We start from the raw sequence: 144,179 nt of genomic DNA on the forward strand, positions 1-144,179 counted from the left end.
GAAGTCTTAATGGTAGCAAGCCAGACTGAATCAGAATTATTCTTTTAAGTTTTCGGATGGTTGAATTGGGCCTAGCTAAAAAGAGTTCAGCAATGCTAAGGCCTGGATTCTGCAAAGAAATCTGGAGTCAGCTGCAAGGTGAAGAGTTCTAGACAAGATGAAGAAGTCAGTAACAAGACACTCCGTAGAAATCTGGATGTGTTCTTGAAGCAGTGTCCTATGTGGAGGGAAGTTCCTATATTTATACTATCAATGACATCACCAAGTTTATGCTGTGGGCAGAATTTCAAAACGCACCTCCACGGCTGTGAGTGGCCACAGGCACCTGCCTTGTTTTGGTTGGCAGTCAGAACAGAGCTGTCAATTTTATGATGGGAATTAGGAACTCCCACCTTGATTTTGACCAAAACCTAACTTTTGCACAAATGTACATTTCTAAAATTATGTACTCTAATAAAATCAGACGTATACATTTCATGTTTGATGGGCTATATTCACATTCAGTCCCCATCTGTGTGCGAGCTGTCTTTCTCATTCTATAGAATTTTCGCAATTTTATTCATAACAGTTTGGATTAATAATTTCTAAATCGGTACATCTCTGGACGCTTATCAGTGGATCATGTATGTACAATCTTAGGCTGGCAAAATTAATAGTTCTGCTACAATGAGGATTTCTTCGTAACGTTGGTCCCTTAAGTGGTACAGGTTTCATCAATGTCTTCAAAGCAAAAGCCTGAAATTAGGTTAACATCTACCAATTTTCAGATTTATCCTTCTTTAGGTTAAAGAGTTTCAAACTTAACCACAAATAAAGATTTTAAACACCAAAAAGTTCCTTTGAACAGAGTTTTCTTTTTCTCTCCTTTCAACAAACAACAGCTGTCAGATCCCTTTGATCAGGGTGGGGTGTAGAGGGAAACATCCTGTACCTCCCCAGCAGAGCCTGTCCTTTGTTCTTGGCTCAGCCACAAGACAAATGTCTAATGAAGTCTATTGTGCTCCATATGTGAAAACCTCCAGCAGCCTTCCTGTAGCAAGGGGTTGCCAAACTGAAGTGTCAAGCTTTCCCAGGCTGGCCACTTTCCAATCAGAATTAAGCAGTTACTTAACTCCAATACTGGGTTGCTTTAAAATTCACAATAAAGTCTTTTCTTTAACACATATAAAAACAGGCACAGTTTATAAGGGATTTTGGACATTTAAAAGAATGAAGCCCTTCACAAACATGCTTTAAATAGGTAAATTTTGCACTTCTTCAGGAAACAGAAATACTTTAAACTGGGTTTGACATCTGAATTTTCTTATGCAGCTGTCAGGCAGGATGTGGTTCGAATGTGCCACCTGTATATCTGGGCTCGATCCCTCTGATTCCCGACAGTGCTCTCAAAACACATTCAAACCACTCGTCCATCAGGGGACAGAATACTTAGATCTTGAGAAAACACAAGCTTGTTATTACAATAAAGGACATCTTGATCAAGGAATTTCCATTACGTGATGTATTTTCCGATTAACCGGCTCCTCAGCTCAATTTAGCTCATATTTATTTCTAAGAGAATAGTCTTGAGAACAGTTGTTTGTCGAAACACCTGTCGGCTGACACTCCGTGATATCTTCAATAAACTATTGGTGTTGACCAAGATTTGGACACTATATATATTTCTATTTAACAGCAACAATTATAATTGTTCCATCAAACTAAGGAAGAGCGCGGTTTTGTGTGTCACCTTCTTATAGAGTTTCTATATTACCAGGCATTAGTGGGTATGCCTGGCCTCCACGTTTGCAACGCAGCTCAATCCCAGTATTAATGTGAGGTGCGCAGACCGCATGCACAGGCCCTTTACCCACCCTCCTGTACAGATGTCTGTGTTCATGTCCCTGGCAGTGCTGCATGGGAGTCCATGCAAGCGTGTTCCACATCTATGGTGTGTGTGATACAATGCGTGATGAGCACCCACATGTAATGACGCGCACATGTTTGCATACCTGTGTCTGGACTGGGGCATGCGAGAGGTGTGACACATGGGTGTTTATGTCAACATCATGGGCATGCATGTTGTACATGTGCATGTGTCTGAGTAGTAAGTGTCTGACAGCACAACACTCGGCGCGTATGTTACTTGAGTTCCTGATTGGTCATTTCCTCATGCTGCAAATTTGCACTTGGGTACTCTGTGACGTGATATCTCCATGGCTTGCCTCATGACTGTCAGGTGATGTTGTGGAAGAGATGCGTACTTCTGTATGTGACATGATGCGCGTGAGGTTGTTAATCGGAAATCATATTAGGCCTCATTTTGACTCATATTGGCCGAAGCCGAGTTGCTCTGCGAAGAAAACTGCGTTGCAAAGTTCCGATTTCTGATCGAATATTCCGCCATTTTGATTTTTGTTCTTATGATTCTCTGTTCTAAAATAGTGGACTGTGTTTCTAACTTGCAACCAAGCCTCCCGACCTTTGAGTTCTGTTAATGGTTGGACTGTCCGCAGACCGACTGTTTAGACTGGGTAAAGAGAACTTGTACTACGAATGAACCGTCATCTCAGTATTGTCTGCGCTAACAAGCCTCATCCACGAATACACATCGGCGACAATGAAACGTAAACACCAAGCGTAGACACAGGCTAAACTAGATTGTGCTGGGATATTGATTAAGGCTTACCGCGAGATCCGAGAATATACATCGCCATTGTAACTTGATGGAAATGCATATTTATGTAATTCCTCTGCATATTATTTTATAAACTGTATGTGAACTCGGCATAAACTGTAGACCACAGATTATTAACATGTAGAGGGGCTGGACAATATTGTTAGAAATGTATAAAAAGCATGAATGTTCAGATGTCCAGCACTCTCTCTCCTCTCTTTGACAGGCTGGTGCTCATTGTGGGGTTTTGAGAGCCAGATAGCTATCTGTTTCTATGTTTCTTTGTAAACTGCGCAGAATAAAAGATCTGTGAATCTTTATGGCCCGTGTTTTGTGTATTTCAATATGTGGGGTACTCAGCCTCGATATTTCCTTTTACTTTAACAAGTTGATTATCACAATTGCGATCTTGTGTCAGTGCCTTGTCCATAGGTGTGGATGCCTGTTGTGAATGACAGACATGTTTGTGAATGTTTGTGAATGGCACTTCCCTGTATGTATTGGAGGGCGATGATGGTTGTGACCTTTGACATTGCCACTGATGTACATTTGCATTGTGACAGACACACATATGTTCAGTAGCCTGATGTTTGTGTTCCATGTTTCACTATTCACAGCGGCGATGGATGAAGAGGGCGGAGATGGTGCTTAGGTGCCCCGCAGCAGGGATGCCTCCACCAGGCAGAGACGCAGGGTCCAGTCATCCTCCCATGTACCAACATCTTCCGGGAGCGAGGAGACTGGTGCCACGTCCGCAACAACAGCCGCAGCTGCTGAGGGAAGGCCCAACAGGATGAAGTCAGTCGTGGACTTCTCAGCAGCGGGAGAGAAAGTTGAGACCACACAGGGGCAATCCGATGCGGAAGACAGTGGGGACTCATCCATGTTGGTGGTGGACAAAGAGGAGGAGGAGGCCACATCAGCCCAGCACATGGTGCCTGGCGGGGTTGATGATGTAGGTGTGATTGGTGCAGTCCAGGATCAGGGGCCGGAGGCAGTGCAGGTCACCGTGGAGGGGCCTGTGACTTACCTTGTTCCGGAATTTGCAACTGCATCAGTATGCACCTGCGGGCATGCCTCAGGCCGGACCCGTCCGCAGGTAGCAGATTCATCCATGGAAACAGATCTTCCACTACCTGCGGATGAAGAAATTTGCTACAGGGTTGAACCGATGTTAGCCGTTATTGCGAGGCATACAGGCGCCATTTGTGTTGATGTGCAGGCTTCCAATTGGGAGCTTGCACATCATCACAATGAGGTCTGTCGCCTCATGAACTGGCTAGCTCAGCTTATAGTCAAAAATTTCTTACGTATGCTGTCCACTGCTGTGACCCCCTCCTCCTCTTCCTCCACTGTGCGCCAGTCGTCCTCCTTGCCATCTTCTGGCCCAGATATCACCAGGGCCCCCTGTGTACCTGTCCCAACCACGGTGGCCAGTCTGGTGGAGACCACTTCCCTTCCACAGTTGGGAGTCGGAGGATCAGCAGAGGCGGTCACCGCAGCAACAGGACTAATGGCAATGTAGGTAGTGAAGGCACCAAGCAGCAGGGCCTGTGCACGACAGCCCCAGGGGTTGTCGTCATCACGGAGGCTGTACCGGAGGTGCAGGCACCAGGATTTTCGGCGGCGGCAGCAGCAGGCTCGACATGGGAGAGCGACAGGACTCAGGGTCCTCAACATCAGCAGTGCTGGTATCGGCCATCGGGCAGGAGGGAAATGTGGACCTTGACACAAGGATGTCTTCCGTGTTGCAGCAAATAGTCCAGCAAATCGGAGCAGAGCGGCAGTGGGCACATTGGGCACGACTCAACATCGCCAGGGCAGAGAACACTGTGTCATCAGCGAGGTGGGCCAAGTTCCTTGAGTAGTCTTGCAGGGTGTTTGAGAGGAGCACGATGGAGTCCCTGTGTGCCCTCAAGGGGAGAGCACAGGCCCGCCTCAGGGAAATAGACGCACAGTTCGATGATGCCCTGGCCAAAACCCTTGGGGGAAATGGTTATTCGTAGGACTAGCTCGCTGCCTTTGTAAATAGTTCATTAGGGTTAGGTTCCTTTTTTTTTTAATTTGGAGTTCATGGACTTTGCTCTGAATCTTTTAAATAGTTCTTTCTTCATGTGTTTGTTTCAGATTTGGATTTATGTTTTGAGATCATGGACCCTGTAGCTTTGTATATAGTTGGACCAAAACTTTTTTGGGAGGTTTTTTTTCACCATGGAGAAATGTTTTTTAAATTATTTCTGTTTGCAGTTTGAGAGGCATCATTGGACATGGAACACTTTTTTGTGTTTTACATTTCGTTCCACCGTACTGTTTTTTGTTCCATTTCATTTGCATTTGGATTCCATTCATGTTTATTTTATTGGTCGTCTTTTACGTTAATACTTTTTTAAACCTTGCAATCAAAGTGGTGTCTGCTCTCAATGGTTTGGTGCATGTCTCACTCTTCCTTGGCTCAGTTACATGTCCCTGCTTTTGAGCTATGTTGTTCATGTGTTTGGAAACATGCATGTGTGAATTTGTGATTGCCATTGTAAGAGGATTCAATTCAACACTACAGCTAAGTCAACGCCTAGTCTATAATACTGAATGAAAACCCTTATTGATATATCTTTAGGTCCAGTTCATGCGTTCTGGATGACTACCCCTATATAACACCCCTCTCTTGGAATCCCCCTGACCCCACTGAGCCAAGAAGTAGTTCTGTTTTGCAAGTTTAAAAGGTTTATTTGATAATTTAAACAATAGATATATATATGACACTTTATAATAAATTAATAATTGAATAGCACACTTAATCTGATATGATATAGATCAACAACAGAGAATCTGGCACTAGCACACTTCTTATAATCACTAATGAGTTGAGATGAAATGGATAAGGTAGCACACTGGTAAATAGGAACAAAAGAAGAAGGTGGTACAAAATGCTTTATAGAGTTCAAATGGATGCAAGGTTGAATGAATGAAATGCCGTATAGAAATACTCAATATGATTTCAACAAAACAATGTAATCACTTTTCTCTGGTAATTCCCTCCCCCCCCCTTGATGCAAGGCAAGGAAATGGAAGGAAACACACAGTTCTCAGAAATGCAATCAAATGTGATTCAGTTCAATCCCAGCAAGCTTAAAGAAAACAGATAGGAGTTTTGAAAACACAGGCCCAAATTGCTTTGATATGTGCTGGCAATGAATGAGAAATATGCTGGAAACGCTGTTGAATTCCCTTTCAGAGGTTCAGGGTGAGTGGTATCTAGTTAATATTAGTCCAGACTCACACTAGCAATGATGCAGGGATAGTTAGCAGGTTAAACGAATTTCTGGCAAATGGAAGGCAAGCAGCAGCAGTTTTTTACATGTGAAGAAATTGCAAATCGCGGTAAAATTCGCGGATGCGTGTTCCGCGATTGCGGTAAAACTATAAGGGGTAGGAATGCGGTTCTAGGTTCGTAGGAAAGCCACGATTCTAAGCTATCAAATAAAAGTTATTGCAAGTCTCTAGCCCAAACGGTCGCGGAGATATGAGCGATTTAATAAAGGTCGTTTTTGGGTTTGCAAATTTCAAAAGCTCAAAATGACAAGTGCAGCTTGCAACTAGAAATGACAGGTGACAGCTAGGAGGCAGTTCTACTTAGGTTAAATAGATTGAATTAGATGAATTTAAACTAAGAGATTGGTTCTACACAGTTCTACTGAGTACTCACACTATATTCTTGAATTAAATGGGCCTCATCACGGATCTGGTCAGGGTTTTAGACTGGGCTCTGGTCACTCTCTCTGCTGGTCTGGGTCTCTCTGGTCTGGTCTCTTAGTACAGCACTGCTTTCTCTCTGGTCTGGTCTCTTAGTTCTGGATAGATTGATGAATTTGAAGTCTGGATCTCTGGATGTTGTATGGAGGTAAGTATGGATTTTTCCGGCAGAGCGTCCCGCTGCAGATGGATTTGGAAGGTCTCTATCTGTCCTGTCTGTCTGCTTTTATGTGTTTAGAATGTGGGTGTGTTCTAGCATCACTGACCCTACCTCTCTCTCAGCTTCTAATTGGTCAAACTTTCATTCGTCCCCTGATTGGCGAACTAAGTTGTGTCAGAGTGATGTCAGCCATTTATGATCTCTTGAAGAACCTCCCTTATCATCTGTGCACCCAAATCTATATATGATCAAAATACATACTTCAGAGTTACACAGTTGTTTGAAATTACATATACATGGTGTGGCTGAATTTAGCCATGTCTCTGTCCAAATCTGCTCATTCTAGGAGCTTGCATTCAAAAATGGCAACTTCTAGAACCTTTTCATGTGCTAAACAACATTGGATCTTCATTAAATTTTATACAACTGTTCCTCACATATCTACCCACATACCAATGCATTTTCGTTTGTCTAGCTGAAACAGGGAGTTTGTAATATTAATAAACAATGGGGTTTTGCCCCAGAACATCACACAAATTCGAGTTTAGTCTTGAATTAAAGGTACATTTTTTAAATTAAAGCTCTCAAAGTTATACATTTATGTCATTTGATTACAAAGAGTTATCAGTGTTTTTGTAAAATATATATTTTACTTCCAATTCAGTCCTCAGAGTGTTGAAGTCCGCCTCCAAGACTTGGGTGGGTCAGTCCTCTGGGCAGGCAGGGCTTTGTTGACATTAAACAGACAAAATTAACATATTCCTTTCAGAGGAAAGGGTCCTTTGTGTGGTCTCTGGGAAGCTCCCAGCCAGTCTGCCTTCTATCAATCAAGAGGTCATGTGAGATTCTAACTCCTGGTGTGAAGCTCTTGAGGTGATAGGGTTTCCCAGGCTTCAGGCCTCTGGGAACAGCATGTGGCTAATTTTTAATTAAAATGCAGCCTTTGAAGTCAGCTGAGTCAAATCCCTTTGTCAGCAACTGCACTCAAATCTCCTGTCAGAGTTTAGACCGCCAGCGCCCCCTTGAGGATTTTGTTGGTACTGCATGCAATTTTGGGATTTTCTTGGATTAATGCATTCTAAACAGGAATGGTTCTTACATGGTAGTAAATCCTTGCTTAACATTGTTTTGATGGGGCTCCTTACAGTAAAATGGTTATGTGGAACCCCACAAAAGGGTTGAATCTTTAAAGTGGTCCAATGAGTCACGATTTCAGCAACTTTTTGACATCAGTAACAGTGGATTTTGTTAACAAAGACCTTTCTTTACACTGGTGGGTGGCAAGTTAGGTAACCATTTTGGTGTGCGCACAACTGCGCAGCTCTCCTGGATTCTGGGATGAAATGATGGGCGGCGACAGCGCATCCCCATCTTTACCCACTCCAATTATTTATTTTTTGTTCTGGGGCAAAATGATGGGCAGCGACAGCTTAATCCCCACATTCACCCCGTCTAATGATTCCACATGGGTCAAAACCCTCCACAAACCCCCCCGCCCGACTGCGCTTTGACTTGAGTCGAGGGGGAGTCGGTTGCAAGGGAGGTTTTGAACCCTGGCGCTGGTATGTCCACATTATCTTCTTCCAATTCTGTAGATGGCACAGTTCAGCATCTTCCTCTCCATCCGGTAAGGATCGATCGGTTCTCCTCGCCGGTCCTGATGGGAAGATTGGGCGGTACCCCGAGCCCGTTGCGTCTCAGCTCCCGGTCTCCGGATCGTCCTCCTTGGCCCGTCTCAAGGTTTTCTTTCTCCTAGGACGACAAAGGAAGAGCGGCAATACCTATTCATAGACGTTTTTCCACCACCATTGAGATAGTGGGGCAGCATATGCATTTCATCATCATGAAACATTACATTCTTATTTTGAAAAAAAAAACAGTATAACTAAGAGACAGTTTCATGCAAATCACAATATTTTAGAGACTAGATGTGGTATGTTTTATGATTGGAACTGAATTAGTCTGATACAGTACCCGCTAGGATTCCAGAGGATTCCTCCAGTTGTTGCAGAGTGTGCCTGGGATGGCAACATTTCAACTGGTTTATGTGGACCCACTTGTCTTCCCCCTCTGCCGAACCGCCTTTGGGGATGCGGATCTTGTAGGCCACAGGGGAGATCTTATCGACGATCTCAAAGGGTCCTTTCCATGTAGGCAAAAATTTGCGCTGCTTGGCCTGGTTCCTTTGGAAGTTGTATAGATAGACCCGGTCCCCCACCTGATATTCCTTCCTGGAAGTTTTCAGGTCATAATGGGTCTTCATGCTATCAGCTGATCTTTCTAGATTCCGCTGAGCATAAGCAAAAGCATGTTGGAGGTGTTTCCTTAAATTCTCTACATACTCATGAGTAGTGGAGGCATTTATCAGTGTCTGCTCTTGGGTCCTGTAGAGCAAATGCTGAGGAAGCACCATCTTGCGCCCAGTCATCAATTCAAATGGTGACATTTTGGTTGTAGATGAAGGGGTAGATCTGATAGCCATTAGGACCAGAGGTAATCGGATATCCCAACTTGGCCCAGAATCTGCCACAAACTTCTTTAATATGCTCACAATTGTCCGGTTATATCTCTCTACTGCCCCAGAAGAAGCTGGTCTATAAGCAATATGCAGCTTTCTCTTGACCCCCAGTATCTCCCACATCTTTGTCATTACTTCACTGGTGAAGTGGCTACCTCTGTCTGACTCAATCCTTTGAGGTAGACCAAAACGGGAAAAGATGTGGTTAATCATCAAGGCAGCTGCAGTTTCTGCCTTGCAATTTGGGGCTGGGAGACATTCCACCCACTTGGTAAACAAGCATGTCACAGTCAACATGTACTTATTCCCCCTAGCCGAGCGAATCACAGGGCCTACAAAGTCGATTTGTAAATCTGACCATGGCAGTGTCATTCCCCGCTTTTGTAAAGGTGCCCGGTGTGTGAGGGATGTCGGCTGAAATTGTGCACACACAAGACAACCCTTCAAATATTGGTTGAGGTCCTGGCCCATGTGTGGCCAGTATGCAACCTCTCTTAAGATTTCCAGTGTTGTGTGAAACCCCCTATGACCGGCAGTGGCCGCATCATGGGCGTGACTTAACATCAGGCTTCGGAATGAGGTAGGAACCACCCACTGATCGTGGCCAGCTTTGGATTTCCTTACCAGCAAACCGTCTTGGATCCGGAACATTTTTGGACATTTCATCAACACTCTTAGGTCCTCTTTCCCAATGTAATCGGTATCCGTCAGGGGAAAGTTCTCAGGGTCCTCAAGGTGCTGGTAAAATTTACCAATAATTGGATCCCCCTTCTGAGCAGTAATCAAATCCGCATCAGGGGTCTCCTTACTCCATTGTGCAATTGAAAGGTCGTTGTGAGCATTTGTCTGGGACCTAGTGATAGCAGTGACCTGGATTTCCCCCAACAGGGACTCAATCTCAATTAGATCCCCTTGGATGGCCCCGGTTTTGGCCAGCTGATCAGCTAAGTCATTTCCAGTTTTGTCTGGTCCCTCTACTTTGGAATGACCCTTGATCTTCTTCCAATAGATGGTCATCCCATTCGAGGTGACCAGATCATCAATGTTTTGGATCAACTTCCCATGTTTCAAGGGTTTGTTGTTAGCACATACCATGCCTCTGGTCTTCCAATTAACCAGGTGCTCCACGAACCCGTTCCGTACATAATCCGAATCTGTGATTATGACCAGTTCGTGGAGTTGATGCTGGACAGCAGTGAGGATGGCCTGATGCACAGCCATCAATTCTGCCACCTGACTACTTCGGGGACCAATTTTGTATCCAGCGGAGGGTTCTGGGGACTCATTCACCCATGCATTCCCTACGCCGGCCACCAGTTCTTTCTCCCCGTTGTTGTCGACATGGTAAGAGCATCCATCCACATACACAGTGGGCATTCCCTCACACTTGTCTTCTTCAAAGACTTTGTGGGGGGAATTAAGGTATGCCTCCATGTTGTCCTTTATTTTTAGACTTTCGTCCTCGAGACAGTTTTCTCTGGCACAATCATGCAAGTCAGCCAGACCTTGCGCGAGGGGACTCTTCTTGTTTTGGCCATATCTGACCTCCACAGGAAAGCCTTGCATTGACAGAATCCAGGAAGTAATTCGGGAATTACTCACATTTCCGGCCCGGATTCTGTCACTTTGGAGATATTGCAGAGGCTGGTGTGGAGTCTCCACTATGATGTGTTCCCCCTGGATAAACGGGCGGTAATTCTTCAATGCCCACACCGTTGCCAGGAGTGCCTTCTCACAATCGTTGAATTTTTCCTCCACAGAGGATAAAGTTTTGCTCGCATAGGAGATTACTTTATTGACCTTGTCATGCTTTTGATATAATACTGCCGTCAAGCACGTATTAGAGAACCCCGTCTCCAGGAAGAACTCCTTGTTTCTGACAGGGTAAGCTAGGCAAGGCGCTTGTGAGAGGCTTCTTTTGAGTTGTTTTACTGCCTCGGCTTGTTCTGGACCCCATTCCCACTTGACCCCCCCCTTCAGGAGATGAATCAGGGGTCTGGTGATCTCTGCGTAGCCCTCAATGAACTTTCTGCTGTAATTAGTCAGTCCAAGGAGGCTCCTTAGTTCCCGCAGAGTTGTGGGGTCTTTCAGTTTCTGAAGTGCTTCCACTTTCTTTTCCTGGGGACAGAGGCCCTGAGGAGTAATCTCATGCCCCAAGAAATTAACACGGGTTCTACACCACTGTGCTTTCTGAAAGGAAAGTTTTGCTCCGGCGGCCCTCAACTGCGTCAGAACATAACGGATCTCCGCTATGTGTTCCTCCACAGATGAACTTTTGATGAGGACATCATCTACATAAGCCAGGTTACCCCTTGCACCCAAGTCGGGCATGGCCTTGTGTAGAAAAATGTTGAATTCATTGCCGGAGTTGAGGTATCCGAAGGGAGTCCGGGTCCATGTGTACTGCTGGCCCCCAAAGGTAAAAGCCAGTTTGTATTGGTCCTCCCTGCTGACAGGCACGGTCCAGTATCCATTGGTCAGGTCTATTGCAGTGACTACCTGTGACCCCTGGATCTGGGCCAGCCCTTGGTCAATGTAGGGCAGAGGCCATCGGGAAGTATGGACCCGTTTGTTGAGCTCCCTAAGGTCGGCGCAGAGTCTCCACTGGCCGTTTGGCTTCAATATTCCCAGCACCGGATTATTGAAGGTGCTGTGGACTGGACGGATTATTCCCCGGGACTCAAGGTTCTTAATTATTTCAGTAAGGGACTCCATTGATGCGAGAGGCAAGCGATATTGCTTCACAAACACAGGAGTCATGCCAGGGTCCGTGGGGATTGTTGTTGTGTGGATGTCAGTGCGACCACAGTCATATGAGTCTACCGCAAAGAGATCTTGGAAATCCAAGAAAACTTGTTTCAACTTTTGCTTTTGTTCCAGAGTCACACAGGCATCAGCTAGGTTGACTCTCTCTTCCACCATCTGCCTGAAGCCTGGAAAGACTTCTGGTTTGGCTATTTCAGCGGCCTCCTCCAGCTGGGTGGAGAAGTCCCTGGTTAGAGTGCTGATTTGGACCGGAGGCTTCAGGTGGGAAAGGCAGCCCTCATGGACCTGGAAAATCACCTCATCCCTCCTGAAGTCACAAGTCACATCTTCCTTACCATAGGGGCAGGAAGTGTACACCAGGAAGTTCCCCCCATGCCGGGTAAAAATCCTGTCTGGTGTTGTGTTGTCCTCACTGTCACTCTCAAAACAGTCCTTGGGGATTGGTCCTAACAGTTCATTTACTAAGTCGATGGAAAAATGTCGGTCATCAACCGCCATTCCAATAATGGTGCCTGCGGCTAGAGTAATACTCTTTAAGTCGCTGTTATCCACCTCTATTGGAATGGTGTCATGTTCTATGTTGACTAATGGTGTTGGGTTTACCCCCAACCCTTGCTGTTGGAGAGAAGCATTTAGATGTATGTAAGCATCAGGGTTTTTCAACTCTTGTCCCCTTTTAACTTTCACTTCCAGGGAGAATTGTCGGGTCCTTTCTGGGATGGTGACTTCCTCTTTAACCTGAATTTCGACTGCATAAGGTAGCAATTGAGCTGACCTAAATGCTTTTTCTGGATCATCAAAGCCCATGGGATTATCCGCTAATCGGGACCAAGCTTTGAAGTTTATTAGGTCCAAACTAATGGCAAAGCGATTGAGAATGTCACTGCCTAAGTAAAAGGCGGCAGGGACGTCTCGCACGACCCAACAATTGTGGACTATGCTCTTGTTGCCAATGGAGATTTTGAGCATACACCTGCTTGGCAGGAGATGTTTGGAATTAGGTGCTTCCAGGTCCATCTCCCATTTGTCTATCAGTTTGAAGGTGGGAATGGCTGGATCTTTTGGGAGTTGGCGGAACATGGCTTCGCTGATGAAGCTCTTACCGTTGTTTACACACACTCGAGCGAGAACAGAGTCCTTCCCATCATTTAACTGAACAGGGATGAACAACTGCTCTTCAATTTGCTGAATATCAGCCAGGCTTTGAGCTGATTTCACATCTTTCTGGACTATAGGAGTGGGAGTTTCAGATTGTGGATTGGTATAGAATTTCAGAGTGTTTCCTTCCAGCGTGGAATACCACCTTAAACTGGAAGGAAGGTTGATTTTCAGAAATAGAGAGGACCCCCCATCACCAGTCTGTTGTCCTACTGCTATTACTGTCACGTCTGGAATTTGGCTATTCTGGAAGTGAAATTCTACTTGGTCAGATTTTTGTTCAACCATGTGGCATGTGCCGTTTAAACTAACATGGTTGACACTCTGTTTTAATTTTATTGGTCGGCTAGTCTGGGTCCAGAGGACCTTGTTTACACAATCTATTAGGGGTGACAACCTTCTCAGGAGGTCATTCCCTAGTAAACAAGGGGTGCCCTCTGGGGTCACAACTATGACCGGGTGTTTCAACTTGTGTCGCCCGATCTTAATGTCCAAGTCTGCCGTCCCCTCGACGGGAATTTCCTTCCCGTCAAAGTTCTGCAGTTGTCCAGGAAGAGAGGTGAGAGGAATTTGGTAATTCTCTCCCCTTCCTGCATTTAGTTCGTCAAAGGCCCTTCTGGACAGAAGGGTAGCTTGAGATCCAGTGTCCACCAGCGCTGAGATTGTACCCTGCCCCTGTACTTGTACCGGGGCATAATATCTTCCCTCCTTCTCCTCAAGGGGGCACAGATAATGCACATTTTTGGACAACTGGTGGGCTAACTTTCTGGTTTTGGACATTGCTAGCGAAGAGATTTGGGCAACATTCTGTGGAGAGTCTTGGGAATCTGAAAGAAAAATTTGGCAACTGGAGATCAGAGCCATTGTGGGTTCCCCTGGCTCCAGTTCTGGGCCGCCCCCCCCTTTTTGGAGGCAGTCCCCAGGATGGGTTCGAACCAGGGGATTTTCTTGATGTTGGTTCTGGGATGAGATGGTGGGCGGCGGTAGCTCAGTCTCCACATCTCCCCAGTCTGGATTTGCATCCCTAGGGACCCATTTTTCTTTGGGAGGAGTTCCCCCCTCTCTGAAGGAGAAGATCCTTTTCCCAGGATCCTCTGAGGATCCCTCTCCCTCAAATTGGAAGACCTGTACCTCCTCCTCAAACTGAGTCTGTTTGGGTCTTTTGTTTCTCCTACCCCCCCTCTGCTCCTTAGGAGGCAGACTTTCAGGGGCAAGAGATTTCGTTTCCGGTTCCTGGGTATCCAGGGGCTGTTTACAAGTGAGGAAGGAAGCTTCCTCCAAGGCTTTACACCCCCCTTCCCTTTGTGCCTCCTCCCTGGGAACCGGTGAGTTATCGGGGTGCTGCCCCCGTCATTGTTCTGGAGCACCAGGTCCAGAGTTGGGTGCGTTCTGCGCCGGCACGCCCATCTGAGGGTTCTGCTGAGCCCTCAGTATGTGACCCAGATCCCGCGCCATGTTTTGAACCTGGCGCTCTAACTGGGAAACCCGCTCAGGCTGATACGGGGCCCTGTTTTCTCCCCTGGGCTGATCCCGGGAAGGGTAGCTGTCCCTCCTCTGGTAGTACCCCTGGTTGGGAAGATTTTGGTACCCCTCCACCCTTGGCCTCCCCTCTCCCGGATTCAGTGGTCTGGGCTCAGGGAATTGAGGAAAGAAGGATGGATGATTTTGGGGTTGGAAGTCGGGTGGATATCTGGGGAAAAAGTTCTGCCCAGGGTTTGGTAAATTTCTGCCCTCCTGTGGGAAGTTTGGAGGGAAGTTCCCTGGGTTAGGTGCTTGGCTGGATCCCCCCCCTTGGGCTGGAGGAGTCCACACATAACCCAGGATGGGTCTGTTACCTTTGTAGCGAGGACTTACATAGTCAGGAGAGCGAGGGACCCCATTTGTGGGGCTGCCTCCCTGGCTCCCTGTCTGCGACTGGCCCGAGGACCTTCTGGGCCTAGCATTATTAGGTGCAGGTAGGTTTTTAGGCCCCCCCATCTCCAGATCCAAAACGGGGGTGACCTTTACCTCTGCCACCTTGACAGCAGCAGGGGTGCTGTTGGCTTTGGGGTTTTTCTGGGCATTGCTTTTATTTTCTATGGGCTTCTGCACCTCATAGATCCGGGTAGCCTGTTCAATGACCCAGTCTAAAGATCTTTTCTCATGAAAATCTCTCACGAGCTGGGTCATTATATATTTGGGCAAGGCATGGAAAAATGTATTGACAAACTCTCTACTATCTGTGCGCACCCTTCTGGTGGTTTGCGCAAAAGCACGCTTTAACTCCTGCACAAATTCTCGTGGGGCCTGATCCTCCCCACATTGCAAATTGTAGGCCGCCTTGCGAGCCTCTTGAGGATTTCTGTGAACAGAAAAATGTTTCAGGATGGCCGCCTTATATGTGGACCATCTTAAATGATTTTGGTCCTCCAGCCCCGCAAAGAAACTGGAGTATTCCGGGGAGAATGTCCACTTTACATATTGAATACAGCTTTGGCTGTCCTTCAAATGGAAAGTCTCCATCATTTGTTCAAACAACTCTAAGTGCTCCCAAACAGAATACTTAGCGTTCTTATGGTAAGGCGTGATGACGCTCCTGATCGCCTTAATCTGCTTTAAGGGGTCCTTAAGCAAGGCCCTTTTTGCCTTATTGGCCTTTTTGGTTCGGGTAACCCTTGTCCATTCTTCCTCGGACTCAGAGGCACTGCTCCCAGAGGTTCCCGTCTGTTCTTCCAGGTTTTCCCGGATTCTGCGAGCCTGGGAATGGCTGGCAGAATGTGGGGACCTGGTCTCCTGTGTCCTGCGCAGTTCAGAGGAGTCTTCAGATTCCTCCTTGCTGCCAGGATTTGATGGGTACCCCCTCCACTGACCTAACTGGGCAGAGGTTTTCAGGATGCCCTTAATGGGCCTACTCTCCTGGGGTTCCCCATTGAACTGTACTGTACTTGGGTGCCCATACCCGGATGCCCACCCCTCCATTCCTGAGTGGTACTGGCCTATGAGCCCCATACTCTTAGCTGGATAGTAATCTGCCATCCCTGCGGCCCTGTGCTCATGTGCGCCAGGGGACATGGGGGTGGTAGAGTCCAGGGACTGGGGGAGATGAAGGCCCCTGGTGTTAGGGCTCCTGCGGTTATGGTCAGGAGTCTCTCTTTCCCAGCGGACCTCATCTCTATCCGCCCCCGCTCCCTGTTGCAATGCAAGAGCCTGCAGTTGTGCTTTCAGTTCCTCTGTTAAGGCCTTACTCGACTCTATCAGTTTCTCCTGCATCGCTACCTGTTGTTGGAGCCTATCATTGTGTTCACAGAGGGCCTCGTTTTCCCTCTGTGCTTCCTGGTTGGTCCTGGAGAACTGGGCCAGTCTTTGCTGCAGGAGGGTTACCTCCTGAGCTGTGTCCCTATTGGCCTGCTCCTTTCTTGCTAGAGCATCCTCCACCCTTCTGGTGTGCTCTACCAAGTTCTGGTTTTCTTTTTGGAGGTCACCCAGTCCCTGGCGGGCCAGGTGATTTTCTTCCATTTTTATTTTTAAATGGCAGACTTCCTGGCCTAAGGCGTCTCTTTCCTGACTAAGAGCCTGCATTTGTGCCGCCAGGTCGTCCCTTTGCCGTTGAAGGGCACCAGCTTTTTGGCGCTCCTCATCAAACTCTGCCTGGGTATCCAGGTCTTTCAAGATCAGCTTGTTGCTCTCTACCTTCACTCTATCTAGATGACTTTGCAGGGTGGCTACCTGCTCCGTGCATGCCCTGTTAAAGTCTAATTGTTGCTCCAGCTTTTTCTGGCTCTGCAGTAATGAGTCCAAACTATCTTGGTGCTCCTTCTGCAGGGCCAGAAATCTGGTATCCTGTTCTGACTTTTCCTTTTGCAGCACATCCATATCCTCCCTCATTTTAGTGATGTACAGTCTGCTGTCATTTTCTGACTCCTGGCTCCTCTGCAGCCTCTGCTCAGAAGAGACCAGGTCAGATTGGACCTTCTGTAATGCCAGCAGTTGCCTACTCGCCAGATCTTGGCCTTCAGCACATTTGTCCTGCACGGCTCCCATATGTAAATATAAATACGCCGCTACCCTGGCAATCTTATTGTGTTCATCTTTGGCTTTAGGAGCCATATATAGTTCACTCAGGGCGACATGTAAGGGACCCTGATCTCTATATATATCTGACCCTGTTTCAGTGACCTGTTGTGTGATGGCCTGCAACCACGCATCCTGGCCCTGTTCGGTCCATTCACCTCTCACAAATAGCTTATGCAAGAGGTGCTCTCTGGCTATTTTCATGTCTACTAAGGTCGTCATTCTAGAGATTGGTCTCTGTCCTGACTTACAGAAGTTTGTATTTTATTTTTGCAGAACAGAACTTTTCTTGGAGTGTCCCTTTTGAGGAATGCTTCACAGCGTAATGCAGCGTGGTGATCCGACCGGATGTATGTATCCCGTCAGTTAGCACACTGTATTAAGCTGCACAAGTGGTAAATCTAACCCAACGTCTCGGCTCGAGCCCCCAATTTGTAAGAGGATTCAATTCAACACTACAGCTAAGTCAACGCCTAGTCTATAATACTGAATGAAAACCCTTATTGATATATCTTTAGGTCCAGTTCATGCGTTCTGGATGACTACCCCTATATAACACCCCTCTCTTGGAATCCCCCTGACCCCACTGAGCCAAGAAGTAGTTCTGTTTTGCAAGTTTAAAAGGTTTATTTGATAATTTAAACAATAGATATATATATGACACTTTATAATAAATTAATAATTGAATAGCACACTTAATCTGATATGATATAGATCAACAACGGAGAATCTGGCACTAGCACACTTCTTATAATCACTAATGAGTTGAGATGAAATGGATAAGGTAGCACACTGGTAAATAGGAACAAAAGAAGAAGGTGGTACAAAATGCTTTATAGAGTTCAAATGGATGCAAGGTTGAATGAATGAAATGCCGTATAGAAATACTCAATATGATTTCAACAAAACAATGTAATCACTTTTCTCTGGTAATTCCCTCCCCCCCCCTTGATGCAAGGCAAGGAAATGGAAGGAAACACACAGTTCTCAGAAATGCAATCAAATGTGATTCAGTTCAATCCCAGCAAGCTTAAAGAAAACAGATAGGAGTTTTGAAAACACAGGCCCAAATTGCTTTGATATGTGCTGGCAATGAATGAGAAATATGCTGGAAACGCTGTTGAATTCCCTTTCAGAGGTTCAGGGTGAGTGGTATCTAGTTAATATTAGTCCAGACTCACACTAGCAATGATGCAGGGATAGTTAGCAGGTTAAACGAATTTCTGGCAAATGGAAGGCAAGCAGCAGCAGTTTTTTACATGTGAAGAAATTGCAAATCGCGGTAAAATTCGCGGATGCGTGTTCCGCGATTGCGGTAAAACTATAAGGGGTAGGAATGCGGTTCTAGGTTCGTAGGAAAGCCACGATTCTAAGCTATCAAATAAAAGTTATTGCAAGTCTCTAGCCCAAACGGTCGCGGAGATATGAGCGATTTAATAAAGGTCGTTTTTGGGTTTGCAAATTTCAAAAGCTCAAAATGACAAGTGCAGCTTGCAACTAGAAATGACAGGTGACAGCTAGGAGGCAGTTCTACTTAGGTTAAATAGATTGAATTAGATGAATTTAAACTAAGAGATTGGTTCTACACAGTTCTACTGAGTACTCACACTATATTCTTGAATTAAATGGGCCTCATCACGGATCTGGTCAGGGTTTTAGACTGGGCTCTGGTCACTCTCTCTGCTGGTCTGGGTCTCTCTGGTCTGGTCTCTTAGTACAGCACTGCTTTCTCTCTGGTCTGGTCTCTTAGTTCTGGATAGATTGATGAATTTGAAGTCTGGATCTCTGGATGTTGTATGGAGGTAAGTATGGATTTTTCCGGCAGAGCGTCCCGCTGCAGATGGATTTGGAAGGTCTCTATCTGTCCTGTCTGTCTGCTTTTATGTGTTTAGAATGTGGGTGTGTTCTAGCATCACTGACCCTACCTCTCTCTCAGCTTCTAATTGGTCAAACTTTCATTCGTCCCCTGATTGGCGAACTAAGTTGTGTCAGAGTGATGTCAGCCATTTATGATCTCTTGAAGAACCTCCCTTATCATCTGTGCACCCAAATCTATATATGATCAAAATACATACTTCAGAGTTACACAGTTGTTTGAAATTACATATACATGGTGTGGCTGAATTTAGCCATGTCTCTGTCCAAATCTGCTCATTCTAGGAGCTTGCATTCAAAAACGGCAACTTCTAGAACCTTTTCATGTGCTAAACAACATTGGATCTTCATTAAATTTTATACAACTGTTCCTCACATATCTACCCACATACCAATGCATTTTCGTTTGTCTAGCTGAAACAGGGAGTTTGTAATATTAATAAACAATGGGGTTTTGCCCCAGAACATCACACAAATTCGAGTTTAGTCTTGAATTAAAGGTACATTTTTTAAATTAAAGCTCTCAAAGTTATACATTTCTGTCATTTGATTACAAAGAGTTATCAGTGTTTTTGTAAAATATATATTTTACTTCCAATTCAGTCCTCAGAGTGTTGAAGTCCGCCTCCAAGACTTGGGTGGGTCAGTCCTCTGGGCAGGCAGGGCTTTGTTGACATTAAACAGACAAAATTAACATATTCCTTTCAGAGGAAAGGGTCCTTTGTGTGGTCTCTGGGAAGCTCCCAGCCAGTCTGCCTTCTATCAATCAAGAGGTCATGTGAGATTCTAACTCCTGGTGTGAAGCTCTTGAGGTGATAGGGTTTCCCAGGCTTCAGGTCTCTGGGAACAGCATGTGGCTAATTTTTAATTAAAATGCAGCCTTTGAAGTCAGCTGAGTCAAATCCCTTTGTCAGCAACTGCACTCAAATCTCCTGTCAGAGTTTAGACCGCCAGCGCCCCCTTGAGGATTTTGTTGGTACTGCATGCAATTTTGGGATTTTCTTGGATTAATGCATTCTAAACAGGAATGGTTCTTACATGGTAGTAAATCCTTGCTTAACATTGTTTTGATGGGGCTCCTTACAGTAAAATGGTTATGTGGAACCCCACAAAAGGGTTGAATCTTTAAAGTGGTCCAATGAGTCACGATTTCAGCAACTTTTTGACATCAGTAACAGTGGATTTTGTTAACAAAGACCTTTCTTTACACTGGTGGGTGGCAAGTTAGGTAACCATTTTGGTGTGCGCACAACTGCGCAGCTCTCCTGGATTCTGGGATGAAATGATGGGCGGCGACAGCGCATCCCCATCTTTACCCACTCCAATTATTTATTTTTTGTTCTGGGGCAAAATGATGGGCAGCGACAGCTTAATCCCCACATTCACCCCGTCTAATGATTCCACATGGGTCAAAACCCTCCACACCATGCCATGAGGCATGTACTGGGGAGTACAACCAATGGATGGGTGTTGTGGTGCACTGTGGGGGGGAAGCATGTGGTGGCATTTTAGTGGACATATGCTACATGATTGCATGTTGGGCCAATGTGTTGGAGGGGTGAGGAGACATGAGTCGGGGCCTGCCTGCAGGTTGCCGTCACTGGTGGTGGGTGAAGGGACATGAGTCTTCACCTGCCTGCAGGTTGCCGTCACTGATGGGGAGGGGGGGGACATGAGTCTTTGCCTGCCTGCAGGTTGCCTTCACTGGTGGGGGTTGGGGGGACATGAGTTGGGGCCTGCCTGCAGGTTGCTGTCACTGGTGGGGGCTAGGAGAACATGAGTCGGCCCTGCCTGCAGGTTGCTTTCACTGGTGGGGGGGTCATGAGTCGGGGCCTGCCTGCGGGGTATGGTCACGGGTGATGGGGGGATCCCTTGTGGTGTGGGCTGCCTGTGGGGTATGGTCACAGGTGATGGGGGATCCCTTGTGGTGTGGGCTGCCTGCAGGGTATGGTCATGGGTGGGCTGCCTGCAGGGTATGGTCATGGGTGATGAGGGGGTCTCTTGTGGTTTGGGCTGCCTGCGGGGTATGATCACGGGTGGTGTGGGCTGCCTGCGGGGTATGATCATAGGTGGGCTGCCTGTGGAGTATGGTCACAGGTGATGGGGTCCCTTGTGGTGTGGGCTGCCTGCAGGGTATGGTCACGGGTAGTGGGGGGTCCCTTGTGTTGTGGGCTGCCAGTGGGGTATGGTCATGGGTGGGCTGCCTGCTGGGTATGGTCACAGGTGATAGGGATGTCCCATGTGGTGTGGGCTGCCTGTGGGGTATGGTCATGGGTGATGGGGGGTCCCTTGTGGTGTGGGCTGCCTGCGTGGTATGGTCACGGGTGATGAGGGGTCCCTTGTGGTGTGGGCTGCCTGTGGTTTTTGGTCACAGGTAATGGGGGGATCACTTGTGGTGTGGGCTGCCTGCGGGGTATGGTCACGTGTAGTGGGGGGTCCCTTGTAGTGTGGGCTGCCTGTGGGGTATGGTCACAGGTGATGGGGGTCCCTTGTGGTGTGGGGTGCCTGCAGGGTATGGTCACAGGTGATGGGGGGATCCTGTATCCTTTGTGGTGTGGGCTGCCTGCGGGGTATGGTCAAGGGTGATGGGGGTCCCTTGAGGTGTGGGCTGCCAGCAGGGTATGGCCACGGGTGATGGGGGGGTCCCTTGTGGTGTGGGCTGCCTGCAGGGTATGGTAATGGGTGGGCTGCCTGCGGGGTCTGGTCATGGGTGATGGGGAGATCCCTTGTGGTGTGGGCTGCCTGTGGGCTATGGTCACAGGTAATGGGGGGATCACTTGTGGTGTGGGCTGCCTGCAGGGTATGGTCACGTGTGATGGGGGTCCCTTATAGTGTGGGCTGCATGTGGGGTATGATCACAGGTGATGGGTCCCTTGTGGTGTGGGCTGCCTGCAGGGCATGGTCACGGGTGATGGGGGGTCCCTTGTGGTGTGGGCTTCCTGCAGGGTATGGTCATGGGTGGGCTGCTTGCGGGTATGGTCATGGGTGATGGGGAGATCCCTTGTGGTGTGGGCTGCCTTCGGGGCATGGTCATGGTTGGTGGGGGGTCCCTTGTTGTATGGGCTGTCTGCGGGTTACGGTCATGGTTGGGCTGCCTGCGGGTTATGGTCACAGGTGATAGTGAGATCCCTTGTGGTGTGGGCTTCTTTGGGCTATGGTCATGGGTAGTGGGGGTGTCCCTTGTTGTGTGGGCTGTCTGCAGGGTATGGTCACGGGTGGGCTGCCTGTGGGGTATGGTCACAGGTGATGGGGGGATCCCTTGTGGTGTGGCCTGCCTGCGGGGTATGTTCACAGGTGATGGGGGTTCCCTTGTGGTGTGGGCTGCCTGCAGGGTATCGTCATGGGTAGGCATCTTGCAGGCTATGGTCACAGGAGATGGGGGGATCCCTTGTGATGTGGGCTGCTTGTGGGGTATGGTCACGGGTGGGATGCCTGCGGGGTATTGTCACAGGTGATGGGGGCCCCTTGTGGTGTGGGCTGATTGTGGGGTATGGTCATGGGTGATGGGGGGTCCCTTGTGGTGTGGGCTGCCTGCGGGGTATGGTCAACGGTGATGGGGGGTCCCTTGTGGTGTAGGATGCCTGCAATTTATGGTCATGGGTGGGCTGCCTGCGGGGTATGGTCATGGGTGATGGGGAGATCCCTTGTTGTGCGGGCTGCCTGCGGGGTATGGTCATGGGCTATGGGGGTCCCTTGTGGTGTTGGCTGCCTGCGGGGTATGGTCACGGGTGATGGGGGGTCCCTTGTGGTGTGGGCTGCCTATGGTTTGTGGTCACAGGTGGGCTGCCTGCGGGGTGTGGCCATGGGTGATGGGGAGATCCCTTGTGGTGTGGGCTGCCTGCGGGGTATGGTCACGGGTGATGGGGGTTCCCTAGTGATGTGGGCTGTCTGACGGGTATGGTCATGAGTGGGCTGCCTGCGGGCTATGGTCACGGGTGATGGGGGATCTCTTGTGGTGTGGGCCGCCTGTGCGGTGTGCTCTCGGCTTATGGCAGCACGTGCTGCCCTTTCCAAGCTATTTGGCTGGTCTGAGCGGGGTATGCGATTTTGTGTGGGTGCGCGCATTCCTTTCCAAGTGATATGGCTGGCGCGAGAGGGGTACCCAATTTTACGGGGTACAGGTGGCTCTTTCCAAGCGTTTTGGCTGGCACGAGTGGGGTATGCGATTTTGCAGGGGTACATGTGGCCCTTTCCATGCATTTTGACTGGCGCGAGTGGGGTATGCGATTTCGCTGGGATACACGCAGCCCTTTCCACGTGATTTGGCTGGTGCGAGTGGAGTACGCGATTTTATGAGGTTAGGCGCAAACCTTTACACGCGATCTGGCTGTTGCGAGCGGAGTACGCTCTGAATTTTTCATGCAATTACGATGGAGGGGGGCTGTATGCTGGGCCACCGATGGTGTGGGGCCTTGCGCTGTATTGGCCATTTCACTGGCTTTTTCCTGCACACGGATTGGTGTTGGGGGCGTTACTGGCACTGCTTGCTGTTCATTGCGCCACGGCTACTGATGGGTTGGGAAATCCATGAATATGCATGCCGCACAATTGCTGGTTTGCGCCCCGGCTGGCGCACTCGTGGCGCATGCTCCGTTTCGGCGCACAGCGCTTGCGCTGCTTCTGCGCTAGAGTCTATTAATCGGGCCCATTGTACTAGAAAAATAGCAGAGCCAAAAGCATTCAGAAGAAGTGACATCTCTGATCAATCTATTTATCGACGCATTACACTCTTCGACTTGGAAATTGGGTGAACAATGTGCTTTCTCCCCTGACCAGCTCCCTTGATAATTAAGAGCACCCAAAGTGATGCTCCAACCTAACTGGCTTGCACTTATCAGGATTTGTGTAGCCAGTAGATAAAATAAAACTCCACAGAGTAAGTGTTCTGGAGTTAACCACGGCATTGTTAGAGGATAAAGAGGCAGTGGAAGGAGAAGAGCCACCTAATAAGAAAGGCCTGGTCGCAAGTGTTCACGGAAATGGTCAACGAAAAGAGTACAAAAGGAGAATGGAGGAGACTTGATGGTGAAGTTTGCACAGTAATGCTTATAGAAGAAAGACTATCTAACCTTAATCCAGAATTATTTCTGGATAAAGATAACGGGCTGTGAGGGAATGAAAAATGATTTGCCATGATTTATAAGAAACCCATTGGTCACTAATAACCTGCGCCATCTTATGGTATCTTGAAGAGGTTGTGAATACGAAGAATGTATACGTAGATTTTCTAAATAATAATAAAACCCATTATGCAAATCATGTAGGATCCCAAGTGACAGATTTTATCCCAAAAGGGAGAATGAAAAATTGAAAATGAAAACCTTCTGCAAGCCTAAGGTATGTATCAGGTGCTGGTCAAACATATATATCCAACAAAGCATTTTGAAGACTCAAGGTCATAATCAAGTGTGTTGGTAGGAGAAGAGGAAGCAAACATTAAAAAGCATCCAGCTACAGTTACTGACCTCCGTGATGATAAAATAGGTTATTTATACCACAATACCCAGGGGTTTCTAAGCGCAGACCCGGGGATCGAACCTGTGTTGCTCCATGCCGTCTTGTTTCCAAGGCACGCGCATTGCCCTGTGCTATACTTCTGAGAATGATTCCAGTGAGAAGACAATATGCCTGAAAGGACTGTCGCACAGGAAAACACTGGAATATAACCTCATCCTTAGTGCTTAGGAGGCATCAGAACAATTGGTTAATATTGTGTCAGGTTAATAATATAATCCAAAACCATGTTTCTTGAGGAACTCTTCAGAACAAGACATGATCCTGTTAAGGTGGAAGAGTTTCAAATTCCATGGAATATCTTTCAATCGATTACAACCAGAATCCAGCTGTCCACACCTCAATGATAAGGTTACTGTGCTCTCCTGCTGAAAAAATATATAGAGCACAGATATGGTCATCATGATGAGAGTGTTAGGAGAAGAATTATGACATCAGGAATCAGGCTTGACCCAAAAGGCCAAGAAGAGTTAAGAGCCATAAACCCTTGTGTTACTAGAATATTCACTTTCCTTCCTCTTTGAAAATGGTCATTTCAACAGGGCATTCTTTTGTGCAGACTTGGTTATCCTGGCTCCCGATTAAATTAGTGGCTTTGTTAACCAACATGTCTACTGTCAGGGCTGTAGCTTAAATGGCATCAAACAAAACAGTAATCCTGCTGTTTCCTCATTTAAGGTCATTTCAAATTGTCAGATCCATCTTGCATGGAATTAAGGAGACACTGAAAACTCTTTGTCAAGGACTGTGATGTTTAGGCAGTGTACGTATTTGCTCTTAGTGCAAGGCTTGCTTCAGGCGAAACTTTCTTCACAGAATTCTGTCCCCTTGCTGACACAGTCATGAAACAACCTATCTACTGGTGTCACAGAAGATCTAAACGTCAGCTTACATTGGGAAATTCACCTGCAAAGAATACATCGGGTGTCTTTCGATATTATCATCACATATGCTTGAGCTTTAGAGAAAGGGGACAAGGTATGGACACTTTATTGTGATCTTCCAAGAGTTTGTCTTGTACAGAATCTTGGAGTGCTACTTGAAAGTCCAAGGCTGGTGATATTGAGCAAACCAGTCAAAGAGGCGTCCAAGGTGGATGGCAATGGAAACCTCAAACCATCTTCCGGTTGATCCAGAAATTCATTCACTTTTTATGGGTTTCTACATAACTCCAGCATTTGTGAATTCTCACCATCCGGGGATCCGTATGAGGGTCATGATGCATTTTTTTTTTTAGAAGATGATGACAAAAGATTCCAGCCCATTTGAAATATGTTGCCGTCTTTCTTGGTAACAAGCCCTTCTCACTGATTTATACATTGGGGCAAAAATGTGACAACACGTCAAAGATGATTGCCTAAAGGAGGCATGGCCCATCACATTGCATTGTAGTTCCTTTCTCTTTAACATATCAGGCGATCCTTCTCTGAGGAGAGATGCATTCTTATCTGAGAGATACGCTTGTTTAACACATAGCTTGATGGGCACAGCTGTAACCAAGTCCAGCTAATACAAGTGCAAAAGCAACACAGTTCAGCATCCCCACATTGACACATCGGGAACTGTCATCTCACATGCACACACCAAACACATCTGCAAGACCAGGTGTCCACAGGGAGCAGTAAGTTGTCCCCACAAGTGCCCATATTCTATGGCGTCACCTAACTTGCCAGTACAGAAGGTCCTCATCATGAAGTGGTTTTTAATAGCAGCCTTGGAAGGATAGCTCCGGGGCAACGTGCTTGCCTTCAAAGCAAGACGACAAGGATCATGTTGCATCATTCCGACTCCCAAAGTATATTGGCCCTCATTACGACCCTGGCGGTAAGTACCGGTCATTACCGGCATGGCACAATTTCTGTGTCCGTGCTGGCAACAGACCGCTAAAAGCGGCCCATTATGAGTTCGCAGGCATGAGCTTTAGGCCATGCCAGTAATGAACTCACTGCCATGCCGCAAAAGCCTGAAAAATCCCCCTTTCCGGCACCGTCTGCAGTGGAAATAGCACCTCCGGCATTCTAGCCATCGGCATTAGCGGTCACCGCTAATAGCCACCTCAAATAGCGGAAACCGCTATTAGCGGTGACCGTAAATAAGCGGAACCGGACCTAGCGTCATCGCACGGGAACGGGAAAGAGCACGGCGGCCATCTTTAAAAACACAATCCATTGCCATCCACCACAACCAGGAGCCATCTGACCCCCAGAACTCCCACACACCTCAACCACCACCTGTCTAAATTTAGGATGCCAAAAGCTGTCAAAAAAACTGGAGATTGGATGCGCCAGGAGCGCTTCTACAGAGAGGAGTTCACCATGTTGGCTGAGACACTTCAGGAGCATGCAGACGTGGTGTTTGCAAATGACATGTCACGACCAGCAGTGTCGCAACCACACCCCGCACACCAAAACAATGGCGCAAGCGATGGGACGGCCTACGTCTATGTGTGAGAAGCATACTGTCGGCCAACCGAAACCTTGGGATTGCGACAGGTGGAGGTGCAGAGTCACCCATAAAACTCCAACCATGGGAGGAGATATGTGCCTCCACCAGAGGCACCGAGTCAATAGAAGGAGTCGGGGACATGGAGAGAGGAGCCCTGTCATCAGCCGATGCAGGTAGGTGTCTCTAATCAAACAATGCCAATACCACCACGATGATGTCCTCATGAACTGACAGTGCAATGATGTATATCAGGGTCCACCACACACATAAGCACAATACTGCCTACAGGCAGTGCAGAGCATCACCTTGTCCACATGCATGATGCACCCCATTTGTGTTGCAACCCAAATGCCTCCATGCATCACCCACCCAAGAGTGAGGCAACCTGTATGTCACTCCCCCCAATGTGACTCATCTACCAATCCATATCAATGCAGCCACCCCAATGCATGCTCAATGCCCGTAGACACATCACTAACCCTCTCCCTCCTTTGGTCCCCCACAGGCACACAATTTGACAGCGCTACTGAGGACACCGGTACCACACCACGGAGGAAGGCCAGGGCCGAGGAGGGACAACACCGCCCCTCCACTTCAAGGGGCATAGGCCAACCGGCGCAACATCAGAAGGCCACGACCACCCACAGGCCTCAGCACCAATGTGCTCTACGTCCCCCACTATGGCGCCCACAACAGCCACCATCACCCAAGTGTTGGCGGCAGAAGGGACTGCATCGGCTGCAAGCAGCACAGTTGGTGAAACAGCTGACACAGCAGCAAACTCTGATGACGAGGAAGGGGATGTGCTGCATGTTGCAACTCCCCCCACTGGCCCCTTGCATTCCTCACTCCTGTCCCCATGCAGCCTGCCCGACACCAGCATGCAAGGGCTGTCTCCGGCTAACTCATGGCCAGCAACTCCCAGCCCCACTCCAACTGTGCCTGAGGAACACAGTATTTCGGGAACCCCTCAAACATCCACCCCAGCCCCAAACACCCAAGAGGGGATCCAAGACATTGTAAGGCGCCAGCAACAGCTCACTGACCTCATGACACAGCACATTACTGAATTTGGTAGTGTAAGGGACGACATGAGTGAATGTTCTGCTTCCCTGAAGTCAGCAATAGAGTCATCCTCAAAGGACATATGTGCAGAACTGGCCGCAGTGCGGCACGTACTGTCTGATATGGTGGCAGCAATGCGGGACATGTGTCCACCACAGTCATCCGAGCAACCTAGTACATCTTCAGCTGCTAGTTCCACCAGGACCAGCCCCATGCGCGCGTCTGGCAGGAACCTGCGCCGATCAGACTGGGGGGCACCTGGTGCTGGAAGAGGGGGATGCCAGTAGGCACAGCCTCGCTTATTGGTGCCATGTGGTCCACTGGTGGACAGTACTGCACACCATGTGTTGCGGAGTTGAGGGGGGAGGAGGGAGTGGGTGTGTTGGGGAGTTGAGGGGGAAGGGTGGAGTGGGTGTGTGGGGGAGTTGAGGGGAGAGGGGGGAGAGGGTGTGTTGGGGAGTTGAGGGGGAGAGGGTGTGTTGGGGAGTTAAGGGGGAGGGGGGAGTGGGTGTGTGGAGTGGAGGGCTTGTTTACTTAGTTATGCTTCTTCAATACACATTTTGGTTACTCATAATTCACATGTGTGGACATTGCTTATTGCGTACGGGTGCTTTATTGGTTAACAGTCTACAGTGTCCATGTCCCTGACACACCCAGTGCCCCGAGTGCCATCTCCATGTAACACCCCCGTCCATGTGTGCTAGAAACATTGGTTGATCAGTCTGACACATGTCCCGTCGCTCCTGTGCATCGCTGACTCCCTGAGGTGCTGCCCCATCCCCACCCTCCTCATCCTCTTCGTCAGGTGGTTGCAGTTCAGCGTCAGGGGGCAGGGGCCCATTCCGTCTGATGCACATATTGTGTAGCATGACACATGCCACCTTCTCATGGCGGTACAGGAGTGCCCCAACAGACTTGCTGAGGCAGCGAAACCATGCCTTCAAGAGGCCAAATGTCTGCTCAATCACCACACAGGTTCGTGTATGGGCACGATTATAGTCCTCCTCGTGCCTGCTCTGTGGGTTCCGGACTGGGGTAAGGAGCCACCTCTTCAAGAGATAGCCTGCATCACCTGCATGTGGGCAACAATGTATGTGTAAGTTATCACATCATATTTGACCTCATTAAGTGACACCATTGCATGCATTTATTTCTTAAATTCAACCCCATTTCCATGCATTTCCATGCATGAATGGAGACACACGATGTGACTGCTATGTGTGTATTCCTCTTATGGACTGGTTTGCATGCCATCAATTAGTGGGCGCAGGGGGGTCCAGTTCCTTGTGAGTGCTCATGCACTGTGTTAGTCCACGGCAGTTGTTTCTGTGATCTGGCAGATGTCCAGTAATTTGTGTTTACTATAGAATTAAATTCCACTAGACCATGGCAAGATTTGATGTCATCCATCTTGCTTAGTTTTTTAACCTTCATAACAACAAAGCAGATGGCTCGCCTGAGGTTGATGCCTTCTCCGATGATATTATGGGCCGAGTAGTCTACTACTTTTATTAGGAATTTACATATGCTTGCATGTACAGTGATACCTTGGTCTTTCAACTCTGATAACATGCATTCAATCCAACCTGCTATCATGTTCAAGAAAAGGTGCTCTATAAATTACAATATTGCCTGGAATACAAACACATCCTTGATTCCCTGTACTATGTATTGCATTGAACATTGAAACACTGCCACAGGTGAAGCCAATCTGAATAGCATATATGTATAATAATATTTGCTGTAGTGGATTATGCAATCTGTTAGATTTGTGAGTGGTATCTGATGTTAAGGTGCACACAGTTTAAATGTGATGAAAACCATAGACCCTTAATGCTACTTTGTATTCCATTGGTAACTGCCAATGGAAAGGCCCACCAATACAGAATTAGTGTGCAAATCAGTGCACATTTTCCATTGACCTTAACTTCCACAATGTGCTGCGACAACAATGCTACATCAATTGGTTCTGTAATGGTCTGTGTGACTAATTTTTCTAATTCCTTCCTCACTTCTTTGTATAACGGTTGATTGCCCCTTACTCAATAATTGGTGTATCAACCACCATCCATTTAATTGCATAAACATATCACTAAATTCTGACAATACTAGTGGCAACTGAATAGGGAATACATTTACTTGAGGGATTTTCTAATTGTCTTTCCCCCTTTCATTTAGTTTGTCAGATTAACTAAAACTTGATTGTGTTACCGAGGCTGAGACTGGATGCTGTTTTATACTCCGCACCAATCAATCGCTGATACCTAAAACCAACACATTTTACTCTACAACATATAGTATGGTGATTTGCAATCTGTCCTTTCATTCAACTAAAATCTCAGTGTACACTATGACATTAATAGGTATGCCCTCAAATCCTCCCAGATATTTCACAGCTTGGGAGGTGGACTTGCACAAAACCCCTTTGCTGTGTATCCATCCTACATTGTCAAGGTAATGAGGGAGTAAGGCAGTGGTCTTCAAAGTTTTTTAGCCGAGGCCCCCTTAGCAAAATTTGGGCAGGTCGGGACCCCCCAGAAATGCCAAATGGACAGTATATATTGCGCTATGTCACCTGCTCCCATCACAGTCGCTGGGCTCCCTCATCCCACTCCTACCCAGTCCCTGGTCTCTCCACACCCCATCACACACCCTGGGCTCTTCCCACTCTGCTCCCACCACTATCCCATGGTTCCCGCCCATTGTGCTCCCACCATAGTACGTGGGCTCCCCCCATCCTGTTTCCAACACAGTCTGAGGGCCAGTGGCGGCTGGTGACTTTTTTAAGTGGGGGGGCATAACTATGTCCCCCAAAAATGCCATAGCGACCAAGCATAGTGAGGGAGCCAGAACTAATAAAGAGGGGCTCGGGGGGTTTCGCCCTGTGAATGTTTTTTAAATAATGGGTTAAAATGTTGCATTGTAGAGCATACTTTTAACAAAAAAATGGGTATATAGCCAAACCGTTTGCAATTGGTGCTGGGGGTCCAAGGGGCAGGCATGACATTTTTTACTGGACATCTATAATAGATGTCTAGTAAAAAGATACCATGCCTGTCCCCTGGGCCCCATTGGGCCTAACACAATCAACATGATTACGTGTGTATGCAAGGCGCTGCACATTTATGCAGCAATCACTCTATCATTGACACGAGCATCCATCACCATACTTTCACTCATAGCATAAGCATACACACATCCATACACATGTTTAAATAAAAACAATGAACATAAACGTACCTTCTGTATTGGCCTGTGTGTGGGTGCTGAAATGCCCTGCTCCAGGCTGCTCTGTCCGTATGTGCGAGGAGGCGCAGGAGCGCCTCCTCAGACATACAGACATGCAGTGCCCCAGCCAGCATTTTCAATGAGCTATGCAATGCTGGAGAAGCAAAACGCCCCAGCACTTGTATGGCTCAGTGAGCATGTGCGGCTGGGGAATTAAACTGAACTGTCAAAGGGAAACAGTTTTCCCTTTGACAGTTCAGCCAGCCCAGGAGCACTCCATCAGCTGGAAAAAGCAGCTGAGAGAGTGCTCACTGTTTCACTGGGCTGGCTCCTAGCTCCTCCATAATGGATGAGGCCCCAGGCTCAGACTGGGCTATAGGGCAATGCCTGTACCAAAAATGTAAAATGCTAGTGTGGGCCAGTCAAAATGGGCCACCATTTTGGCCAATGTGGACCAGTTTGATGAGTTACTTAACTATGCAGTTAGTCATGTTGACCATTGTTGCTGAATATATCACAATTTACTTACATTTTAACACAAAGCACCCCCTTGGGTATTATTGAAACAGTGGGCTTCATTACAACCCTGGCGTTAGCTGTGCTGGTAAAATCGGCACGACTGCCGCTGGAGTTGCATCCGGGTCTGGCACCCACGAATGGGAAATTACCGGGTCATGCTGAGTTAGGCAGACCTAATAATTGCCCTTTCGTGGGTGCCGGTACTGGTAGATCCCCATTCCCATTTGAGCCCCATAGGGCTCAATCGGAATGGGGAGCTTGGATGCACCGGCACCATTAATAACGGTGCCGGTGCATCTGACAAGCTGTTACTGTACCGCCATAGTTGTAATGAGGCCCAGTCTGTGACTAAAGGAATAAATATCCATTTACAACTGCGGGCCAGTTTTTCATTGTTGCCTGAGACAGTTTCATGCTTCAGCCCGACCATTTGAGCCACTCTGCCCATTTCTTCCAATCTAAAAAAAAGGTTCTTTTTTTTTTTTAGATTTCATGCTGAGCTCTCAGGGCCCCCAGTGATGCACCCGCAGATCCCTTGGGGGTCGCGCCCCACAGTTTGAATACCGCTGGAGTAAGGGAACAAGAATGAGCCATTGGTGTATTTGCAAGTCCTCCCAGTTTAAATCTACACTTTGCAATCTCCAATCATTTTACTGTACTGGCAATATTTCTTTCTAATCAAAATAAAATATATACATTTTAATAACTCATTTAACTTTCCTTATACATGTTTCTTTCTGGCAAACCTTAGCAGAATGCTAGGATAACCCGCAATTGTTACGTTTCTTTTACAAAGAAGACATCATCTTAAATTTACAAGATGTCTATAAAAGCCACATACATGAATGCTAGTTTCTATTGTCCTCCTCTGCCTTTCTTAATTACACAACCTGTATTCACTTCCGTGACACACTTTTCATTAGGTTTTATGTCTTTCAATACTGGAGCACATTTCTTTCTGTGCTCGACTTTGTTTTGCAATACCTTACTCTTTTTCAGAATTGTGTTCAAGTGCCAGTCAAAGATGATCTTTAACTATCATGAAACTGGTATCCACAATACATTGATCTCTGAATAACTCATCCTATCAAATTCCCACCCAAACCTTCAAAAGACAGAGAGTGTGCGTAAGACATGTGCCAATGTTCTGCCCAGATTCCTGCCATCTAAAATAACAACTCTGCCAATGAATGGCGTTCTTATCTTTGGGAGTGCGGTGTATGTCTAGTTTAGCTGTAACATGTATGAGTACGAGATTTGGTGGGCGGGCACCGCTAATTAATATGAAACACATATTCTTCAAAGAAAGTCTGTAGACCTGTAGCCAACAGACCTCACGTGCACGGTGAGGTATGGTAATAACGATAAACAAATGAATCCTAGGAATGATGTCCTAGGAACTTGGAAGGACGTCGCGTGAAATTCAACACATAACATTCCTTTAAATTATCCTAATATATTCTATTAATTCATAAGAATTTTTCAAACATGTCTTGTATTGAATCCTCTTGACAACTTTTTTATAGTTCAAAAGAAGTTCTTTATTTACAGAGACACATGTGGGTCATAATTTGTCCAATGCATTTCGGTCTTTTAACCATTTTCAGGGACTCAATTTTACAAAAATAAATAAATATGACCATTGTTGTAATTTGGTGCTTTATTAATGCTGTCATATCTAAATTCCAGTTCAATGTATGCATTTCTATAAACATTGTAACGTTTTATCTGACTGTTGTGTGATGGTAAAAATTAATTTGATTGTCATCTGGAGTTCTGGTAAGCCTACTGCTTACTTCTTGAGGATCCTTAACCTTAATGTTGATCCTGAAATGGTAGTGAAAATATGTCTCATTAAATATACTTTCCTTTTTCTATACAAAGTTGTGAAAACAAAGAAAAAACTGAAAATAATAGATGAAGGTTCCCTTACTGTTCTAGGTAAGTCTGTTAATTAAAGGGCATTTTGTGGGTCTCGTAGACTATCTCCCGCAGTCAGTGCTCTTTCGCTTAATACAGTGGCCCTCATTACGACCCTGGCGGAGAGGGGTTTACGCCAGCGTAATGCATGACGTACCTCTCCGCCAGATTAGGACTTTCCGCAGCGCCATGGTGATTTTTACGCCCGGATTTTCCGGGCGGAAAAATCCATGGCGCTACGGGTCCCCTCGTTAATTACGCCACCGTATTCTACGGTGGCGTAATTAACGCCTTCCCCACTCCCGTTATACCCTATGGGGCAAAAATGGGAATGGGGAAGGGTAAATGGGGATTGGGGACTTACCGCCCCGCCAAGGTCGGAATGGGGCGGTAAGTCCGCCAACCCCCATGGCGGAGTTGGCAGCTCTGCGCCATGGTCCATGGTGCAAATTGCACCATGGATCTCCGCCAGGGTCGTAATGAGGGCCAGTATCTTGATGAAGACATCTGACATCGGAGAGATTGCTTGTGCAAGCTGTTATGCTCTTGAAAATGGCACTGGAAATATCAACGCGATGGAGTCATCAGAGTGATGACATCATTGCATGACGGTGGCCATTTTAATTTGATGTAAACATTAGAAATTCGATGCGATCAGGGCAGTTCAAATCATTTGAATTTACATTTAAATTCAATTCCTGTACAGTAGTTGGGTGAAAATATATACATCTTAATGGAGCCATCTGATATCGGAGGGATCGCTTCTGCAAGCTGACAGTATGTCCTATCACATTATGAAGTTGAAACAGTAATGTTGCATGCCATTTGTCTAACTATGTTAAATTATTATTCTGGACATTAATAGAATGCTGAACAAATACTGAATATTGCTGAATATTGTGTGTTGAATTTCACACAAGGTCCTTCCAACTTCCTAGGACATCATACCTAGGATCCATGTGTTTATTGGTTTAGCTGTAACAACAATATTCTAATTAAGTCCCTCTCCTATTTAATTGGCATTACGTTCAGGTAATTGGTAATACACACACTGGCCTTTCAGCCATTGAGAATTTAATAAACGTTATGATTTCTCTTAACTGTTATTGATATTGATATTGATATTTTATTTCTATTGCGCTCGTACACAAGTGTTTCAGAGTATAACAAGGCAAAGGAGGGGAACAGGGGAGAACAAAACGGCGATCTTACGACATAGAGAATGTGCAAGTGCATGGGATAGGATAAGGGGAAAAGTGCATGGAAGGGGGAGAAGTGGAAAGTGTGAAGCACAGGAGAGACAGATAAATAATAAATGAATAAATAAATAAATAATAAAGGCAACAAACAGTGATAGTGCAGCCAGCAATTTGCAAGTGCTAGGTGTAAGGCAGCAGACAGGGTAGGTCTGATAAGTGCAGGAAGAAAAAGGGGGGGCTGTATGGGTACAGATACAGACCCCAGTGCAAGGGGTGGCCCGGAGGCAGTGCGGGAGGGTGGCAGGGTGAGCAGGTACCTGGGCCCGGAGGACAGAGGGTGGCCAGGTGCATGCTGCCAAGAGTGAACAGATCAGCAGGGGAGAGGGGGAGCGAAGGCAGAAGAAAAGAGTAAGGTCTTCAGGTGCTTCCGGGACCGGAGATGGTTCTCCTCAAGTTTTAGAGTGGCAGGGAGGCTGTTCCAGAGGGAGGCCCCAGCCGAAAACAGAGATCTACCCCCAGCTCGTTTCTTTGAAAAATGACTGACCCTGAAGGAGTTAGAGGCAGAGGAGTGAAGAGCTCGAGAGCGGAGGTATTTGCGGAGGGATAGCTGAAGGTATTTTGGACCCAGGCCCCAGGAAGCCTTGTGGACAATGCAAAGGGTTTTGAATTTAATCCTTGCATCCACTGGGAGCCAATGGAGAGATTTCAGAGCTGGAGAGATACGATCCCAGGGCTTGAGGCCAAGGACACGTATGGCAGTCCTCTTCTGGTTTAGTTGCAGAGGGCGGAGAGTATAGGCAGGTAAATTTAGAAGGAGGCTGTTACAATAGTCCAACCTAGAGAGAACCAGAGCTTGGGATACCATGAGCTTCTGGGGAAGGAGAGGAAAGGCAGAGTACCTCTGAGGAGGTGCAGTAGGAAGTTTGACTTTTCAGAGACCTCAGAGATGTGGGCAAAGAAGGAAAGGGTGGAGTCAAAGATGACCCTGAGGTTCTTAGCCTCACAGGTGGGGGTAGGAGGAGGGCCAAGGAAAGCCAGCCAGAGAGTGAGGGGAAAGGATGATGAAGGTGTGCCGATGAGGAGGATCTCTGTCTTGCTGGCATTCAAAGATCATTGGCGGCACACCAATCTTGAATGGCAGTTAGGCAATCAGAAATGAGAGAGGGAGAGGAGTTAGCCAAGGGCAGCCTAAAAATGAGTTGAGTGTAGTCAGCGTAGCACTGGAAATTTGAGCAGAAAATGGCAATGCAGTGGGCGAGTGTTGATAAAATCATGGGCTTTCGGGAACTCTCTGGTAATTGCCCGGCATCCCTTCCATTCTAACAAATGAATATAAAGTTGACTGGTACAGGTAGAAAGCAATTGGGCAACATCAATGTGGGATTATGCATATTACACACAGGTGATACATCTCCTTCTGTTTGTTCATTTTATTAAGCTATTTCAACACACAGCTGAAATATAGCACAGTAACACAGTCATGGGCAGGCGTTTCAAATTAAACAAGTAATGTTATATGAAAGAGACTTGAAGAACAAGTGACCTCACAAGACAGTGAACATAGAAAGTGGTAAGGCTTCTGCCTTTCCATAGTACAACTCTGCCAAAGCCTCCCAAATTAGGAACCTGGTCAAAGTCCTAGGTTTAAGTCACTTATTTTAACAACTAGAGGATAAATCAACTGGAGAGAGTGCCTCAGTTGAATGAAAACACATGTTAATGTGGTAATGTACCAGCTTATAGGCATGAGGTGAACAAACAGATGTATGTCATCAAAAATAACGATCCTGACGTTAGACAGCTGCCTTTCAAAAGCATAGGAACCTAATTAAAATGGCTGCACATTCCAGCTTGACTGTCCCTGCTCATAAATAGCAGGCACATGATAAGGAACATCACCCTTTTTGTGACGGGGATAGTTCTCCTCTTGCTGCATCCAGATGCCTACTTCGCACCTCATAAAACGAGGACTCAGCACGTTCATTTATCATGAAGGATGCCGGACGACCAGCTCGGTCCGAGCCAGTGGGGCCTGCCATAAAGGGCTATGCACCTGAGCCCCATCTTCCAGCATGGCTGGGCATAGACTGAAGCGCACAGCACTCCCCATCGATCAGCTTCAGCGTTGTCAAAAACCCATACAAATAGACCCCAGAATGTATGTGTCTTCGGAACTCAATAACCAACACATACTGTGTTCTCTTGGGCACATTTACACTCTATAACATGCAAACCTGAATTTGGACTGAGTTTTATTGCATTGTCTTGTGTGCACTGATGTATATTCACTGGTGCCCTTGACAGAATTATAGAATAATCACTGAATCAACATGTTTACCTACATCCCAGGTGGACCCAATTTTGTAAGAATTGGCTCACTTCAAATAATGTTGCTAATCAGCCCTGGTTAAATAAATGCGTGCCTGTCTGTCTGCACGCTATGGAAAGTAAGAGGGAACTGGGCAAAGCGCTCCAAACGTAAGGGGACTAATAGGGGCGACATTTTATCAGGAATCTAATGGTGTAGTTGATAGCTGCTAAAGTGCCACCCCTGGTGGATACAATTGCAACACATGCTTATTTTGATTAATTTAAAGTTGCCCAAGTGATGCTCCTGGTGGATACAATTAGAATGAATCCTCATGTTGCTTAACAAACGACCATAGAGATTTTGTTCAACAAACAGTGATAACAAAAACTAAAAATGTAAGAAGTACACATGACCAGTGACAATATATATATATATATATATATATATATATATATATATATATATATATATTATATATATATTTCAATCATCATGCCACCCAAGAGACAATCTACTTTTTCAGACAACAGAATAGAGACCAGTCAGACCACTGGCTGATACAGCCATCCAGCCAGCTCAAAGACAGGAGACCCCTGAACAAATGTAAACCAAACAACAGGCTGATGCAAATAGACAGACATCACACATACAGCAAGAGGCCCCACCACAAAGGCACACCAGGCACCGGTTTGAGGCAGGTAGGGGTGCTTCCAAACGACAGCAAGAGACGCCAGATCAACATCAAAAGAGATTTCTAAGAAAAAGGGACAGGCAAGATGAGCTCAACTTTTTGTTCATGCCCCGGCTGGAAAGACACACATCATTGTGTATACTGCGGGGTTCATTGACAATGTTAATCATTGCTAAGTATGTACACGTATGACTTTGCATTGATAAAATATACGGAACAACTTTGCCAATTCTTATGTCTCTTTGAAAAGCATATGACAAGTTGGTTGCGATTTTGACCTGGCAACGCCGGGTATATCTGCTAGTTTCGTAATAAATGCATGCAAGTCTTATGCGCTCTCTCTCTCTCATACACACACACACACACACACAGACACACCGGCATACAGACACTGACACATTAATCAGACGGACACAAGCAATATTGTCCTGAATACTAACCAAGAGCTATACATCATCATTGGGACCTAAACTTCGTACTAGGGACGCATACTTGACACTTTATGGCCTTGGTAAATCCTATTCCCAGGTTGCCCCAGGTTGTGTTTTTGACATGTTCCCAGTTTGTTTTGACCCCTTTCTGGGCTTTCCTCTATCTCACCTCCTCTTGGGGTCGTTTCCGTTTCACAATCTCTTGGGCTCGGTTCCTGGTTCCTCTTGGCAGCTATTTCATGTCCACCCCTTCATAGGGTCGTCTCTGGTACACCCCCTCTTTGAGACGGTTTCTCTGTATGCTTTGGGCACATTTCATTTGCACCCCTTCTTGGGATTGTATCTGCCTCACTCTCTCTTGCGGTTGGTTCCTCAGTCCGCTTTGTGGACCTTTCATTTCCACCAATTTTTGTGGTTGTCTCAGTTACACCCCCTTTCTGAGTCAGTTTATCAGTCTGCTTCGGGTGGCCTTCGTTTTCACCCCTTCCCGGGGTTGTCTTTGTTTGCCCTGTCTCAGAGTCTGCTTCACTTGTACACTGCCCACCTCTCGAATAACACTGAATAACCACATACCTTTTGCAATCTCATGCTGGTCCTCTGGTCAGGTCTGTCGGGAGGTGGCAGGTCTTCTTCTCGTCATCTTTGGATGGTGTCGTAGGATCACCTGGTCCCTCCTCGTCAGCATTTGGCATATTTTCAGTGGGGTTTCCGCATCTACTCTCGCTGTGGAGTTCCCCACTGAGGTCCCTGTTTGGGACTTGCATCTAGCCTTCTGCGATTCCTCAGACAAGACTTCTGCGGGCTCGACCACATGCCTAAGCACCACATCTGGTGTGTTCCATTAGGAAGATGAATAGCCTAGTGTCAGCTGAAGTACTGTCTACAGCTCTGCTTTCTTCTTTTGGCCACATTACTAACTCTATAGCCCCTCTCAAGACTACATTTTAAAAAGTGGTTCCCAAAAACGCCAGGTTTTTGGAAGAGATTAGGAAACTTAAAACCTGCATGCTAAAGTGTTTTTATGCTTGGAAAAAAAACGGTCTCCTTCCTCTCTAGCTACCTACAAAATTGCTGTTAAAGTATATAAACTTGCTATTATTAATGCCAAAAAGAATAGTCTTAATAATGGAATTATTAATGTGCAATCTGAAACTAAGGAGCTTGTCAAAATCCTAAAAGAGCAAGCAACATCTTTTAGGGAGGACATATCCTCAGTTACTAAGGACTCTGCTTGGTGCCTTTTCGATTCATGAAGCTATGCAGGTCAAATTAGACAAAATCAGATCAGATATTGTCCACAAAAACAACAAAAAAAACGCAAGCTGACATTTCTGGAGTCACTGACCACACTTCTCTGGTCACTAATTCCCAGGCCCCCATGTTCTGCATCACCCTGATAACTTTAGATGAATTTGCTACTATTATCAAGCAGCTTAAGACTACTACTTGCAAAGGGGACCCATGTTCTGCGTTAATAATCAAATCCTGCTCTGCCACCTTATTAGATGCTATTTGCAAGTTTATTGCTGAGAACTTGGTACCAATGGATCTAAAACAGGCATGATTACACCTATTCCCAAAAAACCTGGTTTGTCCAATGATACTACAGACCAATTACTAACACCCCTTTTTTATTAAAGATCCTCGATTGGGTGGCCTATGCTCGGATCTCTGTTCTGCCACCCCCTTTTGTCCTCTTATATTTAACGGCCCCCTTCGACCTGGTGGATCACTCCATACTGATCCCCAGGTTAAGGGAGGTGGCTAATTTCTCCAACAAGGCAGCAACGTTGCTCTCCTATTTTTTAAGCAATCGGGAGTGCAGCGTCTACTCTGGTGAGGCAGAGACCCCTCCAACCATAGTACAATTTGGCGTGCCTCAAGGAGTGGGCCTTATGCTGATGACACACAGTACCTCATCCCAATGTCTGGCAATCATGATAAGTACGAATGTTACCTTAATAAGGTATAAACCACCATATAAAATTAGATGGTTCCGAATAATCTTGCCTTAAACAAGGAAAAGACTGAGCTCATGGTTGTGGGCTCGCAGAATATGATTAAAAAACGGGGTCCAGCATATGAGAATTTTATCCTAGAGGACGTTAAGAATACAACACAAAAAAAGGTTAAAACATTAGATGTGGTGCTGGACCAACACCTTAACATTTTATGTTCTGCAAATTATATAAAACTCCTTACTCATTTACACCCCTTCACTACCCAACAGAATGCCAAGACTATTGCGCGAGCAATAGTGGGTGCAAAAATAGATTACTGTTGTAGTTTGCTGTCAGGTATTAATAAAGGAGAGTGCAAGAGATTGCATGTTATGCAGAATAGCGTGGTTAGAGTGGTAACTGGCACCGCTCGTAGAGACCATATCTCAGAGGCCGGTCGTAGCCTACGTTGCCAGCCGGTTGAATCCACACTGCTTTACCATCTTGTTCTAATTGTACATACATGTTGGTTGGGTAAAATGCCAGCGTATTTTCAGGTCCTGATTAAAGAAAAGAACCACCTTAGGTGTCTCAGGTCCAACAACACTGATCAGCCGGTCTGGGAACTACGGTACCAGTAAACTTGCAGGTACTGTAGTTCCCGTACGGTAAAACTATGAGTTGTGCTTGCGGGTGCCTTTCTGCCCACCAGGTCTGACCTGGGGGGCAGAGCAGCACCCGTGAGCAGAGCATGTGGGATGCTCCAGCACTGTTCAGAACGGTGCCGGTGCATCCGGCTTCCTCATTCCCATTGAGCCTATGGGGCTCAAATGGGAATAGGGAAGAATTTTTCCCAAGAATGGACTGATACCGGGTCCGGCAAGGCCGTAATGACCCGGTAATTGCCCATTTCTAAGAGCCAGAAAAATTAAAATACCGGTGGGAGCCATGCCTGTTTTACAGGCACTGCTCGCGCCAGCCTCGTAATGAGGCCCAATGTCCCTAAATTCAATACTGTCAATGCCAGTAAAGGTGCTTTTTTGCATGTGGCTCCTAGAGCCTGGAATGGATTACCCCCTGACTTAAGGGGTATTGAATCAACCAACGTTTTTAAAAAGAAACTGAAGACTTGGCTTTTTCATTTTCTCTTCCTAGCTTCCAGTTTTGTTTTTTGGCCTACTTTTAGTGTTTATTTTCTTGTTTTTGGCTGCGTTTTCTGTATTGGCACCCTTAAGCCTTTGGGTCCATGAATTGTGTGGGATAAATCAATAAAAGTAAAGAAAGTAAAGTTCTTGCATGGCAGGCTACGCCTAACAGGAAGGCACTTCTATGTGGCTCTCTGGGCCATTCCCGGGCTGTACCACCATGTGTGTGGGCTCTTCCTCTTTACTGTAACAAGGGGAGAGCTTAAGACTGGTTCTTTGAGTTGACTTGCAAATGTTGCTTGCAGAGGCTCAAAAACGACGTCACCCTTAGATGCATTCCTTGAAAACTCATTGTATTCTTCAAACCCCATGTAGCCAACAAACATATGGGGCTATGGAGAAAGGGAGGATAATACGTATCTCTCTCTAGGGATTGCCTGTTCTTAAAGGGGGGTCTTCCCCAGTGAGATACTGCATGCCCTTTCACCTAGGAAGTGTTAAACTTAGTGGGCTCATCTTCCTAATCCCATAGGGAGTGGCTCAGCCTCGGAGAGAGGGGATGAAATCCTTGGATTTGTCACATGACCTAGAGCCCACATATGTGTAGTGAGGTTCCTATATGGGATGATTGGGGTTGGAAGGGGAGGCCAAAATCTAGCATATCTTATTGCTTAGCTTTAATCAAGTTGTTGCAAAAAGGATGAGCATACTCATCCTTAGCACTTAAGGGGTTAAGTCTCACAGCAGTAAATCAAGTAAGGTGCCCGTGAGCAGTTTCCACCGTCACAACGAGCAGGACTCTTATTTATAGGATGACAAAAGCAAAGCTGAATGACAAAATCCCGTTTCCCTATTCATGCCTCTTCCATTGACCATGCTTTCTCTGACTTTCACTATGCGATTATGACTCCATTTGGCCAACACTATCCTGATTGCACATTCACACCTACCCATCCCCATCCTCAGCCTTGGATCACCTCTAAAATTCAGACCCTCAACGCAAACATGTGTCATGACCCACGATGCTGGCAAAAATTATAGACACCTTCCCTCCTCCTAGTCAACAAAGATTCCCTTGCATCTCTAAACTCTGCACTGGACTCTACCCCTTTCTCTCCTTCCCCATCATTCAAAAGGTCCTTCATCAAGTGATCTTCAACCTGATCACTAAGTACCTTGTGGATAATGGCCTTGGTGATCCACTTCAATGTGGCTTCTGTAGTAACCACTCCACAGATACTGCACTTGTGAATGTCACTTTTGACACTGTCAACCACTCCTCTTTCCTCCTCACCTCTGGGACCTTGGTTTTCCCAAATCTGCTCCTGCCTGGATCGCCTACTACCTAGAAGGTTGATCCTTTAAAATCACTTGGAACACGCAAATCTCTGACCCCACATCTCTCCCTGTTGGGTTCCCCCAGGGATCAGTGCTTTGACCTATGATCTTCACCCTCTAAACCTCTCCCCTGGATGACATGGCTCATCATTTGGCTTTCCTCGTCCACTTTTTGCTGATGTCACTCAAATATTGTTCTCATTTCCCTACTTCACCTCAGCCATCTCGGAACAGATTATGAACTGGCTCACTGCAATTCATCGCTGGATTGCTCTCCACTGCCTCATGCTGATCTCTTTAAGAGCACAAGTCATCTTTCTCCCATTCTCCAAAACAATCCATACCCTACACTTTTCTATCTCCTTCCCTCTTAATCTTCGTATTCCCCTACACATGGATCACAATTTTCAGATTATCTTTGATAGCGACCTACAACTGCAACAATTCATCACTTCCACTGCCTCTGCTGCTAGTATTAATCTCTCCAATATTCAGACAATGGGCCTCATTACAACCCAGGCGTTAAGGGTTTAACGGCGCCGTCGGCGCCGTTAACCCTTAACGCCTGATTATAATTTTAACGCCTGCTTTTAGCAGGCGTTAAAATGCAAGGTGCTAACCCGCCTTGGTGCTAATTACGCACTGTAATTTACGGTGCCGTAATTAGCGCCTTCCCCACTCCCATTATGCCCTATGAGGCAAAAATGGGAATGGGGAAGGGTAAATTGGGAATGGGGATTTACCGCCCCACTCACCTTGGAATGGGGCGGTAAATCCGCCATCCACCATGGTGTAAACGGAGTTTACACCATGGTGGTAAAGTAGGGAACTTACCGCCTGGGTTGTAATGAGGCCCAATGTGCCCCTTCTTACTAACCACTCAACAACAATTATAATCATTAATCTCCACTCTCGTGCTCAGCAAACTGGACTACTGCTCAAGCCTACTCCTTGGCCTTCCTCTTTACTCTTACCTTCATCAAGACAAAGTCCTCGACTTTGTAGCCCTCACTCTCTTCAAGCTACCCAGATACATCCCCACCTCTACCTATCGAAAACATGCTGGTTGGCTCTTCATACACACACCCTTGTCATCCCTCTTTTGAAGAATCCATCTCTTGATCCCTCTCTTCCGTCTAAATTTCGTCCTATCTCCCTCCTGCCTTTTTTTATGAAACAGCTTGAATCACTGGAGTCTCCTCTGTTGTCCTCCTTTGTTGAGTCATCCAGGATGCTCGACCCAGCTCAGTCTGGTTTTTGCCCCGGTAAGTGTTCTTGTCTCCGTACAGGATGACTTGGCCAGGCTGGTTGACAGAGGCGGTGTTGGCGCCCTGATTCTTTTAGATCTCTCATCGGCATTCGACACTGTGGATCGTGCTACCCTGCTCGACCACCTGGGCCAGATTGGTGTCTCGGGTCGGGTATTGGTCTGGTTCGGCTCTTTCTTGGAAGACAGATCCCAAACTGTCTCACTTACCCCCTTTCTTTCTAAAGCTTCACATCTTAGCTGTGGTGTCCCTCAGGGTTCTGCTTTGCCCCCCATCCTCTTTAACATTTACATCTTTCTGCTGATTTGCCTCATCTGTTCCTACGGCATCAGGTGCTACTCGTATGCAGATGACACCCAGTTACTGATCCGCCTAGATCTGGATCATGCTGAGGTGTCTGTGTGCCTGCATATGTGCCTGACTGCTTTGGGACAATGGATGGGGCAAAACTGGCTGAAATTGAATGGGACAAAACTGAGGTTTTGGTGGTGGGTTCCCCCCAATCCTTCACTGTGGATCTCCTCCTTTTGGCCTTCCTCTTTGGGACCACTCCTGGCTCCTTTTACAAAGGTAAACAATATTGGCGTTATTTTGTCAGCCAATCTGTCTCTGTGCCCCAAGTCTCCTTGGTATGCCAGCAGGGGCAGTTCCATTTGAAAATCCTTAGGAAAGTGCTCCGCCTGATTCCATCCCTGCTGCGTACACCTGTAGTAGCAGCAATGATTCTAAGCAGGTTGGATTATTGTAATTCGCTGTATCTGGCAAAGCCTAAGGGGCTTATTGGCAGATTACCACGCCTCCAGAATCTGGCAGCCAGGCTGGCAACTGGCACTCCTTATGGGTCCCACATATCCCCAGTACTCCGTTCTCTCCACTGGCTTCCAGAGGAACAGCAAGTGCAATTCAAGGTGCTCTGCAATGTTAACTGGGCCCTGCATGGACATGGGGCAGAGTACCTCTGTGTTAAATTTGAGCGTTACATCCCTAACCACCCATTGCACTCAGCTTCAGCAGATTTGCTATCTGTGCCCCCTTTTCGCCGTTCACGACAGGAAGGGCGTGCCTTCTCTATCACAGCGGCACAACTGTGGAACAGTCTCCCACTCACTCTGAAGTCAGTGTCTAATCATCTAGCTATTTGGAAAGCTCTTAAGACTTATCTTTTGTAAACCTGTCGCTTCTCCCGGGCTTTCCCATGCCCTCCTGCTTATGGTCCTCCACCTCTCAGCTCCACGATGCCCTTGGATGAACGCCCGCTCTGTAGATAACTCTAACATTATATAGCTTTATAAACCTGCAGCGAGGGCCGTACCGGGCGTTATAGGCCCTTAAGAACGAGTTAACGAGGTATGAGGGACCATAACGCCCGGTACGACCCTCGCTGCAGGTCTATAAAGCTATTAGAACACCCTCAGGGCCCGATTCTGAACTTGGCACAGTGAATGTGCTAAAAAGCAGGATTCACTGCGCCAAATCAGTACGCCCAGGCTCCACCAGTATTTTCAAGTGGGCCTGGGCGTCCTCGTAGTGCACGACAGTGCACCTTCAGGATTGCGCCTATTTTTGTCATAACGGGCGCAATCCTGAAATCTCAGCAGCCTTTTTGTAAAATAACGACATATTTGTTATTTTACAAAAATGCTGCTAAGAACATGGGTGTATATGAACACATTCATATATACCAAAGAAAGCAGCTGCAATGTTGCAGATTTAAATGTTGAAGCTGCTTTCTTTGATGTATGTGAAAGTGTTCGTATACACCCATGTGGTGTATATGAACACTTTCATAAACACCAAAGGAAGCAGCTTCCACGTTGCAGAATACAACGTGGAAGCAGCTTGCTTTTTTGTATGTGAAAGTGTTCATATGAAGTGGTGTATATGAACATCTTCATATACACCAAAGCAAGCAGCTTCCACGTTGCAGAATACAACGTTGAACCTGCTTGCTTTGCAAACACCCAATTTGCGGGCTGTAATCAATCTACGGGCTATATCAGTGCATATAGCCCGCATATTGACCAATTAGATTCCCAAAAACACCACTAGGGTGTTCTAATATAACATAACATAACCACTTTCCTTTCAAGTTCCTTCTCATAGTCTACAAAGTTATCAATGGTCCTCAGTACCTGTCTAATTTTATTTCATTTTTTTCCCCATCTCCTTTCCTCTAACCAACCGCTGCACTCCACTTCACCATCCCCTACTCTACTTGGTCCTCCTCTTGCTTCCCCTTTTTGTGCACGCCAACTGGCACCCACTGCCCATAACAATCAAAGCCATCCCAACTGTGGATCTCTTCAAAGCTCGGCTTAAACTTCACTTACGAACTAAAGAGGGAGCTCCCCCTGACCTCATCCTCCCCACCTGACCACACCCCTGCCTCCAGTGACGCTTAATAATGTAATTCTGTGTATTTAATTAGTACCCCTACTTAGTTTGAAGCACATGCCCCTGAGTTTAATGTTACCTTTGGAAGTCATATGATTTCATGTGTACACACTCATGAACTGGCGCAATTTCTTGATTTCATCATTGTGTTTTTGTACAGGCACCTTTTGAGAGAATGCTTCCACTATCTCCAAATGTTATTGTAAGTAATTTCTAATTGAAATTGACATCCCTGTTCTTCAAATGAATACAAAAACAACAATACATATTATATTCCTTCGCATGCTGCAGTAGCTAGCATTTCCATCTTCCAGTGCTGCATGGACCAATATGCAGGCCGCCCTCCTGCTCTCCAGGGCCAGCCACCCACCGCCCTTGTAGGTCTACATGCACCAGGGACAGACACTCGCCTTGAATCCAATTCTTTCTGTCCCCTCCAGGGGTCTCCTGGTGCATTATGCCTAGATCAGCTTACTATGTAGAGGTCTACTGTGTAGCGCCCACGCATGGTCCTCTGTCCAGTTGACCTCAATCCAGCAATTCCTTTGACAGTCAATCGCTACTTGTGCATGCATAAAGGGACAGCATAGAGATGCACAGTTGCAGTATGGAGAGAAGGATGATGCATTGCTTCAAATTAGCAAAGAAGGCACCTGGGACCTGTAGAGCGGGCCCGGAGAGCAGCCAGCCTTCAGCCTATTAAAAATACATGGGCAGAGCGTGTACTTGCGATGGGCCAAGATTGGGGGAGAAAATGCAGTAACAGTAATCCTCTAATTACATGTTTAGTTTTCATCAATTAAATATTAACTCCATGAAAAATTCATGCCACCTCATCTAACTGGGTGCAAGTTTTTCAAGAGCGTGGCGTCAGGCAGAGGAATGCAGTGGGTATGTCCGATCTAATGGATTAATCGAGGGCTAAAATGAGGAGGGACAGCGAAACGTGCTTCTGTAGGGGAAAAAGCGATGAACTATTGCAAAGAAGCCATTCGACTGGCAACCCACCCCGATGGTCCACGAAGTACAATGTGTGGTACGCATCCACAGGCTTCCGAAAGGGGTGCTTTTTGAAGTCTAAATAATTGAGAATTGCTCCCATGATATCCTAATGGATGATTGCGTGTTCATGGAATGTTTTGACTCTGTCTCTTTCCTTCTCTCAAGATGCGCTTTCATGTTTCTTTAATTATGAGACCTCAGCAGACAGAAATGCATGGTCGTGGGAGTAGTCCATGTCCCTGTCAAGTCACAGCTGCTTGGGATGGACCCATTCACATGGCGGAGCCTTCAATCTGTAGCTATTAGTCCTAAGCAAGTATCTTCATGATGTACACCTGTATTCACTTACAGTTCTCCTGCTGCAACACCTGCAGCCTGCGCTGCTAGCGCCATGATGCCTTGTGCGACCGTGCGCTCTACAAGATTTAATAACATAACATAACGTATAACGTGCCGCGGCTGTTTTTCAGAAGACGCGCATGATGGACGGGCTATAGATTAGAATTAAGCACCTTGTGCACTGTTGGCTGCCCCATCCAGCACAACAACCACACAAGAAGCTTTAAGGGAAGCGGTACTGGGGCAACGAGTGCTGTACCGACAACCAAGAAGGGCAGAATGACTTTCTTTTTGAAATCACAAGCAACATATTCTTAAAGCCTGGCCAGTGCCAAACCAACTATCACTCCCATCCCTCTTAAAGAATAACCAGGCCAATCGGAACCCTGGGAGTACTAAGCAATTCCTTGTTGGGAGACGTTTGGTGGCATCCTCGACTTTGATTTAGTTTCTAAAGTCCTTCAGGGCAAAGATGGGAGCGCTAAAGGGGAGATGACAGAAAAGGCACTTACATTAAAAAGGAGGTTGCATGTCTTTATATGGAAATATTTAATATTGAATGCACATATCTCGAATATGTTATATTGAAAACTTTTATAGTGAATGCACTTTTTGTGGGGTCCCATCCCAAAAACCCTGTTTGCAACCCCTAAAATCCCACCCCGACTCTTTACCAAACATATGTAACCCTTTACCACACCCATAAATGCATTCACTATGAAGGTTTTCAATATAAAAAAGACGATACATGGGCATTCAATATAAAACATTCGATATCAACAGTGCTTACCAAAAAGGAACAGAAGTGCATGCAATGAAAACGGAAGACGGAAGGTGATGGAAGAAAAGTGTAACATAACAAAGAAAGTGAGGTTAAGTAAAACAAAAGTGGGAGGGCAAGAAAGAAATGAGGGGAAGGAGGGAAGAATGAAAGAAAGCAAACTAGTCAAAGAAATAGGAATGAGAGCTAAAGAGGGGGATTGGTGGATGTCAGGAGAAAATATAAGTCATACAAAAAAGAAAAAGAAAAATAGAAGAAAGAAAGAAGTGGAAGGTGGGTTGAAAAAGGAAAAATGAAAAGGAAGGAGCGAAAGAAGAGGAGGCTAATGTTTGATCTATCGGGTGTGTTTCAGACCTTGGACCACCAACCAATTTCCGTTAGTCTAACCTCTATGGCCAGGGTCTAGAAGGCAGCTACCACGTGGTTTTCATCGTTTCTTTCAAGCAGGTTCTCTTATGTCACCCAAATCATTTGTAAACGGTACAGACTCCCATCTGTTTTGGGAACCCTCGTGGATCATCCCTTCCCCCGCTGTTGTTCATTGTCTATGTCCAACCCCTTTGTGATTTGTTAGCTATTTTGTATTTGGGGTCACAATGTTATGCTGTCGACACCAAGCCTTTTTTTTTTTAGAGAATATCAAACTTAACTTTATATTATCCTGGATCAAACAAAAGGATGGAATAAAATTGGCTCAGTCTAATTACTTCTGAAACAGAATAGACCATTATGGGAACAAAATCTTTCTGGATGAACCACTCTCTAATCTTCCTGAGTCTATAAAGATGATTATGTTCAGCCGGTTTACCTTTACTGCTTCCTGGAATCTTTTGGGGGATCTTGTTGGAGGAACCATGTAGATACCTGAACGTTTTCTTCTTGGGATCCTTCTTGGTGTTGGTATCATTTTATCAGGGTTATAGGTTCCACTTTTCAAAAATCTCTGCTGGTCGGGATAGTTTCCCCACTGTTGTAAAGGCGGCATACCTCCATAATCTTATTCCCTGATTTAACACTTCTTAACATCTTCAGACATATTTGACGGTGGTTAATAGGAAAGGACATCCAGGGATGATGTGGAGAATACTCCCCTGCTTGTTCAAGGGTTCCCATGAGATCTTTTGGGCTTTTATCCCATTCACACTCCAAATCAGTGTCCTTATTGATAGACCACCTCTCTCCATGTTCTTTAGAACCCTGCTTGGTCTGTAGCATTAGAACAGGACAGTTGTTGGGTAGGTGATTAGAGTCATACATTACTGTTCTCTGGCCATCACTTTAGGCATCGGGCAGCGTTCTATCGAGCATCTCTACCAGGGGCACAAGAGGATGATCCTCTGAACTGGTTACTATCAAACCAGTTTCAGATGTCTTTTGTGCTTGTGTTCTGATGTTCTCTGAGTTATGGAGCTCCTCCTTCTTATCTCTCTTAAGATGTTTCATCAGCCTCTGAGCAGACTCATTCACGTTCAGGGATATTCTGATATCCTTTTTCAACACCTGGACACTGCTGGTCTGGCTCACTGGGTAGAAGACTTCCATTAACCATTGTGGATATTCCAAGCATGTTTTCCAGAATATTTCATTTCCGTTGCCGTCATCTAGACCCGGGGTCCACAATGGACCTCTTCTGATTTGGAGGCCTTTGACAAGAAGGTGTTTTCTCCTCCCAGCTCTTCTCTTCTTTGCTCTTCCTCCAGCTCTTTAGAAGGCTCTGTATACCAGACGTGTCCCAGTGGAAATGAGCAATGATATCTCTCTTCCTAATCTATTGGGTGGGGGAAATATTTACAGTGAGAATAGGTTTCTTGAATGATTTGAAAACACCAGTGTAGTTGACAAATTGCACCTTCTATCAATAGTGGTGGCATTTGATGGCATGAGGTATCCACAGCAGTTGGAGGCATCTTTACGTTCAGGTCAGTTTCCACTGAAGCCTTTTCTCTTCCTGGTATCCAGTATTCATAAACACGGTGCTTGCTATTACAGTTGATCAAGTATGAGCTAATGGTTGAGATGCGGGCTCGAGGGTTCAGGATGTGAAAAATGATCCAGGAACGTTAGGCTTCTCTCTTTAAACAGTAGTCTCAAGGCAAGGGTTGGTTCTGAGAACCTCACTCAAGCTTTCAGTTGTAAGCATAATTAAGGTTGGTAGAACTAACCTGATCTCCAGTCTTAAGGGAAGAAAAGAAAAAAATGCCATGGCATAGGCCGAATTTTGTATCAGGTTCTGCAATCCAACGTATTACACTGAGTACCATATGGCTGAGGGAAGCGACCAATAAAACCTTAGACTACTCCATGGAAATTGTTTCAGGATGGCTGTAACAAAAAGGTTAATGGAAAACGGAGCCTTCTCCACAGTGCTGGCAGTAGGAAGAACTTCATTTCCTGCAAATCTACATTCAGCCAAGAAATGTTTGCAAAAATGAGTCATGCAGATTTCATTCTCTGCACGACTGTATTTTGCTAACTTTTGTGAACAATTTCATGTACATCCATGTCTGTGATAATCCTTGGCCACAATGCCTACTGCTGCCGGGAGATTTAGTACGCAAAAAAAATATTGTGCAGGCAAATAAATGCGCTGCTTTGAAAAAATGGTTACACACCCCTTACTCAGTACCGCTGATAGACCCTTACTCCTTCGTCCTTCTTCCTTGTCATCTTCATTCCCTCTGAAAGGATGCTCGCTTCCTTTCCCATACGTGCCATGGTATCCAATGGAAAAAGAGGAACTGCTTTTTTTTTTTTTTATTGAAGGGGCCCCAGCCCCCTTCTCTCTCCCCTTGGAGTCATTAAAGTGCACGCATGACTCTTCCTCTGCCTCTTTTGTTTGTCTTCTCATGCAGACACGCTGGAATTCCAGGCAGGGCCCACCATGTGTTATGCAAAAACCAGAGAGCTGGTGTCCTGCAATTGTGCAGGCTGGGCCTGATGCTGGATTCGGCAGCAGGGCTGCCTGCATCTCCCTTCAGCTCGATAAGTGGCAGGACTGTGGTAAAGGAGCCAGGATGGCACGTCGGATATGCAAGAAGTGGACACAGCCCTTCCCAGGGAACGTCTGGCAGTTCCAGTGTGGTCTTCTTCCTGGTGGGGACGTGGCCGAGATTTTCCTGTTATGTTCGCTTTTTTATGAGGGGAGAAGTACTGTGTGCGTGTGTGTGCATGTGTGTGTGTGTTGTGTGGTGTGTGTGTGCTTGCGCAGTGGGCACCATCCTGAGAGTTCTTACTCTGCCTCGTGGCATTCCTAGATATTGAAGTAAACATGGACCACAAGGGCAAGTACACGTTCCATAGACTTGGGCAGTAAATTTCCCAGAGAGAGGAAGACATCGTTATGGACGTCCTATCTAGAGGGGGAAAACGGAGAAAAGGTCCCATGGAAGATCCTTTATCTCTTCTGTTTTGCATTCTTTGATTTCCTCTTCATTTCCAATTAACTCGAAGAGTCCATGCATATGGTTTGTGGAGTGCTTTGTATCAAAAGAGGTGTTGTTGGACATCATTGTGCATCTTAATGAAAACCTGGACTCACCCGCTCCCACTACCCCTCCTTCCTCTGAGTTTCAACACCATTAAAGAAGGAAGAAGCCCATCCTGCTATCTCTGGACAATGACATTAAGATGGTATATGGCCGGGTGGGAACAGATGGATAAATCCTCCATCCATAAATTATTCATGAAAATGTGTGACTTGGAGGGAGAAGACCTGCCCAGGGTAGTTCAGATAGATCTGGGACTTTTAGAATGATTTGGCCACACAGTGGTGTACTGGCTGAAAGCTACTCTTGTGGGTTCAATTGACTGCATGGTAGAGACTGCCTCAAATAATGCTTTAAGGGTTTAAGTCTAGCTCTGTGGCCATCATTTTATACTTCTTATACCACCAAGTAATTCTTAAAGGACTTTGAATCTTTTCTCCATGTCTTGATTGAAGGGAAAGGATGGACAGCTCTACTCATCATAATTCAGAGACAGGTGGAGTGGATCTCGGATTTGTCATTGGACCACATCAGATTGACAGCTATCGCTACAGGAGCATCAATCCTGGGCAGCAGAAACCTGTCCATAAGGGGCTTGAAAGGTGAACCGTCTTAGAGAACCAGTCCAAACAAGCTCCCATTCTTTAGTAAAGAACGTTTTGGAGAACAAATTGACTTGGTGATCAAGAGAACCTATGAGGGTTGACAGGTGGCCAAGAACTTTCAGAGGAAACCTAAGTCTGTGGCATCAAAGATACAATCTTCCGAGAGGAGTTTCAGGTGTCCATTTCAACAGACAGCCCGGTCAAAATATCACCCGAAACCTGCTCATACCAGCCCCTTGAGGCCTACTCCCACCATGGCAGTGGTTTCCTTCCTCTTCTAACTCCTGGTTTTCCTGGGCTGGATGTCCTGGTAGACAATTGCCCGTCACATTTTATAGGCACTTGGAAGGCAGAGGTCAGTGATGCTTGGGTAGTCTCCATGGTCAGGGGTGGAACATGATATACCTTGATTCTACTCTCTGCCTTCAAGATTTCGAGAGACACCTCAACCCAGACAGCCAGAAAAGAGGGACACGCTGGTGTCTGGAATCAGCAACCTACTCCAAAAAGATACCAGAAAGGAGGTTGCTCTGGAAGCCCGGACAGAATTGTTCTTGTCAATCCTCGTTTTGGTGCGAAAACCAATGGGGTAACAGTGTGCAGTCATAGATCTGAAGGTTTGCAACACATTAATCAGGAGCCTTTAGTTCAAGATGACTAGACTGCAGTAAAGCATTCCCATGATAAGCAGGGGAGATTATCTGCACTCCATAGATATACGAGACTTGTATCTTGAGATTCCAATATGCCTTATGAATCATCCCTTTCTATAATTTTCAACCAAGAGGAGGTTATTGAGTTTCAAGTTCTTCCATTCAGGCTGAAATCAGCCCTTGGGTGTTTGTGACGCCTCTGTCTCTGGTGGCGGTGCAGGTTCCGCCCCCAAGGGTACATTTTCTCACCTGTACCTGGTTGACTGGATGGCTCATGCACCAAGCCACAGGGAGTTGCAAGCAGACATTCAAGAAGTGATTGTGGCCCTTCTGAAGTTTAGGATCCTGTTGGACTTGAACAAGTCCTCCCTGATACGATCACATGACTTTTAGTTTATATGTGCCAGATTTCGGACAGACAAGGGGATGGTCGTTCTGCCAGAGGGCAATGTTGGCAAGTGCGACATGCATCTTCTGGAGCACCTAGCCCACCCACAAACAACCGCAAACATTTGGTTGAAGACTCAGGGGGACATGACAGAAGCCATATTTGTGGTCCTATGGGACACACTTACATCTCAGGCCACTCATATCACACATACTCTGGCACTAGTTTCCCTCAAAGGACCATCGGCAGTCTCCCACCCCTCATCCCCATCCAATCAGACAGTCTCTGATGTGATGGTTGAACACCAGCACTTTCCACACCGTGGTTCTCCTCCCCTTCGAGTTTCGTTTGGTAGCCATAGGCGCCAGTGCAATGGGGTGGGCTGCTAACCTGGGGAACCTAAGGACTAAGGGCAGATGGGACCCATGGGTTTGTGCAGGTCCTCGAATTTGGAAAGAACTAGCCGGGTCCTCCAATTCTCTAAATAGGGGAAAGGGGAAAGGTGCAAAAGAAAGCATGGTGGCCATTTCCTATGGAAATTGTGGAGGGGGCATAGGGGATGATCCGTATTGAAGCGTTTAGCATTGGAATCGGGCAGGTGGGCCAAGGTCCACCCATTATTGCTGCGCACTGTGCACGTCCAGGGAGTAGGCAACCAATGAGTTGGGTATTCCCTTCCTCTCAGTCATTGACTCTGTCCCCACAGATCTTTCTCAGCATCTGATTCAGGTTTGGACACCCCTCAATAGATCGATTTACTTCCTATAGCATCATCTCTGGTTGCCATGTAAATAGTGCGAGCCCCTTGTCTTCTGTATGCATTACCTCCAATTCCCCTGATCAGGGGAGTTCTAATGCGGGTCTGGAGGGCAGGGGCCCACATGATACTGGTGGTTCCCTTTTGGGGAAGAATGACATGGTTGAGGAGTCAGCCCATGAGCTGGAATGGATTGTCAAACTGGACCCTTGCCCATTGCAAAGAATGGGTTGACCCAAGATTTAGCAATATTGGCTCAACATATTCCGCGCTTCCTAACACTTGTGAGAAAAAAGCAACATATCCATTGAAAGGTAACCCCTTCAGTGTTTTTGTCTTGAAAGGTCATGCGTTTGATTAGCATAATATCAGCTCGCTGCATGGAAGTGATGCGTGCTCTCTTGGGTTCTGAGCCCTACTTGCAGGTCTTTCGTTATAAACTACTATTATGCATGGGGCCTGTATTCTTGCCTAAATTGCTGTCAGCATTTCATGTTAATCAGGTCTGCCTGCCAGGCTTCTTTCCCAATCCATTGAAGAAGGAGGCTTGCCTGCATACTTTAGACAAGGGGTGGGCGACATTCCCCAACAACTCCATTCTGCCAACGGGGCAATTTTCATTATTTTCTTGTGCAGAAATTTCTTTTTTTCCTATATTTTTTTTCCCGAAACACACAAAAAATCTTGACATTTCGTTTTTCAAAAAAGGACATTCTGAGAAACCAAAATCTGGTCCGGCAAACGATGCAAAATGCCCATTCTGCTCCACAGGTGAAATTGGCAGATCGGGTGATTTTCCCTGGAATCCGCCAATGTTCCCACGGAACAAAATTGAGTCATTTCGCCCACCCCTGCGTCAGACGTATGCAGGGCAGCCACAGTGCTGATCTACCTAAAAAGGGGGCCCCCTTTATAAATGTGATTCAGTATTAGTTAATTTTGCTATGGCTGCCACGCCCGTCAACGAACACGCTGCCTGGTTGGCTGAAGCTCAGACATTGTATCAGTTCAATAATTTGCAAATAAAAAGGTGGACTTTGAATTTGGTCATTCTCCCCACATTTCAGCGGCACGTTTGAGATCACTTTGTTATTCTTCCTTAGAGGTCATAAAGGTGACGAGGAAGAGAGACGGCGGGGTTAATACCCTGTCTATAGGTGCCAATCTTATTTACTCTCAGTCCTACTCTTCCTCGTCACCCTTCATCTCTCGCTTCCCCCACCCAGGGCTCAGATCAAACGAGCCGCAGGGCCTGCTTGCTTGGGTACCTAGAGAGACACCTCAACGATGCCAGAGGGAGGGGCATGGGCCTAGAGGCTCTTCATTAGAAAAAGCGATTCCCCGTACATAGGCTACTGTTGCGTGTCTGGATGAGGATGTAAGAATCCTTTCCGAGAGATAATGAAGGTGACGAGAAAGAAGGACGTGGATTAGTGAAGGTTTCCCCCCTGATAGACCAGATGAGCAGCTGTAGACTCTGCCAGGCGTCAAGTGCGCATGTCTCTCGCCCTCAGGGTGATACAATGCACGTGCCTGAGCTGAATCGTATTACATCTTGTCATGTTATGTCACGTAATACCTTGGAAAGGCCGATATTGCTGGGGTAGAATCCGTCTCTCAGCCGTTCAAATTTTAAAAGGGAACAAATACGGACCAATCAATTGGTCAGTATTAGCCCAGGGCTCAAGTCTAGGGTACACGCTTGGGGACGGAGTCCACCCACTTTCTCCAAAAGGGTGGACTCAGCCCCCCCCTTCTTCCCCAAGCTAAAATGAGAAACATTGAATGTCCTCTTTGAATGTATGCATTAAAGCTGACCATGGGGATCGAACCACAGTCGTCAGGTGTGTAGGCCGGACACTTCACTATATAACCTGATGAAACATAACAAACACCTTAAGGTGAAATGTCCCATACTGCAAGTCCCAGGTAAAACATTTGTATTGGTTCTTGGAGTTTAAAACATGCACACCTTTTCACATTTGCAAAAACACTATTAGAAAAAAATATCCTATCTTGGTTGTTTGTGTGTGTAGATTTTATGAAATGACACATGCCATTCGACCTGTGCAATTTGGGTGGTTATGCAAAGCCACTTTAATGAACTGTGCATATTTGACCTTGATATGCTACTTTCTGGTGACGTCACATCTCATTGCATTTGTTGACGAGTCCCCCACTTAAATTTTTAGGACTTGACCCAGGTTATTATCTTACAAGTCTGCATGTGGTGTGTGATATGAATGGCTGGTCCCTCACTCTGAGCCCTGATGCCTGTGGATTTGTTGTGGTAAAACAGCTAGTTGTCTGTCGAATATATGTTAATGTGCTACCGACAGAGAGCTAAGTGTAACCAACAATTGACGTGCAGGGCTTTAAGTTGGTGGGGGCTAGCCGAGAGCCAGCAGGCACAGAAATATAGGTCTGAGGCAGGGCCCTGCGCAGGCTCACTAATGTCTCTTGGCAGCTCCAGCCTCTAGAGGACAAAGCTTTTGTTCTAAAGCCTGAAGCTCTCGCTCATGTGCGAGAGCTTCAGGTTTCAGACAAAAAAAAAGCATTTTCTCCAAAATGGTGGTGCTGGCAACTGCAAAACATCCCTTCAATCAAGAGATACCTGCGGGGCGGTGCCACCATTATAGCAGAAAAGTTGTGGCTGCAGGAAGTAAATGCCTTTTTTTTTATGAAGCCTCAAGCTTCCCTTCATTCGCGGAAGCTTCAGGCTTTAGGAAAAAAAGGCCTCTGAATCCAGCGGCATCACCTTTTCAAACTTAATGGTGCTGCTGTCCCTCACCAGGCATCTCTTAGCTAAAGGGATGCCTGGAGAGGGGTAGTGCCACCATTAAGACTAAAAACGAGTGGTGCTGTTGACCACCAGGGATCTCTTTAGATAATACATGCAGAAATCAGCACCCTCTTCCCCAGGGTGCTGATCTCTACAAAGGGCTGCCGGGCGGGGCTCCCTGTAGCCCAGTAAGATCGGGCTCGTGAAGGGGGCATGGCCTAATGAGCCGGCAGGTGACCTAACCCACCCCATGCTGTTAGGCCACGCCCCTTTGATGAGCCCCGGCTCATTTCCCCATGCCACTTAAGGATTTAAGGCGCTGGTGACACCTTATACCTGGGCAGGGATTGGCATGTACCCTCTCCCTCGATTGAGGGTACCGATTGGACAACATTAGCACTGATACACATAAAAACACGATTGCAAAGGCCTGTTGACCTGCCGGAGGTTAAACGCGTGACCTGCAGGTGACATGCACATCTGGAGCCGCGCCTTTCTGACAGATGTGTTTGCCGAGCGGTCTCCGAGATGACGCCATGCTTATCTCTCCAAGCACACTGTGCCAGATTGAATATTTGGCCCAGGGTCCATATCCATAGAATGCAGGGGCTTTCCCCTCACATTCCAAGACACAAGTAACCAAGGACTCTTGCTAGTTCATGATGATGGGGGAGCAGGGGCGGGGAGTGGTGTGGCGACGGGGGGATGGGAGCGTAGGACTTCTCACTATGTGCAAGCTCTAATCATTTCAGAGATATTTGATTATTTCAAAATACTGCTTATAATGGGGGGTAGAGTGTTTGTGGGGGGTAGATTGTACAACTGACTCTGATTTAGCCCAGGTGGGATGTGCACAGCTCAACATCTGTAGAGTGCATGTGTTTTGCTCACAAATCAAGAGGAAGCTGGCATAGCTAGAGTCCATATGCCTCAGTGCTGCTCACGCTGCTGAGAAAATCCACCATACAGGGCCTCACATTATTATTGTTGTTTTTCTCGTTTACCTGGGGGAACACACACGCACAGAAACACTCTGCCTTTCTCTCTCGCGCCCTCGCTTCCTCTCCTCTCTCGCGCCCTCCCTACATGAATTCAAAGCAGTTCGTTAATCAACTAAAGGCACTTTTAAACAGCACTTCCGGCTCGCGCGCTCGCCCCAAGTGCTGCGCCATGCAGCTCCTACCCAGCAAGGCCCATAAATTATCGCCTGGAAATAAAATTCCGTTAATGGGGATAGCAAGGTCCTTAACGACGTGCCTCCATTTACTCACAATTAAATCATCATTTGCGGCTGGTTTGTATTTCATCGCAAATGGGTAGATGAAAGGAGGAGGGTGCGTTGGGGGCGGCGGGAGGAGAAGGTGGGAGAGTGGGGAATTAGCTTGCCACGCTATCAGCATATGGCGCGAGCGGCTCTCGCTTAGTTAGCTATAAGGACATTGCCGGGTCTCCATTAACAACTATATTAAATGCATTTATGCGTCGCCATTTACCTTATTGTTTCTTAAAGAGCGTTCTTTTTAATGAACAGTTAAAGAGCACGATTCGGTCCACACTGTGGAAGGCAAGCGTTTTTTCTTTCTTCTAAATTAAGTAAAATGGGTATCATTAGAAGACCATGTTTCCTATTTGTTTTTGTGAAATCTTTTTCTTCTCCGGCGCCTGTTGCAATCAGGAACATTGTTAGTGTGTTTCCATGAGAAAGATAACCTTCTAATCCATGTCTCTCCATTTTTCGTGTGCCCGCTGCAGGGAGAAAAATGGTTCAGATTGCCAAAGCATACATGCCTACATTTGCTAAAGAAAAACCCAGAAGATGACGTAATCGGAAGCCCCGTCCCCTTTCCTCAAGACTCTGCCCACCCACGCTGCACACATTCATTAAAATGTTTCAAAAAAAAGAAAAGAAGACAAATGACGCAAATCTGAGCGAGATTTACGCTCATCTGCCCATACCATGATGTGATTGGCTACTATCGGTCTGTTTGTAGCCAATCAGATCGAGGTGTGGGCGGAGTTACTGGAAGGGATGGCAATTCCAGGGATTCCACGCTCTTCGACCCGGAGAAGAGTGTAAAAACCCGGAGTCTCTGGGGTAAACCTGGAGATTAGGCAGTCATGTGCCAAAGCTGTGCACAATTGGACTTGCACCTGTACAGTAATTCTGTAATGAGGCCCTCTTGGCTCTAATGAGGACCTCTTGGGCTGCACTATCTGAAATGTCGTCAGGCCGAGTATGATAGTTAATTTCACATCCTTACTGTTCATGGCCTGTAAGAATGTCATTCTATTTTCCCTTGTTCCCTCCCTTGCTTCGAAGTGATTTGAAACACATTGTGTATAGGCACTATATAAATAAATTACCATATATAAATAAACTATCATATCATGCACTGCACAGATTCTTCTGGATGGTGGACAACACCAGCCACAAAGTTTGGATGTACAGGCTAACAACCACTGCTCCTTTTACTGTACGGGAGCGGAACAGGGCCTCTACCCATGAATCTTCATCAGTACGGAAGGAGATGAAAAGGATAAGAACATTAAACAATGTTGGGCCTGGTTCAAGCACTGAATGGTGTTTGTTTCAGGCAAACTTTGCCCTGGGGTAAAAAAATGCATTCAAATAATATGTTTTCATGGTAGGTCAATGTTTGTCCTAATGCTAATATGGTTCAAAGTTGCACCTGCACTGGCGCAGAGTTTCTCGAAAGAGGGCCCCGGTGGGTCCTGGCAGCTGACTGACTGGGTGAACTACCTGGAGACAGGGGTGGGGAGTCTCTCTGGCGGGCACACTGCCCCCAAATCTCAAGGTAGATCTAGTGAATGAACTTAGTATTCCATCTGTCAAATATGAAAAGAGAGGTAGCAAAAAGGGTCCCAGCGGCCTCAGACAAACATGACATTCCTTTATAGCAACACGCGCACACAATAAGGGGAAAACATTGCTTATAGTTTAACCCCCTTATTTTATTTCATGCATTTATTTTATTTTATTTATATAGAGGAGGAACAATGCTCTTTTGATCACCAAAAGAATGTAAACTAGATAACAAATCAGATTTGACGGGAAACAATGAGCTTCTTACAAAAGAGCGAGTTTGAGGGACATTCAACCAGGTTTTGGATGGGTGTAAATGGAGCAGTCACCGGGGACAATACATAAGTGGCCATACATAGATTAAGGACAACCAACATTGGACATTTTAAGTGCAGTTAGGTGGTACGGCCGGCTGTGATCGGGATGTGAACATGAAGGGTGAAGTGCTAGAGTGGAGTAAGAGGAAGTGAGGGATGGAGTCAGGATAGAGGCAAGGGAAAATTGTTTGCTTGCAGGCAGTTGAGGGGTAGGTTTGGAGTGGGAACTCGGAGTGGAGGAGGTAGGCTTTTAGTTTGGTTTTGAACAAATCCATGTGGACTGTTTCTCGGATGTCCAGGGGAAGAGAATTACACGCAAGCAGAGCAAGAAGAGAGAACAATCATAAGGCAGAGCAAGCACAGGGAGGTCAAGAAGCCACAAGGGTAGTTGAGGATGCAGAGCAGAGATTACAGGACGGCTTGTAGAGGTGGGTAGAAGAGGGTAGATACAGGGGTGCCTTACCGTTGATAGATTTGTGAACCAGGAGAAGACATTTATATCTGACACTGTTTTGCATCATCAGCCATCCAGCCTGGTGACGGTACAAGGAAGTAGGTGTGAAGTGAGGGAGTTCAAAGAATGTCCTGGTAGCAAAGTTAATGATCATGTGGAGAGGACAGAAAGAATAGTTGGGGAGACCAAAGAGGATGCTGGCACAGTATTCAAATTTAGAGAAGACAAGAGTGATTAAGAGAATGCTTGGTGGTGTTGAAAGAAAAGAGGTGCCTGATTTACCTAATATTTAGGAGGTTGTGGCAAGCTCCTCGTCCAGTTTTGTAGATGAAAGTAGAGCAGGTGCGAGAGGGGTCAGATGATGTAGAGGTTTCCAGCTGAAGAAGAGTAGGGGAGAGTGTCCGGTGGGAAATAGATAGGCAGAGGAAGAGATGAGAGAGAGTTCTTGGCAGGGAAGAAGTGCATCCCTGTTTTGGTACAGTTTAACATCAGAGGGTGCAATGGCATCCAATATTTAATGGCAGAGAGAGAGACTTGGAAATGTTGATAGAGCAATCAGAGGAAGGTTCAGGAAAGGAGAAGGTGATTTGGGTGTCGTCTGAGAAGAGTTGTTACGAGGACCAAAAGGAGGATATTATTGCCCCAAGAGCAGAGGTTTAGAATGTAAAGACAAATCGACCCAATACAGAGCCTTGCACATCACCAACAGTTAGAGGAGTGGGTTGAGAGGTGTTATTGCTCCAGGACACAGACAATTGGTGAGGTGCAAGGTACGATTCAATCCAGGCAAGGGCTTGATTGCAAATCCCAAGAAGAAAGAGAGTACTAAGGAGATCAGAGTGATCGACAGCGTCGAAGGCAGCAGCCAGGTCAAGGAGAATTAGGATAGAGGATAGGTCCGTAGAGGTAGAGTCAAGTAGCCCCACCAAAAGCTCCACCCCCATGATGTCTATATGTTGGGTGCCAGAAATTGAAACACGGGCAGTACCAGTGATGATGCCTATACCACATAAAATCCTTGAGACAATGTATCCATTGAGAAGACCATATATGCATTCACCAAGAAGTAATGGCCTTTTGGACAAAATCCTGGAAGAAGTGTGAACATAAGTGAAAGAGAAGACTGGTGATGTCATGCCGAATAAAGCTGACACACCTAGAAAAGATGCACGAGATAAAATAGCATAGACGTTCTATAAGATCTGAAGAAGAGGTGTTTAATGTGAGCAACATTTTTGGCCCGAGATGAAGATGCTCATGCTACAGAGGCGCTGAAGAAAATGCAAATCAGTTTACACTTGTACAGATGCAGTAACGCAAGTAGACAAAGTGATCTTAATGCTGACTACGTAGTGAATAGTTTGCGGTGATGCGCAAATTTATGTACATAGGAATGTATAGAACCTGGATATTGCATGATGCACTGTATTGGAAAGAGTTTTCAGTGTGGCGCAGTTGGAAAATTACTGATGGCACAGGAGAAATTTAAGAAAGGCTTGGCTGGCCCAGCACCAAGAAGTCAAGGCCACCGTGGGCCTGGGTGTCCATCCAGTAGTATCATGAACGTGAGACAGAAACAAACTTCTGTTTGAGGTGGAATGGAAAAACACTGAAGGTGTCAAAAGTTCATCATTTAATAGAATTAAATGCAGCAAGAAACTCGAATATGCGGTCTCCATGTTAGGGAGAATTCTCAAAAATGTGCTAATCCCCTTCACCTTAGAGACCCCCAGCAACTTTGCTGGATTTTGAGGACTTCATTTTTTTACCTGGAGAGAGTGTGAGCCTTTTTTTCCACTCTCTCATGTATTTTGATATGTGTTTTACCTCTGTGTTTTCTTTGGTTATGGAGTCTGACCCACTCCATAGCATCATCTTTTCATGTGTGTCACACAGCACCCTCAGTACAGTGGCACAGGGAAACCTTTTCAGGCTTTCCCAAGGTTTAAATATGTTCTCTGGGATAAACTACTGTTTTCAAGAGTAAGTAAAGTGAAATTGACTTTACTAGTCGTTTAAATTCCTAGACCCAGCACACCCTATTTTACAATAGAGTGCTGGAGGGGGTTACTTAGTATCCCCTATGTCTAGAAACTCATGTAGCAGTAAAATTCTACCCTTTCCTCTCAGAATGGCTGGTGACACTGGTTTTACAACAAACAACCATGACTTTTCCCGACCGCAAACTATTCGTAGCTCCGGTAGCGTTAAATTGCAGGAGCCATGTTTTTCAAGACGGCGCCTGAGCCCTCTTTGTTTAAACAGGTCCCAGTCTTCTTTTTTTGCCATTTCCTTTTGGAAAGGTCCTTCTAAAGTATGTCTCTGCGTGCCAAACTAGATTTGGTCCCTTTGTTCATTCGCCGTTGGCGGGGTTCAGGAGTGAAGACCGGCTCTGGCACCCAAGTGTCTGGGGTGGGCAGGAAATGAGGGAGTGGGCCCAAAACGCCCTGTGATTAGTCTCCTAGGAGACCCAAATGCACTCTGTGGTGATTGGCTGGCTGACTGTCCGGCAAGAACAGCCACTCTGCTGGGTGAGTGACAGCTAGGCTGGAATGAATGCGAGAGAACTGAATAAAAGGTGAGTCTCTTGGCTTGGAAGGCAGAGTCGACCACTGAAACAAATGAACCAAATACGAGCTTGAAGATGACGACTGCTGCAACTCCTGGACTGTTGGTTTGCCAGGTAAAGCCCTGCTGCAGGTCTAAATCGCCAAGTTCACCTCGACAGAGAAGCCCCTGCAAGGACGACTTCTGCCTTTGAGTTGGGGGGACCAATCAAGTCAACAGTAAGCCATCTGGATACCAATCTCAGAGCTGGTTGCATTTTACTCAGAGTGCTGCAGGAAACCGTATAACCAGGGAGAGGGACACCAGTTTATGTGCTTTACTTACAGAAGTTTTCCAGTTGCAAGCTTTTGTCTGTTCAAGTGCAGTGCAGGAGTTCCTCGACATCCTCCCTTTTGTCCCCACGACTGATGCCCAGGAACAGCGAGATCTGCAGGAACTGCCAGGAACAGAAGTCATCAGTGCCTCTTTTTGTTCATTTGTAAGGTACTGTAAAATAAGACTGACAGTACTTACCTCTAGCAGTGAAAGTGCTTGGAAATTTTGCAACTTACAGGCCTAATTAGATTGTGACCCAACATATGATTCTTCTGTCTAAAAACTACTTGTGCAGAGACTGTTCCGTCTACTTACCAGAACTGCTTTGTTCTATCCAAGACTTTAGCCCTTTGACTTTGTCCTAGCCTATTGAATTGAACTGAATCTTCTGTTGAACTCAAAATGTCTTCACTGTCTAAGAATCATTGTAACCTTTTATGTTCTAATAACCCTTGCCTTTTACTCCTCTTGAAAAGTAGTCTGAATGTTACAGTAAGATATTCATGTCCCCAGCACCCTTGTTACTAAAGTTATCTGTGATTGTAGATTGTGTCTATTGTCCATCCCAAAAGGGTCTTATCTGATTCAGAAACTTAGAGTGTACAGTATTGAAGTATATTTGTGTATTTTTTTATGATTGCCTCTTTCTATTGAATGTTTTATAATTGAATGGTTAATAAATCAACAAGCATTTAACCAAGAAACCTTGAGTTTAAGAGTTTATTTGAACACCTGTGATTGTAGACCTCTGTGTAACATCATTACTGCTCACATTTCCCCTCTTGATTTAAGCCTGGCTGCTCAACACGCTACCACAACTGTGTAGTACAGACTTATACCAAAGGTTGGTTTGCTTACACTTGTAGTCATAGTTGCTAGGAGTGTTCCCAGAGGTTACTGCATTCAAACTTTGCCTGAAACTCCAGTCACATCGTCAGATCAAAATAGACTTTGGGTTGAGCTACACCGAAACCAAGAAAATACTCCCTTTTATTCTCAGGCACAGATGGCTTCTGCAAGGCTAAGTTCACGCCGATCCTCCCTGCACCTGGAGTGGTAGCCTGCGTGCCGCTATCATGTGGAATATTCCGGAAGGGTACAAGGGTGCCAAACCAATGGTAGAGGGCCACTTATCAAATAACCCTATAGTTTGTGTGACCAATAAAATGTAGAGTATTAGTATGACGCAGTAGATGACCTGCACTTGGGATGGGCTTAGTTGCCCACCTGACAGTAGAGACCCAATCACTTCCCCCATCAGTATGGAAAACATATACCTAGATGTTCACTGTAAACCTATCAAATCCCCAAATAGATTTGTGTAGTTTGCCACGTAGTGTGACGTCACTTATGACACAATTTTGACTATAAGAGATGTGTTTTTATAATATGCACTGAGAGAAATCGAGTGAACGTCCATTGATGTCCGTTGTAACTCCCTGTTTTAGATAATTGCAAATAAAGCAGACTAAGTTTTGCCAACTTCCTGAGTCAGTTTGATTATTGATGTTTGAGTAACTCTGCATCCCCATCCATCGCTAAGTATTGCTACCTCATTTTAAAGGGCCCTAGTTCTATGTGTTCAGGTTGGAGAGCTGAGCAGGAGCGATGAAGTTGGAAACATTCATGAGAGTGTTTCAGGAATGGAAACCTGCTTGTAGTGTGAACACTGCCCCCGGTTAGTTGGGGCAGTGTTCACACAAAGAACAGGATGGCTGACCCTAGTAGTTGTCTTGGAAAAGAGCTTGTATTTCAGCTAGGGGACAAATGGCGTGGGGCATTCTATGCCACTGCCGGTACCAAGAGTAGGGAAGGATATTGGGGCTTAGAATGCACAGGAAGGTTGCAGGAAGCTGCATGGGTGGAGAACCTATGCCCAATAAAGATATTTCTGGGGATATCTGAAAGTAACATAGAAAGAGTTTAAACAAAGAGCCCACATTTCTCTATCGCACATATATAAGTGCACTTGTGGGGTAATCAACAGAGCATTGTATCTGAAAATAAGTAAAGAAACTCAGTCAAGGTGCAGAGGAGAATGCAAGGTCCTGGCACATGGAAAGAAAGAAAGAAAGAAAGAAAGAAAGAAAGAAAGAAAGAAAGAAAGAAAGAAAGAAAGAAAGAAAGAAAGAAAGAAAGAAAGAAAGAAAGAAAGAAAGAAAGAAAGAGTAGGTTGGTTTCCCAACATTGGGAACTACCATCCCCTGCACAATATGTGTGGCCTAAAAAGCCAAATGGTACTGAAGAAGTTTCAATAGTGGTAAATATAAGTACATAAATGATAATAGTAACTGATCAATAGTCATCTAATATATATGATAGTAAACTCATTTAGACTTTCAATTTAATGTCATACAACTTCTATTTTCATTTTCAAACAATAAACAGCTGAACCCAATGCATTTCGAGAAACAATTATCTTCTTCAGGGGGGGTCAAATATTATAGACTATCCTTAAGATGGTTCTAATGTTCGAAAACACTTTCAACAACTTCACATTAATAAGGTAAGCTTGATCAATCACCTACTATCTTAATTATCTTAATCAAATGTTGCAGGTAACATAATCTTGCCCTTGACAATGATCTGCCACTTAATAATAATAATAATAATAATAATAATAACAATAATAATAATAATAATAATAATTTTGCATTTATATAGCGCTACGAACCCTCAGGTATCTGAGCACTGGTTATTATTACCCACAGTTTGTGGTGCTCATTTATCGACCTCTGAAGGATGAAAGGCTGAGTTTGGCCCTGCCGGGATTAGCAGGCTCTGCACAGATGTCAAAGTGAGCGCTCTACTCGCTGTGCCACTTGACCGGCTTGATTGTAGATGAAGGGATAGAGGGGGTGGGTAAGTGGGAGAATGGAGTGAATCTATACACTACTCATCCAGTTAATGTATCATACAATGCGTTGACAAAAACGTAGCAAAATCCATTTCTCTAGGTCATTCCTCAAAGTATCCTTGTAGGTATATGTTCATCTACCCAATGGTTTTCTAGTATTTGCTTAAGAATCCCTAAAATGCTTTTAAAAAAATGACCAAGCTTCAATAACTATATAATTGAAAGTAAACCAGTCCATGAGTTTGGAAAAGGGCAGCAAGTGGGACCTTTACTGACAGCCCCATTGACAGTCTCATAGGGTCTCTGCTGACGTGTGAGTACGTACATTTCATGGCCACAGAGGAATGATGTGATTGATCAGGGTGAGACTGCAGAGTGCATTATATTAACACCATGCATGCTTCTGATTTAAGACGCCATTCCAAAGCGTCCAAACAAAATGAGGCCAAAAACAATGAATTTTCTGCACCAAAATGTTTTGCCACTTTTGCATCTTTTAAAAAAATAAAAGATTGGGGTGGGGGTTGGGGAATAAAAAATGTAGGGGGAATGTAGGGGAGGTTGTGAAGAGATCTCCTTTGTGGCATAATTGAGCCCCCTGTAGTCCACACAAAGCAGACTTCAGTCTTTCCCACCACTGGGCTTTTTATGGACCAGTACCACTGGCCTATCCCTGGGGCTGTGGGATGGCTCGATCACTCCTATGGACTCCATCTTGGAAACCTCATCCTTGATGGTGTCCCTGGCCATATCAGACACCCAGTAAATCCTGCACTTCACAGGCTTACTGTCTCCAGTTCCATATCATGGGATCACCAATCTGCGCAACATTGAGTCAGCAAATACAGACCAGCAAACTGCCAAAGTATCCGGCAACATTATGTCAGTCGATATTCTGACAAGTCTGTTGCAAGGTTGACACCGTCAACTGACCCATCTGTGGCTTCAGTGTTCAGGAGGTCTGGGAGGGGATCAGTCTCCTCCTCAGTCTTTCCATCTGTCACTAATGCCATGACCATGTCATCCGGGTTATAATGGGGTTTTAGCGAGGTTGACGTAAAAAACCCTGCTCATTTGTTTAGGCCCTTTCACGTCAATGAGATAATTCACCTTAATGACTTTGTACAGCACACAGTAAGGTCTAGTCTACTTGTTCTGAAGGGCACTGGGTTTGACAGGTTCCAAAATCCAACCCACCACCCACTGACCTGGAGAATAAACTGTCACTGTGGCCTTCTGGTCATGCTGGTGCTTCATCAGCTCCTGACTCGCCTTTACGTGTTTCGTCAACTGTTCCATGTACTTTGTCATTTTATACTGACGGTCAAGTACATAGTCCACCAAATCTCACTTGGGGATGAGGGATTGCCCTCCCATCCCTCTCTCACGAGACTTAGGAGACCTTGTACAGGCTGTACAAACAGAAGCTCCAATTAGACAAATGCTACTCCTTTCTGTGGCACCTCCGTGTAGGTGGGAGTAGGGAGGAGAATATCATATTTTCTCCTCAAGTGCTCTTCCAAGCCAGCTATCATGCTTTTCATCCAATTGTTGGACCGCTCAACAATCACGTTCATTTGAGGATGGAAGGATGTGGAGAACTGGTAGGTGACCCCACATTCTCCCCACATAGCCTTCATATACACTTTATGAAGTTTGTTCCCCTGTCAGAAACAACTTCCTTGGGGAAACAAACATGGGAGAATATCCCAATCAGAGCCTTCGCAACCCCCAGGGCTTTGATGCTCCTCAGAGGGACAGCCTCAGGGTACCTAGTGGCATGGTCTACCACTATCAAGATGTAACTATTCCCGGAGCTGGTTTGGGGATGCAAAGGACTCACAATGTCCATGCCTATTTTCTTTAAAGGTCACCCAACCACAGGTAGTGGAATAAAAGGGGCCTTCGTGTCACCCCCTGACTTGCCAGAATCTTGTCAAGTTAGGCAGGACCAGACACATTCCTTAACTTTTACAGCAAATTGGGGCCAGTAAAATTGCACAGACAACCAGTACAATATCTTAGTCACTCCTAAATGACCTGCTAAAGGAATTTGGAGAGCCAAATCCCAAAGAAACTTCAAGTGGCATTGGGAAATCCCCAACCTTCAGAGTCTTTTGGCTTTCTGTACATGAGTCATCCTCCCAGTGCACTTTGAACAGTCCAGTGGCCGCACCCTTATCTTGTTCCTCTGCCTACTTCCATAGGCCTGCCAGAGTGGGACACTATTTCTGGGATTTGAAGAAGACAGTCTGATCTGGGCCTCCAGCTGATGCAAACTCATCCAGTTTGGGCAGACCCTTCAGATCTGAACTCACTTGGACCTCCACCTCAAGTTCCAGTGCTGTGTCAGGTAACTCTGAAGTCAATGAGCCCCCTGCTACCAAGTTAGAGTCCTCAGAGGCTACTGGCCCCACTCCAACAGGAGTAGAGAAATGAGAAGTCTGTGGAACTGAACCAAAGGCTACCGGCCATGCCGGTCCTTCCAACATGCCCTGAGGAATCACTCCAGGCCCTAAGGCATGGAGAGCTTCAATCTGGCAGCCCCTTCAGCCTTCGATCTGGTAGCATAGCAGCCGTGACTATCTCAGCGTCAGGAAGATCATTACCCAAAAGACATGGCAAAGGGATTGAGTTTTTCATTGCTACAAAGTGCTTGGTAGTTTCACCTCACCAACTGAACTCTACTATCGCCATGGGGCACGTACTCTTTCCGTCAAACCCAGTGATGATAAAATCTGGCCCATCAATCTACTAGCCTGGTTGTACCCACTGTGATTCTAGTCGCTGTGTCTCTGACCGCAGGAGTTTTGTGGCCATTGAAAAAGACATGTTCTAATAACAATTGTGTATCGTTGTGTACTGGGACCGCTTTTGGAGATCTGGCACCATTCCCACTCAGTGTAACCAGTCCACATTCAGCCACTACTTGGCCTAGTTGGAAGTCATCCTATAGGCCTTGGCCTAGTTTAATGTCCTATAGAAGACCCACACTAATGAGGCATCCTCCATGATTCAAACAATCACTCCAGCTTTCCTGGGTATGCCTTTGCGAGCAGGATCTCCTTTCCTATGGCTCAGCTCCTTTCACACGAAACAACCTTTGGGTTGTGAGAATGCAAGTGTCCCAGTTTTAGAGGTGCCTGTGCTCTTCTTTTCTGGGGGCACGGCTGAATTAAAGTTGTGATCTTGCACTTCATTCTTTTGGGGACCTAACTTACAAGAGGAGTGGGTTGGACCTTTATCCTTCTCATCCGTGTTACGTGTAATGCCTGTACATTTCTCTTCTGGTTTGGGTATGCTCACCTGAACCTTTTTCTGGACTTGAGTACTTAAAACCTGACGGCAGCCTTTGCAAGCTCCTTAAGGTCTGCAAAAGTCTTGTCCATGAGATGACAGTGCAGGTCAAACTCACAATTCTTCAAGACATGCTAACACGCAGTTGGTAGGAAAGATTTTGTTTATGTGCAATTTTCCCTGCATTTATGGACCCCCCAAACCTTTTACTTTTGGTTTGCTTTCCTAGCCTGACTTTTTCCAGTGGAGCCCAGCCTTCAGCTGAACTTCCTGGGTATTTTGCTCACGTGTTATTGGGAAACGTACACATCCTTCAGACTGTCAGTACTGGGAAACTATGTTTCCCTTAGTCATTGAATATGTTGCCATTTCTTGGTAACTTTTTAACAGTGCCTAGTGTACCTTCCAATACTGTGCGCTGTGGTCCTTTTTTGTTTTATGGCCCTATACACAGTCAAAGGATTTTGTAGGTGATTGTATGAGCGTGCCTGGGACAAACTGGTGGCAGCAGTAACTTTACATAATGTTTTACTTCTTTTTACTGGGTCAAATCACGTTTACCGCATTTGACTCAAGACTGTGGCCAGGTCCGAAAATGGCAGAGCCACAATGTCTTTTGTTCTGTCCTATGGCCATTTTGTCCCTTGGCTTCACCCCGGAGGAGTAACCCAGGTTTTCCTTTTTTGGACATGCAGCCTCCCCCGAAAACGGATCTCTTTTGCCGGCTTATGCCTGTCATGTGTGTGTGCCCAGGAAGTGGGCTGGGACTTTCTTGTCCCAATCCACACTACTGGTGCCAGGATGTCTGGAGTGCTTGAATGAGTGAGACCAAAGTGGCCCATGATTGGTCCACGTCTGGGATGCCTGGAAGAGAGCAGATCTTCTATTGGAAGTCCTCGATTTCAGAGCATATCTACTCTTCTATAAGAGAAGGGGCTCTGCACCCATTCCAGGCTGATCACCTGTGTTCTCAACAAACTACAGAAGGAGCCAAGTCTCCTCCATGAAAAAATGGACTTGTAAAACCGCTGAGACACTTTGGAAGCTTTTGGCACTTTCAGCCTCTGCTGTCCCGTCGGATACCTGCATTCTTTTTCGATCCCAAAGGGCTGCCAAGGCGCTTTGACCCTTTGAAGCAGTGGGAACAACTACGCTCAGCGCCCCCTGCTTACCCACTGAACAAGCTCTTTTGGAAGTGTCCCTGGGCCATCCAGCGAACTGACTAGCTCTACATCTGAGTAATCTGCAGCACCACTGTTGTCTCATGTACAAACCTGAGACTTGGGACCTCGCTTGCTTGTGGTCCCGTCAATTCTCTTGCCAAATTTCACAGGCCTAGCTCCTCTGGGTCCGTAATTAGGAGAGTGCATAACACTGCCCGCATCCACGATTCCGGCGTCACTATCTGGTGGTGACAGTCACTATAGACCCCTTGCTCTTCTGCTCTCCAGTGCCCTGAAGACTGCTGCACTGGAAATGTATTCATACCTCCACTGGAAGCTGAGAAAAGGCGACTGTCCCATCACGGACAAACGTTCTCCAATGCAGCCGATGAGAGCCAGAATGCCGCAAAACTGCAGCACTCGAACCTACTAGAGACTTTGACTAAACTGGCAAACTTTGGTCCAGACTGTGCCAAGGGTTGGTGAGTACTTGCATCACTTGACCACTTACCGGTGGCCCCTTGGCACAGCCAATTCTTTTTATGCGTGAGTATCCCTTAAAGGTATTCAAACTTGGTTAGCCAGCACTCCCTAGCTATTCTCGCCATGTGAACACTGCTTTGCCGCCAATGGCAGGTCCGATTCGAATAGTAGGAACCAATTCTTCATTGCCTCAAGCCCCTTCTTGACTTGCTACAGCTCTTGCAAGAAGACCCACTTTTTGTTTCATCTACGCGATTGTGCGTTTTTGTGCTTAACTGTACTATTGAGCACAAGGCTCCAATCTTCTTAGGGCTGAACTCAAAAGTTAGGGAACGACTGCAAAGAATTGCCTAATGCCATCTGTGTGTTAATTCAACCCCTTTCTTTAGAGGTTGTGGCTGTGTTATGTTCTACTGTATAGCATGGGGAAATGTAATATATATATATATTGTATAGTTTAAGAATTTGTACAATAACTGTTTTCTCATTGCTAAAGTTACGTGTGTCAATTTGGTCCGGCCGACAAGAAATGTATAGATATTTTTCATATATACTTGTCTAAGAGTAATTTGCATTTCGTTACTCTGTGTGCTCATTGTGGTTTTCTGATTGCTCTCACCCCGCATGAGACTTAGTCTTGACCACCTGCCAAGCTACCCAGATTGGTCTGGCTTGTCCAGAAGGTACCCCTGTTTCACTAAACCGAGGGTGGCCTCCTAAACTTCTTCCCACCAGGTCAGATGTTAGAAATCCATTTTAAAAGGTGTGATATTGTACATCCCTTTAAATGTGCCAATTTGGTTACCAGACACTAGTATTTCAACCAAAGTGTGTGAACTCTTCAAATGTCTGCCCACTTTTCTTTCCAAGCTCTAGGAAGCTTTTGAGATACTGTTATGGACTTTTACAGACCTTCCTGAGAAGGGGCGCCTTCATGCTCTCATAAACAGGTCTTTCCTCATGAGTTAATTGAAGAATTGCATCAGTCCCCTGGGTCGGCAAGAGACTCATCAGGGCCGCACCCCACAATACCACCTTCACCTCCTGTAGCTGAAAAGCAAGCTCAAGCACATCAAACCAATCAAAAAAATCTTTCCCCACTTCATAAGCCCGCACTAAATCTTTGGGGACGTGGTACAAGGGTTGATTCCGGGCACCATAGTTTGAGCCACTTCTGTTTTAGCTGGAGGTCTGTTGGCCTCCTTCTTCTCTTTTGAGAGCCAGTTTGTGCAGCTCTATGGTGACCTTTTTCCACTCTTTTTGTCCCTCCAACACGAGTCTCCACTCCTCCAACAGGAGCTTTCTAGCCACTACATCGTTTATCAGAAGAAAAATTACTGGGCCACTTAGAGTCTGTGCTGAGGCCTGGGACCTGCGGGATGCCACACTAGCCCCTGACCTCCCTGATACTCCGGAGTGTTGAGAAACTACACTTGGCCCGCTGAAGGATGGTTTGTGAGAAACACTACTCATACTGTGTTCTTCGCCATCTTCCACCGACCCATCTGGAAGGTCTTCTCCATACGGGTACACAGGGCCTAGCCTGTCCCCTGGAATCTCTTCCCCAGCCGCCCTCGCTTCTACCCAAGCTTGGAGGATGGTATGCATCTCAGGTTTATTCATCCTGGTGCTCTGGGGAAGTACCCTCTCCTGACATAGGTCGTGGAGGACATCCTTGCTCATGCGTTTCACAGTCTCTATGTCACGATCCAGTGTAGAGGAGGAGCCAAGTAACCCCACTCCACCGGCCCCGCCTACATTTCCTGAAACGTATGAACCAAAATATGTGAGGTACACTGACCAGGTAAAGCAGCAAAGAGAAGAAAGAGGACTTTGTGCAGTGCCCATAATAATACCTATACCTAAGATAATATGGGAGATGAAGTAACTTTTGAGGAAACCATACGTACATCCAAGACAATATGATGGCCATTTGAATGAGATTCCTGATGAAGCACAGAAACTGAATAACCAGGATGAATGATGACATCATACGAAGCTGAATCGACTCCATATAGATGATAGTCAGACCAGAGAGGCAGACGATTTACAAGGAACAACGTACCACCAAGTATAAGTGACATCTCGGGATCAAGGTAAAGAAACTTATGCCACAAACATGATCAAGATACTTAGTTTAAACGTGTACAGATGCAATGAAATGCAAGCAGCAAAGCAATCATGAAGCTTTCCACATGCTTTGAAATAGTTAGACCGCGACAAGCACCAACATATACATATATACCTCATAGATACATTTGGATTAAATAAAGAATGAATGTTTCCAGTACATATAAAGCAGTACTGAACAACGAGGGAGGCCCCAATTCAGTGTCACAGTTCCAAAAGCAAATAAATGAAACAGAATATATTTCAGCTAAGGAGTTGGCTGAGCCACGAAAGCCAAAGTCTTATCAGAAATGGAATTGGCTGACATTGGAAACAATTAACGTGAAAGAACAGAAGCTCCTGTTCAAGAAGGTCAAGCAGAGCAAAATATGTCAGAGGACTATTGAGAAATAAAATCAAATACAACAAAAAAGCTCAATTCATGGTGTGCAGTCACATGATGGTAGAAAGTTGGACGGATGAGAAGATCTCACCTACGCACAGAAACCAGACAATACCCATGCTCCTTAAAAAGTCCCAGAGAACAGTACAAACTCAAGGCCAACTTCAAAGTGCTAATTGACACTGAACCATTGAGGTGATGATGGATTGTATTTTTAATTGGTGGGAAGCTGGTATCAAGACAAGCTCACCCGCACCTGGTTGTTCGGTCTGTGTGCTGCTCACGTAGGTGGAAAGTTACTGACGTGGGTGTAAAGATTGGAGGGGGGTGTCTGTACTTCTGCTCTCTCTATGGTAGAGTAGAGGCACAGAGGACCCGAGCCAGGATTCTCTATTATTGGTAACATAGTCGAGCAATCAAGGCCTAGCTTCTCAAGAAGGTGATGCAGGCAGGTTCTTAAGTACAGTGTAGTCCCCAAGCACCCACAAAGGAATGTCCGCACACTGTATCGGTTAAAACACAGTCTTTATATAATGAATATTCATGGTTATATACAATATCACGATAACTCACTTTGTGCTCAGAAAATCAACAATGGTAAATATATAAAGTTCTAAAGTGGTACCACAAATATTATCAGATCTCATTAAAGTGCATCAACTATACTGTCAAATGTCACACAGATCAATAAAGAGGAAACCAGCAGTAGAGAGAGGAAGGAAAGCAAGATGGTTGAACAATTGGCAGAATACTGGTCACTGCCGTTAAACACAGCTCTGTGTGGAGATCCCCCCACCTGGGCAACCTGTAGAATAAAGACACAAGCCCAGTCCATATATTAAAGTAGAAAGATGGAAAGGCCTCACCATCTGTGCTTCCGCCCAAAACAGTGAAAAAAACCACTAGTGGTTACAGGTGATGCTTCTCATTTAAACCAATTAGGAGTGCAAAAGTAACACTGTATCAATTTTTAACACCAGATTTATGAAATTAAAGAATATTTAATTTTGTCATATAATCCTTCCTTCAACAAAGAGCCTCTAGAACACCAACATGTGTTTCAACCCTAACTGGGCCGTCTTCAGGTAGTAAACAAATATAATATAGATCATTAACATCACAAATATGTTAGTACATACAAAAGGAAAACATGGATTGTATGGTCATCAAGGGTGTTAGGTAATCAAAAAACATAACAAGTTCAAATGTCCAAGCCATTGAGACAAATCAGAAAAAGGAGGGGGGGAAGAGAGAGCAAGGGGGGGGAGGAGGGAGAGGGAGAAAAACAAGAAAAATATTTTAAGTGAGCAGTTCTCCATTTGAAACAGTTTAGGAAAAAAAAACATGTATCATTCAGCACACATTGGTGATCAATGTCCAATCCAAGATGGTGAGTACATAGTCCTCCATTTAGTAATATTTGGCAATAGCATTATAAAGTACAAAATAACATAACCATAAAGCCCAAAGGAGCACTTGGTGAATATTCCCACATCACATAAAATGGCGAGTAATATTGGCTAAAATGGGAATACCTGGTCTGTGGAGCACATGTAACTATTGGAGTGCAGAAAACTGTGTTTTACTGGGTGCGTTATCTCTCTGGGTTTCAGAAAATCTGTTAAAGTGGAGGAGAAAGCCAGTCTGTAAACGCCGTGAAGGCTAACTCTTGAGAAGCAAAAGATGCCAGTTTTTATTTTCAAAAAAGTCCATATAAGAAGCTTACCTTGAATTTGCATCCAGAGTGGAAAATAAGGCATAAAGCTCTTTAAACTTGGTAGTATTCGGAATAAAATTCCCAAGTAAAGCAGTGTGGTCAAATGACAAACCCATTTTCCAAGAGAAACTGAAAGCAAAGTACGAATAACAATGTTGATTGATCTAATGTTTAACCTGTGCAACTGTAACATTTAACAGAAGCCATAAAATAATGTGATTCGCCGCGTCTTGCGAAGCTTACCAAATAACAGCTTGAGTGCTACCGTGACTAATGGTTTCCTGCCGTCTTGCCCATTGAAGTTTCATGGAATGTGGGTTTTGTTCTGGCTGGCCTATAACAGCACAGCTAGAAGTGCTGGTCATGTGATCTAGTTCAACAAGGGTTGCATAGCAACCTTGTGTGCCTCTCTAACGTTACATCCTGTGTGAGTTTCACGAAGCCATTATTCAATCAAATTAAAGGTGTCCTGAAAGCACTGTGAAGTTCCTCTAAATATCAAAAATACTTACATGACTTGGGACGTGATTAATGTAAGACATATTATATCTGTTAGTTAAACGCCCCCTCATGGGTGAGCATGGTATAGTTAAACATATAGCGTCCTCACGGCTTCGAGAAGGCCGTGTGTGCAGGGAGTGATTGAATGTGTGTCATCCACACAGCTGCAAAAACGGGCTGATCTATGTTACAGCATATATTTGAGAATGGAGTTGAGATTATCATCAAAGTATAAGGTAGATGCAAATGTAAGAGCAAGTAACATAAAGGTTCGAGCATGGAAATTATTTAAGAAAAAGGGGGAAATATGTAGTGTATAGAAATCACATGATAGTGTACCTAATGGCATTGGCATATATTTTATGCTAACACCAAATGCTAAACAACATTGTGGAATTCACTCTAAAACATAACCAGTTCATATTTAATGACACACCCTATACCCAAACTAAGGGGATAGCATTGGGTGATAAATATGCCCTGCCTTAGCCAATCTATTTATGGCATACTTCGAAGACCTACACATATTTCAAAACAATCCTTTTAGTCAATATATTCACACATGGAGAAGATACATTCTTGATGACCATACAATCCATGTTTTCCTTTTGTATGTACTAACATATTTGTGATGTTAGTGATATATATTATATTTGTTTACGCCCTGAAGTCGGCCCAGTTAGGGTTGAGACATGTGTTGGTGTTCTAGAGGCTCTTTGGTGAAGGAAGGATTATATGACAAAATAAAAAATTCTTTTGTTTCATAAATCTGGTGTTAAAAATTGATACACTGTTACTTTTTCACTCCTAATTGGTTTAAATGAGAAGCATCACCTGTAACCACTAGTGGTTTTGTATCATTTTATTGGGCGGAAGCGCAGATGGTGAGGCCTTTCCATCTTTCTACTTTACACTTATCTGAAAGTTTTTTTGGGAGAAAGTACCCTTCTGGGCCCCATTACTGACGCATACCGGAGTTTATAATATCTTTGATTTTCCAAATATACATATTAAACGTAGTCACACCTGAGATCTGTGCGCACCTCCAGTAAAGGTTAATTTCTCAGACACTTCACCAGACTATATATTGTTCACACTAGACTTCCCAATAGTTCTGCAACCCCAAAGTACCTGGCGCTGTAGCGTTCCTCATCGGGGAATCGAAGGCCCTTCTTGAGTTCTCTCCCTTTTAGGTAGAAGTTACGGATCGTCAAACGTCCGGCAGAAAACAGGGTGAGCTACGATGGTGAAGTGGTAGCTTTGTTCCTAGCGGTGCTCGTTGACGGGGAAGCGTAAACATCCTGTAAGGAAGAGGCGTGCAGGGCACCTCGGTGTCGATAGTTCTGGACCGCAAAGAGTTTGAAGAACTGTGGCCCAGCAAGGGCCTCGAGTCGTCGGAGTCTCTGTGGTCTTTGGGTTGCAGGAAACCCACCTGAGGATGCTCCTCGGCACGTCGACAGTCAGGCCTTCTCCAGCAGGAAACAGCGGCGACGATGCGGACGAGAGCGTTCTTGGATTCGAAAGTTCTTAGGCAAACCGGAGCACAGCGGCTCCAGTCGGCGACGGCGGTCGGCGACAGTGGCGGACAACAGTCCGGACGCTTCTCCTTGGGATTCCGCAGCAGTCCCCGTCTCGGGTCGGCAGCCTGTCAAAGGTCTTTCTAACACGGAGCTTTGCCAAATATCAGCTGGTGCACGATGGTCCCTCGTAGCTCGGGCAGAGGGTGCCTTACCAGGTCCTCTCTGGGTCAGTTCTTGGAGACACAGCAGCTTTCAGATTGTGATGGAGAGCAACAGCAATTCTTCTCTTTCAGCAGGGCTTCAAGGTTAAGCTTCAGTTTCACTCCAGTTACTCTTCAGCTTCTGAACACGAATTCTAGCAATGAGAGGCCTCCAGATATACTAGTTGATCTCCCATTCATTCTGCTGGGTCACACTCAGGCAACCAATCGGTAAGAAGGGCATTCATGCAGGCAAGCATCCAATCAGGTGAATAGTACATTCAGGCCATTCACTCCTCTCTAGACACTCACAAAAAGTTATGTGTATTGGGACAAGTACCCAGCCATTCAACACCCCACACTGCATTCATACCAGTTTTGGGCAGGGCTGTCTCAGTCATTGTGTCAAACACCAGATAGTAGACACCCAAAACACAGAATGCGTATTTGTCACACAGTCCATTCACCCAGATCCCACCCACAGGGTGTACCCACAACACACAGTCACTGGGAAGGCTCCAGTCAGTCTGGCCTGGACTTCACAACAACACCATATTTGGAACCTCCACCCAACAGCCGGTCAGGGGGAAGGGACAGAGTCAGGGCTTCCCAGGACTTTGGGAAAACAAGGTAACAGGCAATAGAAAGCAAGAGGCAACGGGGGCCATCTTGTTTCCTATCAGGAATCAACTGATTCCAATGGCAGGGCCTGGGTATCCCAAAATGTAATATACTAAGGGCACCTGTCAAATTCAGCATGGAGCTGCCACCAGCCCATACCCTGCTCTGTGGGCCACACACAGGTGCCCAAAAACATACACTATGGTCACAGGGTTGTACCCCCACCCATGTGTGCCATAAGGGTATCCCATGGGTCTGTTAACCAAACCAAAAGAGAGAGCTGCACCGCCACGAGTCCCACAAGTACTCCTGCATGGAAAACACAACAGAGCACATGATAAAAAGCAGTAAAGGACAAGGATACGGAGGCCCTGTCCCTCCAATCAATTTCCAGCATCACAGCGGGTTAGAAGCCAACCAATTGTAGGGGACCACCTAGTTGGGAGTCCCATAGTTTGTGTAGCCAATGGGACGTCGTACATTCAGTTACCTTCATACTGGCCATTTTGAAGGAAGGGCTTAGTTCCCCCACCTGATGTTAAATATCCAATTATTTCTCTCCATTATTCCATACAGATATAACACCTATACTAAGTTATTCACTTAGAGCTAATCCCGCTTCCCGATAAGTTTTAGTTGTTTGCCACGTAGGATGACGTTGGTAATGACGCAGGTCAACAAACACGTCACCTATGAACAATTATGGGTTTAAGAACCCAACTTTTTAATGAAATGATTGAGAGTTCGAGTTTTGTCACATATACTGGAGAGCAAGCAGGGGCAAGATGGGTTAGACCCTGGCAGATTAAACATGCCTTGCAGACATCCAGCACTCCTTTTCCATCCTCTCACAATCAGGTACACATCACAGTTGGTCCCGGCCCCCTTGGGGGAATCTGATTGGTTCAGCCACACTTCCTATACACTCAAGATGGCCCCTGGCAGCCTTCCTGTGAATCCAGTAGCACGTTCTAGCCTCTGGGTGTGGTTGGCTATATAAGCCACGGCCAAAGGCAGACCCATGCTGCGTGTTGTATCTGTGGCTTCGAGCAACATGCTCACAGCGATCCTCGACCTGCACCCACCTTGGTTTCCTCGGCGCGCACGTTTCCCGAGCTCAGAATCAGGGGGAAAAATAAAACACAAGAAAGGCAGTACCTGTAAGCGCTTGCGCTGGAAACCAACTCCTTCTTGCGAGCGCGCACGCAATCTGCAGCTTCACTTACCCGATCTTCTGGGAAACTTCAAAGCAGTATTCGGAGTTCTCGTGCACGTCTTCTTTCAGCTGACTCTTCTGAAAACAACCTGTGGAGAAAGAACAGGATTAGAATTATCGTCTGCAGTTTCCTTTTCACGCGCAGGACTCGCTGCATTATAAGAATCTGCAGCAAACACACAGAATTAGCAGAACTTACCTGCAAAGCTACCAGATCCAGTAGAGCAATTGGAATCAGAACTTACCTGCAAAAGCACCAGATCCAGTGAAAGAAACTGGAAATCAGAATTTACCTGAAAACAGCACCAGTGAAGCAACTGGAATCCAAACCTATCTGCTTATTTACCACTGGGTGAAGGAACACAGTGAGTGGCAGTACAGAAACTTACCCAGGGTCTAATGAAGTACCGATCTGATGGTCCCAGAGACACAGCGCCCCTGCCTAATTCAGGATGGAGAGAATCCTAAAGGTGAGCCATACTCCTACACTTCACCATCACAGTATACACAAGGGGAGGAGGGAGAAAGAGGGTCTGGGGACCAAATTCGGGCAGACTAAGCATCTCACCTCTCTCTTTGACCGGTACCAGTAGTACAACTCTACTAACCCTGGGAAAGTAGGGAAGGGGTCCCAAAGGCTCCATCGCTCCTGCAGAGACCTAGGTGAGTGTGACAGAGCACGAAGCTGTTTTGAAACACTCTGCCTGAGTGATGGAGACTTCTGAGGTTGACCAGTTGGCGCAGTTGTTAGGGGAATTGTGGGCTGAAGTACATGCGGCTCGCTCGGAGACCAACTCATTGAGACAAGAGCTGGTGGTAAATAGAGATAAGACTGAGGACTTGGCTAGGCAGTTGCTGGAGACTCAGGTAGGTTTGTCCCCTCTTCCTGGTGGGATTCCCCTAGGGCCGAGCCCAACACCTTCATCGGCAATGCCCGTACAGGTAGTCAACCCGGGAAATGTACCCTTGGCCCACCCAGAGAGGTTCACAGGGGATCCAAAACGGTTCAGAACCTTCATGAAACAGTGTCGCCTACACTTTTTGTGCAAGCCTGGAATTTTTCGTACGTTTCAGTCAAAAGTAGCTTTTGTGCTCTCGTATTTAGGGGTCATGCAGTGGATTGGTCAGTCCCGTTGGTCAATAGAGACAACCCCTTACTAGGGTACTATGTTGAGTTCCAACGCGAGTTGGAGAAGCTCTTTGCCCGCCGCACTCAGGGTCAAGCATTTGATGAGGAATTACTGTCCCTCCGGCAGGGTAGCCAGGAAATTATAGCTTATGTTGCCACTTTCAACCACCTGATTGCTGAATCGAACTGGCCAGATGAAAAACACATTACATTGTTTTACCGGGGTTTACTAGGAGAATTAAAAGACGTCCTTGCCCAAGTAGTTAATCCTCCGGACGACTGTGCTGAGTATATAGATTTGGCTATAGACCTAGACCATCGCCTACAGAACCGCAAAGCTGACCGGGCCCGTACGGAAGGTCGGACAATTTACGTGCAACCTAAGAAAAACCCGACCCGGCAACACGCGGAATCACATTCCGAACCCATTCAACTGGGGGTTCTTCGCTGACCTCTTACTAAGGCTGAACGCGAACAAAAAAACCAGGAACAGCTATGTTTGTATTGCAGCCAATCAGGTCATTTTCTTCGATACTGTCCTGCAAAGCCTCCACAAAAGACGGGTGGGGCTATGGACAGTACCAAAGGAGAAGGAGAGGCGGGAAACGATGATGCCCGGCAGACTTAGAGGCCGGTTTGTTGAGCACAAGAAAGATTCACTTGACCTCCCATTTTGCAATTCCAGTGGTCTTGGTATCCCAGCAACAACCAAACAAGATGCAGAAACTTGTGGCGTATGTAGACACCTGCGCTGTCGGGAATTACATGGACTTAGAAACTGCAAGCAGGATAGGGTTGCCCATCTGCACGAAGAGGAATGCTGAGAATGTGACAGCAGTGGATGGAATCCAATTGCTTTCAGGCCCAGTAACTCAATGCACCGCCGATATCACGTTAATTTGCCAAGACGGCCATATGGAAAGCATCTCATTCGATCTTATCGTTGTTCTCCAATTTCAGTTGATATTCGGCATACCCTGGTTGGAACTGCACAATCCACTCATAGATTGTCATGCTAGAACTTTAACCTTCCCCAGGGAATGCCACCACTGTTACCATCAGGACTGGGAATCGAAGCATCCACTACCAGCATCCCTTAAGGAAATACCAGGTTTAGGTATAATAGGAACATTACTTACAGAGTATCAGGAATTCCAGGATGTTTTTGCCAAGGAACAAGTCAACACCTTACCTCCTCACAGGGTTTATGATTGCCAAATAGTCGGATTTACACCTTGACCAAAAAAGGGAAGGCTCATCTAAGACTTATTTACACCAATATCTGGCAAACGGTTTCATTAGGCCCTCTAAGTCCCTTGCAGCCTCGCGCTTTACTTTGTACCCAAGAAAGAGGGTGACCTATGCACGTGCATCGACTATGGGGCCTTGAACCAAGTAACGATAAAGAACAGATACCCATTACCACTGATCCCAGTGTTACTCGACCAGGTACGGCGAGCCAAGGTCTTCACGAAATTGGATCTCTGGGGTGCCTACTATTTAGTACGTGTCAAATTGGGCGATGAATGGAAGACCGCTTTCTGGACCAGATACGGTCCATTTGAATACCAAGGGATGCCCTTTGGGCTTTACAATGCTCCAGCAGCATTCCAACACTTCATGAACGATGTTCTCAGAGAACTGCTGGATGTCTGCGCAGTCATACACATCAACGACATCCTTATATATTCGACCAATGTGCATGAACACATGACGCACGTAAGAGCTGTACTTCAGAAGTGAAGGGAAAACCATTTATATGCCAAACTCGAGAAATGCTAGTTTCATATCACCGAAGTGGAGTTTCTGGGTTTTGTGTTATCACCATGTGGAATTAAAATGGGCAACAGAAAAGTGGAGGTGATCGGCACATGGCCGTCGTCGACATCAGTAAAGGGAGTGCAAAGCTTTCTCGGTTTTGCGAATTTCTACCGACGGTTTATACCTGAATTTGTGCATCTTGTTCATCCAATCACTTCCTTACTACGCAAAAACCGAAAATTTGAGTGGACACCAGAAGCAGAAGAAGCATTTAGAGCCTTGAAGGACAAGTTTCTCTCTGCACCGATGCTGCAACACCCACAACCAGATCTTCCATACATCGTGAAAACAGACGCTACCAGCGTAGCCACGGGAGCTGTCCTATCCCAACAGATCCTTAAACTGGGTGTTTACACCCAGTGGTTTTTTGGTCCAGGAAATTTACTCCAGCAGATCTCAATTACGCAGTTACCGACAAAGAACTGCTTGCCATTAAGGACGTCTTGTCAGAATGGAGACACTACTTACTCGGGGCCAAACATACCATCACCATTATAATGAACCACTGAAACCTACAATATTTTTGCTCTGCAAAATCACAGTCATCCCGGCAACTCTGGTGGGCTCTGCTCCTGTCCGAATATGACTTTGTGATTGCATACCGCTCCGAAATTAAGAACGGCAAAGCTGATGCCCTCTCTCGCATAGGTAAGGGCGAAGACTCTTACATCACCCCCGACCCGGTGGATATTATTCCCGGACACAAAATTATGGGGCTTTATGGGAGACCCTCCACATCTCTAGATATCCTCCAACAAACAATAAAAAATAGCTTCTCAGAAGACGAAAAGAAGGCCTGGGACAAACAAGGAAAACAGTTCACTGTGCACAATGGTCTACCTTACTACCAAGATCATCTATTCCTCCCAACTTGTGCTCTTTAAGAGGAAATTCAAGAGAAAATTATAACCAGTTACCATAACTCTCTTCTGGAAGCCCATCCGGGGATTACAAAAACCCTTGAGAAGGTCAAGAAACATTACTGGTGGCCCACATGGCGGGAAGATGTGGTTGAATTTGTAAATTCTTGCGAGATCTGCGCTCAATACAAAGCATCCAGACAGAAACCAGCTGGTCTATTACAACCCATGGCAATACCACCTGCACCTTGGCATACCATTTCAATGGACTTCATCACAGATCTACCTTCAAGTTCTGGGAATAATACCAGACTAGTAGTCGTTGACCTCTTCTCCAAAATGGCTCATTTATAGCATTAAAAGGGATTCCTTCAGCATCAACATTAGCACAGGTTTCCTTGAGCGTATTGTAAGAGCACATGGTTTCCCCTCTGTGATTACTCCAGACAGGGGAAGACAATTTTTGTCTTATTTCTGGAAGAAATGTTGCACTCTGGCAGGGACCGAGATCCGATTGTCAACTAGCCACCATCCACAAACTGATGCCCAGACAGAACGCACTAACCAGACCCTCGAACCGTATCTTCGCTGTCTCTTACATCAGACGGATCAAGCTTGGACAGAAATCCTATGGATGGCTGAATATGCCTATAATAACTTAATCCATGCTTCTACACAGCAGACCCCCTTTTATACCTTGTATGGCCGAAATACACGAACCTCAGTGTACGACCCACCGGAAGCAACAGAAATGCCCACGGTAAAAAAGTTGCATGAACGAATAACTCAAGCAGCACAAGAAGCAACCAGACATTTACAGACAGCCAAGGCTACACAGAAAAGATCCTCGACCTGCACCTACCTTGGCTTCCTCCGCGCGCACGTTTTCCAAACTCAGCATCTGGAGGAAAAATAAAACACAAGAAAGTCAGTACCTGTAAGCGATCGCGCTGGAAACCAACTCCTTCTTGCGAGCGCGCACGCAATCTGCAGCTTCACTTACCCGATCTTCTTGGAAACTTCAAAGCAGTATTCAGAGTTCTCGCGCACGTCTTCTTTCAGCGAACTCTTCGGAAAACAATTTGTGGAGAAAGAACAGGATTAGAATTAGCGTCCGCAATTTCCTTTTTGCGCGCAGGACTCGCCGTATTATAAGAATTTGCACCGAGCACGCAGAATAACCAGAACTTACCTGCAAAGGCACCAGATCCAGGGAAGCAAATGGAATCAGAACTTACCAGCAAAGGCACCAGATCCATTGAAAGCAACTGGAAGGAGAAAGAGGGTCCGGGGTCCAAATTCGGGCAGACTAAGCATCTTACCTCTCTCTTTGACATGTACAAGTAGTACAACTCTACCAACCTCGGGAAAGTAGGGAAGGGGTCCCGAAGGCTTCATCGCTCCCGCAGAGACCCAGGTGAGTGTGACAAGTATCGACCAATTGCTGATGTTTGAGTCATCTGAGTTATTGATGTTTGATTAAAATCTGCATCCCCTTCTATCTACAGGGTATTGCTACTCATCTTAAAGTTCTGAAAGCCTCCCGTTCACTTGGTAGAAGAGATTGATGGTTAGATAAGATACCATTAGCCGTCGACATAAGTAACTTTAGAGTCTTGGCAATATCACACGACCTTTGCCATTCGGCTGACAGGACGTGAAGCTCCTTGTGGATAGTGGTTAGAATAGGAAGAAATCCTTGCAAGGAAAAGGGTTTGATGGAACCCCTAGTTTCTATAGGAACCCCTCCCACATCTATGAGAAGCGGATTGAAGAGGCTGTAACAAGGCGGTGATCCTGAGGGTCCGAAGATGAAAAAATGTGAACAGTGGGTGAATAAGACCAAAGAGTGTGGCAAAAGTATGTATGGGTAGTAAATAATGGAGAGTAACGGAGGGAGGCAGGTTAAAATATTATGCAAGAGTAAGAGCGTAATATATATGTATATCGGAAAAAGAAATTGACGTGAGTGTTGCCAAGTAATATATGAGGAAAATAGTCGTGAGGTGTAGCCACGCTATGAGGATACGCCCTGTTCCTAGACTTTAAAGAGTGCTAGCAGAAGCTTTAATTCAGAGCCCCCTTTACGAGGGACAAAAAAAGAGATGAGATTAGTTTAAAGACTTTCTTGAAGGAATTAGCTTAAATTCCAATCGGAGCAGAATATAGAATGTAAGAAATGTAATATAGAGTGTAAGACAAGTCTTAAGAGAGGATCGTGAGGTCCCCATGTGGCCTGTCAAGTTTGTCTGTTTTGTTTTATGTGGTTCTAAGGTGCGATGACGTCAGAGTTGAAAAAAGACATTTTTAAGAAATAGAAGAAACATGAAGTTAAGACACGAAAAGTGATTATTTTAAGATTAAACTTTGATGGTTGTTTTTTAGCAAGATTAAAGTAAAATAATTGCATTGTGACAGGATTGGAGCTTGCATCTTTGCAAACAGCTAGCAAAGCATGTGCTTAAACTTCAACAATACGCTGCAGAATATGTTAAAGGGACCGCAGAAAAAATGTTCATGCCATGGCCACAAGGCAGATTATTATCGAGAGCAGTTCAACAGCATATGATGTCCTATTTGCATGCTGCGAATACAGGAAAAAGTTAGAAAAACACCTAGCAAATCTAGAGCTTTGGAAAATGTATGAACATGAGAAGGAGGAGGAGCCTCCTTTAGATTGGATACTCAATGTATGCAACAAGGGGGGGGTGAATAGCCTTCTGCTCCGCCCGCCCCGTCTGAAATTAAAGACAATATTAAGAAAGAAGAAGGGTTATACCCATTAAGAGAACTTTAAACAGCAACAGGATATAGTAATCAGTCATACGAATCACCTACGCAAAGTAGTGATGAGGGCCCAGAGAAAGATATAACCTCCAAAGTCCTGAGGAACAAGGAGAGACACAATAAGGAGAGAAGTGATCAAGCAAGCACATCTATAGACATAAGGAAGAGAAAAAAGGGATGGAAGGGAGATAAGGATAAAACTGATGAGATAGCGCTTGTACAGAACAAATGGTTGGGAGGTCAGATTTTACTTAAACTCGATGGTAAAGGCATCGAAGATTTAAGACAAAGGGGAGATCAAGACGGACAAGATAGAAAAGACAAAGAAAGGTAGAAATGATTGAGAGATGAAGGAGAGAAAAGAAAAGATAGACAAAGAGGAGAACAGTTACAACAAGATGACCAAGCTAAAAAATAAGAGAGCAGAAGAGCAAAGAAAGCGTGATAATAAAAGAAGAACAGCCGATGAAAAAGAAAGGCTGAAAGAGAAAAGAATAGAAGCCGATGAACAGGAAAGGATAAGACAGAAAAGAATAGATAGACGAAGAAATGAAGAAATACGAAGGGCATATGAACGAAGGGATATGAAAAAGAAAGAGGAAGATAGAGTAAGAGAAGAGGCGAGAAAGCACAGAAAATTCAATGATGACATGGAACGCAAAAGGAGACAGAGAACGTGAGATCTTGAGTATTTGGAAAGGGAAGTAAGAAATCCCAATCCACGGGTAGACTGGAAAGACAGAGGAATTCTTTCCCGAGTCCGAGTCACTACTAGGCACATCTAGAATAAATTTAGAAGACGAGTTTGACTTGCGAAGCATTGGAGAAATTATCAATAAAAAAATATACCATGAAATGCAAGCCCAGAAAGTAGCACAAAGGAAGGGAAAAATTATCGCCTTGCGATTACTCAGTTGTATGACACAGAGGAAGCCTCATGTAGTGTGCGACAGAAGGAGCTGTATTTAGACTGACTAACATTAAATAGAGATGATGATGATAGGAGTTGCACGAGTTGGGCACAAGAAGTATCAGACAAAGAAAGGGAAACCTTCTCGAAGGAGGTTAGGAGTGATACATGTAATCCAGAAGAACATTAGCCTTTGGATAAGGAAGTAAGATGGTCATATTTAAGGATACCTATGTCCAAGGCATTAGAGTGACTGACACAGTCAGACCAACATAAGGGGCAACCCCATGGTCAGAGGGGGGAGTCCCTGCCTTATGTAAGCAGGCTAAGGTCATTGCCAGGTAGACGACGATGTGGAAATATTACTCCAGCAGTAGATAGACAAATGATGAGCGATAAGAATGAGTTTGGAGCATCACAGTTCCCCTTGTTGGAAAAGGTAGGGGCGGGCCACAGTATATACCATGGCCCCAGATGGACAGGGAACACTTAAAATGTAAACTCCCGAATTTAACTTCTGGCACTGGAAAATGGATATTTGAGTTAGAAAAAATGATGGGAGGGAATGCATTAGCTAAAGGGGATAATAAAGGTCTTCTAATTGCCATACTTGGTGAACGAGCTGGAAGGAAGGGTTTCAGAATGGGCAGCAAGGGTTTCAGAATATGCAAAATGGTAATCAAAACATGCAATATGGGCAGATGGGAAGACAACCTCTTGTATGTTGGACATGTGGAATGACAGGACACATAGCTTGTATGTGTAGAAGCCAAGGGATGGTGCAGAATGCTCAGTTTTCAAGACAGGGAATGCCAAATCAATCTGCATATTCGCAGCAGAGCAGAAATGGATTTGCGCAAGATCAAACAATGCAGCCGCAAGCCGGAGAGTGCAGCAAGGCTTGCAACCACAGCAAGTGACAGGTAATCAACCACAAGGACAATGGCAGCAATCTCCTATGAAACCTCAGCAGAACACAAACACAGAACAACTGATGACGCATAGAATAGGAGGTGTCACTGTTGATGGAGGAAATCCATTCATGAGGGATGGAGTGGGACTGTACCCGTGAAATAGGACAGCTGACTGGGAGAACTGATGTGTTCAGTCCTACCTATTGTGCCAAATCCTCATGAGGAGCCAAGAGTAGAAATAATTGTAGGAGGCAAAGCTTTTTCCTTCTTAGTGGTCTTGGGTGCAACACGCTCATGTACATGTAGGGCACATTTTCAATGTCTGGAGATGTGATGAAAACTCAAGGCTTTACAGGAGCAACAAGTCGAGTTTCCTTTACAGAAGAATTACCAGCCTCTAAGGGAGAATGTGATATGAAGGTGACACTGCTTTATTCGAGGCAAACAATAGTCAAAATTTTAGGATGAGATTTAATGAGGAAAATTAATATGATCATTTCTTTTACAGACAATGGCATAGAATGCTCAACACCGGGAATGCACTTTTTAAATGTGTGCAAAATGATCAGAGCATACGCAGGGCAAGTAGTGCCTAGAGCGAAACCGTTGGAACCCGAGGTGTTCCATTATGGAATTAGCATCCTGTTAACATGGCTGCCAGGCCTAGTAGGTAGAACCATTAGAATACCAGATGAGTTTCTACCTCAGATACCCCTGGACGAAGAAGAGGGGCACATTTTCCTTTTAGCCATAGACGCAGCTATAGTCCAAGGAAATATGGCTTTGCTTGATGTAACTGATGATAATGGTAGACGATGGAGCATAATAATTGCCATTGAACAAGGCTGCAGAGTTACTGATGTCACTGATTAAGACTTGTTTGGAGATGACACATCTGACGATTTTGTGATATTTGAAATGTGCATTACTTATTGGGTCAAGGCGATCAAGAGAGAGGTCCCGCAGAGAATGATGTTAGCAAAGAAGCGTCCTGAATATTTCGATGAAGATATGGCAAAAGTGCCAATTTCATTATGGACCGCTGACCCCTAGCTATGACGTAGGATTACTGAAAGGAGTTGGGGAAGTGAAGATTAAATTGAAACCAGGAGAAATGTTGCCTCTAGCAAGTTAATATCCCATGTCTAGAGAGGCAGATGAAGGCATTTTTAAAACAATTTCCGCCATGATGGACCAAGGTATCTTAGTCACGTCAGAGTCACCATGTAATATCTCAGTGTACTCTGTTTAAAAATCTAAAGGGGGGTCGTGGAGACTTACTCAAGATTTACGGCCAATAAACAAGATTATAGACGCCAAGTTCCCTCTAGTCCCGAACCCGTCTACAATTCTATGTAATATACCTGTTGATGCACGATATTTCACGGTGATTGACTTGAAAAATTCATTTTTCTTAATCCCATTGCACAAAGACTCACAAGATTTGACATTGTTTACTTTTAGACAAACATGATTAAAAAGCACAAGGCTGCCCCAAGGGCACTCACTGTGAGTCACCATCAATATTCAACAGAGTCGTCCAGATGGACTTGAGCATTATCGCATTAGAGAGTGTTGTGTTGCAATACGTAGATGACATTTTAGTTTGCAGCACCACAGAGGAAGAGTGCATATGCGATTCTGTTCAGCTAATGATTATACTTGCTGACAAAGGATATAAGGGTGACATGGACAAGTTACAATTTTGTCAACAAGAAGTGGTGTCTATAAGCCAATTGATTTCACATGAGAGAAAGAAGGTCACTCCTGAAAGAGCTGAAGCGTTAAAACAGATGCAGAGTTTTTTGGGGCTATGTAATTATGTCAGAGCATGGATCTTTGACTACAGCTCATATACTAGGCCGCTCTCATACCCTTGAAGAAAGCACAGGCAACTCAAGTGAAAATCGTGTGGACTGAGCCAATGAAAGAAAAGTTTGATGAATTGAAAGAAGCCATTTGCACTGCTCCAGTTTTAGGGATTCCTAATTACGCTAAAGAATTATTTTTATTCTCGCACACAGAGGGTACTTTTATGACAGCAGTACTCACACAGAGAACTACATTCGGGTACAAACCCCTTGCATATTACAGTGGAATTTAGGACCCAGTAATGAGAGGTCACTTTCCACGTGAACAAAGTTTGGCAGCTGCCGCGTTCGCCATAGAAAAGGCTACAAGCATAGTGATGGGATGCTCCATGACGTTATTTATTGAACATGCATTATTTGCAATTTTAGAAAAAACCAAAAGGCACGTTAACCACTCAAAGGGCTTCTGCAATTAAAAGAGTTTGCAGTAAAATTGTGAATCCAGCTATGTTTATAGCTGAGCCTATTACCGAAGGAGAGCCTATACACGATTGTGCAAACTATGAAGAGTTCTGTAACGTAACGAGCTCCCTAGAGTAAAGGAGATTGCGCTCGCAGGGGGAGAGATTGTCTTCATTGACGGCTCTTTGAGAATTGATAAAAATGATGGGCAAAGATATACAGGCACCACGGTAGTGAAACATTTGGCAAATGTAGATTTTTGAGTGCTCGTGAGTACTCGATTGCCATCACATGATTCAGTGCAAGCTGCAGAATTATTGGCGTTAATACTCGCTATCGAGAATCACGCAGACCAGGAAGTGACAGTGTACAGCGACTCCGCCTATGTGATGTCGACATGTATGCAGGAGTAGTGTGCCTGAAAAGGAGGGGCTATCTCCGAGCAGACGTCACACCAGTGCAGCTCGTTGCCTTATTGGACAGGCTCATTAAGGCACTACAACTCCCAGTGGGCATATCAGTCATTAAATGCACAGCTCACACGAAAGGGACAGAGTTTTATCTCGCACGGAAATCAAACAGCAGACGCTGAAGCCAAGCGCATAGCAAATACAGATATAGGAATGATGAATATCCAAACCATTGATGTGAATGAAAGAATGACTGCAATGACTATTGTGGAAGAGTGATATAATCATGTGCCTAAAACACAAATAGTAGAGCTCCAAGGAGAGGCACCGCAAGACGAAAAGAATTTGTGGAAACAAAGAGGGCCTTTTTTAAACCCCTCTGAAAAATTGTGATGACAAGACAGCACTGGTATACCAGTAATGTCAATAACCTTATTAAAGGTAGAGCTAGAACAGCTACACTACCCCATGCATACAACTAGGGAGAATCGTGCTGTAACCATTGCTGAGGATTGGTTTGTACCGAACCTAATGCAGCATGTTGTATTTTTTATGGTAAATTGTATTATTTCCCAACATTTCACAGCTGGCATATACTGCGAATAGTGAGGGGGGGTCATCCCAAGACCCAATGGCCCTTTTCAGCACTTGCATATCGACTATGTTGACATGATACAAGTTTGTAATGGATATAGATATCTACTAGTTGTAGTATGTCCTATCTACAGATGGATAGAGGCGGGTCCATGTATGCACCCAGACTCTACCTGTGTAACCAGGTTCTTTGTTCGCAAAGTGTTTCCTAGATGGGGAGTGTGCAAAGTAATGAGATCGGATAATGGATCTCCCTTTGTTAATACAGTTTTTTCAAGCAGATCACCTTGCTGCTTGGTATAAAACACAAGTTTTCTTCGGCTTATCATCCTCAGGGAAACGTTATCTGTGAAAAGCTCAATGGCCTGTTAATAGAAAGAATAGCTAAATTGAAGCTTATTTTGAAAAAAAGGTTGTTGCATTGCCTACCACTGGCATTGTATTCATTAAGGAACCAACCAGGGTCTGACCACCATCTTAGGCTGCATGAGATTGTGAGAGGCAGGTGAATGAGGACTCCTTTAATGCCTCCATCCCGAATTAGAAGTGATGCTCAGCCAAAGTCAGAAATATTAGGACTTGAATTGCAAAACTATTTGAAGTGTTTAACATCTAGTTTTTTCTGTAATTTCAGGACAGTTGTAGAGATGAGGATGTAAGGCAGTACAGAACACAGAAGGAGATGCTTCAACAACCCAAACTCCCGAATTTCTGCCTCCAAGAATCTACTCAGGAGATAAAGTCCTGATTTGCAACCATACAAGGAAAAAGTGGGACGAGCCCAGATTCAACGGTCCTTTTGTTGTTGAGGAAGTGACACCATCAGCTGTCAAATTGCAGGGTAGGAGGGCTTGGATCTTTCCGGGAGTTATTAAAATCTACAACGCAGAGACTCCTCTGCTTATACCCCAACGTGAAGAAGCTACAAACATTGGGGAAGAACCACAGCATGTGCAGATGAGATCCATGATGACGAAGAAGGATGCATAACCTGAGAAGTGTAAAGCGTGAAGAACTCTTTAGTTCAGGTGTCTCCATCCTTTATGTTGGCAAGAACTACTTCTAGTTAAGGGCCAATAGGCAAGAGCTACTGGGGTGGTGATGCCCATGAGTAGGAGAATTTGTACCAAGATTTTTAGGGGCGGTTTATTTGCTCTTTACATAAAAAAGGAATAATGTATGCATTTATCATATAATTAATAACTTCAAAAACAGGTATCTCATTAATATTTATTAGTAGCTGTCTCCTAAGAATTGTCAAACATATCAAAATGTGGCAAACAAGACATTCATTTATTTTGAAGGCTGACACTGCATGCTATCCAAAGTGCTCAGTAATCTGCTGTGCAGCTTGAAACAGCAATAGCACGCAGATGCTGTCTGATGGGATCAAAGTTTTTATTTCAGGAATTTCATGTCTGAAAAAGGTTGATTCGCAGAGATAGGCAATCACATTGGCTGATGGCTCAGATACCCTCCTTCCATAGTTATAACACGTAACTGCACACCTGACATGGAAAACATAATTTCTGGACAGTTTTAAAAATCATTTAGAACAGCCTCAGCCACGGGAGTCACTGCACACTTCACAATTGCACAAATCTGTAAAAGTACATTTGTTTTTCATGAAATAATTAGCAACATTCGAGGGTTGTTCCCTAACAGCATTTACATTGCAGCTTTAGTTTACCTGCTTTTTAGGATCTCAGACAGCTTCTTTTGGGAACATTATTTTCATAATATGTGTGCATCATTGCAAAATGACTATCAGTGTTACTCTTTATTCCCACTATAACTTTTGCACTGCAGATTAAAGATGCACATTTTCATTTACGTTGGAATAAAGAACTGTGGTTTCCAACTCTGGGTGGCAATGGTACATATATTGCCTTTGGTTGGTTTGTGCATCTGCACCCGGGATTTAAACAAGGGTAGTTAACTCAGCAAACAATTCAGTAAATATCACGTTCTGATTTGTCAAAAAATAAAATGCACTGCCAGTTTAGCATTACCCCAAATCATGCAAATTGCTCACATGTTAGGGCACAGAATTCAGTCTAGGAAAAGTAAGCCATAACCTACTTTGCCGACCACCCTTAAAAGTTTTATTGTTAAAATAATTGGCAAGACTGAAAAAATGAACATTTGGAAACCATTTGATCAAGTTATATGTAAAAAAAGTGTTAATTACAGGGATAGAATAATATTCAGTTTTATAGCAATTCCTTTAAATGTGCACAAATCATAATACCAAACCAGGTGATATATGAATTGTTATATTAATATTTTGAGCAAAGAGAGTATGGTTGTAGCGAGGGGCGAGATTCATAATGGGTGTCGACCTGCCACTTCTCTGCCCATTATGCAGGAGGCAGTATCCCAGAGAACAACTCACTGGATTGCTGCCTTTCCCTGCAGGAATCATGCAGGCCATTCTGGCGCATGACCCATGGGCCATGGTGGCTGGTACCTACAGATCTCTCAGGCCTATTGAGTGCTGCACCTTCACAAAAAAGGTTTAAAATCGACAATTCTGAAATATTGTTTGCAATGGAACCAACATGTGTTTTGCAGAGGCAGTGCTGGCATATCCCCCATACTGTTGGTGACCAGGCATCTACTGGAATGTTCCAAGTGTTCAAGAATTACTTGTAAATTGTATGTTGTTCTGCCCATATTTATACCAAAAAAAGTTCTCATAAATTACACAATTTTAACCTAGTAGTGAAAGGATGAAAATTTCCTGCCAGAATTAGAATAAACGCATACACATTTCCCACAGATCTCTGTAGAGCTCCCAGTTATAAACCCTATTGTTCTCCCATCCCATGCCTCACCTCAATGTTCACTCCTTGTATGCACCACCCTGTTTTGTACAGTGCTCTGTTACTTAGTACCTAGGTCTAAATTATATTAATCCTATGAATATCAAAATATATACATACATACCACTGCTCACTTTTTCCATCTAATTACTTCATTTTTAAAACATAGGCGAAACAGAACTCTAAAATCATGTTTAAGTACTGACATTGGTAGCACATGTCATTTGTACATTCCTGTTTCGCTTTATAAATGTAAGTAGACAAGCACCAGAATGCAGTACAGCTAGGAGTTTTCCACATTTACTTAAATGCAAAAGTGCCTTTAGCTCTTGGATTCTTGTATTGGGGCACGCAGAGATGTGGGCTCCTGCAAATAACAGCAAATTCCATCTTAACCTTTAATACAGTTGGGGTGCGACTGCCTTAAAACAGAGAACTTATTAGCTTCAAATAAAAAAAATAATTCACAGTTTAACCATAAACAGGAACACGTAATGCTAGATGTACCGTTTCTGCATGCTGGGACTCACATGGATTGTCTATTTTTCTACACACTGAGAAAAAAAACTATGACAGCTGTAGTTTTATGTTCCCCATGCTGATTTAAAGGCTAGTATTACCTGCATGCAAAGTAAGGCTAACCTAAATAAATCTAAAGAAGCGCTGAAACCATCAGAGCCCCAGCTTTGTTTCACATGGCATGCAGATGTATGCACACCTTCCCTTTCTAATCAGCCATCATGTGCGCCTCTCGGTGACAATGGCCACAACACACATCTGCCATTGACTTTTGTTATTGATTGTTAACCCAATGTTGGAACATAACCCCAAGCCCTTCAAGCCCAGATGCAGCCCCTCCTCTCACTGTGCACACAGCTTTTGACTGTTTGCTTTGTAGGAATGGGAGAGACAGGAGACAATGGAAAAGGCACAGGGATTTCAGACTCAAAAATAAACACACAGTTCTCATTTTGGTGTCTGATGGAAAGAGCTACTGGGAAGCCTCAGGCAAGCTACTGGTAGCTCGCGATCTACTGGTGGAGACCCTGGCTTTAGTTGGACTGTGGTTTAAATTAGACACTCCCCTTTAGAGCTATAAATAAAGGGAAAAGGACACATTCGAACACTATGTGCATCCTAGTTGCAGAGTAAAAGAAGATCTGTATGCTTAAAAAACCACACTAGTTATTGACTTTAGACTGAGACACACTTAAGCCTTGATAAGAATAAGGATATGTCAAATTTTGATTGTGGACACAGCAATTGAAAAATAATACAGTACCCTGATTCCTTTTATATGGAGCTCTTGTTCATTGTTACTCATGGTGTTACACAGTGATGACCTTTCTAGGTTTGTGCTTACTTATCTTGAGTGGGTGTTATGTTCATATCCTACATTGGTCGGGCGAACGCATTCCATATTTTATTGGTAATACTTACGACGAAAAGCTCATTAGAAGATAGCTCATAATCATCACTGAAGAGTTTTATAAGTTTCCTGAGTTCAGTGAGGAAAACACAAATGCCCTTATCAACAACACAGCACATAGACTGGTCAGTGTGGTGTTCTTTCATCTAATTGAAGAATACCCACATCTCGTTGGAAGACACACATATGTGGTAACCTTTCTGAGGGATCCAAGAAACTACAAACTTGAATGTTATCCTGGATGGAATCATCTTCCAGGTGGCAATCTATTCTGAAAGAAATCACAGAGCTGTGTAGAAACCTTTCCTCCGAGGGACAGATCAAGGAACTGATAAAACCAAAACTTTGTTCATGCTGACAGGGAAGCTATAATGTCATCTGGACTGAAGCAGATTCGAGGCATTGATTGGGAATTAATAAATGAAGCAGATTTTATAAAGGCCCTCCGAGGACATTCTTCTTCACGATATAGGAACATTTGCAACGCAACTGGTGAAGGAACTGGTTCCAGAAAGCAGCTAGTTGATCAAGGATGAATGCTGAAGAAGACAACAGCTTCCAGAAGCAATCTAAAAAATAAAGTGTCATTAAAAAAGTGTTTATCCTTCCTTAGCATCAAATGATTGAGATAGGGAACCAAAGCAGCAATTTTGTGTTGCCCCTAGAGAAACGATGTACATACTGTCCCAGAACAAGATGCTGCAAACTTACGTACCACTGCATAATCTACACATGTATTATATTCACATTCATATTGCTTAAACTGACAGTGAGAACTGCTTTTTATATAGGAGCACAAGATGCAAGGACTCCGGTATATGTTTCTGAGCAGTAGGAAAAGGTAAGCTTGGCACCCACAAGGCAGCCTTGGCCATGCATAGTAATTATTGTCCCTAGAAAAAATGGGCAGATACCTGAGCTCGAAATGGATGTTATTAGTAATACATCACACAAAGCACTTGCTTCAAACACTGATGTTTAACTCCAGAGACAGGCTCAGCGAAACAGGCAAAATAAGGGGTTGACAAAGGTTGGGCCCACATAGATAATGCATGCAGACACACCTGATCCAGTAACAAGAAGCCCAAGCACACGTCCCACAGAAAAATCATGTGCAGAGTTGATAGCAGAATCTATATGGCCGTTCATAGACATTGTTATAAAAAGACAGATGAATAAAGAAAGACTTGCTGAACTTTCTTCTATGCAGGGAACCTGGAAGGATGTTCCTGCACATCGACCAGCCAGAAGAATTTATACTGACGCATTCAGAGATGTGGTTATTGCAAACTACATGAAGACTTTGGGAATCAAAAGAAGCGCACAAGAAGATAATTATGAACTAAATGATTATCTGGATAGCACAGCACACTTGGGAAACAACATATGGTACCAACACATGAAAGAAGTTGGAAGAAGGATGTCAAATGAAGAATGCTTTGTATGTGCACTCCTGCCATACAGCATGGGGAAAATGAAAATCTTCATAGCTATTGAAATTGATGTCCAAACAGCACATTGTCTTTCACACATAGCACTTTGCAAAACCAGAGGTCAATTTATGGGAAACGATGCTTCTCTCAAATGGGCAACTGAAAACACAGATCCAGATGAAGATGACTATATACAATATGAGAAGCCTGGAGTAAAAGGAGCTGGAATCAGATGGGAGGTGAACAAGAAATTGGTGGTTACAGGAAAATCTGCACAAGACACTCGTAGATGGAAAAACAGAGGTCAAATGCAAATTTGGGGAACTGTCCTGTCACCAGACAGATGGGAGAAAGGAGTGGTGATCTGCAGAGCATGGATAGTTATTGGCTGTCTATTATCAACCTACTATTGACATATTGCAGAATGGCTGCAAGCCATTATGGCCAAAACATCCCAAACTACTGACATGGGTCGAAGACAGAGGAGGACCCTTGCAGATAGTACCATTGGAAAGTTCTAAATTATGCTCCAGGAACAATGGTACAAGGAAAATGGGGGGACATCAGAACTGTGGCTGAATTTTCAATGCAACAGGAATGAAGATTGGAACAGCAGTAATCATGGATCACTATTGGGCTTGTGGATCAAAATCATACATCAGACTGCCTAAAGATTGGGGAGGAATTTGCAAATTGGTGAATGTCCATGTTCCTGCATTTGTGATTCCTAAAGGTGACCTGAACATTGATAGTCTCCCAAAAGCAGATGCACATCTAAGAAAGAAGAGATCTGTAGAACTGATAAATCGAACAAAGAGAGAGAACTATTCTGACAAATCAATATAAGCCTTTGATGCTATTCTGTATGACCACAGGCTGTTCATCCATACCTCATCAGTGTTCACGATGATCTTTATGCCAAGAATCCAGGTTGGAGCAAATACTAAATGGCTTCAAATCACCAGATGGGAATTGCTGCAGACAATTGACATAACTATAAAAAGGATTCCATGCAATCAGAGAGGAACTGAGAGCTGTAGGACAAATGGCTCTCCAGAACAGATGCGTCCTGGACATGATCATAGCCATGGATGCAGGTGTTTGTGCCAAATTTGGAGAATCATGTTGCACATTTATACCTTCTCACAATGAAGAGAACAGAACTTTGACAGAGGCCATAGACCTGCTGACAAAACTCCATGGTCAGATGATCGAAGAGGTAGATGATATTTCTGATGACACCTGGATTAGATCACTCTTCTCATGGGTTCCACAATGGATGGCAGATATGTTCAAATTTATTGGAGCTCTGCTATTATTAGTGATGCTTGGATTCTGTGTGATCAAGATAATAATCTCACAATGCAAGAAGACAGCAAAGAAAGCCATAGGGATGAAGATCATGATCAATGTTGAACCAGGGTGGAAGCCTAAGAACCTGACTGATGAATAAATCAGACAAAGTTCCTGTATCCAAAGGACCACAAGAAGTATGTGGGAGGATGGATATACTGCAGTCCATGTGGACATTGCATGTTCATGACATGGAACAAGGATGAGCATGTGGAATCAGCAGATGCTTGAAGGGAGTCAAAGATATGGATCCCTTAAAAGCATTTCTTCAGACCAGGATTTATGGATGTGGAAGAAGATGTGAGAGTGGTCGATAAATTGCCCAGAGGGGGGAGTGTAGAGGAGGAGCCAAATACCTCCACTCCACTGGTCCCGCCTACATTACCTGAAACGTATGAACCAAAATATGTGATGTACACTGAGCAGGTAAGCCATCAAAGAGAAGAAAGAGGACTCTGTGCAGTGCCCATAAGAATACCTATACCTAAGAGAATATGGGAGATGATGTACCCATTTAAGAAACAATACCTACATCCAAGACAATATGATGGCCGTTTGAATGAGATTCCTGATGAAGCAAAGAACCTGAATGACCAGGATGAATGGTGACGTCATACAAAGCTGAATCGACTCCATATAAATGATAGCCATACCAGAGAGGCAGATGATTTACAAGCAACAAAGAAGTAGCAAGGATAAGTGACATCTTGGGATCAAGATAAAGAAACGTATGCCACAAACATGATGAAGATACTTAGTTAGTTTAAACATGTACAGATGCAATGAAATGCAAGCAGCAAAGCAATCATGAAGATTGCCACATGATTTTAAATAGTCATACCGCGGCAAGCACCAACATTTACATGTATACCTCATAGATACATATGGATTAAATAAATAATTAATGTTTTCACGACGTATAAAGCAGTCCTGAACAACGTGGAAGGCCTCAATTCAGTGTTGCAGTTACAAAAGTAATTGAATTAAACAGAATATATTTCAGTTAAGGAGTTGGCTGAGCCACGAAAGCCAAGGTCTTATCAGAACTGGAATTGGCTGACATTGAATACAATTAACGTGAACAAAGAGAAGCTCCTGTTCAAGAAGGTCAAGCAGAGCAAAAGATGTCAGAGGACTATGAAGAATAACATTTTTTAAAAAATGAAAAAGCTCAATTCGTGGTGCTCAGTCACATGATGGAAGAAAGTTGGATGGATGAGAAGGGCACACCTACGCACGGAAGCCAGACAGTGCCCATACTGATGGATTGTATTTTTAATTGTTGGGAAGCTGGTATCAAGACAAGCTCACCCGCACCTGGTTGTTCGGTCTGCGTTCTGCTCATGTAGGTGGAAAGTTACTGACGGGGGTTAGAAGCCAACCAATAGTAGGGGACCACATAGTTGGGGGTCCTATAGTTTGTATAGCCAATGGGACGTCGTCCCAGAGAATAGTACAAACACAAGGCCAACTTCAAAGTGCTAATTGCCACTGAACCATTGTGGTGATGATGGATTGTATTTTTAATTGGTGGGAAGCTGGTATCAAGACAAGCTCACCCGCACCTGGTTGTTCGGTCTGTGTGCCGCTCACATAGGTGGAAAGTTACTGACAGGGTTTAGAAGCCAACCAATTGTAGCGGACAATGTAGTTGGGGGGCCTGTAGTTTGTTTGGCCAATGGGACATTGTACATTTAGTGACGTTCATAGTGGCCATTTTAAATAGAGGGCTTAGTTGCCCAACCTGATGTTAAATATCCAATTATTTCTCTCTGTTACTCCATACAGATATAACACCTGTGCTTAGTTATTCACTTCGAACCAATCCCGCTTCCCAATAAGTTTTAGGTGTTTGCCACGTAGGATGATGTTGGTAATGACACAGGTCAACACGTCAGCTATGCCAATTATGGGTTTAAGAACCCAGCTATTTTATTAAATGATTGAGACTTAGAGTATCGAGCGATTGCTAGTGTTCGTTGTACTCCCTGTTTTAAATACTTGCATTCAAACAGAGCAACTTCTGCCAAGCTATTTGTGTCATCTGAGTTATTGATGTTTGACTAAAATCTGAATCCCCACCTATCTCCTGGGTATTGCTACTCATCTTAAATGGCTGGAAGCCTCCACTTCACCATGATTATAAACAAATACATAACAGTGTTCTAAATGTTGCCTGCAACAGTACTTTTACCGTTAGGTGACTAAACTGTGTGCAAGGCTCCAATTAGATTGCACCATCTGCAACCACTTTGACAAATCTACTTCCGGGATTCCAGTGGTCCATGGCTGAATATCAGTTTCTAAACCATCAATCAGCCCCACACCTCTAATACACCAGAAGAGATCAAAACAGATTGGAATAACAAGCACATTTTAAACTTTCTAGTCTAATTTTGGTAACATGGATAGAACGGCTGGCTTGTGGAAAATTTGTGGATTGCTGGTAAATTGCAACACAGCGAAAAAACAGTTATTACCCAATGATAAAAGGTTCTGTCAAAAATATCTATCTATCTATCTATCTATCTATCTATCTATCTATCTATCTATCTATCTATCTATCTATCTATCTATCTATCTATCTATCTATATATATATTCAGAAACAAAAACCAAATCCCCAGATCCAAATGGAACCGGGAAAAGCAGGCCAGCGGAATGCACTCCCAAGAACAGCAGAGAAAGCCAGTAGTGACTCTCTGCACAGAGGCAAAGCACAGTCCAAAGTTTTACCAGACTGACAGTACTTTATTTCTTATGTCAGCATGGCAAGGAAAATAACCAGAAAACAACGCATTTCACGGTACACAGACCGCTTGATCAAGTTCAAAGTGCAAACATAAACAAGGTGACTTTAAATAGGATACTTAGTCTCTATGATCTCCTTGTCAGACAGAGTGTATACATTCACGACACAGTGCAGTTGCTGTAGTTCAGAGGTAGACATCTTTACATGTTTAAAAACCAATGTTGTTGCTGCAACATTAATACACATTAAAGATACCTCTTTGTGTGCTGGTCACATTATTTAGCGATATTTACAATTATTCTTTACACATGCTTAAGAGTGAAATGAAAATAAGAATAATTAGGAAGCTCACGGGTTGTCATTGTCATTTACCTCAAGAATAATGTACGCTTAGTACATCACATTCATTTTGAAAAGACAACCATACTTTGAGCGTATTTAAACTCGAAATGCATGCCATTTTTGTCTCGTCGCTACTGTGACTGTTTTTAGCAGCCGTCAAGATATCTGCGTGCTCAAACACCGTACAATTCTGCCCTGAGCCTTCCGAAAAAAGGGTGTTGTTCAAACCTCCAGTAGCTTTTATATATTTGCTACTCGAACATCCGCATTTGAAATCTACTGCAGTAATTATTATGTTGACACAGACCCAAATGCAGTGTTAAGTAGTTGTCAAAAGGTGAACAAATGCTGTTACTGGCATACATCAATTGAATATAAGCTGTGATGTTTGGCTGGACATTAAAACTGAGTTGACTATCTTGTGCAAAATTGCAAAGCAGCAATATCCCGGATGCTAACTCCGAGTACACTAATCCTAGCCTATAAAGTGCTCAGTGCCTTTTTGCTATAAAGCGCAAAGTGCATACCTAACTATAAAGTGCATGGTGCCTGTAAACATTTGACTTGTGCAAAATAGCAAATAGTAGGTGCTAATATCCATAGAGCACCTAAAGTCCAGTCTCTAAGAATATAACACAAGAACCACATAACAGAAAACAACATTATTACACAACATTTGATACATATGAGTCTAAAATACAAAACTCCTAATTATGAATTCGGAAGGAATATATAAAAGGACAGAAAAAGAAAAGGAATAACGGCAAAGAGACAGAATACAAGATATCCTATTATACATGTAACCTTGGCACACTTTCATGAAACAAAATTAGAAGTTTAAAAAGATTTTTTGATGAAAAACAATACATCACAATTCTAAAAACAGAAGTATTTCCTCTGTTATGCCATGGTACCCATAATACCACACTCAAATGAGCCCTATAGACTAATCTATATACTGAACCATAAAGGTTCCCCCTGTGCATCAACAGTGCAAACTCAAACATAACCAAGACCCTATGGGGAAACCTAGTGACCTATGGGGGTATAGAATAGGGGAAGTGTAACACAAAGCGATAGAAATAAAACTAAGAAGATAGAGCTAGCTGAAAAGAATCAATGGGAGAGATGCAAAGAAGATCATATAAAAATACCATATAGAAATACCATCTCCAAATTACATAAAATATATATCTTACACCAGACTTGGTAAGTCTAATTAAAAGTCCTCAGTCAACTCCATAATCTCAAGCTATTGCTATGTTTGTTTATCGAAAGGAGTGTCCATGTAATCTCAGGTATAGTAAATGAGGTGCAATTAACAGGAAAGCATTCTTATAATGGCTGCGGTTGGAAAGGAAAAAGGGTGGGAAAGGAAAGTGAAAATAAAAGGATGAGCACAAGAAGGAAACTGAATCTCGTATGCATTTTCAAGAGGGAAGAACAACATTATAACTCTAAATGGCATGATTTTAGAAAAAAGGTTATAATTAAACCCTAAGAAAGTATAGAGTTCTTCATCTAAATTGTGACCTCTTGGTTTCTTCGTATCAAGATCAAGAATGCATTTGGTTTCCAATTGTCTCAAAGCCATTTCTCTATTCCCACCCCTTGGGTGTTTGGTTATAGTATGTATGCCAAAATATGTAAAGCCATCCAGCTTTCCATCATGTACTTCTTTGAAATGTAAAGCCATGGGGTATGTTACATCAAGATTTTTAATAGCTCGAATATGCTGCAACATCCGCAGCTTGAGCTTTCCTATGGTACTCCCAACGTACCACTTACCACAAGGACATGCGAGCACATAAACCACGTACTCAGTGTCACAGGTGATTCGCGATGCGATGGGAACACTTTTGGCTAAGATAGGGTCGTCATAGCTGGAAACATCTTTGGCAAACTGACAGGCCTTACATTTCCTACACTTATGAAAGGCTGTATTCAATGTGTGAAGCCAAGTAGAGCCTCTTGAAAGCGAGGAAGGGCTCATGAAGCTAGAGACAAGATTATCTTTAAGTGAGGCAGAACGTCTAAATGTAATATTCATCCTGTCTCCCAAAATTGCCCCTAAGTGTTCATCCAGTTTCAGAACATGCCAGTGTTTGCGCATAATTTGGCGTATATTCTGTGAATTCGTACCATAGGTAAGGATAAGACGTGTCTCACTCTGGCATTCCTGTGATAATGGCACCTCTTTAGTTGTTAATAATGAGGAGCGATCTTGGTCCCTAGCTTTATGGTAAGCTCGTTCAAGTATCTTCTTTGGGTAACATCACTGTTTAAATTACTGTGTCATATACACACATCCTGCATCAAAGGTCTCCAACTTGGAACAGTTCCCCCTTTTGCGGATAAATCCGCCATATGGTATAGACCATTTCAGGGAAGAATGGTGGTTGATTTTAGCGTGTAAAGGTATATTTGAACTTGTCGGTTTCCTATAAAGTTCTGTCACAAGTTCTTCATGAGCCACTTTAACAAGAATATCTAAATACACGATAGCAGTCTTGTTGTGGCTCTCTGTGAACTGAAGATTTAATTCATTGGTGTTGAGTTTCTTAACGAAATCCAACCACTCTGAGCTAGTTCCATCCCAGATAATGAATAAATCGTCAATATACCACAGCCAGAGTACTATTTTAGATGTATAACTGTTGTACTCTGGGCCCCATGCAAAAAACTTCTCCCACCAACCCATGAATAAATTGGCGTATTTTGGAGCGAACGTAGTCCCCATGGCTGTACCCTGAAGCTGTACATAAAACTCCTTATCAAATATAAAACAGTTATTGGTCAGACAAAGGCGAATCATGTCCAGTATCATGCGACTGTGTGATAAAAAGTTCATTGACTTGGTATGAAGAAAATATTCACAGGCCCGTAACCCATCGTCATGTCTTATGGAGGTATATAAGGAAACTACATCTAGGGTGGTAAGCAAGTATGTAGGTTCCCAGGTGATGCCGTCAATTTTATTCAGAAAATCTTTAGTGTCTCTCAAATAAGAAGGGAGTGTCATCACAAAGGACACCAAAGTCTCATCTACAAATTTTGAGGTGTTCTCATATAGTGCCCACAGAGTGTCACAATAGGGCGCCCAGGGGGCTTCCTCATATTCTTGTGTACTTTAGGCAAAAAGTAGATGGTCGGCATCACCGGAAATTTCGGATGTAAGTACTTGCACATATCATCCTCTAATAGTCCCATATCTTTCTATGTATTTAGCAAGTCAAAAAGTTTCATATTCATACCTGCAGTGGGATCCTTTCCCAATTTAGCATAGCAGGATTGGTCATTGAGTTGTCTTGCCTCCTCCTTGATATAATCGACACGGTTCATCACAACAATGTTAGTGCCTTTGTCTGATGGTTTAAAAATACACTCTGATGATGCACTGAGATCCTTCAAGACATTAAGTTCAAGACGAGTGAGGTTGTCGTTAGAACTCCATTTGATCTTTCTGATTTTTCTCAGATCATTGATAACTAGGTCTTGAAATGCTTCAACATGTCCTCCCGGATTGAACATGGGATTGAATCTTGATTTGCACCTGAGTTGACTGGTCCCTGGCCAATCCGTATGTATATTCATGGAGTTCCAGTCTTGATCAATATTATCATCAGACGCTGCACTTCCTGATCCCAGGCTTATAAGGTTACCAAACGTAGTCATGTCTTCAATAGAAACTGGTGTATAACCTTCTAACATCTCTGGAGTTGGTTGTTTAGATGGATTAATAGCAAAAAACTTTTTTAGCCTGACCATGCGCATATATTTGTCAAAATCTATGCGTGTTTCTGCATAGTTGTAATAGCTTGTGGGGCAGAAGTTTAGGCCAAGTTTTAATACTTTGAGTTGGTCATCTGAGAGAGGGTATGAGGAGAGGTTGATAATAGACATATCTTGTTCTTCCATATTAATTTTTACAAGTTTTTGGTGCCAGAGCGGGTCTTCCGTGCTGGCTGGTCCTTGTCCCCGATGTCTGAACCTGTTGCTCCTCCTTGTTTTCTTCCTCCTCTCTGTCCCATTGATTTGCCTCAGCCTCTTCCTCTTGGTTTTTTGTTGCTGTTTCGTGTATCCATCCCCAGCAACTGCTTTTCTTCTAAAAAATTCAGCTTACGTGTCGGTTGCTCGCTTTCGCTTTCTGTAGTTTCCACTTCCGAAGATGAGCATGCAGCTGGGAGTTCCGTTACTGTTTATTTGGGACCAGTGGGTAGTTTGAGTCTGAGGGTATCAAAGCGTTTGGCGATGGTAAATACCCTTCCTTTTTCATAATCCTCTTTGTCGCGTATACACTTGCGTTGTTTCCGCAACTTGATTTCATCCTCAAATGCTTTGTATCCCTTTTCCATGCTATTTCTCATAACTATCCCCTCTTCACTTGGATCAATGGTTTTGAGCTGGTTCTCCACTTCCTGTATTTTTGACAGTATCTTCTTTCTATCAATTCCTGAATACTTGATGAGGATCTTTAGAAAAGTAATTGAACACAAACCGCTTGCTTCTCCCCATTCTTGTAGCATTTCCGGATCTTGCTCTTCGAATGTGGGTGTGGTGAGGATACGTAGGCCTCTCGGCACTCTCCCTATGTCTATATACTTCTGTAGTGAGAACTCCTCCCACCATTTCGAAATCTCTCGACGCTGCAATTTTTCCAATTCTCTTAGTAATTTGATTTCTGTATTGGGCAATGCCTCTGCCTGCGATCCCTTTGGTTTCCCCATATCCGTGGTAGTTTGCTTCTCGCAAAACAGGGAAGCTGCTTGTTCCCTTCTGGCAATTTCCTTGTCCTTTTGTGACGTCATGTTGTCTGTGTTTAAAGGGTAGTCCGGCTTTGGTGTGTTCCTCTCCTGAAAAACAGTGTCCGTTTATGTGGTTGTGAACCTTCGTTATCACAGGTACGTACAACTCCCTGTAACGGAACTTCCCTTAGGCGGTGTAGCTAGGGAGTCTAGGTCAGACGGCAGCAATGGAGGACAAGCGCAGTAGTCGGAAGTTCTCCTCAGAGCGTTATGCACGGCGTCTCTGAAGAAAAAAGGAAATACGTCATGCCGCGCTTCCAAATGTCGGGCGGGTGCAAAGTTCCAACGCCGTTTTTCCGCGGCGTGTCAATATTCAGAAACGAAAACCAAATCCCCAGATCCAAATGGAACCGGGAAAAGCAGGCCAGCGGAATGCACTCCCAAGAACAGCAGAGAAAGCCAGTAGTGAATCTCTGCACAGAGGCAAAGCACAGTCCAAAGTTTTACCAGACTGACAGTACTTTATTTCTTATGTCAGCATGGCAAGGAAAGAAACCAGAAAACGACGCGTTTCACGGTACAGAGACCGCTTGATCACGTTCAAAGTGCAAACATAAACAAGGCGACTTTAAATAGGATACTTAGACTCTATGATCTCCTTGTCGGGCAGAGTGTATACATTCACGACACAGTGCCGTTGCTGTAGTTCAGAGGCAGACATCTTTACATGTTTAAAAACCAATGTTGTTGCTGCAACATTAATGCACATTAAAGATACCTCTTTATGTGCTGGTCACATTATTTAGCAATATTTACAATTATTCTTTACACATTCTTAAGAGTGAAATGAAAATAAGAATAATTAGGAAGCTCACGTGTTGTCATCGTCATTTACCTGAAGAATAATGTACGCTTAGTGCATCACATTTATTTTGAAAAGACAACCATACTTTGAGCGTATTTTGTCTCGAAGCTACCGTGACTGTTTTAGCAGCCATCAAGATATCTGCGTGCTCAAACACTGAACAATTCTGCCCTGAGCCTTCCGAAAAAAAGGGTGTTGTGCAAACCTCCAGTAGCTTTTATATATTTGCTACTCGAACATCCGCATTTGAAATCTATTGCAGTAATTATTATGTTGACACGGACCCAAATGCAGTGTTAAGTAGTTGTCAAAAGGTGAACAAAAGCTGTTACTGGCATACATCAATTGAATATAAGCTGTGATGTTAGGCTGGACATTAAAACTGAGTTGACTACCTTGTGCAAAATTGCAAAGCAGCAATATCCCGGATGCTAACTCCGAGTAGACTAATCCTAGCCTAAAAAGTGCTCAGTGCCTTTTTGCTATAAAGAGCAAAGTGCATACCTAACTATAAAGTGCATGGTGCCTGTAAACATTTGACTTATGCAAAATAGCAAATAGTAGGTGCAAATATCCATAGAGCACCTAAAGTCCAGTCTCTAAGAATATTACACAAGAGCCACATAACAGAAAACAGCATTATTACACAACATTTGATACATATGAGTCTAAAATACAAAACTCCTAATTATGAATTCGGAAGGAATATATAAAAGGACAGAAAAAGAAAAGGAATGACGGCAAAGGGACAGAATAAAAGCTATCCTATTATACATGTAACCTTGGTGCACTTTCATGAAACAAAATTAGAAGATTTTTTGATGAAAAACAATACATCACAATTCTAAAAACAGAAGTATATATATATATATATATTCAGTGAAAAACTTTGTTAAAGGGACGTTATGGTTAAGTTGCGCTACTAAAAACCTATGAAATTCAATGAAAAAATGTTGTTAAAGGGATGTTATGGTTCCAAGTAAAACCGAAAAACCCTTGAAATTCGCCAGTTATGGTAAGCTAAGCAACCATAACTCGCGCCACCACCGTGCACTGCTAAGCCTAACAACCAGGACATCAAAGATGACATCACAAATGTCATTAATGACATCACTGATGACATCACATGTATGACGCCCCCTTTTTTCCTTTCCTGACATATCTAGCCAGGTTTTTCACATGATTTTCTTCAGTAACAGTCAGGAACTAAACATTGTAAATGTGCTATATTTGTAGACTTATCCTTCAGGTATGTTCTTACAATAATTCCCTTATGGTCCATTCATATCATATGAAACATATACATAGGGGAAGACACAGTCTTGAAAGACAGCAATCCTTTTTGTGCATTAAAATTATCAGTAGAGTTATCAGCACTTTCTGATAGTTTTGATGTTTTTTTTATTCATGTACTTTCCCACTATATGCTCATATTTTTATATGTTGTACTCAAACTATTTTCCTTAGGGTCCAGACACATCATATGATATATAGAGATAGGGTAAGTAACAGCTTTGAAACAGAGCAATCATTTCTCTGCATAAAGGTAATCAGTTAGGTTATGAACACTTTCTGCTACTTTTGCTGTTTTTTTTCTTACTTCAATTCCCTTGTATATATTCATATTTGTATGTGGAGTTGTCGCTTTGTGATTTGTCTATAATAATGCAATTATGTAGTAAGTGGGTTTTATTAGATACTTATCACAAGTTTCACTGTGCGCAAAATTCTAATATGAAAACAGTTATCATTTTCTCTATTCAACATGGCAAGCTTATGAATATTGCACCTCCATCATGTATGGTGCACACAATGCCTATGTTTCTACATGAGTACCTTAGTATACTGGATTGAAGTTAATAATAGAATGCTATTTATATCAATGCATAGCTTACGCACTGATTAGCACTTGATATTTATTACGATAATCTTTGACACTTTTTTTATTAACATTACACTAAGAATCCCTTGTACAGACTTTTCATGAAAGGTAAATGCACATGTGATGTCATCAGTGATGTCATCAATGACATTTGTGATGTCATCTTTGATGTCCTGGGTGTTAGGCTTAGCAGTGCACGGTGGTGGCCCGAGTTATGGTTGCTTAGCTTACCATACCTGGCGAATTTCAAGGGTTTTTCGGTTTTAATTCATAGGTTTTTAGTAGCGTAACTTAACCATAATATCCCTTTAAGAAAGTTTTTTCACTGAATTTCATAGGTTTTTAGTAGCGCAACTTAACCATAATGTCCGTTTACCAACGTTTTTTCACTGAATTTCATAGGTTTTTAATAGCGCAACTACCATAACGTCCATTTAACAAAGTCTTTACACTGAATTTCATTGGTTTCTATTAGTGCAACTTTACCATAACGTCCCTTTAACAAAGTTTTTTCATTGATTTTCATAGGTTTTTATTAGTGCAACTTAACCATTACGTCCCTTTAACAACGTTTTTTCATTGAATTTCATCATTTTTTATTAGTGCAACGTAACCATAGCGTCCTTTTCAATGGACGAAGACCACTAGCATCCTAGGTTCTCAAAGTGGGAACCCGGGGTGGTAAAAAAAAGATTTTTCTTCCCAAACCGGAACGCTTGCGGCGTCCCGGTGTAGGAAGGAAAATGTTTTACCAAGATGGACACCATGGAAAGGGAAGGCGGGGTGTATAAAGAGAACACAACAGGGCATGTGTAGGGGGGAACAGGGGGGAGACACGGGGCATGAGAGGAGGATGGGGGGTAACAGGAGGGAGACACGGGGCAGGAGCGGAGGGTTGGGGGCAACAGCAGGGAGATATGGGGCATGAGCGAGGGGTGGGGGCAACAGCAGGGAGACACGGGGCATGAGCGGGGGTAACAAGAGAGAGACACAGGGAATGAGCAGGGGGTAGGGGCAACAGCAGGGAGACACGGGGCATGAGCGGGGGAGGGGGCAACAGCAGGGAATCGCGGGGGATGGGGGAAACACAAGCGAGACACGGGGCATGAAAGGGGGGTGGGTGGTAATAGAAGAGAGACACGGGGCATGAGCAGGGGGTGGGGGGCAACAGGAGAGAGACACGAGGCATGACCGGAGGGTGGGGGGCAACAGGAGAGAGACACAGGGCATGAGAGGGGGTAGGGGGTAACAGGAGAGAGACATGGGGCATGAGCGGGGGGTGGGGGCAACATGAGAGAGACACAGGGCATGAGCGGGGGCAACAGCAGGGAGACAAAGGGCATGACCAGGGGTGGGGGGAACACGAGGCAGACACGGGGCATGAGAGGGGGGTGGGGGTAACAGGAGAGAGACACGGGGCATGAGTGGGGGGTGGGGGGCAACAGCAGGGAGACACGGGGCATGACTGGGGGGTGGGGGCAACAGGAGAGAGACACGGGGCATGAGAGGGGGGTGGGGGGTAACAGGAGAGAGACACGGGGCATGAGAAGGGGGCGGGGGGCAACAGCAGGGAGACATAGGGCATGAGCGGGGGTGGGGGGCAACAGCAGGGAGACACGGGCATGACCGGGGGGTGGGGGTCAACAGGAGAGAGACACTGGGTATGACGGGGGGTGGGGGGCAACAGGTGAGAGACACAGGGCATGACCAGGGGTGGGGGGCAACAGGAGAGAGACATGGGGCATGACCGGGGGGTGGGGGGCAACAGGAGAGAGACACGAGGCATGACCGGGGGGTGGGGGGCAACAGGAGAGAGACACAGGGCATGAGAGGGGGTGGGGGGGTAACAGGAGAGATACATGGGCATGAGCAGGGGGAGGGGGGCAACATGAGAGAGACACGGGGCATGAGCGGGGGGCAACAGCAGGGAGACACAGGGCATGAGCGGGTGGTGGGGGGAACACGAGGGAGACACGGGGCATGAGAGGGGGGTGGGAGGTAACAGGAGAGAGACACAGGGCATGAGCGGGGGTGGGGGGCAACAGCAGGGAGACACGGGGCTTGACTGGGAGGTGGGGGACAACAGGAGAGAGACACGGGGCATGAGAGGGGGGTGGGGGGTAACAGGAGAGAGACACGGGCATGAGAAGGGGGTGGGGGGTAACAGGAGGGAGACACGGGGCATGAGCGGGGGTGGGGAGCAACAGCAGGGAGACACAAGGCATGGACAGGGGGTGGGGGCAACAGGAGAGAGAAACGGGGCATGACCGAGGGTTGGGGGGCAACAGGAGAGAGACACGGGGCATGACCGGGGGGTGGGGGGCAACAGGAGAGAGACACGGGGCATGACCGGGGGGTTGGGGGCAACAGGAGAGAGACACGGGGCATGACCGGGGGGTGGAGGGTAACAGGAGAGAGACACGGGGCATGAGCAGGGGGTGGGGAGCAACAAGAGAGAGACACAGGGCATGAGCGGGGGGTGGGGGGCAACAGGAAGGAGACACGGGGCATGAGCCGGGGGTGGCGGGAACACGAGGGAGACATGGGGCATGAGAGGGGGGTGGGGGTAACAGGAGAGAGGCATGGGGCATGAGCGGGGGGTGAGGGGCAACAGCAGGGAGACACGGTGCTCTATCGGGGGGGCAACAGGAGAAAGACACGGGGCATGAGCTGGGGGTGGGGAGTAACAGGAGAGACACGAGGCATAAGTAGGGGGTGGGGGAACAGGAGAGAGACACAGGGCATGAGCGGGGGCTGGGGGGCAACAGCAGGGAGACACGGGACACGACCGGGGGATGGGGGGCAACAGGAGAAAGACACTGAGCATGAGCGGGGGGCAACAGCAGGGAGACACGGGGCATGAGCGGGGGAGGGGGGCAATAGCAGGGAGACACATGGCATGAGCAGGGGGAGGGGGGTAACAGGAGAGAGTCACGGGGCATGAGCGGGGGTGGGGGGCAACAGAAGGGAGACACGGTGCTTGAGATGGGGTGGGGGGAAACAGGAGAGAGACACGGGGCATGAGCAGGGGGGAGGGGGCAACATCAAGGAGACACAGGGCATGAGCAGGGGAGGGGGGCAATAGCAGGGAGACACATGGCATGAGCAGGGGGAGGGGGGTAACAGGAGAGAGTCACGGGGCATGAGCGGGGGTGGGGGGCAACAGAAGGGAGACACGGTGCTTGAGATGGGGTGGGGGGAAACAGGAGAGAGACACGGGGCATGAGCAGGGGGGAGGGGGCAACATCAAGGAGACACAGGGCATGAGCAGGGGGTGGGGGGGAACAGGGGAGACACGAGGCATGAGCGGGGGGTGGGGGGAACAGGAGAGAGACACGGGGCATGAGTGGGGGTTTGGGGGGCAACAGCAGGGAGACACGGGGCATGACCGGGTGTTGAGGGGTAAGAGGAGAGAGACACAGGGCATGAGTGGGGGTGGGGGCAACAGCAGGGAGACACGGGGCATGACCGGGGGGGCAACAGGAGAGAGACACAGGGCATGAGAGGGGGGTGGCGGGTAACAGGAGAGAGACACAGGGCATGAGCGGGGGCTAGGGGGCAACAGCAGGGAGACACGGGGCATGACCGGGTCATGGGCGGTAACAGGAGAGAGACACGGGGCATGAGCGGGGGTGGGGTGCAACAGCAGGGAGACACGGGGCATGACCGGGGTGTCGAGGTCAATAGGAGAGAGACACGGTCCATGAGAGGGGGTGGTGGGTAACAGGAGAGAGACACGGGGCATGAGAGGGTGTGGGGGGCAACAGCAGGGAGACACGGGGCATGAGCGGGGGTGGGGGAACATGAGGGAGACATGGGGCATGAGAGGGGGGTGGGGGTAACTGGAGAGAGACACGGGACATGAGCCTTTGGTGGGGGGCAACAGCAGGGAGACACAGGGCATGAGAGGGGGGTGGGGCCAACAGCAGGGAGACACCGGGCATGATCAGGGGGTGGGGGGTAACAGCAGGGAGATACAGGGCATGAGCGGGGGGTGGGGGGTAACAGGGGAGAGACACGGGGCATGAGCACGGGGTGGGGGGCAACAGCAGGGAGACACAGGGCATGACCAGGGAGTGAGGGGCAACAAGACAGAGACACGGGACATGAGAGGGGGTGGGGAGTAACAGGAGAGAGACACGTGGCATGAGAGGGGCTTGGGGGCGTAACAGGAGAGAGAAATGGGGCATGAGCAGGCGGGTGGGGGACTACAGCAGGGAAACACGGGGCATGAGCGGGGGGTGGTGGGGAACAGGATAGAGACACGGGGCATGAGCGGGGGGTGGGTGGAACACGAGCGAGACATGGGGCATGAGGGGGGTGGGGCATAACAGGAGAGAGACACGGTGCATGAGCGGGGGTTGGGGGGCAACAGCAGGGAGACACAGGACATGAGAAGGGGGTGGGGGCAACAGCAGGGAGACACGGGGCATGACCAGGGGGTGGGGGGCAACAGCAGGGAGACACGGGGCATGAGCAGGGGGTGGGGGTTAACAGGGGAGAGACACGGTGCATGAGCAGGGGTGGGGGGCAACAGCAGGGACAAACGGGGCATGACCAGGGTGTGGGGGGCATCAGGAGAGAGACACGGTGCATGAGAGAGGTGTGAGGGGGAACAGGAGAGAGACACGGGGCATGAGAGGGGGCGGGGGGAGTAAAAGGAGAGAGACACGAGTGACACGGGGCATGAGCGAGGGTGGGGGGCAACAGCAGAGAGACACAGGACAGGGCATGAGTGGGGGGTGGGGGGGAACAGGGGAGACACGAGGCATGAGCGGGGGGTGGGGGGAACAGGAGAGAGACACGGGGCATGAGTAGGGGGTTGCGGGCAACAGCAGGGAGACACGGGGCATGAGCGGGGGGTGGTGGGCAACAGGAGAGAGACACAGGGCATGAGAGGGGGGTGGGGGGTAACAGGAGAGAGACATGGGGTATTAGCGGTGGCTGGGGGCAACAGCAGGGAGACACGGAGCATGACCGGTGGGTGGGGGTAACAGGAGAGAGACACGGGGCATGAGCAGGGGGTTGGGGGCAACAGCAGGGAGACACAGGGCATGAGCGGGGGGTGGGGGCAACAGGAGAGAGACACAGGGCATGAGCGGGGGGTGGGGGGAACAGGAGAGAGACATGGGGCATGAGCGGGAGGTGGGGGGCAACAGCAGGGAGAGACGGGGCATGACCAGGGAGTGGGGGGTAACTGGAGAGAGACACGGGGCATGAATGGGAGGGTGGGGGGCAACAGCAGGGAGACACGTGGAATGACTGGGGGGAGGGGGGCAACAGGAGAGAGACACGGGGCATGAGAGGGGGGTGGGGGTAACAGGAGAGAGACACGGGGCATGAGCAGGGGGTGGGGGGCAATATCAGGGAGACATGGGGCATGAGCGGGCGTGGGGGGCAACAGCAGGGAGACACAGGGCATGAACTGGGGGTGGGGGGTAACAACAGGGAGACACGGGGCATGACCGGGGTGTGTGGGGCAACAGGAGAGAGACACGGGGCATGAGAGGGGGTGGGGGTAACAGGAGAGAGACATGGGGCATGAGAGGGGGGTGGGGGGTAACAGGAGAGAGACACGAGGCATGAGAGGGGGTGGGTGGGTAACAGGAGAGAGACACAGGGCTTGAGCGGGGGGTGGGGGGCAACAGCAGGGAGACACGGGGCATGAGCGGAGGGTGGGGGGCAACAGCAGGGAGACATAGGGCATGAGAGGGGGTGGGTGGGGTAACAGGAGAGAGACACGAGGCATGAGAGGGGGTGGGTGGGCAACAGGAGAGAGACACAGGGCATGAGCGGGGGGTGGGGGGAACAGGAGAGAGACATGGGGCATGAGCGGGAGGTGGGGGGCAACAGCAGGGAGAGACGGGGCATGACCAGGGAGTGGGGGGCAACAGGAGAGAGACACGGGGCATGAGCGGAGGTGGGGGGTAACAGGAGAGAGACATGGGGCATGAGAGGGAGGTGGGGGGTAACAGGAGAGAGACACGAGGCATGAGAGGGGGTGGGTGGGCAACAGGAGAGAGACACAGGGCATGAGCGGGGGGTGGGGGGAACAGGAGAGAGACATGGGGCATGAGCGGGAGGTGGGGGGCAACAGCAGGGAGAGACGGGGCATGACCAGGGAGTGGGGGGTAACTGGAGAGAGACACGGGGCATGAATGGGAGGGTGGGGGGCAACAGCAGGGAGACACGTGGAATGACTGGGGGGAGGGGGGCAACAGGAGAGAGACACGGGGCATGAGAGGGGGGTGGGGGTAACAGGAGAGAGACACGGGGCATGAGCAGGGGGTGGGGGGCAATATCAGGGAGACATGGGGCATGAGCGGGCGTGGGGGGCAACAGCAGGGAGACACAGGGCATGAACTGGGGGTGGGGGGTAACAACAGGGAGACACGGGGCATGACCGGGGTGTGTGGGGCAACAGGAGAGAGACACGGGGCATGAGAGGGGGTGGGGGTAACAGGAGAGAGACATGGGGCATGAGAGGGGGGTGGGGGGTAACAGGAGAGAGACACGAGGAATGAGAGGGGGTGGGTGGGTAACAGGAGAGAGACACAGGGCTTGAGCGGGGGTGGGGGGCAACAGCAGGGAGACACGGGGCATGAGCGGAGGGTGGGGGGCAACAGCAGGGAGACATAGGGCATGAGAGGGGGTGGGTGGGGTAACAGGAGAGGGACACGGGGCATGAGCGGGTAGAGGGGCGAACAGGAGAGAGACACGGGACATGAGCAGGGGTGGGGGGCAACAGGAGAGAGACACGGGGCATGAGCGGAGGTGGGGGGTAACAGGAGAGAGACATGGGGCATGAGAGGGGGTGGGGGGTAACAGGAGAGAGACACGAGGCATGAGAGGGGGTGGGTGGGTAACAGGAGAGAGACACAGGGCTTGAGCGGGGGGTGGGGGGCAACAGCAGGGAGACACGGGGCATGAGCGGAGGGTGGGGGGCAACAGCAGGGAGACATAGGGCATGAGAGGGGGTGGGTGGGGTAACAGGAGAGGGACACGGGGCATGAGCGGGTAGTGGGGCGAACAGGAGAGAGACACAGGACATGAGCAGGGGTGGGGGGCAACAGAAGAGAGACACGGGGCATGAGAGAGGGTGGGGGGCAACAGTAGGGAGATACGGGTCATGAGCAGGGGGTGAGGGGCAACAGCAGGGAGGCACGGGCATGACCGGAGGGTGGGGGGAACAGGAGAGAGACACGGGGCATGAGCGGGGGGTGGGGGCAACAGCAGGGAGACACGGGGCATGAGAGGGGGGAGGGGGCAACAGGAGAGAGAAACAGGGCATGATCGGGGGGTGGGGGGCAACAGCAGGGAGACACGGGGCATGACCGGGGGTGGGGGGTAACAGGAGAGAGACACGGGGCATGAGTGGGGGTGGGGGGCAACAGCAGGGAGACACGGTGCATGACCAGGGGGTGGGGGTAACAGGAGAGAGACGCGGGGCATGAGCGGGTGTTGGGGGCAACATCAGGGAGACACGGGGCATGACCGGGGTGTGTGGGGCAACGGGAGAGAGACACGGGGCATGAGAGGGGGGTGGGGGTAACAGGAGAGAGACACAGGGCATGAGCGGGGGGTGGGGGGCAACAGCAGGGAGACACGGGGCATGACCGGGGGGTGGGGGGCAACAGGAGAGAGACACAGGGCATGAGAGGGGGGTGGTGGGTAACAGGAGAGAGACACAGGGCATGAGAGGAGGGTGTGGGGGTTACAGGAGAGAGACACGGGGCATGAGTGGGGGGTGGGGGGAAACAGCAGGGAGACACGGGGCATGAGCGGTTTGTGGGGGGAACACGAGGGAGACATGGGGCATGAGCGGGGGCTGGGGGGTAACAGGAGAGAGACACGGGGCATGAGCAGAGGGTGCGGGGCAACAGCAGGGAGACACGGGGCATGAACGGTAGGTGGGGGGAACACAAGGGAGACACGGGGCATGAGCAGGGGGTGGGGGGAACAGGGGAGACACGAGGCATGAGCGGGGGGTTGGGGGAACAGGAGAGAGACACGGGGCATGAGAGGGGGTGGGGCATAACAGGAGAGAGACACGGGGCATGAGCGGGGCGTGGGGGGCAACAGCAGGGAGCCACGGGGCATGAGAAGGGGTGGGGGCAACAGCAGGGAGACACGGGGCATGACCGGGGGTGGGGAGCAACAGCAGGGAGAAACAGGGCATGAGCAGGGGGTGGGGGTTAACAGGGGAGAGACACGGGGCATGAGCGGGCGGTGGGGGGCAACAGCAGGGAGACACGGGGCATGAGAGGGGGTGGGGGTAACAGGAGAGAGACACGGGGCATGAGCAGGGATTGGGGGGCAACAGCAGAGAGACACGGGGCATGACCGGGAGTTGTGGGTCAACAGGAGAGAGACATGGGGCATGAGAGGGGGGTGGTGGGTAACAGGAGAGCGAAACGGGGCATGAGAGGGGGGCGTGGGGGTTACAGGAGAGAGACACGGGGCATGAGCAGGGGGTGGGGGGCAACAGCAGGGAGACACGGGCATGAGCGGTGGGTGGGGGGAACACGAGCGAGATACGGGGCATGAGCGGGGGGTGGGGGGCAACAGCAGGGAGACACAGGGCATGAGAGGGGGGTGGTGGGTAACAGGAGAGCGACACGGGGCATGAGAGGGGGTGTGGGGGTTACAGGAGAGGGACACGGGGCATGAGCGGGGGGTAGGGGGGCAACAGCAGGGAGACACGGGGCATGAGCGGCGGGTGGGGGGAATACGAGGGAGACACGGGGCATGAGCGGGGGGTGGGGGTAACAGGAGAGAGACACGGGGCATGAGCAGAGGGTGCAGGGCAACAGCAGGGAGACACGGGGCATGAGCGTGGGGTGGGGGGAACACGAGGGAGACACGGGGCATGAGTAGGGGGTGGGGGAACAGGGGAGACACGAGGCATGAACGGGGGTGGGGGGACAGGAGAGAGACATGGGGCATGATAGCGGGTGGGGCATAACAGGAGAGAGACACGGGGCATGAGCGGGGGGTGGGGGCAACCGCAGGGAGACACGGGCATGAGAAGGGGGTGGGGGCAACAGCAGGGAGACACAGGGAATGACCGGGGGGATCGGGGGCAACAGCAGAGAGACACGGGGCATGACCAGGGAGTGGGGGGCAACAGGATAGAGACACAGGGCATGAGAGGGGGGTGGGGGATAACAGGAGAGAGACACGGGGCATGAGCAGAGGGTGGGGGGCAACAGCAGGGAGACATAGGGCATGAGAGGGGGTGGGTGGGGTAACAGGAGAGGGACACGGGGCATGAGCGGGTAGTGGGGCGAACAGGAGAGAGACACAGGACATGAGCAGGGGTGGGGGGCAACAGAAGAGAGACACGGGGCATGAGAGAGGGTGGGGGGCAACAGTAGGGAGATACGGGTCATGAGCAGGGGGTGAGGGGCAACAGCAGGGAGGCACGGGCATGACCGGAGGGTGGGGGGAACAGGAGAGAGACACGGGGCATGAGCGGGGGGTGGGGGCAACAGCAGGGAGACACGGGGCATGAGAGGGGGGAGGGGGCAACAGGAGAGAGAAACAGGGCATGATCGGGGGGTGGGGGGCAACAGCAGGGAGACACGGGGCATGACCGGGGGTGGGGGGTAACAGGAGAGAGACACGGGCCATGAGTGGGGGTGGGGGGCAACAGCAGGGAGACACGGTGCATGACCAGGGGGTGGGGGTAACAGGAGAGAGACACGGGGCATGAGCGGGTGTTGGGGGCAACATCAGGGAGACACGGGGCATGACCGGGGTGTGTGGGGCAACGGGAGAGAGACACGGGGCATGAGAGGGGGGTGGGGGTAACAGGAGAGAGACACAGGGCATGAGCGGGGGGTGGGGGGCAACAGCAGGGAGACACGGGGCATGACCGGGGGGTGGGGGGCAACAGGAGAGAGACACAGGGCATGAGAGGGGGGTGGTGGGTAACAGGAGAGAGACACAGGGCATGAGAGGAGGGTGTGGGGGTTACAGGAGAGAGACACGGGGCATGAGTGGGGGGTGGGGGGAAACAGCAGGGAGACACGGGGCATGAGCGGTTTGTGGGGGGAACACGAGGGAGACATGGGGCATGAGCGGTGGCTGGGGGGTAACAGGAGAGAGACACGGGGCATGAGCAGAGGGTGCGGGGCAACAGCAGGGAGACACGGGGCATGAACGGTAGGTGGGGGGAACACAAGGGAGACACGGGGCATGAGCAGGGGGTGGGGGGAACAGGGGAGACACGAGGCATGAGCGGGGGGTTGGGGGAACAGGAGAGAGACACGGGGCATGAGAGGGGGTGGGGCATAACAGGAGAGAGACACGGGGCATGAGCGGGGCGTGGGGGGCAACAGCAGGGAGCCACGGGGCATGAGAAGGGGTGGGGGCAACAGCAGGGAGACACGGGGCATGACCGGGGGTGGGGAGCAACAGCAGGGAGAAACAGGGCATGAGCAGGGGGTGGGGGTTAACAGGGGAGAGACACGGGGCATGAGCGGGCGGTGGGGGGCAACAGCAGGGAGACACGGGGCATGAGAGGGGGTGGGGGTAACAGGAGAGAGACACGGGGCATGAGCAGGGATTGGGGGGCAACAGCAGAGAGACACGGGGCATGACCGGGAGTTGTGGGTCAACAGGAGAGAGACATGGGGCATGAGAGGGGGGTGGTGGGTAACAGGAGAGCGAAACGGGGCATGAGAGGGGGGCGTGGGGGTTACAGGAGAGAGACACGGGGCATGAGCAGGGGGTGGGGGGCAACAGCAGGGAGACACGGGCATGAGCGGTGGGTGGGGGGAACACGAGCGAGATACGGGGCATGAGCGGGGGGTGGGGGGCAACAGCAGGGAGACACAGGGCATGAGAGGGGGGTGGTGGGTAACAGGAGAGCGACACGGGGCATGAGAGGGGGTGTGGGGGTTACAGGAGAGGGACACGGGGCATGAGCGGGGGGTAGGGGGCAACAGCAGGGAGACACGGGGCATGAGCGGCGGGTGGGGGGAATACGAGGGAGACACGGGGCATGAGCGGGGGGTGGGGGTAACAGGAGAGAGACACGGGGCATGAGCAGAGGGTGCAGGGCAACAGCAGGGAGACACGGGGCATGAGCGTGGGGTGGGGGAACACGAGGGAGACACGGGGCATGAGTAGGGGGTGGGGGAACAGGGGAGACACGAGGCATGAACGGGGGTGGGGGGACAGGAGAGAGACATGGGGCATGATAGCGGGTGGGGCATAACAGGAGAGAGACACGGGGCATGAGCGGGGGGTGGGGGCAACCGCAGGGAGACACGGGCATGAGAAGGGGGTGGGGGCAACAGCAGGGAGACACAGGGAATGACCGGGGGGATCGGGGGCAACAGCAGAGAGACACGGGGCATGACCAGGGAGTGGGGGGCAACAGGATAGAGACACAGGGCATGAGAGGGGGGTGGGGGATAACAGGAGAGAGACACGGGGCATGAGCAGAGGGTGGGGGGCAACAGCAGGGAGACACAGGGTATGAGCGGGGGGGTGGGGGAACGCAAGGGAGACAGGGGGCATGAGCAGGGGGTGGGGGGAACAGGGGAGACACGAGGCATGAGCGGGGTGTGGGGGGAACAGGAGAGAGACATGGGGTATGAGGTGGGTGGGGGTAACACGAGGGAGACATGTGGAATGAGATGGGGAGGGGCATAACAGGAGAGAGACACGGGGCATGAGCGGGGGGTGGGGGGCAACAGCAGGGAGACACGGGGCATAAGAAGGGGGTGGGGGCAACAGCAGGGAGACACGGGGCATGACTGGGGGGTGGGGGGCAACAGGAGAGAGACACAGGGCATGAGAGGGGGGTGGGGGTAACAGGAGAGAGACACGGGGCATGAAAGGGGGCGGGGGGGTAAAATGAGAGAGACACGAGAGACACGGGGCATGAGCGGGGGGCAACAGCAGGGAGACACGGGGCATGAGCAGGGGGTGGGGGGAACAGGGGAGACACGAGGCGTGAGCGGGAGGTGGGGGGAACAGGAGATAGACACAGGGCATGAGTGGGGGTGGGGGCAACAGCAGGGAGACACAGGGCATGACCGGGGGGTGGGGGGCAACAGGAGAGAGACACGGGGCATGAGAGGGTGGTTGGGGGTAACAGGAGAGAGACACGGGGCATGAGCGGGGGCTGGGGGGAAACAGCAGGGAGACACGGTGCATGACCGGGGGGTGGAGGTAACAGGAGAGAGACACGGGGCATGAGCAGGGGGTTGGGAGCAACAGCAGGGAGACACAGGGCATGAGCGGGGGTGGGGGGCAACAGAAGAGAGACACAGGGTATGAGTGGGAGGTGGGGGGAACAGGAGAGAGACACAGGGCATGAGCGGGGGGTGGGGGGCAACAGCAGGGAGACACAGGTCATGACCGGGGGGTAGGGGGTAACTGGAGAGAGACACAGGGCATGCGTGGGGGATGGGGGCAACAGCAGGCAGACACAGGGCATGACTGGAGGGTGGGGGGAACAGGAGAGAGACACAGGGCATGAGAGTGGGTGGGGGGTAACAGGAGATTTTCAAGGGGCATGAGAGGTGGGTGGGAGGCAACAGCAGGGAGACACGGGGCATGAGCGGGGGTGGGGGGAACACATTGGAGACACAGGGCATGAGAGGGGGTGGGGGGTAACAGGAGAGAGACACGGGGCATGAGCAGGTGGTGGGGGGCAACAGCAGGGAGACACAGGGCATGACCGGGGGTTGGGGGGCAACAGCAGGGAGACACAGGGCATGAGCGGGGGGTGGAGGGTAACAGGGGAGAGACACAGGGCATGAGCGTGGTTTGGGGGGCAACAGCAGGGAGACACCGGGCATGACCGGGGCGTAGGGGGCAACAGGAGAGAGACATGGGGCATGAGTGGGGGTGGGGGGCAACAACAGGGAGACACGGGGCATGTGCGGGGGTGGGGGGCAACAACAGGGAGACACGGGGCATGAGCGGTGGGGATGGGGGGAACAGGGGAGACACGAGGCATGAGCGGGTGGTGGGGGGAACATGAGAGAGGCAAGTGGCATGAGCGGGGGGTGGGGGCCAATGGCAGGGAGACACGGGGCATCACCGGGGGTTGGGGGTAACAGGAGAGAGATATGGGGCATGAGCGGGGGGTGGGGGGCAACAGCAGGGAGACACGGAGCGTGACCAGGGGGTGGGGGGCAACAGGAGAGAGACACGGGGTTGAGAGGGGGGTGGGGGGGTAACAGACAGAGACACGGGGCATGAGCGGGGGGCAACAGCAGGGAGACACAGGGTATGAACGGGGGTGGGAGGCAACAGGAGAGAGACACGGGGCATGAGAGGGGGTGGGGGTAACAGGAGAGAGACACGGGGCATGAGCCGGGGGTGGGGAGCAACAGCAGGGAGACACGGGGCATGACCGGGGGTGGGGGGTAACAGGAGAGACACGGGGCATGAGCGGGGGGCAACAGCAGGGAGACACGGGGCATGAACGGGGGTGGGGGGCAACAGGGAGAGACACGGGGCATGAGAGGGAGGTGGGGGGTAACAGGAGAGAGACACGGCGCATGAGAGGGGGGTGGAGGGTAACAGGAGAGAGACACGGGGTATGAGCGGTGGCTGGGGGCAACAGCAGGGAGACACCGAGCATGACCGGTGGGTGGGGGTAAGAGGAGAGAGACACGGGGCATGAGCAGGGGGTTGGGGGCAACAGCAGGGAGACACAGGGCATGAGTGGGGGGTGTGGGCAACATGAGAGAGACACAGGGCATGAGCGGGGGGTGGGGGGAACAGGAGAGAGACATGGGGCATGAGCGGGAGGTGGGGGGCAACAGCAGGGAGACACGGGGCATGACCGGGGGGTGGGGGGTAACTGGAGAGAGACACGGGGCATGAGTGGGAGGGTGGGGGGCAACAGCAGGGAGACACGTGGAATGACTGGGGCGAGGGGGCAACAGGAGAGAGACACGGGGCATGAGAGGGGGTGGGGGGTAACAGGAGAGAGACATGGGGCATGAGAGGGGGTGGGGGGTAACAGGAGAGAGACACGAGGCATGAGAGGGGGTGGGTGGGTAACAGGAGAGAGACACAGGGCTTGAGCGGGGGGTGGGGGCAACAGCAGGGAGACACGGGGCATGAGCGGAGGGTGGGGGGCAACAGCACGGAGACATAGGGCATGATAGGGGGTGGGGGGTAACAGGATAGGGACACGGGGCAAGAGCGGGTAGTGGGGCGAACAGGAGAGAGACATGGGACATGAGCAGGGGTGGGGGGCAACAGGAGAGAGACATGGGGCATGAGCGGAGGTGGGGGATAACAGTAGAGAGACACGGGGCATGAGAGAGGGTGGGGGGCAACAGTAGGGAGATATGGGTCATGAGCAGGGGGTGAGGGGCAACAGCAGGGAGGCACGGGCATGACCGGAGGGTGGGGGGAACAGGAGAGAGACACGGGGCATGAGCGGGGGGTGGGGGCAACAGCAGGGAGACACGGGGCATGAGAGGGGGGAGGGGGCAACAGGAGAGAGAAACAGGGCATGATCGGGGGGTGGGGGGCAACAGCAGGGAGACACGGGGCATGACCGGGGGTGGGGGGTAACAGGAGAGAGACACGGGGCATGAGTGGGGGTGGGGGGCAACAGCAGGGAGACACGGTGCATGACCAGGGGGTGGGGGGTAACAGGAGAGAGACACGGGGCATGAGCGGGTGTTGGGGGCAACAGCAGGGAGACACGGGGCATGACCGGGGTGTGTGGGGCAACGGGAGAGAGACACGGGGCATGAGAGGGGGGTGGGGGTAACAGGAGAGAGACACAGGGCATGAGCGGGGGGTGGGGGGCAACAGCAGGGAGACACGGGGCATGACCGGGGGGTGGGGGGCAACAGGAGAGAGACACAGGGCATGAGAGGAGGGTGTGGGGGTTACAGGAGAGAGACACGGGGCATGAGCGGGGGGTGGGGGGAAACAGCAGGGAGACACGGGGCATGAGCGGTTTGTGGGGGGAACACGAGGGAGACATGGGGCATGAGCGGGGGCTGGGGGGTAACAGGAGAGAGACACGGGGCATGAGCAGAGGGTGCGAGGCAACAGCAGGGAGACATGGGGCATGAACGGGGGGTGGGGGGAACACAAGGGAGACACGGGGCATGAGCAGGGGGTGGGGGGAACAGGGGAGACACGAGGCATGAGCGGGGGCTTGGGGGAACAGGAGAGAGACACAGGGCATGAGAGGGGTGGGGCATAACAGGAGAGAGACACGGGGCATGAGCGGGGCGTGGGGGGCAACAGCAGGGAGCCAAGGGCCTGAGAAGGGGGTGGGGGCAACAGCAGGGAGACACGGGGAATGACCGGGGGTGGGGAGCAACAGCAGGGAGAAACGGGGCATGAGCAGGGGGTGGGGGTTAACAGGGGAGAGACACGGGGCATGAGAGGGCGGTGGGGGGCAACAGCAGGGAGACACGGGGCATGAGAGGGGTGGGGGTAACAGGAGAGAGACACGGGGCATGAGCAGGGATTGGGGGGCAACAGCAGAGAGACACGGGGCATGACCGGGAGTTGTGGGTCAACAGGAGAGAGACATGGGGCATGAGAGGGGGGTGGTGGGTAACAGGAGAGCGAAACGGGGCATGAGAGGGGGGCGTGGGGGTTACAGGAGAGAGACACGGGGCATGAGCGGGGGGGGCAACAGCAGGGAGACACGGGGCATGAGCGGTGGGTGGGGGGAACACGAGGGAGATACGGGGCATGAGAGGGGGGTGGGGGGTAACAGGAGAGAGAAACGGGGCATGAGCAGGGGGTGGGGGGCAACAGCAGGGAGACACAGGGCATGAGAGGGGGGTGGTGGGTAACAGGAGAGCGACACGGGGCATGAGAGGGGTGTGTGGGGGTTACAGGAGAGAGACACGGGGCATGAGCGGGGGGTGGGGGGCAACAGCAGGGAGACACGGGGCATGAGCGGCGGGTGGGGGGAATACGAGGGAGACACGGGGCATGAGCGGGGGGTGGGGGGTAACAGGAGAGAGACACGGGGGATGAGCAGAGGGTGCGGGGCAACAGCAGGGAGACACGGGGCATGAGCGTGGGGTGGGGGGAACACAAGGGAGACACAGGGCATGAGCAGGGGGTGGGGAACAGGGGAGACACGAGGCATGAACGGGGGTGGGGGAACAGGAGAGAGACACAGGGCATGAGCGGGGGTGGGGGGAACACAAGAGAGACATGGGGCATGATAGCGGGTGGGGCATAACAGGAGAGAGACACGGGGCATGAGCGGGGGGTGGGGGCAACCGCAGCGAGACACGGGCATGAGAAGGGGGTGGGGGCAACAGCAGGGAGACACGGGGAATGACCGGGGGGGTCGGGGGCAACAGCAGAGAGACACGGGGCATGACCAGGGAGTGGGGGGCAACAGAAGAGAGACACGGGGCATGAGAGGGGGGTGGGGGATAACAGGAGAGAGACACGGGGCATGAGCAGAGGGTGCGGGGCAACAGCAGGGAGACACGGGGTATGAGCGGGGGGTGGGGGGAACACGAGGGAGACAGGTGGCATGAGCAGGGGGTGGGGGGAACAGGGGAGACACGAAGCATGAGCGGGGTGTGGGGGGAACAGGAGAGAGACATGGGGTACGAGGGGGGGTGGGGGTAACACGAGGGAGACACGTGGAATGAGATGGGGAGGGGCATAACAGGAGAGAGACACGGGGCATTTACGGGGGGTGGGGGGCAACAGCAGGGAGACACGGGGCATAAGAAGGGGGTGGGGGCAACAGCAGGGAGACACGGGGCATGACTGGGGGGTGGGGGGCAACAGGAGAGAGACACAGGGCATGAGAGGGGGGTGGGGGTAACAGGAGAGAGACATGGGGCATGAAAGGGGGCGGGGGGTAAAAGGAGAGAGACACGAGAGACACGGGGCATGAGCGGGGGGCAACAGCAGGGAGACACGGGGCATGAGCAGGGGGTGGGGGGAACCGGGGAGACACGAGGCATGAGCGGGGGTGGGGGCAACAGCAGGGAGACACAGGGCATGACCGGGGGTGGGGGCAACAGGAGAGAGACACGGGGCATGAGAGGGTGGTTGGGGGTAACAGGAGAGAGACACGGGGCATGAGCGGGGGCTGGGGGGAAACAGCAGGGAGACACGGTGCATGACCGGGGGGTGGGGGTAACAGGAGAGAGACACGTGGCATGAGCAGGGGGTTGGGAGCAACAGCAGGGAGACACGGAACATGAGCGGGGGTGGGGGGCAACAGAAGAGAGACACAGGGTATGAGTGGGAGGTGGGGGGAACAGGAGAGAGACACAGGGCATGAGCGGGGGGTGGGGGGCAACAGCAGGGAGACACAGGTCATGACCGGGGGGTAGGGGGTAACTGGAGAGAGACACAGGGCATGAGTGGGGGGTGGGGGCAACAGCAGGGAGACACAGGGCATGACTGGAGGGTGGGGGGAAGAGGAGAGAGACACAGGGCATGAGAGGGGGTGGGGGGTAACATGAGATTTTCAAGGGGCATGAGAGGTGGGTGGGAGGCAACAGCAGGGAGTCACGGGGCATGAGCGGGGGTGGGGGGAACACGTTGGAGACACAGGGCATGAGAGGGGGTGGGGGGTAACAGGAGAGAGACACGGGGCATGAGCAGGTGGTGGGGGGCAACAGCAGGGAGACACAGGGCATGACCGGGGTTGGGAGGCAACAGCAGGGAGACACAGGGCATGAGCGGGGGGTGGAGGGTAACAGGGGAGAGACACAGGGCATGAGCGTGGTTTGGGGGGCAACAGCAGGGAGACACCGGGCATGACCGGGGCGTAGGGGGCAACAGGAGAGAGACATGGGGCATGAGTGGGGGTGGGGGGCAACAACAGGGAGACACGGGGCATGAGCGGGGGGTGGGGGGCAACAACAGGGAAACACGGGGCATGAGCGGTGGGGATGGGGGGAACAGGGGAGACACGAGGCATGAGCGGGTGGTGGGAGGAACAGGAGAGAGATATGGGGCATGAGCGGGGGGTGGGGGGCAACAGCAGGGAGACACGGAGCATGACCAGGGCGTGGGGGGCAACAGGAGAGACACGGAGTATGAGAAGGGGTGGAGGGGTAACAGACAGAGACACGGGGCATGAGCGGGGGGCAACAGCAGGGAGACACGGGGTATGAACGGGGGTGGGAGGCAACAGGAGAGAGTCACGGGGCATGAGAGGGGGTGGGGGTAACAGGAGAGAGACACGGGGCATGAGCCGGGGGTGGGGAGCAACAGCAAGGAGACACGGGGCATGACCGGGGGTGGGGGGTAACAGGAGAGAGACACAGGGCATGAGCGGGGGCAACAGCAGGGAGACACGGGGCATGAACGGGGGTGGGGGGCAACAGGGAGAGACACGGGGCATGAGAGGGAGGTGGGGGTAAAAGGAGAGAGACACGGCGCATGAGAGGGGGGTTGGGGGCAACAGCAGGGAGACACGGGCATGAACGGGGGTTGGGGGGAACACAAGGGAGACACAGGGCGTGAGGGGGGGTTGGGGGTAACAGGAGAGAGACACGGTGCATGAGCAGGGGGTGGGGGGGCAATAGCAGGGAGACACGGGCATGAGCGGTGCATGGGGGGCAAGAGCAGGGAGACACAGGGCATGACCTGGGGGGCAACAGCAGGGAGACACGGGGCATGACCGGGGGGTGGGGGACAACAGGAGAGAGACACGGGGCATGAGAGGGGGTGGGGGGTAACAGGAAAGAGACATGGGGCATGAGAGGGGTATGGGGGTAACAGGAGAGAGACATGGGGCATGAGAGGAGGGTGGGGTGGTAACAGGAGAGAGACACAGGGCATGAGCGGGGGGTGGGGCGCAACAGCAGGGAGACACGGGGCATGAGCGGAGGGTGGGGGGCAACTGCAGAGAGACACAGGGCATGAAAGGGGGGTGGGGGGTAACAGGAGAGAGACACGGGGCATGAGCGGGGGGTGGGGGCAACAGGAGAGAGACACAGGGCATGAGCGGGGGTGGGGAGCAACAGCAAGGAGACACGGGGCATGACCGGGGGTGGGGGGTAACAGGAGAGAGACACGGGGCATGAGCGGGGGCAACAGCAGGGAGACACGGGGCATGAACGGGGGTGGGGGGCAACAGGGAGAGACACGGGGCATGAGAGGGAGGTGGGGGTAAAAGGAGAGAGACACGGCGCATGAGAGGGGGGTTGGGGGCAACAGCAGGGAGACACGGGCATGAACGGGGGTTGGGGGGAACACAAGGGAGACACAGGGCGTGAGGGGGGGGTTGGGGGTAACAGGAGAGAGACACGGTGCATGAGCAGGGGGTGGGGGGGCAATAGCAGGGAGACACGGGCATGAGCGGGGCATGGGGGGCAAGAGCAGGGAGACACAGGGCATGACCTGGGGGGCAACAGCAGGGAGACACGGGGCATGACCGGGGGGTGGGGGACAACAGGAGAGAGACACGGGGCATGAGAGGGGGTGGGGGGTAACAGGAAAGAGACATGGGGCATGAGAGGGGTATGGGGGTAACAGGAGAGAGACATGGGGCATGAGAGGAGGGTGGGGTGGTAACAGGAGAGAGACACGGGGCATGAGCGGGGGGTGGGGCGCAACAGCAGGGAGACACGGGGCATGAGCGGAGGGTGGGGGGCAACAGCAGGGAGACACAGGGCATGAAAGGGGGGTGGGGGGTAACAGGAGAGAGACACGGGGCATGAGCGGGGGGTGGGGGCAACAGGAGAGAGACACAGGGCATGAGCGGGGGATGGGGGCAACAGGAGAGAGACACAGGGCATGAGCGGGGGTGGGGGGTAACAGGAGAGAGACACAGGGCATGAGAGGGGGTGGGGGCAACAGCAGGGAGACACGGGGCATGAGCGGGGGATGAAGGGAACAGGAGAGAGACACGGGGCATGAGCGGGAGGTGGGGGGCAACAGCAGGGAGACACGGGGCATGAGAGGGGGGTGGGGGCAACAGGAGAGAGACACGGGGCATGAGCGGGGGGTGGGGGGCAACAGGAGAGAGACACGGGGCATGAGAGTGGGGTGGAGGGTAACAGGAGAGAGACACAGGGCATGAGTGGGGGCAACAGCAGGGAGACACGGTGCATGACCGGGGGGTGGGGGGTAACAGGAGAGAGACACGGGGCATGAGCGAGGGTTGGGGGCAACAGCAGAGAGACACCGGGCATGACCGGGGGGTGTGGGGCAACTGGAGAGAGAGTCGAGGCATGAGAGGGGTGTGGGGGTAACAGGAGAGAGACACGGGGCATGAGCGGGGGGTGGGGACAACAGCAGGGAGACACTGGGCATGACCAGGGGGTGGGGGGCAACAAGAAAGAGACACAGGGCATGAGAGGGGGTGGTGGGTAACAGGAGAGAGACACGGGGCATGAGAGGAGGGTGTGGGGGTTACAGGAGAGAGACACGGGGCATGAGCGGGGGGTGTGGGGGCAACAGCAGGGAGACACGGGACATGAGCGGGGGGTGGTGGGAACATGTGGGAGACACAGGCATGAGCGGGGGGTGGGGAGTAACAGGAGAGAGACACGGGGCATGAGTGGTGGGTGCGGGCAACAGCAGGGAGACACGGGGCATGAGCGAGGGGTGGGGGGAACACGAGGGAGACACGGGGCATGAGCAGGGGGTGGGGGGCAACAGCAGGGAGACATGGGGCATGAGCGGGGGGTGGGGGGTAACAGGAGAGAGACACGGGGCATGAGCGGCAGGTGGGGGGCAACAGGAGGGAGACACGGGGCATGAGCGGGGGTTGGGGGCAACAGCAGGGAGACACAGGGCATGAGCGGTGGGTGGGGGAACATGAGGGAGACACGGGGCATGAGCGGGGGGTGGGGGTAAATGGAGAGAGACACGTGGCATGAGCGGGGGGTGGGGGGCAACAGCAGGGAGACACGGGGCATGATCGGGGGGTGGGGGAACACGAGGGAGACACGGGGCATGAGAGGGGGGTGAGGGTAACAGGAGAGAGACACGGGCTTGAGCGAGGGGCAACAGCAGGTAGACACAGTACATGCCCAGGGGGTGGGGGGCAACAGGAGAGAGACACGGGGCATGAGAGGGGGGTGGGGGGTAACAGGAGAGAGACACGGGGAATGAGAGGGGGTGGGAGTAACAGCAGGAGAGAGACATGAGGCATGAGCGGGGGTGGGGGGCAACAGCAGGGAGACACGGGGCATGACCGGGGGTGGGGGGCAATGGGAGAGAGACACGGGGCATGAGAGGGGGGTTGGGGGCAACAGGAGAGAGACACGGGGCATGAGTGGGGGGTGGGGGGTAACAGGAGAGAGACACGGGGCATGAGCAGGGGGTGGGGGGCAACAGCAGGGAGACACAGGGCATGAGCAGGGGTTGGGGGGCAACAGCAGGGAGACACGGGGCATGAGCGGGGGGTGAGGGGAACAAGAGGGAGACACAGGGCATAAGCGGGGAATGGGGGGAACAGGAGGGAGACACGGGGCATTAGCGGGGGGTGGGGAGCAACAAGAGGGAGACACAGGGCATGAGAGGGGGTGGGGGTAACAGGAGATAGACATGGGGCATGAGCAGGAGGTGGGGGGCAATAAGAGGGAGACACGGGGCATGAGTGGGGGTGGGGGATCACGAGGGAGACACGGGGCATGAGCGGGGGGTGGGGGAAACATGAGTTAGACACAGGGAATGAGGGACAACAAGAGGGAGACATGGGGCATGAGCGGGGTTGGGGGTAACAGGAGAGAGACACGGGGCATGAGCAGGGGTGGGGATAACAGGAGAGAGACATGGGGCATGAGCGGGGGGGGATAACAGGAGGGAGACACGGGGCATGAGCGGCGTGTGGGAGGAACACGAGGGAGACACAGGGCATGAGCGGGCGTGGGGGGAACACGAGGGAGACACGGGGCATGAGGGGCAACAAGAGGGAGAAACAGGGCATGAGCGGGGGTGGGGGTAACAGGAGAGAGACACGGGGCATGAGCAGGGGGTCGGGGTAACAGGAGAGAGACAAGGGGCATGAGTGGGGGGTGGGGGGCAACAGCAGGGAGACACAGGGCATGAGCAGGGGGTGGGGGGAACACGAGGGAGACACGGGGCATGAGCAGGGGGTGGGGGTAACAGGAGAGAGACAAGGGGCATGAGCGGGGGTGGGGGGCAACAGTAGGGAGACACGGGGCATGAGCGGGTGGTGGGGGGCAACAACAGAGAGACACGGGGCATGAGCGGGTGGTGGGGGGAACACGAGGGAGACACGGGGCATGAGAGGGGGTGGGGGGAAGCAGGAGAGAGACATGGGGCATGAGCAGGGGGTGGGGGGCAACAGCATGGAGACACGGGGCATGCCCAGGTGGTGGAGGGCAACAGCAGGGAGACAAGGGGCATGACAGGGGGTGCGGGGCAACAGGAGAGAGACACGGAGAATGAACGGGGTGGGGGGCAACAGCAGGGAGACACGGGGCATGCGCGAGGGGTGGGGGAACACGAGGGAGACACGGGGCATGAGCAGGAGGGGTGGGGGAACATGAGGGAGACACCGGGCATGATGGGCAACAAGAGGGAGACACGGGGCATGAGCGGGGGTGGGGGTAACAGGAGAGAGACACGGTGCATGAGTGGGGGGTGGGGTAACAGGAGGGAGACACGAGGCATGAGCGGGAGGTGGGGGGAACATGAGGGAGACACAGGGCATGAGCGGGGGGTGAGGGGCAACAAGAGGAAGACACGGGGCATGAGCGAGGGGTGGGGGTAACAGGAGAGAGACACGGGGCATGAGCGAGGTGTGGGGGGCAAAAGGAGGGAGACACGGGCATGAGCGGGGGTGGGGGAACAGGAGGGAGACAAGGGGCTTGAGCAGGGCGTGGGGGGAACAGGAGGGAGACACGGGCATGAGCGGGTGGTGGGTGGAACAGGGGAGACAATGGGCATGAGCAGGGGTGGGGGGGAACACGAGGGATACAAGGGGCATGAGCAGGGGGTGGGGGGAACAGGAGGGAGACACGGGGCATGAGCAGGGGGTGGGGGGAACAGGGGAGACACGGGGCTTGAGCGTGGGATGGGGGAATGGGAGGGAGACACGGGGCATGAGCGGGTGTGGGGGGAAAACAGGGGAGACACGGGGCATGAGCAAGGGGGTGGGGGGAACAGGAGGGAGACACCGGGCATGAGCGGGGGTGGGGGAACAGGGGAGACACAGGGCATGAGCAGGGGGTGGGGGGAAACAAGAGAGAGACACAGCCATGAGCAGGGGTGGGGGGTACAGGAGGGAGACACGGTAATGAGCGGGGGGGAATGAGAGAGACACGGGTAATGAGCAGGGGGTGGGGGGAACACGAGGGAGACACAGGGCATGAGCGGGGGTGGGGGGAAACAAGAGAGAGACACAGGAATGAGTGGGGGTGAGGGGGTACTGGAGGGAGACACGGGAATGCGCAGGGGTGGGGGATACAGGAGGGAGACACGGGTAATGAGCGGGGGTGGGGGGAACGGGATATCTGCTCCTCGGCCCTCCGTACCGATGGCGTGTCTCCTGCAAGTCTGCAGCAGCCTGGGATGTTCAGGAAGTGTAATTCACATGAGCCTCACACAGCCCCATTGGAGGCCCCACTGTCCTCTGATTTTATTGCATCGGAATTTTCGCTTGTTAAATTGTGATAATCACTTGTGAAGTCTGAAGTCACCACAGAGCTTGCCACAGATGCCAATATACGAACAATAAACTAAGATGGCGGCAATCTCTGAAAATAAGACTCACTGCACGCTTTACTACAGCCAATGGGAGAGCAAGTCAGATGTCCGCGGACATCACGCAAGTCGCTTGCACAATCCCCGTCCTGTCCGCTGAGTGAACAGGGAAGTGTGTCCGCAGCGGACACAGATATCACAAATTTTTTTCACTTACATTTTTGTCTGTTTTTTAAAAAAACTACTGGACGGATTTACACCAAATAAAAAAAGCACGCTTTTGGGACCAAGCCGCCGCTCCTGCTGCAAATTAGGTGTAAATCCGTCCAGCGGTTTGGGCTGTAGACGTGAGCAAAGTTTTTTCCCATTATGTCTATCGGAAAAAAAAAGTTTTGGGACCCCCCCTATAACTTTGACCCCCTGGACCAAACCTCACCAAACTTTGCAAAAAATATTCAGAGTGGGCCATATACTTTTTTTGCAAAGTTTGGTGAGGATTCGTCCAGGGGAAGCAAAATTATAAGCCGCCAAAAAGTGCTCTTCCTATGGAAACAGCAAATTAACCATAACTACATACCCCCCCCCATTTATGGGGGGGGGTTATGTATATATATATATTTTTTACACAAGTTTACTTAGTGTTTAAATACAGTTTAGTTATCAAATTTTGGTTTTAAGAACATCAAATAAGCATTTGTAAGATTTCCTGGTAATCTCTGCTTTAGAGTAATGGTACTATCATTACATTCAAACCATCCACATTTCTTTTTTATATATGCAGTGTAGTGCCCTGAATTGGTTGTGGCTCCTGCGTGGTAGATTATACCTATTCTTGTGAAGGTTTTCTTACCAAGTGATATTTGACCATCTGTGAATCCAGTCAGCTTGCAGTTGTTTTTGGTACCATCTGCATTGTAACGTAGAAGCATTAGTATTATGTATTTACTATGTGTTTGTATTACTAACGTGGAGCGATTATCTGAATTGCAGGTAGAGCATAATCTACCATGGTTTGCATTTTGTCCAAGTCGCTGAAATGGAATGGATTCACAATTTGGTATTGATATATATATGAAGCGTTCATTGGGGATTTCTTCTTGTGTCACATTGTTGCAGAGAGTGCATGTATGTTTCCACATGTATGAAATCTAAAAGATTTCATTTATAGGTTTGTTTTTGTTTTCCAGTACTTGTAGTAAGTACATTAGAAATTCTTATGGATCTTCCTGTGAGTTTATAGTGAATTTCACCATTCCAGCACAGTCCAATTGTTGTCTTATTCCAAAAACACTATACGTGTTGTCAGGATTGTTTGCTGCATTTCTGTGAAGTACTAACATTTGCAAACACAATGGGTCTGTACTGTGTAAGTAAATGTTGTCAACAATTGGTGGTAATTGAAATAGAATATTCATTGCTACATTTGAGTAGCAACTTACACCAACTATATTTGAGAATTTAAATGGTCCAGGTAGTTCTGTATCTAACTGCTTTTTTTTTTAGTTTGTCTTCCTTCTTTAAAGAAGTACTTGGTTTACTTTCCCTAATTGATTCTTTTTTGCTTGTGGTACTTGATGAAGTATTAGTTTCTTTTACTCTCTTTGGAGGATTTGCAGTGACATCCTGTTGCATTTCTGTTTGATTTATTTTTCTTTTATAACGTTTTACTTTTTGTGGAACAGAATATGTGTTTAGGTGGGGGCTGTATAGTGAGGGAAGTCTATTGTATTCTAAAATGCAAGGAATATCAGCGTTTATTTTACTTGCATCAAAGTTGATTAGAAATGGACCGTCAAGTGTACGTAAGCGTGATAGTGCTACATAGCTCATGCCTTCTTTAAAGACTGTGTTACCAATATCTATCACTGCTTTGTCTAGGGTAAGACCTTGTGATTTATGAATTGTGACTGCGTATGCAAGAGTTAGAGAAAATTGTTCTTTGCATACATACATATCTTTGAAGAGAAGGAATCTAGCTGTTGAGCGTCCTATCCTTTTTACTTCTGAAAGTTTGTCAAAGAGTATATTGACAAACTGAATTTTGTTGTCGCGTGGGTATGTTTGAAAGCCAACAACTGTACCCCGTGCTCCATAAATGAGTCCTTGGTCCACGTCAAGGTTACGTTTAAGCATTACTCTGCAATTTAAGGATAATTTTAATATCTTTTCTAAGCCTGCTGTATTTGAGATTGATTTTTCTAAACTATTTAGTCTTGTTGTGGCTTGGTCACACATGGGTAGTGTCATACCATATATATCTAGTTTGTTTGTGGCGCTAATTTCCATGATTGGTTGCATTTCTTTACTTAGCATGATTTCATTGAATTTGAAACAGCTTGCAAGAGTTGGCATTAAGGCCATACAATTGACATTTTTGTGGGCTAATTGTTCCATAACATCTGTAGCACATGCATTATCGCCATAAAGTGCATTAATGTGCCGGGTTTTCAATATTGCTTCTGCTTCTTTAGAAAGTATACCAACTCTGATACTTTTAAAAATGTTGGCATAAGTGAGATGTGCAGATTGCCGCATGTTTTTTGTTAATTCTCTGTATTGGAAATGTTGCCAAAGGTTGACATTTCCAATGCTGCCAAATGTTTTACGGCAGAGTTTGTGTCCTAATGTTTTAAAAATAGGCTCACCTTTTACTGGTGTTAATTGAAGCAGATCTCCAAAAACAATAATGTGTTTTCCTGCAAAGTGCTCTTCATAGTCTGTTTTGAGTACTTCTTGTAATCTGAGGTGAATCAAAGCTAACATCAGGTTGGAGACCATGCTCACTTCATCTATTAGTAGCATTTTCATTTGTTTCAATATTCTGCGTAATTGCATTGCAGCTTCTGCAGAAAGTTTGTAATAGTCTAATTTCTTCTAATGGTAATAGTAGTAATCGATGTAATGTAACACCACCTATGTTGTAGGCAGCTAAACCTGTGGGGGCAGTGACAACAGCTGATAGTTTGTTGTTTGTCAATTATTGAAGGAACTTACTAATGATTTTGATTAGGAATGTTTTGCCAGAACCAGCTTCACCACTGACGTACAGTAGTATAGGTTTATAATTATGGCAGGAACATTCTTTATTTTCATGTTTTACATCATGTGCAATTTGTTTTGTTACTTCTTGAAAAATGCTACTTTGCTCATTGTTTAGTTTTGATTTTAGTATAGTTAAGTCTTCCTTATCTTCATACTGACACATGGTGTTTTCTACTTCTATCATAGCTAATTCTGCCTCATTTATTATTAGTGGTTCTCCCAGTGGTTCTTGGCTTCCTGTTACAGAAGGTTGACTACTGTCAGGAGTGTCCCTATCTAGTTGGGCTTGGAGTTCTTCTTCGTGTTACTGTTCATTGTGCAACATTGTTTTGTACTGTGTAAAGTTTACATCAGTTATAGTGCTTTCATTTGCTTTGAAAGCATCCTCATATGAGTCATAGTTATCTAGTAATTGTTCTTCTTTTCTCCATGGTTTGAAGAGTTGTAGCAGGGACATGTAATATACTTCTTTATGTTGAGGAGTCTTTAATGACAATTTGATATGATTAATTAAATTTGGTTTAGTGAGTTTACCTAAGCTGCCTTCATAGTTTGTTACTCTATATTTACCTTTTTTTTCATCAGGTTTCATATTATTTTTGTATGTGTAGTTTTGGGCTATGTGGTATAGACACATGTTTTCCAAAGTATTACTTCTGTTTGGGTAGTATGTGTCCGATAAATAGTTTTTTAAAATGTCTTGGCTGTTGGGATCATGTTTGGCTATTGTTTCTATATCTTCATATGATTTTAGAACTTTTTTTCTAGATTTAGCTGGACCAAGACTTAGCCATACTATATCTTCAGATTTAACATACAATCCAGTTAAACGATCAGCTGCTTCATATGATCCACATTCTCTATGGGTGAGCATTTTTATGCCCAAGCTGTATAATTTCTGAGATACTGTTTTATCTGATGACAGGTCATTCCAGAGGTCTTGGAGCTCTGTCTTTTCTGCTTTAGTTAAGTATGCTGTGACATATCGTGCAACTGCAGTAGAATTGTCTGCAATGTACTGCACATCTATGTTTGCATTCCATAAGTGGGCAATGATTGCATTATAATCATTGATATATTTTTCTTCTTCTTTTCTTTTTATGTAATATGTATTTTTAGGTGACTTAACTTTAACACTATGTCTAACCGAAGACATGAGGTTGTTCACTTGACCTGCATTTGTAACTGGTCTAGGGAAACCAAATCAGCATTTGGTGTAGTATTTCCCTTTGTTTTTGTATTTGCGACGACAATATTTTCCACATTTGTGTCTTTGAAATTGTAAAATTTGTGCACGAAGATCACTATTTGTGGCTTCTGATGGAATTTCACAAGTGACATATTTTTCAATAAACTGTAAAACAGTGGCATCACTGTCTTTATAAAATTTAGGAGCATCTTTAATCCATAAAAGCATGTGGATATGTGGTGCTCCTCTGGCTTGGTATTCTTTTCTCCAAAAGAAGTGTTGCACTTCTCCAAGGGGAGGAACATTTTTATTACAAATAAAATGTAGCATAGCAATGAAGCGATGGTGAAAATATCTTGAAACATTAACAGGAGCCAAAGAACAAAGTTCTCCAGGTGTTAGAATATCTATGTTTGTTTTGTTTTTATTTGATATGCGTAGGAAATCATGTAAATCTTCCCATGCATATTCTGCACAACTTAATGTAACAAACCAAGTGGGTGGGCCAAGGTTTCTGATCATACAACGTCCATCTCCATGACGTTGAAACCAGTACACTTTAGTACCACGCATATTTGCTAATAGATTTGTAATATTTGATTGTAAAACCTCATCCTTTTGTTGCACTTTTTCTAATAATTGTGTAGCTGTCATATTTTGAAAGTGTGATCCTGATTTTAATATGTGTGCAACTCCGTAACATAAAGTTGCTAGTTCACTTTCAAAGAGTAGGTGGAATATGTATTCCACATTTTGTCTAAATCTGGGATCTTCAGAATACATCCGTAATGAGCGGTATTCTGAAGCTGATATTTGAATAGGTCTATCATCATACCTTCCTCCTTTGCCAGTAGGAAAGAGTAGAGGAAAAGCAGGTGCTTCTATACTTTTTTCCCATATGCTGATTGGCAATCCTTTTGTTTGACGCATTTGGTAAGTTTCCAGTACATCTTCTACGGTGTCATTACAGTGCAAAGGATGAATTGTATAATGGTCTAAAGTATTTGATATTGTAGCAGGATCTAGTAGCTCAAATTGACCAGCTGCTTGTGTTTCTTGAATTATTTCAGTTGTATCTTTCAAGTTTTCTTCAATATTAATTTCTTTGTAATATTCATTATTCTCTTTAAGATATTGGAAGGCTTGTCTAACTTTATGTAAATCTACCAGCTGTTGCCATATTTTTTTGTCTTTTGTAGGTACTCCATTTACTAAGATAATTAAAGATTGCTGCATTGGACGTTGCACTCCTTGAGTATGCACATTTTCTTTTAGATCTAATGGTAAATAAACTACTTTTCCAAGAATGCCTTTTACCAATTCAGAGGTAGGTAATTTTGCTGTTTTTGGATGAAGGCGTTTTATTGCTTGAAATGGGTGTACTGTTTGAATTATGATGCTCTCATATAAATTAAGTTGTTGTAGGGGTTTTGGTACTGGGTATAATTCCAAATTATTTGTGATAGCACGTGAAGGAGTTTGGTTGTTGTCAAGTTTTGTAGTGCCGTAACTGCAAAGTATTAAGGGCTCAGTTATTTCGTATTTGGTTTCTGCTACAAGGTAGAGGGCTAATTCAAACCATTTAGAATCTTCATTGTCTTCTATTTTGTATGATAGGTCTACAGTTTCTGTGTTACTTTTACAAAAAGTTCTACGGCAACATACACATACATGGTTTGGTACTTCAGCTGATGTACTTTTAAATTTTAGTATTTCTTATTTGTATGTTTTTATCAAAAAGTTGCCATGTGTAGAATTGTTTCTTAATTGGTTTAAAGCTATTTCATTCTGTAAATGGCTTTCACTTCCAAAATATTTTTTCTGGATATAGTGAATTTCTTCAAGTAGGTCTTTTGCTGTACCATGTAGAAAGATGTTATTTAACTTTGCTAGTGCTAAAGCAGGACTTTTAGCATAGTACAGTTTATAGACTAGATTTCTTATAGTTCAATGATGTGTTGATATCCTTTTGATATCATGGAAAGTGGTTTTACAAGTAGGTCCTGTAATGCAGGCCAATGAATGTCCCTGTAGTCCTGTGTACTTGTGAACTGGACAGGTATCCATATTTTGCAGTAATTTAATTTTGATTTTGTCTTTGCTTTTACATATTTATTGAGGAATTGGCATAAAGATTTGAAACATTGCTTGGGAATGTTACACATTGACGTACATGGCCATTTGTACACTAGACGCTCTGATTCAGTTGAGTGGAGGGGTAATTCTAAGTTTTCAGGGCATATTTTTGTAAGGTGTACTTCTTGTTCCATTATGGTAGTATTCACTTTTTCATAACCTTGACCACTGCTATGTATGGCAATTGTATTTTTTTGCTGTTGTTTGTACGCTTCTTCATTAAAATATGGTTCTGTGCTCGTAGTGTGATTCCATTCACCTCTGCAGATACTTAAGAAGTTCTCTCTGTTGACATTTCGCTAATTGAGAAGTCTTTTTTGTAATTTAGTTATTAGTTTTGTTAGTGGTTTCATTTTGTTTAACAGTAAAATAAATAACTTTCTTTTCAGAAGAATTGCACTGTCCATCAACGCCTCTAAGATTAATTTCCTACGATAGGTTTTAAGCATCGAACCTGATTTCTCTCCTGTTTTTATAAGATTTTGAAGGACTTTGTGATGGTACATTTTGGCTACAATACTTTTCTTGGTATGCTTACTTTGCACTATATTAAAATTTGAAGAAGTAGTTTTATCTGTAGTGATAGCTGATTTTCTGTTAATTGTTTTTTGCTTTGTTTTACATTTTGATAGAGGAGGCAAAGATTTTGTACTTGAAACTTCTTGTGTTTCACTAAATGACTGTATTAGCTGTTTTGTTTAAACTTTTTTTTACAAATTCTGCTAGAGATGGATGCTTATGTTGGACATTTTTATTTTCATTTGCTCTACTTTTGCGTTGCTTTCTACAGACTTGACTTTTGGTAGGCATTCTTTAGGGTCTGTTGAAAAAAATAAAGAAGATATGAGTTGGGGTGTTCTGGAATGTATGTGTGCTGTGTGCATGAGTGTTTGAGTAAGATGATAAAGATGTATGTAATGGTGTGTGATTGTGCATTGGGAACTACAACTAGTAGGGATAGGTATTCTTGAATTTATGTGTTACTAAACTGGGGTTCAGATGACAAAAAAAGTAAGCTAGTATTGTGGAAAAGTACAAATAGTAAATCTAATGTATACAATTAAAACCGTTGTTTGTTCTATAATATGAAAATTGTAGCGGTTCAGTTGGGTAATTTGTGTATCCAAAAATAGGAATTTGTGGGCCATTCTGGCTGTAAATCGCTGTTTAAGACATGGAGATCTTTGGACAAAATGGTAAACAATCTCTATTTCTAGGCACCAAAATAGCTTGTATTAATGTTATAGTATTTTTGATTAATAATACAAATATTATGGTGATATTCTACTTACTTTTTTTCTTAAATTAACAGGTAACTTCTTAGTTCTTCCTTGTTCTTCGAATTTGGCTGCTTCTTTTCAGTAGACTGGTCTTCACTGCAATTGTAAAAGCTTCAAATTAGTAACTTTGTTTGTATATAGCGCTGTTTTTAATTTAGATATTGATGTTTTTCATTGAAATCCTCAGTGCCTTCTTTAAAACCATTAAACTAATTTATTTACATAAGATACATTGCATCAGTTCAGTACATATGATATGTTCTTAATGAACAAATTGTATTGAATGACTAACTGTAGCAAAAAAATATCTTTACTATGTCTTGTGAAATTTATAATATACCAGTGAATACCACTATTTCTGTAAGTAAGCTGCTCTAGGTAATAGTGCCTTAATGTCATGTCTAAATTAAAGTAATTAAGTAAATAAATAAATAAAAACAAAAAAATATGAAATTGTATAAGTATTGTTTTAAAGATTTAAACATAGATTGTGCTTGCATGCAATTTTGTTTGAATATATGTAGTCTATATATTTCATTTAAAAAATGTTAGTTTAACATGATTTGAGTGTGTGTGTATAAATAAAGTAAATAGTATAAAGGTTTATAGTTGATTTTGGGATATTGAAAACATTACAGTAAATTCATTTTACAGATTACACAAGCTAAACGTCTGTTTGAAAATGTGTTCATCTACTGTACAGAAAATATGCATACCTGAAGTGTGTGTTCATGCATATGGATATGCGTGGAGCTGCAAATAGAAATCTTGGAGACTTGTACAGTATTTCTGGTGGATGGTGCTTGCCTATGATATGACACTTGTACTCAGAGAGATTCACAGTACATTTGCAGTGCTGATCTATGATGATGCAGTTAGATCTAGAGGTCTTGAATGTGATTGGTGCATGGTCATGTGACTTATTAGCTACATCCAATGAGGGAATGGCAGAGAGAGTGAAGTGGAAATGTTAGAAGGGCTGTTCATGTTACGATATGTCCGCGGACATGGCGGTAGTTCGCGGACATCAGGAGTTACATCCGGGGATTTTTGGGTTCAGAAGTCATGCAAATGAGAATAAGCACTGAAAGGGATTGGTCAGGAAAGTTTAGTGGGTGTGTTGTGCCAGGAGAGAGTTTCTCAGATACTCTTTTTGCTGAGAGAACAAAAGATAGCTATGGCTGTGTGTTTCAGAAAACAGATTGTTTGGATTTTGGGAGATTTGTGGATACATTGGTTGAAGGTGCATGCAGAAAGCTGTGGAGTAGCTGTAGATCTTGGATTCCCACATGTGGAAGTACACTGGCATGGAGTACGTGGAATGAAGTGGTTGGACTTGCTACCTCTCTGTGCTACTTTGGAGACAGAGCAACATCCAGACATAATTGTAATTCATTGTGGAGGGAACAGTTTAGGACATGTGACTGGAATTTTTTTGCAATTTGCTATGGAAGAAGGACTTGGGAAGGTTATGGACATGTTTCCTAATTCTCAATTGATATTTTCACGGATTGCGCAGAGACAAATGTGGCTTTGTTCTTCTTCATTTGGTCCACAAATGGAAAAAGCAAGGCTCAATGTTAATAAGGCTGTTTGTGCCTTTCTAAGAGATTTTGGCATGTCCTCTTTTCACAATGAAAATGTTATATTTCGTAGTACATATATTTTTCGCAGAGATGGAGTCCATCTTACTTATGCTGGCAATCCGATTTTTCTGAGAAATGTACAAAATGCATTGCAACCCTTTTTGGAATTACAACAACCATTTTGAAGTAGGTGTTAAGCATTTATAATTTTTGACTTACAAACACCACCCAAATGCTCTTTTCAGAGCCACCACTTCTTCCCAGAGGAAATTGCAATGTTTGTGATGGGGCAGCAACCCAATTTTTTAAATGTTCGCAAACTGTCTGCGGACTTTTAAAAAATACAAAGGGCCCTGCTTCATTTATTTTCACTTCTATATTTTAACTGTGAAAGGCGGTTCTGAAAAGAGCCTTATTCTTTTTTTGATTTTTGATAGTTTGTATTTTTTTTGGTTTTCTATACACGACACACTAGGAGAGGAAGGGAAAGGAAGGTAAAGGGGGGACACCGACCACAGGGATAAGAAGGGCGAGCTGAGAGAGGAAGATGTAGAGTGGGTTTTATTTGGGTAGTGAGCAGATCTTCTCGTGCCCTGAGACGATAGTCTCAAAAGCACTCCGAAGTCGCTCCCCCCTGCAGAGTACTGTGTCACAGTACATACATACAACTGTGACCCTCGAAAGGTAAGGGTCTACAGCATTCTGTATGGCCTGTGAGGCAGCTTGAGGAAGACGCTGTCCCACAGAGGTGGTCCTTGTGGTGACAGGATCAGAAACAGAGGATGAAGTAGAGGAAATCAACCTGCTACGTTCTTCGCAAGGTACAACCCTGCGAATAGCCCCAGAGTGAAATGACCTCAGGTGTCGCTTCATAGTAGTGGTCCCAAAGCTGTACTTACCGTGCTTCCCGCGACTGAGTATCATTTTGCACTCATTGCAGGTAACACAGTTCGCACGAGCCTTAGGAACATTACCATGAATGGTAAATAACCGCCACACCCAAGACTCACGCCTAGTGCGGATAGTAGGGTTTTCCTCTACCTCATTCTCATCATCCTCTTCTTCCTCCTCCGCATCTTCACTCCTGTTCCCCTCTTCAGGCCCTTGGGGGGGTGGTGGTGGTGGAGGGCGTGGGGGTGGTGCTGAAGCAGGTGCAGCACCGGGGGGCAGTTCTGCAGCCAGGGATGCCATCTCGATGGTGTAATCAGCAAGTTGCTGGAGAAATAGCTGTGCTCTGAAGAATAGCCAGAAACACAATGAGAATAAGCTCTAGGGCGTGGTCTTTTATAGGGGTGCTTGTGCGCGGTTCGCTGACATGCTGTCCACGGACAGATCGAACACAAAAAAAAGTTTGAAAAGTTTCAAAAGTTATGTAGAAACTCAGTATTACTATGTGGGACTTATGCCATGCTGAGATTTTGAAAAATATTATGGATTAATTGAAAATGTACTTTTAATTTGTTCGGGGACCCGAACAGTGTCCTCATTCAGAACACGCGATCAGCGTGGGTGCGGTCATATGATCCGTTCGCGAACAAGTCCGCGAAGGAAGCGCATGTCCGCAGGACACCAAATGCACGGAGATTGGCTTAGCGCATGCGCGTTGATGTTCTACCGACACTGCTCGGGTCCTGAACTAATTAAAATTGCGTCACACGTGAAACAAACATTTCAGGACACTCCGTGTGTTCTTAGAACAGTTTAAATTTGCTAGCGAACAGTAAGGACAGATATACTGTTCTTCAGGACACGTTCAATTTCGTTTATGTACGAACATTTCAGGACACCAATTGTGTTCTTAGAACATTTTCAAGTTGCTAGCGAACAGTACGGACAGGTATAGTGTTCTTTAAGATACCTCCATTTTCGTTTAATTACGAACAATTCAGGACACCGCATGTGTTCTTAGAGTAGTTTGAACTTGCTAGCGAACACTACGGACAGATACAGTGTTCTTTAGGACACTTAAATTTATTTTTTTACGAACATTTCAGGACACCGCGTGTGTTCTTAGAATAGTTTCATCTTGCTAGCGAACAGTACGAAGAGGTATAGTGTTCTTCAGGACACCTCCATTTTCGTTTATTTACAAACATTAAAGAACACCTGCACTGTCCGCGGACACCTACATTGTTTTTTTTTAAAAAAAAAAAACGAAACTATTTACAACACAATATAAAAATTAAACTTTATTTAACATATATTAATAATTTATGACAGAGAAGGTGTGGCAGAAACAGAAACAAAAACCGGAGAATTAGGGGTTTCATCATGATTGTTATTAGGTGAAGAAGGGATGGAAG

Source organism: Ambystoma mexicanum, chromosome 3q, assembly GCF_040938575.1.
Source record: "Ambystoma mexicanum isolate Mex_15411 chromosome 3q, UKY_AmexF1_1, whole genome shotgun sequence".
In the NCBI taxonomy this organism is placed as follows: Eukaryota; Metazoa; Chordata; class Amphibia; order Caudata; family Ambystomatidae; genus Ambystoma; species Ambystoma mexicanum.